This window comes from Lissotriton vulgaris, chromosome 3_1, assembly GCF_964263255.1.
Source record: "Lissotriton vulgaris chromosome 3_1, aLisVul1.2, whole genome shotgun sequence".
In the NCBI taxonomy this organism is placed as follows: domain Eukaryota; kingdom Metazoa; phylum Chordata; class Amphibia; order Caudata; family Salamandridae; genus Lissotriton; species Lissotriton vulgaris.
This window is the reverse complement of record NC_141689.1, coordinates 1,992,564,055-1,992,708,233: the sequence shown is the minus strand read 5'-3', so window position 1 is coordinate 1,992,708,233 and position 144,179 is coordinate 1,992,564,055.

Here is a 144,179-nt window from a genome sequence, read left to right as displayed (position 1 = left end):
CAGGAAAAGAGTGGTTTTTGGGACAGTTCAGCAACTGTAATACCACTAATGTGGCAGAGGCCACCCAAACGTATCTAAGGGATACTCTACAAACTATAAATCTAGTTGAAACTTTACCCTTTGACCCTGTGAAACAATTATTGGTTACCTGTGACGTAGTATCTCTGTATACTTGCATCCCACAAGAGGAAGCATTAGCAGTCATCATGAGATATTTGGAATCCAGACCAGCACCCATGCGAGTACCGTCCGAATTCATTATATCCCTACTCCGGGTCGCAATGACAAAGAATTTCTTTACCTTCAAAAATGACTTCTTTCTACAAACTCAGGGTGTGGCAATGGGGGCTCCTTTTGCCCCGGACGAAGCCATTCTATATATGGCAGCCTTCGAGGATAATAACATACTAAACATCAACAATCCCTTTCATAACCACCTTAACATCTGGGTTCGTTATATAGACGACATTCTAATAATTTGGAACGGTGATTCTGCCACACTTAATGAATTTCACCACTGGCTGAACCAGCAATCACCTCACCTACAATTTACCATCCAATCTGACAATCAGACTTCTTGGATATCACCATTTACCATCATCAGGGCCAACTTCTAACTACACTGTACAGGAAACCATCTGAGAGGAACTCCCTACTTCAATACAATAGTCACCATCCTCGGGCCCTACGAGACAACCTCCCATTTGGTCAGTTCTTACTAAGCATGGGCGGAAAATCCGTTTCGCTCGCGGATTTTGCGGATTTTCGGTAAATTCGCAATCCGCGAGATCCGCGAATCTCCCGCAAAATCCGCAAATCCGCGAGCAGCGGATTTTATGGCTTGCTCGCACTGTTCGCGTGAGTTTGCGGCTTGCCAGTACAACTTCGCACCCCGCGAGTAAGTGCTAAATTGCAGAAATACGATCTTAGCAAAACTGAAACTACTTTCCAGGTTCAAAAGTTCAGGCTCATCATTAGTAGCCATTTCCTGTAGTGCTTCCTGAGGGGCCCCTCCAGAGTTCAGTTGCCAGTTGCAACTATTATGTGACCCTGCTCTGAACCTCAGAATAGTTACACATATGCCACAAAGGTCCTGAATTACAGCTAAGGGAGACAAGCAGGAGCCAGGCTGGAAGTTAAAATCCATTAATCAGCCCCTAATTCATTATTGTCAGTTGGGGCAGGGCAGGTGTTGTAACTAATTTTGCAACAATGAAAGCACTTAGCAAGTGCAAAAGATCACTAATCAGGAAGCACTAAGGAAGCAGGTGCCAGCTAAAAAAATATTCTGTGACACATTAATCAGCCCCAAATTAATTCAGGTCACTTGAGGCAGGGAAGGTGTGCTTTGCTTTGCCGAAAATAATGTACACTGGACAACCAGAGGGTGTGGTGATGAAACAGAGGGTGGCATGGGTGGGCCAGAGGGTGGCATGAGTAGTCAGAGAGTGGCAGTGGTGACAGAGAGTGGCAGTGATGAAGAAGAGTGTCCCAAACAGGCTGGACACGTAGAAACAACAAGTTCGCAAAACTTGCGACCCGACAGGTAAGTTCGCAAATTGCGAAATTGTAAAAACCCTCGCGAACTGGCACAAACATGCGCGAACACAAAAAAAAATCCGCAAATTCGCGGGAATTCGCGGATTTTGCGGATTGCGAGTTCGCAAATCCGCAAAATTCGCGAACGCGAGATTCGCAAAATTCGCCCATGCTTAGTTCTTACGTGTCCGTAGAAACTGCTCCACCAAGGAACATTACTTTCAACAGTCTGAAGACCTAGCTGACCGTCTGAAAGCCCGCGGCTACCCGAAAAGACTCGTGACCAAAGCTCAAAAAAGAGCCTGGTTTTACCCACAAGAGGAACTTTTGAAGACCAAAGATCCCACCAACATCCAGGAGGAACGGATTGTATGCGTGACGACCTTCTCAACCAAGAGCAACCTAATTAAAAAGATTGTTAATCACCACTGGCAACTGGTTGCAGATGATATCCAGCATCCGAGCACCCCGCTACATGCCTTCAAGAAATCCAAAAGTGTAAAAGACTATGTAGTACGCTCGCTCCTTCCAATCAGGGAGGACCCTACCATCAGATCACTTTGGAATCTTGAGCCGATTACTGGCCACTTCAAATGCGGCCAATGCAAAGCCTGTGATAGTTGTATACAGACTAAAGAATTTTTGCATAAACAGAACAAAATCCAATTGAAATCTCTAACCAACTGTAATACCTCCACTGTGATTTATGCGATTGTTTGCCCCTGCAATCTCATCTATATTGGGCAAACTCAACAAAAAATCAAACAACGTGTCCTACAACACATGAGCCGTATTAGATGTGAAGTGGTAGGTGCCCCATTAGTAGACCACTTCAGATCAGCCCAGCATCCACCTGAGAGTCTCAAATGGGCTGTGATCGAGAAAATCAATCTAGGCCCTAGGGGAGGAAATATCTCCAACATACTTAACATCAGGGAACTGAAGTGGATGTTCTATTTCGACTCTATTCATTCAGGTTTGAACGAACATGACAGTTCCTTTTCACAGCTTGCCACCTTAGTTTAAAGAGGATCGCTAGTGTCCTTATGATGTTTATTGATCTTCTAGGATAATCATCTAATGTGATTTCTCTCCTTAAATCTTGAGACCATATGTAATTGTATATATAAATTGCAACTGCCTATACCGTCATGTGACAGGTACGCAGTACACTTGTGATGATATATGAATCGATCGGTCTTCAACGAACAGGCTGGGAAGTCGCTTCTGTTGATCTGTATATCATGTCTATATAACTACCATTGAATTATTAATGATACAAACTGCCTTTACCATCTTGTGATAGGTACGCAGTAATGTATCATTAATATTATTACTAATTCCCCATGGGATTAATCAATGCACTTACTGCCCCCTAAATGGTATGTTCTTAACCTCCACCGTGGGTGGCTCTATCCTTTCCAACCGACCTGGTGATACCTTTCGAAACCATCAGATTAATATATCTAGTCACCATCCAGTTTAAACATTGAATGCTTTTGAACTATCCGCATTGTCATTTTCTCTCTGCCCACAGAAACCGCGCCTGATTTAATCAGCCATTCTCTTCAATCACAGAGTATACCAGCGGACTTTCAACCCACTTGGTAAGCTCCGCCTCTGTTTAATCCTTTATTCGAGTCTTGGCTCACAACGGCCCAATTCTAAGTGATGTTCCCCTTTTGCATAGATTGTTCGAGTGGCTCTCCCCGTCCAGCAGTTGGATCCAGCCCGGGAAATCCGACTTTACTTTATTAGTAAGTCCCTTGGTGTTTTCCTTTATTAATTTGGTAGATTTAATCGGATAACTATATTTCTAATTGGGTATAATTATGATTTTTCTTAAGGTTTCGAACAAATGTCATGGACCCTTTTCTGGAATAATTTCCTCCCCAAACTGATGTACTCAGGTACGTCTCTTGTTTACCCTACTCACCTAGACCAGACTAAAGACTTGTCCATTATATAATTATTTAACTAATCCTTTTTAATACTAGGTTGGCTGCCCCTATTATTCCGCCCGTCCTGAAGAAGACCCACGTGCAAGGAATCCTACCAATCCTGCTTTCTTAGGGTCGAAACGTCGACATACGTCCCTGCCCTTCAACAGCCCCGCCCAACACACCATTCTTGTATAAGATGGACATTGGGGCATGTTTTTTGAAACTTTGGCATTGATTAACCGTTTATTTTGCTTACTATTGAACATTGGAATCATATTATTATTTGATCAATATCGTGTTTTTACTGTCACAAAACCCCCCCACCTTACCTTCACTATATCACGTCCCTTCCATCCCCAGGGGCACCTGTACCATTACAATTGTGTATGCTTTGTGAATGCTTAATATTGCTCTTTTCCTATAATGTGATTAAAACATTATAGAGGTACCTTTTTGTTGACTAGAATTAATCTAATGATTCTTAAATAACATGTTCTTTCCTTCACTGGGACCCCCTTACTCTTAACGATAGCTACCCAGGTCCCAGCGACTTTATTGGGTTAACCCTTTTCTTACATAACGCAATGTGAGTGTGGGCTGGAATATATAGGCCTCACTACAAGAAAAATAAAAAAACCAGGATCCAGGAGCACCTAAGTCCGATAAGAACTGGCAAACTAACTAGGAAACTTGTCCAGCATTACAATGCCACCAAGCACAGATTCACATGGACAGTCCTCGAGAAAGTGACAGGTGACCCTCAAACTGTAGAAAGAATGTTAATATCAAAGGAGGCGAGGTGGATTTTTCAAGAGAAAAGTGAGCAGTTGGGACTTAATGAACTTTTGGAATGGAACAAAGTACATTAAGAATAGCAATTGTTCCAGTATGTCCTTTCTCAATAATATCGTCCAGATATGCAGGAAATTTCCTGGTCTTGGTGAAAATGGATCTCTGATAAGTACCTCACATGAACCTGTTTTATATTGAACCAGGCTACAGGTCTCTCTAACATCTACAAAAAAAAACATATCCTTTGGGGATAGCTGTTGGGGCTGACTGCCTTTGCCCTGATACATTAGTGTGACATGCTGGGAAACATATGCCCACATGCATCAAACTCCCGTTTTGCGATTCCAAATTTGCGATTTTTACTGAATCGCAAATAAGGAATCGCAAAACGGGATGCATTATTGAAAGTGCATAATATTTGCAAATCGGTAAAAATCACAATTTTTACCGAATCGCAAATATTATGCGAATTCCAATTTGCGATTTCGCAATTCCCGTTGATTCCTATGGGCCTTTCCTATGGGCCAAAAGGCCCATAGGAATCAATGGTAATTGCGAATTCGCAAATTGGAATTCGCAAAATGTTGATGCATTCCATGGGTGAAGGTAGGGGTCCAAAGGACCCCCCCCTGCACCCCTGAAATGTATTTTAAAATGGATGTTTCACACTCATGTCCTAAGGACATGTGTGTCTGTAACATGACAGTGTTTAAAATGCTAATTTGAGCATTTTAAACATTTTTCGCAAATTACCACGAGTTTCAACCTCGTGGTAATTTGCACTTGCAATTTTCAAAATCGCAATTTTTTTAAGAATGATGCATTGCATTTAAGGAATCGCAAAATTGCGATTCCTTAAATGCAATCGCATTTTAGAAAATCGCAAAATTAGCGATTTTCAACAAAAACAAATGATGCATCTCAAAAAGCATTTTTGGAATTGCAAACGGCCGATTTTAAGGAATCGCACCGTTTGCGACTCCAAAAATGCTTGATGCATGTGGGCAATAGTCCATAATGTCGTTCAAAAAGCACATGTAAACCTTCACACCCCTGTCTACACATTAAAATAGATATGTGAATTATATTAAACCATGTAGGATTATGTCCCTCGCCCTAGTATATTATGTACTTAGGAAAATGATTTAGAACAGTTCCAACTCCTTAAGTATGATTACAGGCTTGTGATATAATAACAATAAACCCTTGAGTTTTTATAGCTAAATTTCTTTGGCCATAGCTACTTTTGAATTTAGCAAGTTGCGGGTGTTTAAAACGGGCTAATGTACGATGGAGGGTATTACAATTGAAAAACCCCAACACCGGCTGTGCTGAGTGCACATGCGAAAGGTGAGCAGCGCAGTAATGCTACACCATATAAACCACCCTCTGCAAACCAACAAAACCAATTGAAGCAACAAGCAGACAATGGTCAAAGCCAGGTACCCTATTCACAGACCTGCGAGAAGACGTCCAATGGGAGTACCTTAAGCCTCTTGAACAGTGGAGCTGTTCGCTCTTTGACCCAGGAACTCCAGCAGGGGGAAACAGATAAAGGAAAACCCGAAATCCTAGAAATATCATCAGCACTGGACTCCCCGAAAGGAAATACAAGTCAACCCCACTGATGAGAGACTGCGGCCCTCATCACGACCTGTCACTCTCACAAAGTTTGTCAGCAATGAAGCCCTATACTCTCAATCAAAGCTCATCCTTTTGGGTTCTGGGAGGCAACACTTCCTCAGGGGAACAGACCTACCACCACCTACTGGGCGTAACAAAGCTCACAACCCAATGCGGGTGTCCTCAGCAAAATTCTTTTTATTCTCAATAAATTCTACATTGACAACCGCAATCTATGCCCTCACATGGCAAATGCAATAATGTGAATTCCAAATGGACACTATGCAGGCAATAGCAACAGCTATACTGAATAGAGCAGCCAAAATTGACAATTTTGATGAGAACCTGAAACTGTTGAAGGAGCAGCACTCTACGAGGTGCTCCTGTCTTCCAATGGTCACGAATCTCAGCTCTCTGCCAGAGGTTTTTACATCATCAGTTGCAGAACTTAAACAAAGATCACAGACCATCTGGATAATCGCATACAGGAAAGGGACCCAACCACAGTAAAAAACATCGTAACCAGTGAGACAGCTGTGGCAGAAACTTCCACAAGCTTGCCACAGCTGATAACAATAAAGAGTTCAAGTGACGCTCCACAGAATAAATATGCTGAAGTTAGGTCCTCTACCTACCCCAAAAACCAAGCTAACAACCCAACTGCAGCCCCAGACACTCCTCCAACTTCCTTGAGCTGGCAACAGTGACAAGGCTAAAAAAAGGCAAACACAACTCAACATCAATGTGTATAGCGGGGCCCCAGAGCCAAGGACCAACCAACCACCGCAAAGGGACTAGCAAACTGCTATTAAGAAGAGCAAAAGAACACCTAAAGTAGCACACAAAAAATGTCAGCTGTGTAAAGGAGCTACAATTGTTCCTGGTAGCTTGAGACGGCAACTCAATACCAACCAACAACCAAGACCACTCAGGCCACAGAAACTTTACCTAATCTTCCAAAAGGCGAGGGCCATCGCCAGCTCAGGGAATGCCTAGTTAACAACAGCGTTGGCAGCACACAGATAAATTTGCCCCGTGCGTCCTGCCTGGCTGATGAAGGGTGAAAGCAAATCCCACATGAGATTGCCCCCCCTCACAAACAGATAGCAGAGGGGGCAACGACAAAGCACGACACTGAAACAGACAGGAGCAAGACAGGCCCCCACCCAAAATGGACAACACAAGAATGCCTCCCCACTAAAAAACGTACAGGGGCACAGGAAAACGCTGCAGCTCAAATAGACATCTGAGCAAATACAACATTTAGTCTCAGCCCGGATACTAACCCCAGCACAACAAGGCCAAGGGGCCTCGCTAGAAGGGTATCTGAAAACACCATCATAGTGCTCAACCCCAAATATACATCTTGAGGAGGCTCAGAAACACTAAACAGGAGCAATATTCGACAAATCCTTCAACACATTCCAGAGTTAACATATCTCACAACTGAAGACCTAACCAGAGTTCAATTCAAGGCTCTGAACAGCAAATCAACAAGAGAATTGACAATACCAACACGGAAAACTAGCATGATAGCCCAAATAATCATGACAGGGAAGGCTCAATTCGAAAAAAGGGGGACTAACGCACATGAACCCAAAGAGGAAAAATACCCACAAATGCTAACGGGCAGATACAGCAACAGGAAAACAAAGCCACAGTGAAAGTCCATTCTAAGAGGCACTACTGAAGTCGCCTTATCCTACATCATTCTCCAACTTGAGAATACATTTCTCATCTACCTTTGCTGCAACAGGGTGTAAAATCACTGAAAGTGATAAAGCCAAGTTGTTCACTTATGGAGGGTCTTGGACAACACTGCAAGGACCTGCCAGGTTTGCAACTACCAATTTACCCACAGCCTGGGTGTTACTTCCCACTCTATTCATGACCCGGTTGCCCCTCTGAACTCCCGGCGCATTAATGCTCGGTCCCTGGTAAAGCATGTGGCGGATTTCTTCAAGTTACTGGCTGATAGTCAGTTAGAACTGTTATTTATATCGGAGACATAGCTAAATGAGTTTTCGGCCGCCCGCAGTCATCACATTGGCCATCCCTGCAGGGTATAAAATAGCCATGGTTGACTGGCAAACAGGCAGAGGAGGCGGGGTGGCGGTAGTATTTAGGGATAACTGGACTTTAACGCAGGCAGAATCACATGACATTATGGAAGGGGAAGCATTGGACTTTGCCCTCACCATCTCACCACACTACTACTACTGCAACCTCCTTCTTACAAACTTTAGATGAAGCCATTGTGCACTATGCTAATTATCTTCTTCTCGGGGACCTCAATATCCATCTGGATTGTATGGAGGCTGCTGATACTAGAGAACTGAATGACTCTTTAGATCTCGCTCATTTGATGCAATGGGTTAATTCCCCTTCACATTGCGGGGGGCATACTCTAGACGTGGTCTGCACCAACTTTCCCATAGCTTTTCAGGATCTTCTCCCGGTTCCCTGGTCTGATCATTTTTTAATTCAATTTTCCTGGTCCATTAAATCCTCGTATCCGCCTTTAAGGTCATCCGAAGGCAGACCGCCCCCATGCATGGAACCGACTGCTTTCGGCAGAGTTATGACAGAAACACGCCCTGTTGTTTCTGGGGGACTGTCGGATGCAGTAGGAGGTTTTAATAGTTGGATTTTAAGAGCAGTGGAACAGTTTTCCACACCACTAGTCCACAAGAGAGCAAGAATGGCCCCGTCCAAACCTCGGTTCTCCAACGAACTCAAAGAACATTAAAAAGCATGTAAAAAGCTAGAACGCAGCTGGTGACAAACATATTGCCTGCTGGCCAAAAGAGCACTCCATAATTGACGGAACAGCTACTATGCAGTTGTCAAGAACGCCAAGGGCCTATTTTATTTGGAGCACAGTGCACAATCTAAAAACAACTTTAAGGAAATCTTTACGATTGTCCAGATTTTTCTGAAGCCCTGTGCGGAACCTAAGGTTGTTCCTGCCTCTAATTCCTGGTGCAAGCAGCTATCAGGTTTCTTTATAGATACAATACAAGAAATTCAGGATAGCTTTGGGCCGGCATGCCCAGGGCTGGCGGAACACTCGCTCCAGACAGTCTTGGAGCCTGATCCTGCCCACACTCCTCTGACAGTGTTTACGTGCATTCCTTTGCCTGATACTTTGGCCATTCTCAAATCATTTAAATCAGGGTCCCCAGCTGACCCCTGTATAGCCAGGCAGTTGGCAGCTGTGGCGGAGGTAGTGAACCCGAAGTAAATAATATCATTAATCTGTCGCTGCAATCTGCCAAGGTTCCAACAGAATGGAAACAGGCTACCGATCAATCTCACTCCTCCCGACTGTGGCAAAGGTATGTAAGAAGGCAGTCTACAAACAGGTGTCTGCGTTTGTTGAAACATCTAGCGCTCTCCAACCGTCCCAGTCTGGCTTCATGGGCTCTTACAGTACAGAGAAGGCATTGGTCGTAGGGAATGCCTTGATTCAGGAGGCAGAGCGGCACTGGTTTTATTAAACCTCTCTGCCTTATTCGATACAGTACTACATCGTCAGTTGCTAGCCCGTCTATCCAATATTGGAATCTCAGGCTGCGTGTGAGATTGGATTGAATCCTTTTTGGCTAATAGAACACAGCAAGTGTGGCTGCCACCTTTTTCGTCCACACCAAGAAGTATTACTACGGCGTCCTTCAGGGCTCAACATTAAGCCCATTACTTTTTAATGTCTTTGTGATGACACTAATTTATCTGGCGGAAGGGCTGGGCGCTAAAACCATAGCATACGCTGATGATACCCAGCTGCTTTTCACTTGGAAGAAAGATGATGTATCCTCGGACTCAGCTAAAAACTGCCTGACGGAAGTTATTAAATGGTTAGCGCGGGTCCAACTTAAATGCAACGAGGATAACTCTGAGGTTTTCCTCTACGGGTCCTTCCTGCAGAATTTTAGGGATGACCTGGGGCCCGATGGTTACCCCATGCCAAAAACCATGGGTAGCCCAGTAAAAAACCCGGGGGTCCGGTTTAGTGAGATCCTCAGATTTCTATCACAGATCAATAAACTGGCGGGGGTGTATTGGCACATTGAAACTCCTTAAGAAATTTCTGCTGCTATTTCATGAAGCAGCAAAAGAAATGGTGACCCGTGCTCTCATTCTTTCGTGGCTGGATTATGCCAATGCCCTCTACATCAGCCGCCCCTGCTACCAGCTAAAAAGTTACAGATCATCCAGAATGCGGTCCAGAATTAAGCAACTTCTTCATGATTTGCCCTGGCTTCCGTTTGACCAGCGCGTTCTGTTTAAGGCACTGCCTATTGACCATGGTGCCCTCTACAAATCAGGACCTCGGTATCTCAGGAGGTGCTTTGATTTCTATGTGCCATCTAGACATCTCCGCTACACCGGACAATGTCTTGCTGTTATTCCATGCCACCGTCGCCCCAGAATGGGAGGTAGCTCCCTCTCTGTTAGGGCGGCTATGTCCTGGAACAGCCCGCCCTTCGAGCTCAGTAACAACCATGACCTTAGGGTGATTAAAAAGCAGTTTAATACCTTGATTTTTAATTAGTCTTCTTGCTGCAGCATTTACCTCTGCTCTCCTCTGAATAGGTTTTCGCGCAGAGACACTTCCGAGTATCCGTCCGCCTTACGAATAGCGGGTAACATAATATAACATAATATACATTTACAATCAGGTCAGAACAGCAACAACCTGCTCCTAGCTCAAAGAGACTCAACGGGCCCGCAACTGGAACAAACAAGATCATAAAATAATCTCATGGAACGTATTCGGGCTGAAAACTACGATACACAACAGGTACGCCTTTGAGTTTTTACAGAATGGGGACTCCTGTGCCTCCAGGAAACCTGGCTACTTACCCCCCTGGTAATACCAGGATTCGAGGAATTCCAACACACACCAAAAAAGCACAATGCATTTAGAAGGCCATCAGGGGGCCTATCTATATATGTAAACTTGAGTATCTCCATAACATCAGTTTAATACTCATTAAGTATTGACATGGTCCAAGCATTACACTTACAAGGCCTGAAACTGAATGGGTCCTACTCTTGAACATTTATTTTAACTGCAGAGACAGCCCGAGATACAGCAAGATGAGGGAACTGTTCGACACACTGGAGGTACTGCTCAGTAACTACCCAAACAGCGGGATAATAATGGTCCGCGACTACAACACACTCACCGATGCCTCCTGACCTAGGGACCGCAATGACAACTTGCTCAATACATTTATAAACACCTATAGCCTAAGGTCTGCACAAGAGGTACAGGTCGTAAATCATGCCATGTCTAGAGATTGCCAGGGATAAACCAAAACAATTATGTATCGCACTTTTATGAGCCACTGCATCCAAGAACAAGTGTTGGAATTTCAAAAGCAAGAGCAGCAAACCAGTGACCACTTCCCATTGTTCACAACTATTTCTCTGCAAACGGTTACTCTTAAGCACACTATCCCCTTCGATTGCACCTAATGGGGAGGAAATGCATACGCTCCTAAGCTGACTAAAATGGAGTACAATCAACACATCTGGCCTGACAGCCTGGAAAAACAATTGGCCGGCACTCAACAGTGACTACACTGAAGGGAATACACCTGCAATATGGTAAAACAGATCTGTTTATGTTTACTGATATGTTTTTTGAAACCATTTGAAATGTACTAAATGAAATGATACGTCACTGTTTTTATTAACAATAGAAGGTCTTTTGAAGGACACAGCTCGCATGGTCTTTTGTAACAATTTTTATTAATTGAAACAATAAATGTACTTACTTTCTCAACTGCTAATTTTCTATGTGGGCACTTGGAGGAGGAGGAGGAAGAGGAAGTAGAGCAGGGCATGCTGCTATATTCCCATTGACATGGCCTCTGAGGTTAAGGAGAGTGTGAGTGCCAGGTTAAGTGCAGGTCCATATGAGGGTGGGGCACATTCCTTGAACACCAATGATAGATCAACTGCTTTGATAGGAAGAGCCCCATTGTCTACCTCCCCATGGCGGGTGGTGTCCAACTCTTGCATTCCCTGAGTGGTTTTGACAGAATTTGTCCAGAGTCTTTTTGAGGTGATCGCCACACCAAAGAACTTCAGGTTACGCTTCAATGTGATATATATTTTTATTTTAATATTTTTTATTATTTTCCATACAGCACAAAAAAATTTAAACAATACATCTACATTCCAAAACCATAAATTAATAAACGCAAACATAAATGCAAACATAAACGTAGTCATGATAATACTTCATCTCAGACATATACATAAAGGAGAGAAAGAAAGCGAGATATTCTATTTACGTTTACATTTACATATACAAACATTTCCTACACGTCCCCATGATCCTATCCAAACCCCTCTCTCCAATTACTAACCGGTTCCCAAATTCGGATTCCCAGCTGCCTTCTTCTTCTGCCTTTCCTTGCATAGATAGGTTTTTCTAAGTTATATGCTGCTAGCAAATTAGATAGCCATATTTGCAACCCTGGGGGATTCTTATCCAACCAAGCCCTGGCAATGCATAACCTATACACTGCCATGGCAACAAAAATAAATTCCCGCTGTGGGATACCATCCTCGGGAACAACTCCTAACAATATATGTACAGGTCTAAGACTTATCTTAATATTCAGAGAAGCCTCGAAGAAGGTCTCTGTGTCCTTTAAGAGTGTATGAAGCTGTGGGCATAGTGCAAACATATGTATTATATCTGCTTCTCCTGAATTGCACAGCGGGCAGGTAGTACCTGTAGTCCCACCCCATTTCGCTCTCTTAGCCGGGGTATAGTAAAGTGAATAAAGGGTTTTATAATGTTGCGACTGCAGCGACGCAGAGCATAAAAGTGTCCGTCCTAGCTCCAATGAGTCCTGAAACCAGACTAATTCCCCCCTATAATTTGTCTGCCCATTTCTCACTGTACTTATCAATATCATCCTGCTTTGTATCCAAGAGACTGGCATAGAAGCTTCGTATCGAACAATCCCCCCCTAGCCTTATTTTCTCAATGATCTCAATTGTGTTAAACCCCACCTGCCCCCCGTGCTTATTCCCTAGATAACTCCTTATCTGCAGGTACTTAAAAAAGTCCTGCCTATCCAATCCGTACCTGTCCCTTAAGTCTGAGAATGATAGAAATCCCTCTGAGTTCCTAACATCTCGAATCTGAACAATTCCCTTCACCGCCCACCTTTCCATTGTCAAATCTCCAAATATCTCTATCGGAAAAGATCTATTTTTAACCAACTTTGTATACCGGTTAAATCTCCCTATGCCCAATTTTTTCATAAAAGCACTCCATACCTTAATCCCTGCCTCGACTGTCTTAAACCTGGTTCTTTTATAATATCCATACTCTATACATTTTAAAAAACAATTTTCCACTTCCTCCCCCAGAACAGCAGCATAAATTCTAGTAGAGCAATCTGTTATTCTTTGATCTACCCCCCCTCCTCCTATAAGTCCTTGCATATACTGAATTGCTGCGGCCCAATAATATAATCTGAAATCCGGTGCCCCCCATCCACCTCTGTCTCTCGGTAGTGTCATAAACCTATATGCCCTGCGGGTCTTGCCCTGTGCCCAAATAAATCTGTTGAGGATACCTTCCAGTATATTGAACCATTTTGCTTCAAAAAAGAGAGGGATTGCCCTACAATGATACAGAAATTTAGGTAATATAAGCATCTTAATTATATTCGTACCCCCCATCAGAGAAAGATGGAGGTTATTTAGCCGTTCCAAATCCAATTTTACAATAGTCATCAATGGAGCCATATTATTCTGCACAACAACTTCAACATCCGCCGATATTGCCACTCCCAAGTACACTGCTGATGCTACAACTCTTGGGTCCATCCCCCCTTGAACATGCTGATTACAAATTATCTGGGTCTTAGATTTATTCAGACTGTAACCAGAAACCTGGCCAAAATTCTGAGCCTCTATCTCCATCCCCCTTCTTAGCACCCTCCGGCTATATGTTAAAATGGCCACATCGTCTGCATAAGCCAACGTTTTTGCTTCACAGCCATTCAAACACAGTCTGGGGATCCCTTGGTTACCTTCTAACTTGCGCAAAAAGGGATCTAAATATAGCGCAAATAGGAGAGGAGATGATGGACAGCCCTGTCTGGTTCCTCTTTCTATTTTGACCGCTGCTGAATGCCCTCTATTGACCCTAATTCTAGCCGATGGATTTTTATATAAGGTTTTCATTGCTTTAATAAACCCTTCACCTATTCCACTCCACTTTAGGGTACCCCATAGATATTCCCAGGAGACCCTATTGAATGCCTTCTCTGCATCGAGAAATAGTGCCGCCATAGGGTCTCCCAGGATACCTGCTGCATCAAACATTGTGATCACCTGCCTGGTGTGTTGTGTGGTCCCCTAACCCAGTATAAATCCATGTTGTGAACAAATTACTAACCTCTCGATTATCCCTGCAAGTCTCTTGGCCAATATTTTCGAATAAACTTTAACATCGGCATTCATGAGGGTAATTGGTCTATAAGAGCGGGGCTGATTTGATGGTTTCCCTTTCTTAAGAATCACTACTATATCTGCTCCTCCCCATGAGTCAAGAATTGCCTCTCCAAGTTGTGCTTGCCTCATCATATTGAACATATCTGCACCTATTACTCCCTGAAATGTTTTATAGAATTCCACCGGCAGTTGATCAGGCCCGGCGGCTTTACCTGATGGTAAGGTACTTAAAGCCCATAGAAATTCCTCCACCTTAAAGGGTGCTTCTAATTCCCCCTTACATTCCGCGGTAATGAGTGACGGTGTGACACCCCTTAAGTACTCCTCAATCTCTGAGAGCCCTCCCAACCTATCCGCCTAGTATAGGGATGCATAAAACTGCCTAAAGACTTCCCTCACTCCCTCAACCCCTACCACTCTATACCCTTGAGTATCTGTGATCTCCAAAATATCTGTTGCTGCGAGCTTCTACCTAGTTTGAACCGCCAACAAAAGTCCTACCTTTTCACTAAGCTCATATACCCCTTCCTTTCTAAGTAAGTAGTTCTCTGCTGCCTTCTTGGAGATATGCTCAATGGCTGCAGCTTTAAGAGAAACAATTCTAAGTAAGTGTGTTTCTAGTGGCAACCGCTGTCGGATGACTATCATCAATTTCACTTCAGCTTCCATCAGTTTTTTATTTATTTCATCTATCCTAGCCTTCTCTCTTTTTTGCGCTGAGAGTACATAGCTCATAGTTTCCCCGCGGACACTGGCCTTGAACTTATCCCAGACCACCACTGGAGCAGCTGTTCCTCTGTTGATATTCAGAAAGCTCCTGATCCAACCTTCCATATACTCCCTATATCCCTCATCCTTGAGGAGAGCTCTCTCAAAGGTCCATTGTCTATACTTCCTCTGATCTTGACCTATTGCAATAGTTAAAACTAAAGGGCTATGGTCAGATACCACCCGGGGAGGTTTTTCCATTTTTGCTCCCTTCAGCAGGGGACCTGAAACCAAAAAATAGTCTAATCTGAGCAAAACTCTGTGGGGGGGAGGAATAAAATGTGCTACCATCTCTATTTGGATAGATCTTAACCCAAGGATCGATCAGAGAATTATGGATAACCAGATCAGATAATGCTCTATACACTCTCCTTTTCCTACCCGAATAATATCCACCCACCTGTGAAAATGTACTTTTAGGATCGTGTAGGTTAAATTCCCTGCATATAACTATTGGCTCTGCCCAGTGTGCCAGTTTCATATCCAAATACTGAAGAATCTCGGGATCATCCTCCGTTGATCCATAGACCGTTGCAAGGGTGAGTTTCTCCCCTTTAAAGGCTAATTCTAAAATCGGCCATCGACCACCCTCATCCTCCTTCTTTCTGACCACTACAACATCACCAATCCTCCCCAATATAGCCACTCCCCTATTCCTAGAGTCCTGCTTAGAGTTTGCAAGAAGAACAAATCCCAATTGTCCCAAAAGGTAACTTTTTGATACCTCAATGTGCGTTTCTTGCAAGCATACTAAATCCAATCGAAGAGTTTTCAACATTGCGCCACCCTGAGTCTTTTATTTGCATTGTTTAAACCACAAACATTTATGGTTGCAATCCTACAACACATTAAGATTTTTTAGTCATTTCCCCATGGGCTGAAATCCCTTCCATTCCTATTAATAATCAACCCCTCATGTTATTTCTCAATTTAAGACCATCACTTGTTTGCATATATTGTATTTTCATGACCAAGTACTGCGTTTGCTGTTTTGCTTGAAAACTACTCTGTCCTCTCTTGTGCTGAACCAACCAGAGCAAACCAATTTGTGTCAACAGTTTCTTCCCCCCTTCACCCCCTAACCCCCCATGTCCCTCCCTTCCTGCCCCTCCAGACCCTCCCCCCCTCCCCCCCTCTACGGGCAAATAGGTCAAACTGACCTATATGTGGTTGCTACAGTGTGTGGAAGTCGCTAACCTCCCTCTCTGACCCCCCCCCTAAGAGACCTTGTAATCCCAGTGCTCCCCCCATAATTATAATACCCATAAGTTGACATCCTATTTCATATCCTTAGAGGCTTCGGCCAACCATGCGCCTCCTTTTCAACCTCCTTTCTGTGACTTTACTTGCTCCAGAAACTTTTGAGCTTTGATTTCTGACCAGAACATTTCTACGTTCCCTCATGTAACCACCTTTAGCCTTGCTGGGAATAGGAGGTAAGCCTCAGAGCCCAGTGCTTGAAACGGCTTAATAAGCTGCCTCAACCTCCCCCTCCTCTCCACGGTAACGTGGCAGAAGTCCGGCCTGGCAAAAAAAAGAGGTACCCTCAAACGCTCATCTGCTCTCTGGCCTTGCCTTTTCCATAATCTCTTCTCTAAGGAGATAATTCTCAACATATATCAGGATTGCTCTGGGAAGAGTTGGTTTGCCTGTCTGATCGCATCCTCCCCGCCCTTTCCTGATTGCAAAGGGAAACCTATGGGCTCGCTGTATCTCCTTTTCCCACTGCCAGTCTAATTCCGGAAAAGCCCCACGAAGCAGATTTACAACAAATTTCAAAATGTTTTGTCCCTCTTTCCCTTCTTCCATCCCCAACAGACGAATGTTATTCCGCCGCTGGCGGTTCTCAAACTCCTCCATCTTCCAGAGCATATCTTCGGACACCTTTTCCTGATTAGCTTTAAACTCCTGCCAAGCGCCCATATCATCCTCCAGTCTTCCCGTTCTCTCTTTGACTTCAGTAACCCTGTTTGCCATACCCTCATACAATTTATTAACTTTCTTGAAAGTATTATGGAGTTTCTTTGTGGCATGTCTAGCCCTTTGACTTTCGGCCCTGGCCTCCCCTTGAATCTGTTTCAGTGTGTTAGTTATTGCCTCCAAAGGGGCCTGAAGCTGTGGTGGATTAGCCTCCTCATAGGTCTGTGAAGTGGCCGAGTAGTCCCGTACAAGTTTTTTACCCCCTCTGGTAGGAGACCCTGAGCCCGAAGGCTGTTTTTTCCCTTTGGTCCATCTTTTCTTCTGTGTACTTTCTTTTCCTTATAGACTAGAGTCCGATAATGAGCCAACATCCACTCCCTCGGTCCCAGTCTCGCTTGTGGAGGAGAGATCCGTTTCCTCATCTACAGAGTAAAAGCAATCCACCTCTGCTGAGCCTCCTTCTGCGCCATCCCCCACCTCCACGCTATTTGATAACAGAGGCTTCTTGCTGACCAGGCTAACACTGCTGCCCCATGAGCCCCCTGCCTTCAGCTCAGCCTCGACCTGCATAAGGGCAACCAGCATATCCGTGTTCCCTGATGTACTGGTCTTTTTAGCCCCATTCACGCCGTGATCAACAAAAGCCAATGCTCCTTCAATGCCAATACCAAAAGTCTTACCCGAGTTCCTGGGATTCTCAGGGGTTGTGGGGAGCACTATAGTCCTGTTTAACCTTAATGGGCTACCTACGAGCTCTCTGTCATCGTTACCGCCGCTACCGTCGCCGCCGCCTCCTCTGCCTCCATGCAATTCTGGAGCCGAGTCTGAACGCGAGCATTGCCTAGCAACGTCCGGAGCCACGTTTGCCTCCAAGGTAGCTTCCTCTACAGCGTCCTCGAGGACACCATCCGTGCGGGAAAAGCTTTCCTCCAGCCTCAATGTGAGATTTGTTGATGAGTGCGAATTTTCATAGAGATGAATGAGCCTAAATCAGATGTCATAGAAAGGGAGCCTATCATCGTCTCTGCAAAAAAAACAACTCTTTGAAAGTCAGTATATCTACTCCCTGGATTCTATCAGCTTTGCTAACGCTTTGAGCTCTGCTGTACAGCATTCCAGAGGACAAAAAGGCACACATTGTTGGCTCTGTTATTTTGCAGGCACAAATCCCAAACATGCATGCACCTACAAAATGACAGGCACTTTTTTCAAAAAATAACTTTGTTTACCGGTCTGAGTTGGACTGGTACACAAAAAGAAAAGAAAATAGTAGCACTGGAGGGGAGAGCAACAGGAAGTGGGGGTGGTGAGGAATCACAGAGGGCGGGTGGGTGAAACAAAATGGGGCACAGATGGGGTCAGGAACATGGGGGTTTTGGGAGAACACTGAGAAAGGGTAATGGGGGAGATGCTGCAATGGACGTATTGTGCAAGAAGAGTGGTGATTAAATGCCCTGGTACGGGTGAAGCGTGCAGGTGAAAGGGAGAGAGTAGTGTACAAACTGCGAGCTTAACAGGAAAAGGGTGGGATGAGATCTGGCTTAGTGCTACAGCTGTCACTTTTGGAACCGGGTGGGAGTCCCAGCGTTGGTTCAACACCCTGTGATTCCTGGAATCTACTGTGCCTAAAGCAAAATGAATGTGCCCTTCTACAATGAAAGTGTTGATGATGTAAAGTGCTGCAATACATTCCGGTTGACTTCAGGCTATGTAAAAACAGAGAAAAGCGGTAAACATCACCAGAAAACAGACTAACAACACATAAAAGTTGACATACAGAAGTCACTTGCCTTGAAACGTCGGATCTCTACTTAGGTACTAATACCTGTAAGTGACTTAGAAGTTGCCTTCAGAAGCATGCGCAACAAGTCGCTCCAGCTCCAAGATAACAATATAATACAACTAAAATCTAATTTTGGGAAGGCGCCGACGCCTCAGCTCCTAATCACAAACTACACTCCTGATGACAATGATTATTAAGCAGCTGGTGAGGCCCCTTCACAGAGTGTTTGTATGCTGCACAAAGCTCCTCCGGCCAGGCTGAAGTAAATGCAGTCTCTGGCTCTTTCTGCCCCTCTCTTTCAGTGCACATTGCAGTTACTTTAAAGCAGCCGCATATAGCACGTTTACCTGGGCTGGAGCTGCATGGGTCCAGTATGAGCAAAAGCGCTCTGGAGAAGCCAAAAAACATTCAAACTTTCTGGAGGGGGAACTCGCTTCAGTGGGAGGGTACTCTAACCACTCATATTCTGCAGTCAGAGGTTCACCAGGTAGAGAGCAGGGAAGTACTGGCTCACTTTTGTGGTCAGTGTTTTTGCTCTGGGACACATGAGGCTGGAGGAGATAGAGTGCAGAAGCTGATTTGTAGACCTGGCTTTTCCAGCGGGTTTATCCCCATACCTTTTGCTTTGTGGCCTCCTGTTTTGGACCCTGTTTTTGTTGGTTTTTTGACTCTGGGCACTTTGCCACTGTTGATCAGTGCTAAAGTGCATATGCTCTGCCTTTAAATTATTATTATGGATTGCTGTTTCCAGGATTGGCTTATTTGACGTGCTACTAAGTCCCTCATACAGTGCACTGTGTGTGCCCAGGGCCTTTAAATCCAATGCTGCTAGTGGGCCTGCAGCACTGATTGTGCCACCCACATGAGCTGCAGGTAAATGTAACTTAGGCATGCCACTGCAGTGTCTGTTCGCAGTTTGGTGCTGCCATGTCCACCTGACAAGTGCACCCACTTGCCCAGCCCTTAGCTTACCTTTTCTTACATGTAAGACCCACCTAAGGTAGGCCCAAGGTAGCCCCATGGGCAGGGTGCAGTGTGTGTGAAAGGTAGGACATGTACTGAGGTGTGTGACATGTCCTGAAAGTGAAATCCAGTGTATTTCGTTTTTCACTCTTGAAAGGCTTTATTTTTACCATCTTATAATTATAAGTTCTCATTGTGACAAGATAGAAAGGTGGAGTTTAGTGTGCCTGAACTCAGAATATAAAAATGTGTCTTTTAGTAAATATGATGTTTATATTGTGTGTTTGAAAATACCACTTTTAGAAAGTGGGTATTTTTCTTTCCTAGCCATCCTGTGGGCCTCTGCCGGTTTATGGATTGACTGACTTTGGAGCAACGGGGACTGGGGATATGCATTCTCTCAGAAAGCCACCAGGGGGTTGATGTGTGTCCTGCCTTTCCTGAATGAGTGAGGGCTGGACTGAATAGACCTGAGCAGCATTCAGAGAAGGGGAGGAGATGGCTTTCACACCTGATTGGGCCTAGTCTGCCTAGACAATGCTGTCTCCACCTCCTGCTGGGCAGCTGCACCAGAGAGGACCGAACTGGATTTTGGCTGGGCAAAGAGCTTCTCTGCCACCAGAGCATAAAGGAATGTGTGTTTTCAACAAGTAAAGTCCAGACCCCAGAACTTTAGATTTCTTCTGGGATTCAAGAGGGACCTTTGCCAAGGAGAAGAGCTGCAGAAACTGTGGAGAAGTACTGCAGCTTTGCTGTGTGTTGTCTGGGGTTGGCCTCCAGCGGCTGGTTCTGCCAAGGAAAGGACGAGAACTTTGCTGTGTGCTGTGTCCCCTGCTTGAAGAAGATCTCCAATGGCTTGAAGCAGATCTTGCCTCCTATTCTGAAGTCTCAGAGACACAAAGACCTGACCCCCAGTCCCCTCTGAACTCCTTTGTTGAGAGTTCTGACCTGACAAGAGGTGCCTGTCCAAGTTCTGGGCCTCTGGAGGTTGTTTCTGGGGCTGGGAACTGCAAATGACTAACGAACTGTGAGAATCGATGCATCACCTGGTTCCAACACATCACAGAGGTGCAAGAAGTATTTCCGATGCATCGCTGCAGCCGAACAATCGATGCAGCGCCTGTCCACGGCTAAAGTGCCTGCGGTGTGATGAGTCCTGTGCACCGATCTCCGAGATCACCACACCGACTTAGGCGCAGGCCATGCTGTGCAAGAACTTATACATTGAGGAGAAGTGACTAGAACCACTAAGCGCATCGTGGATCTTCACACATTGCATTGTCCAAGATTGTCACGCATCGCGGGCACCACATCTGTCGAATTACTGAGGGACTCAATAAGAAGCCAATGTGTCCACCCCCTGCAGTAAGAAACCAATGCATCACCGGTAAGGAATGGATGAATCACCTCCCCTGCGCAGCAGTAAATAACCGATGCATAATCTTCCCTGCAACCCTTTAAGTTTGTATTTTTGACGCATCCAAGGTACATTGTGTTGAAAGTGTCGCATCCCCCATTTTCTATGAACAGAACTATTTCAACATCTTAAAAGTCATATTTTGATTACTGTATTGTGGATTTTTTTCATTTTGGTCTTGTTTGGCTTAGACAAAGAAAACTTATTTTTCTAAAATTGTGTGGTTTCCCTTTGTAGTGTTTTCACTGTATTACTGTATGTGTACAGAAATGCTTTACACACTGCCTCTGAGAAAAGCCTGTCTGCTTATGCAAGCTTCGAAGGAGGTGAGCAGAGGTTGTTTTGGAAGTGTATCCCCCTTACCCTGACTAGAAAGAAGGGTCCCTTCTTGGTGGAAGGTGCAAACCATTGATGCTAGCTAGTGAGTGTGGAAAGCTCCAGATAGTCTCTTGCCTCCACCTCCTTCACAGACATTGGCAACAGGGTGTGGGCGGGGTCTCGGCATCTGCTTTTCTTGTTGGTATTTCAAAATGAAAAGGGAATGGCCTGATTGTTAAAATAAAAAAGGCCGCCAGCAGAGCACGTTTGTTTTGGAGGCAAGACAAAGTGATAACCAGTGACTTTCTCACAAAAAAATAAAGAGCACATACGCTTCCTGGCGATTTTTAAAATACGAACCGGAGCGACTAAAAAAAAAACAACAGAGCAAAAAGTGGAGCAACTGAAAACAAATTATTTAATAAAGTGTGTGCATGTTTAAAATACACACTGCAAGTGCAACATTCGAGCAGAGTGAAAACACAAGTTCCGGTGCCCCGCAAGTGGTGCGTTAGGTGGCAGGCAACCTTTGAAAAAGTGAAAGCGCGCATGGCACACAGCTAACACAAAGAAGCAGCTAAGTTTCCTTTTGAAGCTACTAATGTCACGTAGCTTACAGGGCTGCTGACCTTGTGCCCGGGGAACTGGGGGGCATATTACCAAGGGCTAGTATTGCCGCTTTCTCAGCGAATTGTGCCGAGAAAGCGGCGATACAGCTAGAGCCCTATTACCAAGGCCTGGGCCGAGCCCACTTTGCATGTCGGCGATAAACATCGCTAATGACATGCAAAGTGGGCGTTCCCACGTCCAACCACATGTAAAATGTGGTTGGAGGTGGGAACACCCTATTACCAAGGCAGGCGTTGGAGACAAAAACCTGCGATAAACTCATTTATCGCAGGTCTCCCAACGCCTGCTCCGACCAGGCGTTAGGCATTGTTAACATGGGGGTGTGGATCATAAAGCTGAATCCACCCCCCCATATTATCAAGGCCCACGTTAGCGCATGAAAACAATGCTTGTTTTCATGTGCTAATGTGCCATATCGCCGAATTTCTAATCGTCTGCCTAATGCGCATTGATAATTGCGCGCTAATTAGGCGATGAAATCCAGCGATAGCCGGTGATACGGAGATGTGCGTTGTGCGTTTTGCAATGCACACCTCAGTAACATACCCCTGGGTTTGAGTCTTGGTGTCGGCTCTACAAAAACATGCCAATCTATATAATTAAAATTAATCTCCTACCAAAAAAATTGAAACTGGCGAATCTGATACAAATGGTGCAGAGCAAAAGTAAACAAGAAAATGAGAAAGTCTGTTAGGCAAGAAGCGGCCACCGTTGCTGAAGCTGGTGTCCTGTGAGTGCTGTCTAAATAATTAAGCAGATAGTTCTCTGAGCTGCTAATGAAAGCTCCCGAGTTAGGACACATGTAAAAGTGACATCCTCACGGGAGGTAACAATAGAAGACATGGAGGTTCTAAGGAGTGACTAATAAGCCTACTAATAAATCAGAAGCTAACATTTATTAGGCACAATGATGCAAGCCTTTGAATATACGGGCGGAGAGTGGCCAGAGCTTCACTTCCATACCTGAATATAGCATGTCTTGAAGAGACAGTTAAGCGCTGCCTAGGCGAGACCTAAATGTGAGGAAAAAGTCAATCACACACCTCTAGACCCTGACCCTATTCTGAGCCCCACAAAGATAACCTGGAGAGGGGTTAAAGTTCAGGGGTGGTGTCTACATATATGCCATGTCACAAGGTGGTGCTGCACAACCCAAAACAGGCTACTACTATCTTGCACAAAACCTCAGGAGTGAACAGTAGCCCACTATTTATGTTAAACAAAATCTGAATTGTGATGTAACCACATTAAAAGTGCATTCAATAATGACTCATGCATGAATGTGTGCCCTGCAGCATGCTCATTTCAGCTGTAGATGGTTGCTGGAGTCCTGATTGATCACTCCCTCCCCTCTTGCATTAGCAGATAGGTTCCAGCTGTTGTGAGCTTTATTTTAATATGCTTTTACTAAGTACCTAAGTTGAAATATTACAATTGTCTATTAGAAATATTATAGTACACGTACAATAAAAATGATAAAATATTTAAAACATTAAATATTCTCCACATTTTTTTGTGCTTTCCTAGTTGTATTTGCTCTGTTCATTGACTCCTATTGGAGTGTGGTATAGTACTAGTTATTGCCATGAGCAGTGGTTGACTCCAAGGCTTGGCTGGACTACATTTGAGGCAGCTTAGTCACTATTAGAAGTATAGTTAAATTAGAAAGGTATTTTATAATAAATAGCAATTGCCTTACACTTTTGTTGGTGTAATTTGGGTCAACATGACTCTCCCTAAAGCTCTCCTCAAATTTCCATAAACACTATCCATTTCTTAGTAATTAAAGCATGCCAAGAAGTTAGATGTTGCAAATTATTTATGTTTGAAAGGAGTTGAGCTAACATGGATTGGTGAAAGAGGATAACAATGTAATCAGTTACACCTTCTGCCTTACTCAGCTAGTAAATGAGACCACCCCCCACATTAGTGTTATCCACTGTGATGGCAATAGGACACTTAATTAGAGTTAGATTGGAAATTGAGATGAAGTAGATACTTTCCATCTTAATGTCTATGTTTCTGAGCACACTTTTTGTGTACCCAATTATTTGTTTGAGACAAAAGTGGAAGTGGTCTACTGTAAAAAAGGAGGGGGCTAGCAGTTGTTTATAGAACCCCTTAAAGCCACCTTCAATGATATTCCAGCAGTAGCATCATTTGAGGCACTCTCTTTCCAAATAGCATTAATCACACTTATTTGTTTAATGGGATGCTTAGCTAGCACCCCGCTGGACCCCGGGCCAGCTTTCTACAATCCTTGGGGCAACTACTTGAAGATAAAGTAAGCTTCCAGGATTAGACCATCCTATGGGACTTTAATTTCCATGTAGATAATGCACAGGACAATCACTTAACTGCCCTGATTGACCTTCTTACTAGCGTTGGTCTGACACAGCTGATCGAAGGTCCTACTCACAGAGCCGGTGACCTACTGGATGCGTATTTTTCTGATTGTTCGCTCTTGAAATTTAAAGGCAACTTGCAACTACTCTGGTCTGACCATGCAGCGGTCATGCTAACTCTTACCTTGCCTTCTTCTGTAGGTAACAAGCAGGTACCTATACAAAGCCACAGTCACTTTCTCTGGCATCGCCTCAACCACACTGAGTTTTTTTACAGGACTTAGCTGGAATAGACCACTCCCATTCCTTGCCCCAAAGAGAGCAGCCCTAGAATACAATGAATGGATCGGGTCGGCAGTACGGGCATCCGTGCCCCAAAAACTGGGAAAAATCACGAGGACAGCCCCCACTGAACCTTGTTTTTCAGAAGAGCTTAGACTTCTAAAAAGGCAGTGCCGCATGCAAAAAAGGCACTGGAGACTCAAGTACGAGCCTAAGGAAAAAGAGAGCTAGAGGGAAATACTCACCCAGTATAAAGGTATGATTCACCCTGCAAAAATCAAGCACTTTTCAGAGACAGTTGGCAAAGCCAAGAATAATTCTAAAGAACTGTTTGCCACAGTTCAAAAACTTAGGCAAGTGCAGGTCCACAAAGAGAATATCCCAGATCAAGCCTTTTGCGATACTTTGGATTCCACCTTTTGCAGCAAGGTTCGCAACATCTATGACAAATTTACACTGAATCCTACCCATGTGGATGGTAGTCTGGATCTCCCTGTGCTGAAGCACTCCAGGAGCCCGGATTCCACGCATTTCTCTGAGTTCCCACCAATAACGTACAAGCAGGTGGTCAAACTTCTTTCTGCTGCCAAATCTGGCTCACCGTTGGACCCGTGCCCTCCCCCAATATCTTACTCTCTGCAATCAAACTGATAGCCTGCCATTGCACAGAGCTATTCAATCTTGTTCTCCAATCTGGTACCTTACCCAAATTATGGGAAAAGACCTCCATTTCACCACTACTAAAAAAACAATCTGGATAAAGCAGACCCAGGTAACTATCGTCCGATAGCCTGCCACTGCCAGCAAAAGCTCTTGAAAAATATATGAATCAAGAACTCACCTCTACATTAATAACAATGACATTCTGGATCCATCCCAATATGGTTTTCGAGGAGGTCATAGCACTGAGCTTGCATTGATCACGGTCGCTGAAGAAATTAGGCGCTCTGTAGATAAGGGAGGCATGGCGGCACTGTTCCTTTTGGATCTGTTGGCAGCGTTCGACATGGTGGACCATAGCCGCCTACTACATCACCTCCAAGAAATAAGCATTGCAGCACCGCCCTACTATTGTTTAACTCCTTCCTTTCTAACCGGGAACAATTTTTGGAGATGGATGGCGTGAGCTCACAGAGTTTTAATCTTCTGTGTGGAGTCCCACAGGGATCATTCCTCAGCCTGGCTCTTTTTAATCTGTATGTGGTTCCCCTAGCTACGCTCCTTAAATCCTTTGGATTTGCCATGGTGTCATACCTGGCTGCCTAACGGACCTGCGGACTTCCTTGGCGGAGCTACAGACCCACGACTCGCGGAACCCGCTGCGCGGGTCCCGCATCGGCCAGAGGCACAGACGAGCATTGCTGGGGCAGCGCTCTCACCTTCCATCCGGGGCTGCGAGCAGGAGGGGCTGGACTCAGTTTCCCAAGAGTCCCAGCCTACCTCGCGCCCGCAACACCTGGGCCGCTCTCCCTCATCGCCCCGCCCCCTAACAGGCAGTAGAAAGCGGACGGACTTTCTCCTCTTCGTGGGACACCACTCTGCATCATACCTGGCTGCCTAACGGACCTGCGGACTTCCTTGGCGGAGCTACAGACCCACGACTCGCAGAACCCGCTGCGCGGGTCCCGCATCGGCCAGAGGCACAGACGAGCATTGCTGGGGCAGCGCTCTCACCTTCCATCCGGGGCTGCTGGCTGCGAGGGCTGCGAGCAGGAGGGGCTGGACTCAGTTTCCCAAGAGTCCCAGCCTACCTCGCGCCCGCAACACCTGGGCCGCTCTCCCTCATCGCCCCGCCCCCTAACAGGCAGTAGAAAGCGGACGGACTTTCTCCTCTTCGTGGGACACCACTCTGCATCATACCTGGCTGCCTAACGGACCTGCGGACTTCCTTGGCGGAGCTACAGACCCACGACTCGCGGAACCCGCTGCGCGGGTCCCGCATCGGCCAGAGGCACAGACGAGCATTGCTGGGGCAGCGCTCTCACCTTCCATCCGGGGCTGCTGGCTGCGAGGGCTGCGAGCAGGAGGGGCTGGACTCAGTTTCCCAAGAGTCCCAGCCTACCTCGCGCCCGCAACACCTGGGCCGCTCTCCCTCATCGCCCCGCCCCCTAACAGGCAGTAGAAAGCGGACGGACTTTCTCCTCTTCGTGGGACACCACTCTGCATCATACCTGGCTGCCTAACGGACCTGCGGACTTCCTTGGCGGAGCTACAGACCCACGACTCGCGGAACCCGCTGCGCGGGTCCCGCATCGGCCAGAGGCACAGACGAGCATTGCTGGGGCAGCGCTCTCACCTTCCATCCGGGGCTGCTGGCTGCGAGGGCTGCGAGCAGGAGGGGCTGGACTCAGTTTCCCAAGAGTCCCAGCCTACCTCGCGCCCGCAGCACCTGGGCCGCTCTCCCTCATCGCCCCGCCCCCTAACAGGCAGTAGAAAGCGGACGGACTTTCTCCTCTTCGTGGGACACCACTCTGCATCATACCTGGCTGCCTAACGGACCTGCGGACTTCCTTGGCGGAGCTACAGACCCACGACTCGCGGAACCCGCTGCGCGGGTCCCGCATCGGCCAGAGGCACAGACGAGCATTGCTGGGGCAGCGCTCTCACCTTCCATCCGGGGCTGCTGGCTGCGAGGGCTGCGAGCAGGAGGGGCTGGACTCAGTTTCCCAAGAGTCCCAGCCTACCTCGCGCCCGCAACACCTGGGCCGCTCTCCCTCATCGCCCCGCCCCCTAACAGGCAGTAGAAAGCGGACGGACTTTCTCCTCTTCGTGGGACACCACTCTGCATCATACCTGGCTGCCTAACGGACCTGCGGACTTCCTTGGCGGAGCTACAGACCCACGACTCGCGGAACCCGCTGCGCGGGTCCCGCATCGGCCAGAGGCACAGACGAGCATTGCTGGGGCAGCGCTCTCACCTTCCATCCGGGGCTGCTGGCTGCGAGGGCTGCGAGCAGGAGGGGCTGGACTCAGTTTCCCAAGAGTCCCAGCCTACCTCGCGCCCGCAACACCTGGGCCGCTCTCCCTCATCGCCCCGCCCCCTAACAGCCATCCAATTGCCAGGGAAGACTCAAGTAGGATCATAAACACCGCTGCGCGGGAGCGCGCGGGAGCGTCCCGGGAGAAGCCCGGGACAAGGGCGGGACCGTCCAAGGCCGTCATCGGCCGGAGTAGGCCGGGCTGGGCCCACTCTCTTGGTTTCCCATTTTTGCAGGTATTTACTGGACTTTTAATTTTGTTGTACCCGCCCTGGGAGGCATAACTGACCCCCCGGAGCTTAATCATGCCCTCACCGACAAGGGAGAGTACCCCCCAGAAGCCGGGAGGTGTGAAAAGCGGGACTCTTGAAAACTATTTTGCACGGGCTGTGGGGGAGGTGGATAAAGAGGGAAATTTGTCAAGGTTAAGGGCGGAACGGAGACGTTCAGTGGACAACTTGAAAAACACCCCCATGGGAGAACAATCTATTACATTAAGGGAGGAGTTAACTCGAATTGAGGATATTCCACTCCTGTTAAGGGAGGGTACGAACAACTCCCCAGTTGAAATTACGAGCACAGCTCTACCTATTAGTTCCAGTCCCGTTAGGGGGATTATGGATTTAACTTCACAACCGCCCACAGCACATAAAGATAGGCAACCCAAATTGAAAGTAGTCACCACACAAGTAATCCCGGGACCACCCCCAAAAAAACGCAGGAGAAGGGCAAAGGGAGTGCAGGGTGGTAGTAAACCCAAGACTCTACACCTAGACTTTGGCAAATCACAAAAACAATCCGTACCCACAGTAAAACCACTGGCAGTGTCACACCCTAAATCTAATGTGCAGGAAGTTATAGTTCCCGCCTTGAGCACAGATGCAGGAACTAGTAGTGTTAATGTCCCCCTCTCTGTTGTGCCGCTGGGAAACTTGGAATTTCTCTTAAGGTCACTGTTACTCCCGATCAGTGAAAGCGTAAAAAAGATCGAGATCAGACTAACCATACTGGAGGCCACATTGGGAAGTCTGAAAACTCGCGGTGGTCGACAGGAAAGCGATTTAGCACCCATCACCACCCCTGTTGCCTCGCAAGGGTCAAAACCCAGGGTAGATAACCCAGCGCCAGTTCCATCTCAGGCTGTAAATGGGGTAGTCCCCCAAAAACCCCTAAAACCAAATCCTGTAGCTACCAATTCACTTCATACTAACACGCTTAACCCCCCCCTTGTATCAGTACCTCAGGCACATAGGATAGACAATAACATTCAGGGCCACCAAAAAATGCCCCCTGCAAGACCCCGTCGCCCTAACCTACCCCCCGAGACTAATGATCTTACAGTAGTTATGGCAGGAGTCCCGCCACTTGATGAAGGAGAAGTAGAGGATTTTTGTGCCCTAAAAACTAGGGTTATTAAGTGGCTAAATAAAAATAGACCCCTCCCGAGACACCTTAACAATGAGATTATAATGGTAAGAAGGGTTCCATGGGTGGGGAGAACCCGGAAATCCATTACAGGGGACTGTGTTCTGGTGAGTTTCAGGGACAGGGGTACGGTGTCGCATATTTGCCAAGGGGAAAATATATCAAGGGAATCTACCATCCATACCCTCCGTGTGTCTTTCTTCTTCCCTATTACCCCAGGCCCACATCACCCACCCCCAAATCATGATAGATGGGAGAGAGTCAGAAGTAGTGGGCGTCACCAGGCTTTTCATCCCTGGCCACTTTTGGGTAGACCGGCACCTTTTCTCCCAATTTATAATCGGTTTAACTGTCTAAACGACCTAGAGGGGGTGGATTGACAAACAGATAAGGCCTCTAAGGTGATCACAGAAAAGGGCGCCCAAGCAGAAACACTAGAGGGGCAAAGACATTCGGCCCTGCAAACCCAAATAGATAGGGCGGAGGATCCTATGCCTGCAGTTAACAAACAACCAACACATACTCAGACACCGCCTTTAGCTTCCTTAGGGGAGGTGGAACTCACTCCATGTCGGTTCCTTAGCTGGAACGTGGCGGGCACTAGACCCAAAAGACCAGATCCTACATGGATAGACTTCATAGCCAGTAACCACGTAATCGCCCTCCAAGAAACATGGGACACCTGACCAACTTTCTGGTTGGATGGGTTCACAAGTTTTACTTTACCTGCAACCCCAAGTAGTGCAGGAAGAGCTAAGGGTGGACTAGTTCTCCACTTCTCACTTAAACTGGCAGGGACGTTTAAACAACTAGAGTCTGGTTCCCCAAATATTTTAATGGTAGAGTGGACTATTTCACCAGGGCGGGTCCTAGTGGTCTCAAATTTCTATAATTCCTGGGTTAGACAAACAGATACAGCCCATGTGGATCACTTGGAAAATGTTCTTAACGATTACAGTCAAAAATCTTGCACTAATTTCGATCTCATAATTTTAGGTGATTTTAACATTCAAAAATGTGTTTTAAAATGTAATTTAGGCAACCTGGAGGGTCAGACTGAAAGTGGCAATCTGCACTTTGCTCACACCAAAGCGGGGGAGGCGCTTGAATTCTTTCTTGCTAGCCTTAATATGTTTGAACCCCTCAGCACTGGTAGTGACGAATCTTTGCCCACTTATAAAGGGTCTGAAAGTGGGTCTGTGATAGACTTTATTTTTGTTTCTCAGGGTTTAACCTCTAAGATGGGGATATATGAGGTAACTGCCTCCCCACATAGTGACCACAATCCAGTCTCTGCACAGGTTCACTGGAGTGACTTATGGAGCAAACACCTGGGTTCTCCTAGGGCTTGCACATCGACGGTGCCCAGTGACCAGGGCAGACGGCTTAAGTGGGGTAAGGTGGTCCAGGAAACCTTTATGGCTTCCCTGTGCCCAAAGATAGAGGAACCCATGTGTATTTGTCTAGACCAAAATGCCACCAGCAAAGAGACTGTTCTAGCTTTTAACTCTATTTGCTCACAAATAGCTAAAGAACTCACAGTTCCCAAATCCAATTTGCCACCCAAGCCTCATAAATGGTTTGACAGAAATTGCTCTAAAGCCCATAAAGACCTGAAAAATGCACTTAAAGCAAAGCCGAGGGATAAAACCTTAATCTCTAAATTAAGACGGGAGTATAAATTGGTTATCAAAAATAGGAAAAACACAATTAAAAAAAATGCCTGGAATGACTTGCTTGACGTGGACATACTACGTAATAGTAAGAGATTCTGGGACATTATAAATAACCAATTCTTCTCTGGGGAGATTAACACAATCTCGGACTGCATTATCAGTGATGAGAAATGGGTTGATCATTTTAAAAACATATACGGCGGCAATGACTCTGTGAATGGAAACGATATAGGACTGACCAGTGGGCTAGCGGCAGTAGAATTCTGCGAGGAGGAGGTATATAAAGCTATAACGGACTCCACGAAGAATAAGGCTCCGGGACCAGATGGAGTCCCGGTAGACTTTTTTATATACGCCCCAACCACCTGGTCTAAAGTCCTCACAAATGTTTTTAGGGCAACGAATGATGGATGTTTTCCAGAAACTTGGAATACATCTGTCATAGTACCCATTTTTAAAAAAGGAGATAGGGAGAATCCGGGATGCTACCGCCCAATTTCTTTAATAGACTCTGCCTTTAAGATCTTGGGCAGAGTACTATTGACTAAATTGAGATCAAACCTGGAGCTCTGTGGGGGCCTCGCAGAGATTCAATATGGCTTTAGGGAAAAACGGGGAACCTTAGAGCAATGCTCAAATTTACATCTCCTGATATCTAAGTACACGGTGGCCGGGGAGGGCTCACTATATTTAGCCTTTATGGACCTCTCCTCGGCCTTCGACTTGGTTAATAGGGCCAAGCTCTGGGCTATACTCCGTGAGCTTGGTATCGAGGATTCCTTGGTGGCCCTCATAGCAAGTCTGCACCAAGGACTTACTGCGAAGGTCCGGGTAACCAGGGAAGGGCGATGTTCTGATAGCTTTAGGTCAAACAAGGGTGTCCGACAAGGCTGCATTTTGGCCCCACTTTTATTCACCATTTATATTAATGATCTAGGAAAGTCCTTGTTAGCAGGCAATGCTGATGTCCCGCGGGTAGGTGGGAAGCAGATTCCGGCTCTCCTATATGCGGATGATGCTGTTCTCATCGCCCGTACGGGCATTGGTCTACAGACCCTTTTGGAGCTTTTTGGTTCCTTTATGGCTAAATTAGATTTAAAAATCAATGTGACCAAATCGCACACAATGATCGTGGGTCCGCAGAAAAATAAATCACACACAAAAACCTTTTTCTGTAAAGGCGAGGTTCTCTCCAGGGTCCCTGTTTTTCCATACTTAGGGGTCCTGTTTGATGAGAAGGGCTCCTGGGTCCCGCAAATTAAGGCCAAGCATATTTCTTTAGCCCGGTCCACAGCAGCCCTGATGGATTTCACTAAAAGACTAGGGGCTAAACCAATGGAAGCTGTGTTAAAAGTTTACAAAAGTAAATGCATTTCTATAGCCTCATATGGTGCAGCATTATGGGGTTATACCAACCTGGACAGTATGCAGAGGGTAGAGAATAAGATTATTAGAAGAATCTTGTCGGTTCCAAACTCCACACCTACTTACTCCATACATGAAGAAGTTGGCCTACCCTATATTATAGATGGATTGAAATTGGCCCCTTTACTTTTTTGGGCCAATACCTGGTTAAATACTGAGTTGTCTTTAAACCATACAATTCTTAAAGATGTGACTGCAAGGGAGGGGGCAATGAATATACCCTGGTTGAGATACATAAAGTCATCATTCACTGCCCTCGGGAGACCTGACCTATATACAACACCGTCAATAATTAGGAAAACAGACATTGCATGGATTAAGAAGGAATTCCAGGGGAGGACACGCTTAGAGAGAGAGGAGTCTGAAGTTAACAAACCATTAGTAAGAGCACACTTGGTTTTGTCCTCTTCCTCCTCGATGGAACCATACCTGCAATATGTTTCTAAACCCTTGCACAGATTTTTGCTAACCAGATTTAGAATGAACCTGATCCACTACTCCCTAGGCACCTTCCCTACGTGGGGTAAACCGGAGCATGCACCACCGTGTGAGTGTGACCAGTTTTCTAATCAGGACACTCTCCATTTTCTGTTTTTTTGTGCATTTCATAACACGCAGAGGAGAAAATATCTAATTCCCCTCCTGAAAATTCTTGGCTTCATCCAAGTGAGACCAGCCTTGCTTTATCTTCAAAGATTACCGGATGCACACGTCACTTTTTGTGTAGCAAGTTTTCTAACAGCCGCATACAGAGGAAGAAACAAAAGAATCCCTAGAACTGTACTGTTTTAAACTAAAAACCAATATATTAACTGTAACTTTATTTTATATATCATGGTGATTAATTAAGTGACTCTTTTATGGACACTGTGTAAAAACAAAATGAATTGTGGGTATTTTTGAAATGTTTTTAATGTATGTATTTCTCTTGCCTTTTATGATTTTAACAAAAATCGAATAAAGTGTATTTTGACTGACTGACTGACACCGATGACACCTACTTCATAGTATCAATCTCAGAGGACTCCCGCAACACTATTCATAACTTTCACGCCTGTATGGGACAGGTGAGTAAATGGATGTCAGAGAACTGTCTCAAACTGAACTCCAAGAAGACGGAGTTTCTTCTTTTTAGCAGAGATGTCTCCCACTGGTCCTCGGACTGGTGGCCTATCAAATCAAAATAAGCTTTATTCGTTTTTTTTTGTTTAAAACCATAAAAGCAGCAAGAAAAAATACATACATGTATAAATGACTCAGCTTATCATTTGCAAGGTAGAAAGAAACCAACTATTAAAAACAAACTAAAAACAATTTGGCAATTCAGCTGAAAAAAAGAGGTATGTGCGAAAACGAAAAAGGGTAGGGGATTAGTAGCACAAGGTTCATGTCATCCCCTTTCACCAAGAATTGTGGTTCAATGTCATTTGCCTTAGGGACGGATGGGATCTGGGGCCAGGATAGAAATCGTACAGGTCCCAGATGCGAATGGGGCCATCTCCCTCTTTGGGCTGGGAAGATCGCTGATAGGGGACAGTGTTCATACTCTTGAATTTAATTAAAATCAGGTCGCTCGGGATGTCTTTGGGCGATGTACCTAGCCATGCCACCCTCCTGACACTCAGGATGCCGCCATCTAAAGCAGATGGCAATGGTCTGTTCTGTTTTAGCCAGGAAATTGCTTTGTTTAACAGGTCCTGGTGAGTTTCAAATTTGCCCTGTCTAGATGCAGGGACCCCAGAGAGAACAGTCACGTAAGGGGCGGCTTCTGGAGGTAGGTTAATCCGATTCCTTCTTTCAGGTGCAGTCTTTGGAACTCTATGGGGTACAGGTACGGGGTTAAAACTAATGTTCCGGCTTCTTAGATTAGGTATAGACATGAGGGGTTCAAGATTTTGAGGTTTCGTGCGTGTCGTGGGCTTGAACTTTTCATTTTTACTGGGGGAAATGGGGTGAATGGGTATAGCAGTTATATCAGTTGGAGTATAGTTCCTTAGTATTGTATTTTCGATACTGGTCAACCTGACTCCCAGATCGTTGATTTTTGTGACCAAGGGTGATAGTGCAGTTATTAACAGTTGCTCGATCTGGGCCAGTAAGGTCAATTGAAGTGGTGATACGGAGTCAGGTATTCTGTTCACAGCCTCAATCGGCAATAATATAGGTGGGTTGGAGGGAGATAATGAGGGGCTAGTGCACATTTTGTCGGCATTAGATGAATTCTCAGTGTCATTGTCTTTTTCCTCATCAGCATCTCTACCCACTATAGGGGAGGTAGATACGTCCTGGACTTAGTTCGTACCACACAGGGCATTCAGCTCCTCCCAGATGGACATGATGAGAGGAAATCAGAACTGCAGCAGCAACGATAAACAGTACAGTGTGAGATCAGTAATAAGATATAATAAAACAACTCTGTACCTCCTCCTTCGTAGTAGCCAAGAGGGGTGGCCCGTCCCGGCCTCCTTGTGCCTCTGAGGGCTTAGCCCCGGGCGCTACCCCGCGCGTGATCCCGTGACGCGGGGGCTGCTGTCCTTTTGATGCGCCTCCTGTCGCGCTGGTCCCGTGTGTGGCGAGAGGCGCCGCTGGGGCGTCTGGGGATTGTGGTTTCCACCCCTCGTGCTCCGGCCGCTGTTGTGCTTGCGGCGGCGTGGGGAAACTGGCATGGAGAGTTGTCCCCCGGTGTAGGTAAGCCCTTAGTTTTCCCCCGGTGCTGCTTGCTGACCCCCCGCTCCCCTGGGGCTGCTGTCCTTTTGATGCGCCTCCTGTCGCGCTGGTCCCGTGTGTGGCGAGAGGCGCCGCTGGGGCGTCTGGGGATTGTGGTTTCCACCCCTCGTGCTCCAGCCGCTGTTGTGCTTGCGGCGGCGAGGGGGAAACTGGCATGGAGAGTTGTCCCCCGGTGTAGGTAAGCCCTTAGTTTTCCCCCGGTGCTGCTTGCTGGCCTATCAAAACTTGGTCCTCTCCCCATTCCAGTACCCAAGGCAAGGAATCTCGGAGTCATCTTTGACACCACTCTTTCATTCCCATCATGTGAATACATTCACATTAGCTATGTGTTACACCTTAACGATTCTGAGGACAATCTTCTTCTTTATACCACCTGAACTACAGAAAACAGTGGTTTCGGCATTAGTTCTGTCAAGGCTGGACTACTTCAACGGCCCTCTGATCATAATTAATAAAGCTCTCCTCGTCAAAATGTAGGCCTTGCAGAATTCAGCTGCCCGCCTGCTATTTAAACTACCAAAATATGCTTCTGCAAAGGTGTCCCTTAACTCTCTTCACTGGCTCCCGGTGGAAAAGAGGATCAAGTTCAAGGCTCTCTGCATTGTCTTTAGGGCTCTTCACAACCAGGGCCCTGCATATCTGATTGACCACTTTCGCTGGTATACTCCCCCCAGAATGCTGCGGTCCTCTTCCCACTGGCTGGTGGAAGTTCCCAAGGCAATTCTTTCCAACTGGGGTGGCAAAACCTTTCTATGCATTACCACCAGATTGTGGAATCAACAGCCACTCTCACTGAAACACTCACCAGACCTGATATACTTCAGGAAGGGTCTGAAGACTTGGCTTTTAAAGCCTAGTAACAAGCGGTGATTAGTTTCTTTTCTATTCCCTCTTTTTCCCCTTTTTCAGTCTTGGTTCCCCGTGGCTGGCAGGAGTTTGGATGTTTGTGCATAGACGCCTCTGGGTATTAGTTGCTCTATAAATATATAAATAAATAAATAAATGTTGCTAAGATTGAAATGAGACGAAGACATGTGAACAAGGCACTTTTTCATCCTGATTGTGCACATTTTTCAACCTACGGAAACCATATTTTCAATTCAAACCTAAATATTTGGCTTGACAAACACATAGTTTAGCTTTAGTTAATGTTTAATGTATACTAAAAAAAATGTTCAATAAGTTAAACAATACATTAAACATATATATGTTAGATAATCCCAAATACATAAATAGACAATATTAAAAAATCATTCAAAAGAATCATGAGATTAATAAAATAATACCCTATCTTTCTTCAGTACTTCACATTTAGTGCCCACTGGTTACATTATCATTGAATTTAAGTCTTTTATAGGCTATATCCAGATATCGTATTAATCTCCAAATAAATGCATTAATTTGTAGCTGAACACACTCTTTGGTGGCCTCCTATAGTGTGCAGCGATTACTTCCTGAATCAGGCAATAAACAAATTATTTGAATGTCGCTCAGCCCTGGGCAGATGCAGATAATATGTTCTAATGTGTCATTCCAATAGGTAGAGTCTGCAATTAGAGAAAGTAGATGTGGTCTTCCAGGAGTCTTCAAATTCTTCCAAATGAATATACAACAGATGGAATCTCAGAAATGTTTGAGGCAGGTTTTGCGGAGGCATAGTCACAAAAATTGTTGTTTTTCCAAGACAAGTGAATTTCCTCAATTGATGGCACTCTTAGGGGCTCATTAGGATGACAGGCAGACTCAAGTCTGTACGCCATACTGGTGTAAACCGGGACCATACGCCATGCATGCGGCGGTCCCGCACACCAGATCAGGATCCGGCCGCCACCATGGCGGTCGGATCTTGATATTTACAATGCGCACCCGCCGCAATGCTAAAACAATGTGCGGTGAATTTCACAGCCTGCCACGTTGTGCTGTAAATGTTGGGGGGTACCAATGCCATTGACGCATAAGTAAGAAGTGGGAAAAGTTTGGCCATAAAGGCCATTGTAGTCGGCTTCATCACACTCCCTCCGTATGTTAATGCAAACTTTGTTAATAATTTATTTATCGTGACAGACTATTTTGTAAAGAAGTAACACTTCTTGTAGGTAGTTAAAAGTATGATTTATTCTTATAAAAGGATCCCATCCATTAGGTTACCAACCTCAATACAGCCAGTCAGCTCCAACTCCAAACTCTTTCTAATCATAACATTCTAAGTAGACTGCTGGGCCTGATGTAAGAACATCAAGATGCCACACATCTCCCTTCTTACAATAAAGTAATATATACAGTAAAACTACTTAACAAAGTCTTTCAGAGGTGCTGGTTCACGAGTGATCCTTGACGACTTGCGAAGACACAGAGATGGTCCACCATGACGAGATGAATCTAAAGATGAGTCAGGATTTAAATCAGAAAAGTTACCACCGGAGATAAGGTCCTTTCTGATGACCACAACTCTGTTGAGATTCCAAATACGATGATCAGCCGTCTTAATTGCATTTTGGAAAACCTTGATGACTTGTTCTTATTAGATGGATTTTTTATGAGAACCCAATCTCCCACTTTAACACAAGTTTTCTTAACACTCTTCCTCGCATCAAAAAGCCTTTTTCTATTTTGTATTCTTTGAGCTTCACGTAATTTCCAGTCAACATGATCATTGGTAAAATTCAACCTGGGTTGTAAATCATTAACCCATGCTGGTGTTACCAATGTGTTGGCTCTTCTAGATCTAAAAAGCTCAAAAGGAGACTTATTGGTTGTGGCATGTGGCGATAACCTATACACTTTAACCTTTTTAAAGATATCACATCTCCAGTCAGTACCTGAAGATTTAGCCATCCTAATAGTCTCCTTAAGTACTCGGTTGAACCTCTCAACTATGCCATTGGTTTCTGGGTGGTATAAAGATGACTTCTTGTGTCTAATGCCATGTTTGGAAAGAAATAACTCCATCTCCTTTGAGACAAATTGACAACCATTGTCTGTAAGTATAATGTCAGGAATACCTTCCCTGTCAAATAGTTTTACAAGGAAGTTAATAACATGTTTTGTTTCAATTCCATGCGTAATAGCTATATCAGGCCACCTTGAGTAAAAATCAACTAAGACTAAAACATACCAATCAGATCCTGATGATGAAATAGGCCCTAGAATATCCAAACCCACTTCTTTCCAAGGTGAATCTGGACGATCTCTAATGATCATGCGTTGTGTTTTAGGCTTGGCTACTCTGTCACTTAAAGCACATTGAACACAATCACTAACTGTCCTTTCTACTTCTAAATCCATCCCTGGCCACCAGTAGGAAGATCTTAACATTTCTTTAGTCTTAGAAATGCCCATGTGACCAATGTGAGCTAAGGAAATGAGTTCATTCCTTATGGACTGTGGTGGAACTAACCTTGTACCCTTCATTAATAAACCATCATGTTCCGCCAACTGATCTTTGACATGCCAGAACTTTTCTAACATTTCATCTCCTTTATTTCTACACCTCCAACCTGTATTAATTCGTTTCAAGACTTCCACAAGAACTGCATCAACTTCTAAGGCTTTGTCCCATTTCTCTCTGTCAATAATACTATCTTGTATGGAACACACCAACTCATCTTCTTCATCAAAGTCATCTTTCTCGCTAGACTCTCCAGATGGAACAAGGCGAGACAATGCGTCAGCAACCTTATTCTCTACTCCAGGAAGATACTTAACTTCAAAATCATAATCTTGTAACCCTACAACCCACTTAGTGATTCTACTAGATATAGCATCTATACCTTTCTTCATTAGAATTTCACATAAAGGTTTATGGTCCGTCCTTACTTCAAAAGAAGTTCCCCACAATAAATTCTTTAATTTTTTGACAGACCAATACACTGCTAATGCCTCCCTCTCAACAACAGAGTATCTACATTCTGCACCTCTTAGACCCCTTGACAAAAATAAAATAACTACTTCTACTCCCTCGCTTTTTTGGACCAAAACAGCACCCAGACCTTTTAAACTGGCATCAGTAATCAAAAAAGACTTCTGAGCAGGATCAAAATTATTGAGTTTGGGGGCACAGCTCAATTTTTCTTTCAACAACAGAAATTCTTGTTCACACTTGTCACTCCAAACAAAATTACACCCTTTCTTGAGCAAATATCTCATATTAACACAAAGAGAAGCAAAACCTTTGATAAACTTGTTATAGTACTCTGCCATTCCTAAAAAACTCATTAACTCTTCCTTGCTGGTTGGTGAAGACATTTTGGAAATGGTGGAAACTAAACTTTCTTTCGACAGAATACCTCCCTCTGAGATAGTGTGACCTAAATATTCAATGGAGTCTTTCCTAAATTTACACTTCTCAATTGTTACAGTAAGACCAGCGACACATAATGCTTCTAAAACTTCCATAAGTCTCAGATCATGTTCTTTATTGTCTGAGCCAAAAATTAGTATATCATCTTGATATATCTTGACACCTTTTAAGCCTTTAAGTACATTCTCCAATGCTCGCTGAAAAAGGGAGGCAGCAGAAACTAGCCCAAATGGCAGCCTCACAAAGCGAAACGTACCAAAGGGTATGATAAATGCTGTTAAATCTTTTGACTTCTCATCCGGGCCAATCTGGTGGTAGGCAGATCTCAAATCTACAGTGCTAAAAACTTTAGCACCTTTCAAAAGGATCAACATATCAGAGATCTTAGGCAAAGGGTAATGATCACTAACCACATTCTTATTTAATTCTCTTAAATCTACACAGAGGCGTAAAGAACCATCCGATGTCTTCGCTGCGACAATGGGGGTGACCCATTCAGTCCCCTCAACAACTTCTATGATGCTGAAGGACTGGGTTCTTTAAGACCCAGCGGTGCCAGGGCACAACACCTGAAACCTTCGTGGGTAACCTGCTCTGGCGTACGAATCACAGAGACACGGGACACTTCCTTCGACGTCAAAGATTCAAGGTTTATTTACTGCAGGGAACACAGAAGTCACGACAAGTACACCACGTGCCACTTGGGGAGACTGCTTCAAATTGCTTCTGTGGATCGCTCCTTTTATACAGTTTTTACCCATAGGACAACATGGTACACAAAAGTTTACAACCTGGTTCTCACCATTATCCCCCAGAGGGGTCGCTTTGGTCACTTTGAAACACATGAGGTCCGGAACATAAGTGCGGAAACATTTGGCGGTTCCCAACTGTAAAACCCATCTTCCCACCATTAGCAAATTCCAATCGGCAGTAAAACAGATCGAAATAGGAACAAGGACAGGTGTAAAGGAAGACGGAGACAGTGGGGAGATCGGAAAGGGTGTAAAAGGGGAGGTATCGGGAAACACGAGATACAGGCATCAAAGGGACTTGCCTAATGAGATGCACGGCTGAGACAATAAGTCCGTGCGGCAAGATGAGCCTCGAGCGGCGCCATCTGCCTTACAGTAGCAACCCCCTCGTCATAAAGACACTTACAAAGAACATGTGTCTTCCGCAAATATCTTGGGAGTCCCAGGGTCGCGAAGCGGACAACGTCCGTTCGCTGGCTACTTGAGGGCAAGAGACAAAATGGATGCCGTATCTAAGATGGAACCCGTGGGTATAGATGAAAAACCCACATAACAAACGAACGGTTTAAGTTTGCACAGCGAAACTGCGCACACTTACTAAACTCGTCATTTGCGGTTCATAGATACCAGACTCGACCATGTTCGTGCGAGTCGAAAACACCACTTACGATTGTCACGGAACCTCAGACGCTCCTTTTGCCCTCATGTAGGCAAGCACTAGTCGGAATCATATTCGATATTCATCAGACCATCGAGATGTTGCTGTAGCATAGCTCTGTCCAACCGAGTCCCCTTGGTAACAGGTGGTTGTCTTATACACGTTGTAGCACGGAGGCCACATAAGGCAGGACCACACTGCACACAAAGGCAACACGTGAACAGGAATCTTCCAACCCCAAGTCGACATCAGGCCCCAAAACCATCCAAGTAGCGTCCAATCCCCTACATCCACGTGTATGGATTCGGAGATCTTATGCAACCTCGAGATGGCTTGATAGACAGTAGGAGCATTATCTGGAATGAAAATGCAGCAGCTCGAATGGATCACCTTACATACCCCACCTCGATCTGCTAAGATGACATCTAAAACCATACGGTTTTGTAACGTCATAAGTCTCTCCGCCTGAAGTTCTGTGGTGATATTACCAAGGGCACTGGCATTAATATTAGCTGTCGATTCTACCACTCGAGTCAACTGTCTCAGGTTCCTACTATTTACCATAGGTCCCCAAAACGGGAGGAAACCCTTGAAAAAGTCTCCTGCCTCTTGACCAGCAGTATCCTCTTCGCTAATTACGCCTCGTACAACTCTAGTCTTATGATAATCGGCATCTACAGTAAACGTCGGAGGCAACAAATTTGCAATGAAACATGAGCCCATGAAGTCAGCGGGCAACCATGTGTATGCACGATCATAACAGATAAAGTATGTACCCTTGGCAGCCAGAAACACAGGGGACGAGAACATCGGCAGAATGTAATTTTCAGTGCAAGCACTTGCTCCAAGTCGGGCTTGCGATCTTCGGCCACGACCCATGAGACAGAAATTACCAGTGTGGGGTACGACCCATATCGGAGGCGAGCTTTTAAGCTGCTTTTCGCTAGTGAACACACTATATTCACCTCTACTTAGGACCCTATAGGCTTGTATCTCTTCTTCGGGAATAAGCGAGGGATCATAGATATCGCTATCTAAATCCTCTATTGCTATCGACAAAGGTTTTTGATACGAGGTAGGACCAGAGTAGGGGGAACGTGGTTCTCGAATGGGGTGGAAACCCAGTGCGCTTCGAAACATTGTTTTTAAATGCTCGAGCTGACCCTTGGGAGCTATACGGTAACACCAGATATGGAATTCCCTTATCCGTAGTATGTGGCATCAACCCACACACCCAACAATTAGTAGTGTTAACCACTAACTGATGCTGATGAAGGAGCTGAATAAAGGAATTGTTGCGGAATTCTACACGTCTAGCCTGTTCGTGTTCCGGTAACATATGAAAGGAATGGGGAGAAACAGTAGAGGTAAGTTTAGGGTCAGGAGTAGGAGTAGGTGTAGCAGAAGGTAAGAAATAAGACATCGTGTAATACACCCCACCCGCCAACAATGCAGAAGCAGTCAAGAATAATACAAACAGTTGGAACATAAAACATTTGGTACGACTGAGTTGCTGCAACTTGAATCTGTGAACCTGAGCTCCCTCCAAATCATTCAGCTTCGAGAATGCCATTCCCTACGACCGTCCGCAACGTTTCTTGACGCACTTCGTTCTGTGTAGCAATAGTCAATCCCTAGGAGTTCCCAGGAACCGACGGCCTTTAACCTAGCGTCAAGACCTACTATCCAGAAGGAAGTACGCGCGCGGCCCTACGGCCTTTAATGCACAATATGTATGTATGCAAAAACAAAGTCTCTCAGCTGTGGAGGCAAAAAGGTACAAGGAATAAAGCTCAATATATGTACAATGAATAATTACAGTAATACGAAGGTTCAAAACTGATCACGGAAAACGGGATAATGCAGTTGTCAATACAGCAAAGCAAGATCTTTTATTTGTCCTTAGTGTGAGATCGCAAAGAGTATCGGGTTTTCCCAGGACGTGTCTGCTCGTCAAACAAAGGATCCGTTGAAGAGACAGCGTCCTGCTGATCAGTTGAGTGTTCTGGTCTTGAGTCTTTTGATGCTAATTGTTCAACAGTGTCTTTCTGCTGCGCTGAGGATTCTCCAACAGGCTGTGCGTCGCTAAAAGGCACAAACGCCGGCAATGTTTCTGTTTCAGATGACGCAATGCCTCTCCTTACCCACGGGTCTGCCGGCAAGGGGATGGGGACTCTTTTGGTGTGGGTGGCATGCACCCAATTCTTACGTCCCTCAAGACGAACGGCAGTCCTCGTGGCCAGGAGCACTTGATAGGGTCCGGTAAACCTCGGGTCCAGGTTATTCTTGCGTGAAAAATTTCTTGTCACCACCCAGTCTCCGGGCTGGAGCTGGTGGCCTGGACCCTCCGTCTGCGTCGGCAATGCGTCGTAAACCTGTTGGTGAATTAACCTCAGTTTAGCAGTCAAGTCATGTAAATAATCGATCAACATTGGGTACTCAAGATCAGAAAACATTCCTGGCCTAGGAACCCCCCACACATTCGCAGGACGGCCGAACACTATTTCATAGGGACTAAGCCCTACTCGGGAGTGTACAGTCGCCCTAGTTGACAGTAATGCCAATGGTAAAGCGTCAGGCCACAAAAGACCAGTCGTAGCCTGAATCTTCGCTAACTTTAGTTTAAGGGTGCCGTTGTACCCTTCAACCAATCCAGCTGACTGGGGATGATTGGCGCTGTGGAATTTCTGATTAATTCCAAGGCCCTTACACACACTCTTCATCACACTTCCAACAAACTCACTTCCGTTATCTGACCACACGACTCTAGGCATTCCATACCGAGGAAAATATTCCTTCAGTAGGATTTTCGCAGTAGACAAAGCAGTATTGTCCTTGAGGGGATAAGCCTCGATCCATCGGGAGAATGCGCAAACCACAACTAAAACATATTTCAGGTTATTGCATCGCTCCATATGGATGAAGTCCAATTGAATCACCTCAAAGGAACATGAAGGGGGAGCAAAACTGCCAGGAGGAGTTGGGGTTCCTTTGCCAGGATTATACATCATACACACCATACAATTCTTCACCAGACGTTCAGCACATTTCGTAATACCATCATTCTTCCACACCGGAGACAGCAACTTGCAAATACCTTTCGCGCTAATATGTGCTAACCCATGCGCCATTGTCACAACGGCCAGCACATACGCATCCGGCAACATCCATCTTTTCTGATCAGTCAAATCAATCCAACAACCACTCGCATCCAACTTTCCCGTACTTTCTTTCCACTTCATCTTTTCAGTCTCGGTGGCCTCATTCTGAATTGCTTTCACACTCTCGATAGTGTCTTCACACATACTCGATTCTGTAGGCCACCTAACCGAACTCGTCACATACATTCGAGTGCTAAGGTTCCGGGCAGTCTCCTTAGCAGTCTCATCCGCGAACGCATTACCACGACCAACATCATCCGTTACCTTACGATGCGCATTACATTTAACAATCGCAACTTGCGTAGGCAAAGTCAATGCATCCAAAAGATCATTCACGAGCTGGCCATGCTGAATCTTCGTACCGTGCGACGTCAAGAAACCTCTCTCTCTCCACAACCGTCCAAAACTGTGAGCGACACCAAACGCATATTGGCTGTCCGTAAACACATTCACACATTTCCCTTTCGCTAACACACATGCTCTAGTAAGAGCAATCAATTCTGCAGCTTGGGCAGAATTCTGATTCAACCTTGCAGTCTCTACAACAGTATTCAATGTTACAACAGCATAAGCAGTAGTCACATCGCCATTCGGCAATTTAAAACATGACCCATCCACATACAATGTGCCATCCGGATCTTCCAATGGGGTGTTTTTAAGGTCCACTCGACCTTTTGTTTCCTCTTCAGTCCTCAAGTAGCAATCATGTTCTGCTACTTCATCTGACTCTGTGCTAATTGGTAACAAAGTTGCCGGGTTCAAAACATTACAACGTTTTATTTGAATGTGGCTTGCCAATAACGTCAACTCGTACCCAGACAATCTCGCACTCGTCAAGTGCTGAGTTTTCGTTCGATTCAAAAGAGTATCGACTGCATGCGGAACCATCACCGTAAGCATATTATCCATGACCAATCCTGCTGATTGTCGGATGGAGACCGCAGCTGCCGCTGTTGCTCGTAAACAACTCGGCAATGCTCTAGCTACCGGGTCCAAGGTCGAGGAAACTTATGCACATGGACGCTGCTTACCACCAAAAGGTTGCGTTAAAACACTCAAAGCACAACCTTCCCTCTCGTGAACATATAACGTAAACGGCTTACTGTAGTCAGGAGTACCTAACACAGGAGCCGAACACAATGAATCACGCAATTCAGAAAAACTTTTCTGACATTCTTCCGTCCATGGTAAAGGAGTTGAAACATCCTTGCACGTAAGAGCCACCAATGGTTTCGCTAGCAATGAAAAATTAGGAATCCATTGCCTGCAGTACGACGTGATACCTAGAAAGGCACGCACATCTCTTTGGGTTTGTGGCACAGCCATTCGCGCAATTGCTGCAATTCTCTCTGGGGTCAACCTCCTTCCCTCCTTTGACAATAAGTGACCTAGATAGGTTACTTCTTGACAACAATATTGGAGTTTAGAAGGGGACACCTTATGATTCAACTCACAGAGATGTTGCAGCAACGACACCGTAGCAATTTTGCAAATGTCCTGAGTATCACCAGCCACCAATAAGTCGTCGACGTATTGGATCAAGGCCGCACCGACCGGCAACCTAAACGCATCCAGTTGACCCTTCAAGGCTTGACTGTAAATCGATGGACTTTCACAGTAGCCCTGAGGAGCGCGTTTGAACCGGAAGCTGCGTCCACCAAGAGAGAAACCGAAAAGGTCCCTGCTCTCCTCGGCAATCGGGATGCTGAAAAATGCATTTTTCAAGTCAATCACCGAAAACCACGATGCAGAAGCTGGAATCAGAGTCAGTAGCGCCGTGATGTCAGGCACAACGGGAAATTGAGGAACCACAATTTTATTCACCTCCCGTAAATCGATAACAAAGCGATAAACAGGCGGTTTAGAAGGATCAGTACGTTTAAGAATGGGCAGCACAGGGCTGTTGCACACGTTTCCCCGTGTCTCTTCAATAACATCTTTCTCAATCAGATCATAGATGATCGCTAACAGTGCTCGCTCACCATCAAGGGAGATACGATATTGGGGAATACGTGGCAGTCGCACATTAGATTTCAACTGAACAACATAAGGGGAGATATCAAGTAGGCCCACGTCATTTGGACCCGTTGCCCACAAAGACGCAGGAAGAGAACTCAATTCCGGTGGAAGCTTATCGAGGGACAAATACATAGGAGAGACAACCCTCTCTCCTAACGTAAGCTTTACACCCGCAGGAGAACAATACAAAGTCGCGTACAAACGTTTAAGCAAATCCAGGCCCAAAAGATTTTCACCACAACCCGTAGTCAAAATCAACGGAGCTTCTAGCTCACGTGGCCCAATTTTTAGGGGCAAAGGGCGTGAAACTGGATTGCTAACAGGGGCGCCAGAGAATCCAACGGAAACATTTGTTAAGCCAGACAAAGGTGCGCCAGGGAGTTTCGAATGCATGATAGAACTTTTCGCTGCACCAGTGTCCAACAGAAAAGGCTCAACGACGCCCGATGTAGCAACTGCGACGTAAGGCCCTCTCTGATCAACCGGAACTGATACCACTCCCTCTCCTTGTCTTTGGCTGTCCTAGTAATTACTGTCGTCAGTTCCCTGATCGACGTAATAATCGTCTACATTGTACTGCGCAGATCGTCCTTGCGATGATCCACGTTGATCGAAACAATTATTAGAATTGGATGAGTTATCCGAGCGATCGTTCTGAGCACCACGACCTCTACCACGTAATGTTTGCTGCGAACCACCGCGACCTCCCCTCGATGAGTTACCATTGTTACGTTCATTCAAAACAGGGCAATTGAATTTAATGTGTCCCTCCTGTCTACAATAAGCACATTGATTGTACCCTAACGAGGATCTTTGGGAGGAGGAGTCATTACGAATTTGGGATCTGTTCGATTGCGACTGCGATCTATTCTGTTGGGACGCATTCTGATTTGAACGCGGAGGATACGCTTGCGGAAGCAACACTTTAGTTTTTAACTCTTTCGTCTTTTTATCAGCACGGTCGTTCTCTTCTTTCTCCCTATTCTCATAGTATTGTGCCGTAGCCAATATCTGAGCCGAAGTAGAAACGGCCCATGCACTTTCCGAATTCTTTAACTTATTGCTCAAATCGGGCAATAAATTCGAAACAAATTTATCCACAAACAATCTCTGACCACCCTCAGTACCCATATCCTGTCCACTATGGTCAATGAACGCTTCCTCAAACCTCGTAAAGAAGTCGGAAACACTCTCATCTTTCTTCTGCTTGCAAGCTGACAATTTGTCCCAGTTTACCCTCATAGCAGGCATAAGAGTTTTCATTAATGTTATTATTCGTTGAGGGAGAGCAGCAATCAACTGTTCAGGCTTAGCACCACCAACTTGCAACCCATCCGCCGCTACAATGGCCGCCCAATCACCACCTAGTTCGTTTGCGTGATTTTCCTGACGAATCTTAGCCCATACAGGTTGCGGTACGACATTGCCAAACAACATGTCGATGTCGGCAAGATTCATGATTGTAGCATCTACGAGCTGTGATAATTCTTTGTAATACCCTGCAGGATTTTTGCGAGGGTCAGGCAAAGATTGCTTCACCTGCAACACTTCTGATCTTTTCCATGGGAGATGTATCCATACTCTCTGGAAATGCGGCGGAATAATAGGAATAGCAGTAGCATCGCCTGGCATCCACACTGGTGGAACTTCACGCATGGGATATTGGCCAGACTCATCTGGCTGTTTTTCAATATCTTCAACAAACAATGCATGAGGTATCGGAGCGGGACGAAAAGATAGCAATCGTTCCACAGCACGTCGAACATTGGTATCCACTATCAGTCCATTTGCGAACTGAAGCTGAAGATCAGACAGGGCGGTCAGCACCTCGTCAGGCGCATCGGCCGCTATTTGATCATAAAGAACTTGCACATTTCATTAAACACATATCTCTGGGTTGGTATATTGAATTGACAAAATGTTTCAAGGACAACACGGGGTGGACTTCGAAGAGGATTCACCATCCAACCCATCGCCATATTATATAACGCAACGCGTTCTCTGTTTCCAGGAAGCTGGCTACGTCTCTGAGGACCATCGGAACCAGCGGACCCATGAACAGGTCCGAGCGAATGAAAGAAGCTAGCCGCAAGAGGAGAATTGCGACTACGAGTAGAGGGAGAAGCATAAGACACAGGACTGACAAGAGAAGGGGTAGGAACAGTAGCAACAGCAGGGGTTAACAAAACAGGAGCAGTAGCGGGAGCAGCAGCGGGAGCAGGAGTATGAGGAAGCGGAGGAGCAGTAGGGATAGAAACAGGCAAAGGAGCAGGAACAGTCGGAAGAACGGGTGCAGGTTGAGGAACAGGCGGAGGAAAAATAGGCGGAAGAATAGGTACGGCAGGGACCACAGGAACTGCGGTACCCTGTACGTACGGAGGTGGCGACTTCATAAGATAAGACATTAAGGGATCCTCAACTGGCTCTTCCTTCTTTTCCGACTCCGTAGGCAAAGCGGGATAACATTTATCTACCAATGATGCAGCCCCACGTTGGGCGCCAACTGAAGGACTGGGTTCTTTAAGACCCAGCGGTGCCAGGGCACAACACCTGAAACCTTCGTGGGTAACCTGCTCCGGCGTACGAATCACAGAGACACGGGACACTTCCTTCGACGTCAAAGATTCAAGGTTTATTTACTGCAGGGAACACAGAAGTCACGACAAGTACACCACGTGCCACTTGGGGAGACTGCTTCAAATTGCTTCTGTGGATCGCTCCTTTTATACAGTTTTTACCCATAGGACAACATGGTACACAAAAGTTTACAACCTGGTTCTCACCATTATCCCCCAGAGGGGTCGCTTTGGTCACTTTGAAACACATGAGGTCCGGAACATAAGTGCGGAAACATTTGGCGGTTCCCAACTGTAAAACCCATCTTCCCACCATTAGCAAATTCCAATCGGCAGTAAAACAGATCGAAATAGGAACAAGGACAGGTGTAAAGGAAGACGGAGACAGTGGGGAGATCGGAAAGGGTGTAAAAGGGGAGGTATCGGGAAACACGAGATACAGGCATCAAAGGGACGTGCCTAATGAGATGCACGGCTGAGACAATAAGTCCGTGCGGCAAGATGAGCCTCGAGCGGCGCCATCTGCCTTACAGTAGCAACCCCCTCGTCATAAAGACACTTACAAAGAACATGTGTCTTCCGCAAATATCTTGGGAGTCCCTGGGTCGCGAAGCGGACAACGTCCGTTCGCTGGCTACTTGAGGGCAAGAGACAAAATGGATGCCGTATCTAAGATGGAACCCGTGGGTATAGATGAAAAACCCACATAACAAACGAACGGTTTAAGTTAGCACAGCGAAACTGCGCACACTTACTAAACTCGTCATTTGCGGTTCATAGATACCAGACTCGACCATGTTTGTGCGAGTCGAAAACACCACTTACGATTGTCACGGAACCTCAATGCCTTCTCTAACAAGTTTCTCTAACTCCACTTTCACCTGATCTCTGACAGCAATGGGTACATTACGCACCTTACAACACACCGGAACAGTATTATCTCTCAACCTAATATGATGTATATAGTTTCTTAGACATCCTAATTTTTGTGAAAAGACACTAGGGAATTTTTTTTCTAGACCATGACTAAATTCCAGATCATCAACGGCAACAGCTTTGAGATCTTGACTAAAAGGTTCTTTCAAAATGATAGGAGGTGACAAATTCGGGTCTAACATAACTCCAAGATCTCTTTGTGCAAACCAACTTATAATGCTGTCACCCTCTTGAGACACATACACTTTAGTTGTGGTCAATCTTTCTTTGTAATTAATGAGTCCCATAAAATAGCCAAGCAGTTTGATGGGCTTATTACCATATGCTAAAGGTCTGATATCAGGGCGAGACAAACTTGTCTTGTCTTTAAATTCTTTAAATAAAAATCTCTTGCAACTATAGTTATTTTGGCTTCAGAATCAAACAAGACTTTGGTTTGATGTCCATCAACAAAAATGTCATCAGATGGACAATTTTTGCTATCTTGACTGCTTATAACTTGTACCAAAATCTGACCACAGTCAACTTCTTCAATATCTTCTGTTAGTTCATCAAAGTCATAATAGATTTCATTCACTTTACCTTTATAATCTTTCCCTTTACACATATGAGATACATGGTCCTTCTTTTTACACTTACCACAGGTCATTTTCCATCCTGGACATTGCCTATCGTTGGCGAAATGTCCCATTTTGCCGCATCTAAAGCATTTAATTTGAGAAAAGTTGAATTTACCCTGAGATTTTCTAGAAGGCAAACTATTTGACACATTTTCTTCTCTATTTACCTTCGGAGCAGTATTGAATTTGTGATTTAACTTTACAGTTTGGACTACATCTTTACTTTTTGTCTCGCCATTTTTTTTAATTACTTCTACACATTTAATGGAATGTTCAATCCTTTTCGCTATTGTTATGACATCATCTAAACACGGCTCATCTTTTTGCCACAGCTCATCCCTAACCTTTTCACTAATACAACCTAACATAAACTGATCTCTTACACGTTCATCAACTAATGCTCCAAATTTACAACTTGAAGCAAGTTTCCTGAGAGCTGTAATATAATTTTCAATACTCTCTTCCTCTTGTTGAGCTCTGCGGCCAAAGTGATACCTTTCTAGAGTAGTACTGACTTTCGGCAAATAATGTTTATCTAGTTTAGCCATGCAAATTGAAATTAGAAGCCTTGTTGGGGTCTTGTAAAGTAGTAGCTTGTTGGAAACAAGCTTGATCTCTTCTTCTTCTTTTTAAAAAAAATAATTATTATGTAGATGTTGAGATCCTTTCTTCTTCTTTATCCCATCCTCGTCGCCAAGTGTAAAGAAGTAACACTTCTTGTAGGTAGTTAAAAGTATGATTTATTCTTAGGATCCCATCCATTAGGTTACAAATCCCAGCTCAGCTCCAACTCCAAACTCTTTCTAATCATAACATTCTAAGTAGACTGCTGGCACTGATGTAAGAACATTCTAATCTAAAAGGTGTAGCATCAAGATGCCACTTATGTTTTTAACATATTTCATTGCTGCCCAGTGGTTATCAAAATGAAAGTCCAAGTATGGATACGATTTTACTGACTACTTTATTTTATCTCCCAATTTCCATTTGAATACTTTTAGGTTCTTTCCAAAAGGATATGATTTTTCTTTTATTGATGTTACATGAAATGTTCAATCCTCTGATTATAGTAGTTGAGAGCAATAAATTGGTGATGTAATCCAATTGGAGTTTTTGAGCAGATCACAAGGTTGTCTGCATATGCTAATTAGCTAACTGGGTAGCATTATGTAATTGTCTATATCTGAGAAATACAGGGAAAACAGATGAGGAGCTAGAATGAAGCCTGGCTTAAGCCCATTCTCAATAAACATTTTGGGGGAGAAGTGCAGCCGGTTTGTTAGCTTGATTTGAATCCATGAATTAGAATGTAATGCAGTTAGCAGGTGCAGCAGGTTAACATATGCGCCCATGTCCCAAACCTTTGACAAACGATGATTGTGATTTATCTTGTCGAGGGCAAATGAATAATCCATAACGCATACGTATAGTGGTCTTCTAAAGTATACTGCCTTCTCTATAAGGAGTGTCAGAGCTACAATCTTATCTGTGGTTGCACAGCCTGACCTGAACACCATTTGGTAAGCGAGCAGAAGGTTGTTACATAATACCCATTCAGCTAAATGTGTTAATAAATATTTCACAAAAGGTTGGCTTCTGCATCCAGAAGGGCTATCAAACTCATGTTCATGGAGTATTTCGAGCTTTCCTTTTTATGGAGCGGTTGTATTAACGACCTTTGCCATGATTCTGGTAGTTCTCTTACAGCAAGACAAGATCAAACACTGGCTTTAACATTCTGTTCCACAACTTGGATCAAGTTTTGTTATGGCAATCATGATCCCACTGGAGCCGGGGGCATGAAAATGTGTTTTTTTTTATATTAGTGATAAAATTTATTCTACTGTTGTTGTCATCCCTTTATTGACAGACCCATGTGCTTTAAATGCTCTGCTGTTTCAGCTTGTATAGTGGGAGGTGTTAGAAATGGGATTAGTGATTAGCTGTAGTACGTACCCAGACCAGGCAGAAACCATCACTCGAGTCCGGGTAACCTAGATACACACTATATGATAACCTGGTCTCACCTTTGGTATCTTGGAACGGAGAAGTGAGAATTATCTAAAGAGGCAATGTGCAAAGTATTCGTGCAGCACACACACATATTAACACAATGAATACACCATAAAAAGACTCCACACAAGTTTAAAAAAATTGATTATTATATGATGAACACAAGAAGACCAAAATGACAAAAATCCAGTGTATAGAAGTTGTGATATTGAATTTTTAAAGGAATAACTTATGTAAAGTTGGCTGCAGTGTAATGCATGACTGATGCTGCAAACCATTTAGTGAGGGCCCCCCGTCCCATTACATGCAGATATTGTACTGTGAAGTATGTCATTGGCTCGACCATTAAGTCTCCCCACTTAGCGGTAAGTGCCACCAGTAGGGAGCGGTGGAGTAGAAAGCAACCAGGGGGCAGGTCTGCCTCTTTCACCAGTAACCAGTATGAGATTAGTGTGCCTTTGCAGTGTATGTCTCCTAAGTCTTGATCCCCAGCCTCATGCCAGCCCTTTATCTACATTGACATGGTGATTTTAATGCCTCTGGGCGTGCCCTTCAGTAATAGGGCTGGTGGATATTGAGTACATTTGCAAGTGATATAAAGTGCTCTGTGAAAGCATCTGTGCGCTACTGTCAGTAGCAGTGAGTCTGGTGATTTGGTTTTTGAGCAGGGGTAAAATAGCACTGTCATTTCTGTGGTAGGTAGGGCTGGCTGCGTTGTTGCGGTGTCTCCCTTGTGATGTTCTGCCATCCACCTAGATAACCACTGTAGTTGAGCCGCTAGATAACACTGGTCTAGAAGCTGGAATTCTAAGCCTCCTTGGTCTACAGACAAGTAAAGCTTGTTGATTGCCACCCGGTGTCTGGTGTTACTCTAAATGAAATCTTTATTTAGTTTTTCCAGGGGGCAGAAAAAGGAGCGTAGGATGTAATACGGAAGATTCATGAAATAATATAATAGTCAGGGCAGTATCACCATCTTAGTTAAAGCTACTTTCCCTGTCACCAACAATGTGAGTGTGCTCCAAAATGCCGACTGTGGTCGGATTGCAGACAGGGCCTTGCCTAGATATCCATCCTGTAAGTCCGCTGGGTTCCAGTGTATACGAATTCCGAGGTATCAGAATGTGTCTGCGCACCAACGGACTTGCGTCCCGTTGAGTATGTATCCAGGATCTTCACATTGTCCGCTGAAGGGATATAGGTGGGATTTAGAAGCGTTTACACTCAGCCCTGATATGGAGTTGGCAGGCTTTGCAGGATGTGATCGATGTCTCTTATATGCACCAAGAGGTCATCATCTTATAGTAAAATCATATGTGGAGTATCTCCGAATGTGGTGCCGTTGTTTACCCTGGAGAGTATTGTCTCCGCCAACGGCTCAATCGCCAATGAGAAGTTTAGCAGGGATTGGGGACATCCCAGTCTCGTCCCTCTCCTGATGTTCAATGGATTTGATTTGTAGGGGCCTGTTTTGACACTCACAGTGGGAGCGATATATAGCAGCTTCACCATACCTAGGAAAGAGTCTCCCGGTTTGTGTTTGTCCAACGCAGGAAATAGAAACCCCCACTCTAAACAGTCGAATGCTTTTTCGACGTCCAATACGAGGCTCCCTGCTCATAGCCATTGGGTTGTCGAGTAGGTGGCAGCCCTGAAGAACCGCCTGAGATTTAGAGATGTGCTTCTTGGGGGCACAAACCCATTCTGATCTGGGTGAACCAGAGTGGGGACCGTCTGTGCAAGCTGGTCTGCCAGTAACTTTGCTAGCACCTTGTAATCAACATTAAGTAGTGCTAATGGCCTGTACAAGTCTAATTTCAGGGGGTCCTTATCAGGTTTAGGTAAAGATACCAAATTGGCTTCTTTCATAGAAGGAGAGCGACGACATTCACTGACGTCTTATATAATTCATGCAGGTAAGGAGTAAGTGTCATAGTGTAGGCATTGTAGAATTCCGCTAGGAATCCATCTGGGCCCTGGGTTTTCCCGCTTGCCAGTGCCATTATCACACTGCTAATTTCCTCATTCAATTCAAACCACTTTATTTGGCTAGCAAAAGCCATTAAAGTACACCACAAACAACAATTTTCATACGACGAGTACATAAAATTATATGAATATATTTTGAATTCAATAAAATATACCACATACAAAAAGTAAAAGAATACTGGTAAAAAGAGGTGACTTATAATTCCTTAATCAGGTAATAAAACCAGGTATATCAATATATAAAATCAATCAACAATTTAAAATTCCTAGCACCGTTTCTTCCTATGTCTAGCTGCTGCCGCCATAAAATTTACAACAATAAAAATCTCACAAGGGTTATTTAGCAGCTGGAAATATAGTAAGGCAGGCAGGTCTAACTTGCACAAAACACCTCCCCTTTAAAATAGGACTTAAAAATATTCTCCTCATGGGGCTAAAATGCTCACAAAACATTAAAAAATGTATGGTATCCTGTGTTGGAAAAATTGTCACATTTACAGGGGCCTATCTCAATTACCCTACTTCACCCCTGTACGTCTGCTAAAAGACAATGAATGAGATTGAAACGGAACCTAATTAGAAGAAATCGCTGAAAAGGATTTGTGACAATTGTCAGGTATGGTTCTATCCGTGGGACTGTCTTTAACAGGAAACGGGCCTTTTCAGATAGGTTTCACAATCTCCAAAGCCTCTCTCTCTGCAGACAGCATGTTTAAAAATTGTACTTTAACCCATGCCAGGTCCTCTTTCACTATCTTTTCTTGGGTGGCAAAAAGTTCAGGTCATCCCATTTTACCTAGTGTTGACTTGACATAATGTATCCATTGGATTTTACTTACATTCTCGAGCGCTATACAGTCTCTGACAATTTCTCTATTCAGTGCCAGTTCTGTATTAATCCATGTCTTTAGCCAACATACCACAGGACCCAGCCCAATTTGGTCCTCAACAAAACCACTACCCAACTCTTGGTGAATAGCACAGGTAAGGGTAGATTGGGGGATCGCCAGGAGATATTTCATACATTTATTTTCAACTTGCTGACATTCTACTACAGCTTTGTATCCCCAAATTGCAGACCCATACCTTGCTATAGCAATACTTTTAGATCTATATAATTTTGAGTAAGGCCTCAAGGGGCTTCGCTCGTAGTCGGGATACAAAACCTTGTATAGCAGCTATGGATCTAGACATTGCAATATTTTTTGCCCTTAACTGGGGAGTCCAGGAGCCTCTCACATCGAATAAAACTCCCAAATTGGAGAAAGAGAAAACCCTTGACAACTCAACCCCTTCACAATGAAAAGATTTGGATAATTATTTGGCTTCTCCCCCATTGTCATCGTGTGCGATTTGGTTTTATTAATAATAAGGTCCAGGGATTGCATAAAGGACCCACAGGAATCCAAGTCTCCGCAGGCCAAAAGAACTGCATCGTCAATGTATAGGAGAACAGGAATAACGCTGTCTCCTATACGTGGGATATCTAAAGTGGCAGTGCTAAGGGAGGTGTTTCAATTATTTATACAAAGTGTAAATAGCAAAGGGGCTAAAATACAGCCCTGTCGTACCTCTTTATAAATTTTAAAGTGCTTAGTGCATTTACCATTGTGGCTGACTCCAACCCTGGCATAAAGATCTCTTTGAAGATCTGCTAGAAAATAGACTATGCAGTGGTCCATCCCCATTCAAAATTGTCCATAACTTTGATCTATTTAATAGATCAAAGGCCAAGGATAAGTCCATGAAGGCCGGCTGCAAAGTACCTTGCTTCACCTCTGTATATAACTCGGCCAAGGTGCAAATTTAGACACTGATCTAGAGTGCTTCTACCTTTTCTAAAATTGTATTGACAGTCTGTTAAAATTCCAGTGTCGTCCAACCATTCAGAAAGTTTATTTAAACTAACTCTACCTAAGACCGTAACAAAGGAATCTATCAAGGAGCTAGATCTAGAACAACCTGGATCACCTCTTTGCCCCTTTTTAAAAACTGGAATGATGGTGGAGAGAGACCAGGATGGTGGAAATCCATACATACTAGCCGTATTTAAAAGTTTGTTTATAATTTTTGCCCAAAGCTCCGGAGTTTGTTTGCATAGATCAGCCGGAACACAATCAGGGCCGGGGGCATTGTTACTAGTCATTTCCTCAGTCATAATAACACCTGTTCCGACATGGCCTCTGGCAGGTGTATCATCTATAGGAACAGGGAGATTTGATGGTCCGCCTGTGGTCCCCTGGATTGATATAGTGTAGTGTAGTGGTTCCTCAGTGCCTCATGTATCTCGTTTGATGTGTATACAGTCAGCCCCACGTCGGTTCTCAAGGCAACTATTGGGTGATGTGTCTGCTCCTGACTTAGTTGCCATGCTAATATTATGCTCAACCGATCTGCAGTGCCGTGCGAGCGCATTCAGTGTGCTGCATAGTTGTGGCATCAGAGCTGTTCTAATAAGTCACCATTCTCTGCCCACAGTTTATTTATCTCATGTCGTGTGGTGTGCATAAAGTCAGCCCCGCGTCGGCTCTCAAGGCGGCTATTGGGTAACGTGTCTGCTCCTGACGTAGTTGCCATGCTAGCATTCCGCAGTGTCCTGTGAGCACGCAGAGTGTGCTGCACCCACTCCCTTCTGCCTTTCGACTCTGCTGAGCGCCGTGTTTAGATGTTTGCATGTGTTCCAGGTAGCCCGTAGGCAGTGCCCTCTCATAGTCACGTTGATGGCATCCCATTCAAGGAGACTGCTGTTAGTGGAGTGATCATTAATGTCAAAATGCTCAAGTATTGTTGTTTCCAGTGAGGAGCGGAATGCTGTATCTTCTAGCGCTGCTGGCTGCAGGTGCCATGTAGAGATCAGGGGCATATTGTTTCTCATGTGAGCTGTAGTAGTTGGGGGTTATGGTCTGAATGTGTGTGACCTAGGTATCCTGGCATGCAGATCGTGTAAGAGAGAGTGAAATGAGTAGACACATAGCGTGGGGTTAAGGATGCGCTAGATATCTATCAGCGCCAAGTTTGCAAGCCACTCTGACAGGGCTTGCACATTGGAGGCTGCTGTTGTTCGCGCTAGTGGCAGGTATGATCTATTTAGCTCTATGCTTAGAACAGCATTGAACTCCCCTCCCAGTAACTAGTGGAGTCCACTTTATTTGGCAAGCACTCCCCTTGAGCTTTCAAAGAAATGCGGCTTGGTCTACGTTTGGTGCATATATGGTGCCCATTAGCATCTCCTGCCCATTTAGCTTGCCTCTCACAAAGACATATCTCCCCTACGGGTCTGTGACCATCTCTTCTGCTGTTCTGCTATGTGTCGGATGCCTGCCTTAATCCATATCAATGCGCTCGTGCCTCGGAAGAGTAATTTGTACTGTATGCTTGTCCCCTTCATCGCTTGCGGAGGCAGTCTGCTTCAATCTGGGTTAGGTGTGTTTCCTGCAAACCAATGTGTGTATGCCTGTGTTGCAGGTATGCATATACCGAGTATCTGCGAGCAGGTGTATGCATGCCCCTTATGTTCCATGTTATTATTATTTTAGTCTGTACCATTTGTGCACCATGTGGTTCCCCATGCTTGGAGAGTTGAGGGTATGGGCAGCAAGTGGTGTGCCAGCTAGAGCATCAGGGAACGGGGCAACAAAAAGGGGGTTGAAAATGCAACTCAGTGCCATGTAACTTTATGAGGGCGAGCATTTGGACAATGCTCTCCCAAACTGTATGGCCTACCAGTGGCAACTAACATGAGTGACATGTTTAAACATGGGGTTGTGCAGTACATAGCCATGTGTTCTGGTTTGTACCCCGGTGGTCACTTGGAATAGGTGCTAGATCCCACCTCATTTTGTTTCATGTGTACATTACTCTACTCCATAGATTTCTAGGGAGATAAAGGGGTGAACCGTGCGCAGGGCATATAGGGAGTTTGCAGTGCCGGTTTGGCGCCACATGCTTTAAAGCATGAACCTATGGGATTTAGGTGCACAATTGTGAAAGCATGCATTGTGTTCATTAGTAGTAAAAAAGGATACATGTTGCCTGCGAGTGTACCTGTCTAGGGCTTTTCCCCCTGCCCCGGCGGCGATTTCTTCTGCTCCAGAAGGCACTTGCGCTTCTGCAGGTGGTTTGGATCCTGCTCGGTTTCCTGCCTCTTCTAGCCGGTCCCAGGCTTCAGTTGTTGTTTCAAAAAATCTTGTTTGCCATTTACAGCTATTTGCAGCTTTGTTGGGAACATGAAAGAATATTGTATATCCAGCGACCGCAACTGGCACTTAACTTCTGTGAAGCAACCATGTCTTCTTTGAACCTGTGTTGTGTAATCAGGGAACATCATTACCTGGGTTTTCTGTACTCTGTATTTCCATGAGCTTGCAGGCTTACCTTAGTATTGTGTCCCTGTCCCTGTAGTTGAGCAATTTGAAGAGTAGCGGTCTGGGTCCGGCTCCCGGCGTTGGCCGATGGGCCAGTACTCTATGCGCCCACTCCACTACAAATTGGGGTGAGAGTTTGACAGGAGAAGTTGTCTTAGCCAATGTTCCATATATTTGACTGGGTCATATCCTTCCTCTCCCTCCAGCACACCCACCACGCATATGTTGTTGCACCATGAGGGGCCCTCAGCATCTTCCTATTTGTCTTCCTGGGTGGCCACTCTGTCCATAACGTTCTGTAGTGCGGCTGCATGACTACAGGTGATTGGAGTCAGTTCAGTCAGGATCTGCTCGTTTGTTTGGACATTTTCAACTAGCTTTCAGTGGTCTGTTCTTAGTATGGCGAAGTCTGATGCAACCCTGTTGATTTTAGATTCGAGCAAGATGCTGGTGTGTTCCAGGGTGGCTCCTATCCTTCTCTCTGCCACAAACACTGAATCAAGTTTTGCGGAGTGTGCTAAGTTTGGGGTCTTGCCTGTTTTGTCTTTCTCGTGCGTTGGGCCCCCTGTGTGCCAAGGTGTGTGGGTGACTGCTGTGAGTTTGTTCGCAAGCATCCCATGACCAATTGCTGGGCAGTAGGCATGCAGGTGTTCAGCGGGGCTGATGTCCGCAGTCCAACGGTTGTGCCTGGTCGGGTATCAGCTATGAGCAGAGAGAGGCAACAACAGTTTGGCTGGTACCTGTCTCTTCCGTTGTTAGTATGTTGGGCAGCTTTCGTGATGTACATGTGCTCAATGTTTTTGACCCTTACATCGCTTTGAACCTGCCATAACCGGGAGGAAGCTGGTGGCCTCCGCAGCTTGTGCTGTGTGTTCAGCTGCATGTCTAGGGTGGTGTGCCCTACATTATCTGGGGGAGTGGAAAGTCCACGCCTTTTGCCTTCATAGCAGCAGGGTCTCAGGCGCCTTGCGTGTAAGCATTATACTTCTCTTGGGGTGCCCTGCACCTAACTTTTAGGCACAGTCTGATGTCCTTCAGCGTGTCTATTTGGGAGAGATAGGGCACTTTATCCATGGTGGGTGCCTGCTGGTTTGGGTATTGCACCTGCAGAGGTCATCTGGCCTGTGTGCTCTCCTTTACACTGTCTTTCGGGGTTGCTCCATGCACCTGGTATTTGAAGGTTGTTGGGTGGTTTGCTGGGTGCTTCTTCTTTTTTTGGGGGGTTCCTCCCCACAGGACCCCAGGCATTATGGGTTTCCGCCTTGTGCTGGCACAACAAACACATCGTATCTGTCTTGGCGTGAATCCCCCGTTCTTGGTTGGAACTCTCTCTTGTTATCAATGGACTGAGGATGGGGTGAGCCTTGTGTGAGTTTTGGTTAGTCTGTTCTTTTAGCATTCGCACCTTACCGTGCACGGCTTATGTCACCTCTGGTCTGCCTCTGCTTCCTCAACGGAATGGCACTTTACTTTGCAAGCATGTTATAACGGTTGCAGATTATTCCAGTGACGTTACTGGTGTTCGGGTCATGGGCGGGTGTGGTTGTTGTTTGGCAATAGTGTGTGCTCCTGGCTCTGCCTGTGCCAGAGACCTATACAGCCTGATTGTGAGGGCCAACACACCCACGGCTGGCCTGCCCCAAAGCCTCAGCTGTTTTGCTGTGAGTGTGGGTGCTTTTGTCCCCTCTTGTTGGCTCGCTGTTCGTTGAGGCAGGAAAGGAGGGAAGGCAGAGGAGGCTGTCTTGGGTTTAGGCACTGACTTGCTCAGGCAGCTCCGCTACTGTGTCCGGTGGCGCCTCTTACTTGGGCGGGCTGGCAACCTGTTATCCATACTGTGCAGTTTCTCCTCTCCCCTGCAGTGGTCCTCTCCCATGCTGTGTGTGAATCTCCACGTTGCATGCTTCCTGCGGGCCTCTGGGTGCAATCAAGGCCACTACTGTGCAGTGCACAGCCCTGCACAGCGCCCCAACAGAAAGCCAGGGGCTCTTCCACGTTCTCAGCTCACTCCCAGTGGTATATACCTGCACAGCGTGTGCCCCGGCTTGGGCTGTGCTCGCGTGCCTGGTGCTGCAGCTTTCCCTACCACCATTGTTTTCAGACTGCTTCGTACACCAGCGTTTCAAAGATCGGCTCCGCTGCATTTCGGGTGGTTGGGCAGAATTGCGCAATATATTTTTCAGGATAATCGGGGGATGAAAGGAGTGTTAGAGATTTGTATCCACCATGTTGGCTGGCTAGCCACACCCCCCAACCACCTCCATCATATTGAGGAAGTCAGAAAGGAATCCGACCGGCTCAATACAATGCGGCCATAAAGGCTCCGACCACAAATTCTGAGCCTTTACAGCAGTATTTTAATGGCCCCTTTATGTATTTTTGCTCAATTATGTTTTGTAATAGAGCTAATTTCGTATTAGCCTGCTCTGTTTTAGCCTCCTTACTGTTTTTCCTGTATGCCACCTTTATTTTTCTTTATACCATATGTTTTAGGAGATTTGATGAATGTTGAATGTATCTCCAGAATTGCTTCTTTATAGTTAGTATTTCCCTTGAAGATTTTGGGATTTGACTGCTAGTACATATAGTTTATTTTGTCACACATTTCTTTCCTTATGCTATTCTCCCATCCCATGTATAAATATATTTATTTAAATGAAAATGTTCTTTTATGAGCTGTCCTATATGATGTATAATTGTATTTTGTCGCATATAAAAATAGATTTGAATAAGTATCACTGTACTTTCTAGATAGTTTGAGAAAATCCTGCAATACATCTTAAATTTGTAAAAATATATAAGACTTTGCTAAAATGCCATTTCTGTATATACATTACAAATACTATATTTTGATTACCGAGCAACTGGTCTAAACAATATGGCTGTCTTTCTGTTTTGCAAGGGCTTTCATTAACCAATATTATTGTGTTTCATCATCGCCATTTCTTGCAGTATGCAGCAAAGGTTCCACGGAATACTGCAGCACAATATATCACTAAGTAAAAAACACCTGAACAAATAACAAACAGGACACTTTCCACACCTTAATCTAGTTCCCTACCGAACTTCATATAAATCCGTTCTGCCATTTTGCCTCTGCATCTTTTTAAAAAGTCTCTGGAAAATGCAATGGTGGAAATCCATGTTTTGGGATACTCTTTTTGTTTGCACCCCCTTATCTAATCACCATAATATTTTGCATCATCAGTCAATGTAGAAAAAAGTTCTACACAATTTTGTGCAGATTCATCAATGGATGACACAGTTATTAGCAAGCACAAAGCTGAGGAATGATTATCTCTCAGGATCCTGACAACAACTCCAGAGTGGCTACCGCTACTGTGTAATACATATGTATATGTATACAAACCAGGATATAACACTATATACCTGTGCAGACTATATATAGAGTGGAAGAGAAAGAGTTGATAGATCTGCCAAGGTTTTACTTAGAGGGAAAGCACACTATTGTTTGGTGGATTTGAAAAGAGGATGAGTGCAGCTGGAGGCTGTTTATCAGTTATATCACACAGCATTTTATCTCTAGCTGTACCCAACAACATTTCATTGATACAACTCACCAATCAAAATGGCTCAACCTACAGAGAACAATCTCTATACAGGAAAGAAAAATATGTAAGAAATTATATAAAAGGGTCATTGCTGCCACTCAGTGAACATACTCATGTGATTTCTGAATCAACTTCTACATTACTTCTAGGCATTCTAAGAGCAATTCACAAAATATATGGCTATCCATGCATCAGAGAATTCTCCTATAATTTGCAACAATTTCTGCTTTCAGTGACCTACAAAATGCAGAGGCATCTGCCTTGGAAGATATCCAACTGCCCTCTTACATTTAGTCCTTCAACTATTTGTTACTACAGTTCATAGGAAAAAATATTGCAGTAATATATATTCACATATTTTTTCACCCCTTGCCTTTGTTAAAAAAATGTCTCCATGTACATTCCTAATATAGGTGTTTTGGGGCACTTCACAGCCAATCTCTGTACCTAATTCAGTAGTATTTGCCATTAAAAGATACCCCCTGAACCTGACCCTATTAAATTCATACATGGCCTCTCTAGCCAGCATGATCTGCTCTCACATTAATGTTTTCACCTACGCCAATGACACAAAACTCATTCTCTCCCTCACGGATAAGACTCATAATACCTGGAATAAGTTTAATGCATGCATGATTGAAATCACCCACTGAATGAAGACCAAATGTCTAAATTTGATCACCAAGATCTTCCGGAAGAGCACTGTACCATGTGACTCCACCTGGTGGTCAACAGAGGTAGGTCTTACACCCACCAGCACCATCCATGCCAAGAGCTTCTGGACCTTCATTGACAGCAAACTCGACATGGCCACCCAAGTCAATATCATCACTGCCTCATACCTTCAACCTGAAGATGCTGAGAAAGATTTTCAAATGGCCCTCAATCAGCACCCAGAAAATTATCACGTACACCCGGTGACAGGCAAGCTGGACTATGGGAACACCCTCTATGCTAGGATCAACAAATAATTCACCAGAAGGCTACAGACTATTCCGAAAATTCTGATCTGCCCACGCTACACTCACAGCACACCACACCTAAAGGTACACAAACGATCACAATTCAAACTCATCACCAACCCTTTTAAGGCACTACAAAACACAGACACAGCATATCTCAACAATCGAATCTGCTTTGACAAACCCTCCAGACAACTCCACTCTTACTTGCACACATCCCAAGCATATGGAAGTCCAGATCCAGCAAGCAAACCTTTGCATACATCCCTCCTAAGGCATGGAACATCCTGCCATGACACAAAGGAACCTCCTCTTCACTTCCTGAATTCCGCAAGAAGCCGAAGACCTACCTTTTCAAGTAGTTCCACTGGGCCCTTGGTTTGGCTGATGTCACACCTACTCAGCACTGGGATACCTTCCCAGGTGATAGTGCACACTACAAATCTAAATAGCATAATATAAAGTTAAAAAGTTGTTAAGTGCGATTGGGAATGGCTATTAATAGTTACACTTGTTCGACATATTCTCAATTGTCAAATTGCTGCCCCTCATCTTCTAGGGAACTCTTGGGTTCTTACTAAGGAGGGCCTCAATATGAGTACCCTGTGGTCCTTTGCAGTAATTATTGCACATGATAACGAGGTGTTCGAATGTTATCATGTGCTATGGTTTTTGCCCATTTCATGCAGGTTTTGATGATTACAGCAGCAGAATCTGCATTTATATGTATTTTCTGGACATATTTCCCCAAGTAATGTTTTACATTTATCGGGGCAAGCGGACTTTATTACACCTGGCATTAACCACGTCTGACAAATTCTCCACAACTCATTAATCTGGTAACAGAATTTGCTGTACATATTAGAATTACATAGGGGGCTTATAATGAGGCAGACTGCAAAGGAGCTCAAGCCTGACATATGGCAAAGTTTCGCCCGCTGAGAGTTGTATCTTATATCCTTGGTATGAGGACTGCGCTGTGTTGCTTTGTGAGACTTTGCGCCATCTGACATCAGTTGTTTTTGCAGGGCTTTGCATTGCTTGGAGTCAGTTTCAACAAAGCTTTTAGATGTGGGGCGTATCTTTGCCAGACCTACCATTGCTTGGCGCTGGTTTCAATGAAACTTTCAGGTGTGTGGGAGACTTTGTGGGGTTTGGCATTGCTCTGCATCAGTTCAGATAAAGCTTGAAGCTGTGCTGCACTGCTTTGCACAGCTTTGTGTCTATTTGTACCAAATGTAATGGAAACTCCATTTAGGCCAGGAGAAGATGGGCAATCCTCTGAGAAACAAGGCAGGCCTCATGAACAGGGGCTGTCCTCTGAGGTAAAAGACCATTCTTCCAGAGTCAACTACAGGTTCACCAATGCACTGAAGAGTAGGTGTGATGGTCCAATATTAATATTAATGTCTGGTGCCAGCCTTTGAAGTAGGAGAAACTTCTAGACTTCCCCCAACATCTAGTTCTAGTTCTAGAAATGAGCTTCTTTCCCCTTCCCATGCTCCAAGGGGGCTACAGGATACCAGTAACTCCTATTAGAGTAAGTTAATCACACGTCTGCCCACATCGTGCTCCAGTAGTAACTGCAATTTTAAAGATGAGGTGGGTTCTGTGCAGTCAGGGACTCATAGTGTCCCTAACATGGCTATCAGTGCATGGTGGGTTAAGTACTGGCCGTCATGAGATCAAAGCTCCCTCTGAGGTCCAAGAAGGTCAGCAGGGATTCATGTTCATACAGGTCACCCACCTTGATGATGTCCGCCTCTAGCCATGATCACCTATTATGGCGGACTGCTACTCTACAAAATGCCGGTAGTGCCCACTGCAGAAAGGAGGTGCCACGGTGTGGGGCTGCACTTCAGGAGTGCATACATGTGCAAACAACATTTGGATACTGAAGTTAGACACCTTATCTTTGGGGTGTTACTTTTGGGATCCATAAGCCAGTCTAAGATGTCGCAGCCCTCTGAGGCGTGTGTGATAAATTACCACTCAGGGTTGGGCATGTTTGACAGCTAGCGCATGGGCTACTGTAACTGGTTCACCATATAGTACAACTCATAGTGAGGGGACTCCAGCCCTCCTCCTTTTAGTGGGGCATACATCTTGTGGAGGGACACTCTTCTCCTTCTTTTAACCCATATTATGTCCTAGAGAATGGTATTCAGCTCCTAGTAGAAATATCGGGAGAAGGAATTTGGAAGTGCAGAATAGTGGTAAACAGTCAGGGCAATATCAGCATTTTTGCAATCGCAACTCTGCCCATGGGAGAACAGTAGAAATGTCCAGATTGTCAGGGAGTTATGCACACCTGTCATTGCTATCCCATATTACCCGGTATTAGGTCATCATCCACGTGGTAGACATTCACTCCAAATAACGGGAGATATATTGCCATGTCAACCCCAACTGCTCCAGTTCAGGGAGCTTCTGAATAGGAAAAAGGCAGGATTTGGCACAGTTCAGTTTTAAGCCCGAGACAATTGCAAACCCGTCAAGCACTGCCATCACTAGGGTCAAGTCTCTGCGTGCTTTTAAAATATATAAGGGCAACATCAGCATAGAGCAAGATCGCCTCCCATGTGTCTCCACTTGATATTATCCACTGTGGACACTGTCATTGAAACAATCCCACCAGCCATTCCAGGGTCAGGGCAAATATAATTAGTGAGGGCAGGCAACCCTGTTGTGTTGCAGGCCGAGGGGACCTTCTTCAGTACCCATGCCCTAGGTACCAGGGGTACCATTTACTAGGGACTTCAGGGTTGGCTGAAGTTGTGACAATCGTGGTATAGTTTTAGGAAAGGGGTCTGGCACTGGGAACCTGGTTAGCAGGGACCAGTGCACTTACAGTTCAAAACCACATCAGGCATCAAGAAAAAAGTGGGGACTAACCATGTCAAAAGAGCATTTTCTTACACATAGGCCCTGCATGACCACCTACAAGGCATCCCACTCCACTTTTCTGTCAGTTGCTGGTATGTCATTGTCCTCAAAACATTGGGTGACGTGCATGCTCATGGTCACGGTCTGTTGGAGTATGTCATCATTGCTTGTTTATGCAGTCTCCAGATAAGTATTGGGGTTACATGCCAATCCCAGTGTATCGTCATCTTAAAGGGGCTGTAGTTAGAGAGTGTATGGCTGAGGTATCTGAAAGCCTCAACAAAAGGAACCATGTGGGGCTACTGAGACCATGTTGGGGCTTCTGATAAAGAGGTTGATTCTGGTTTGGTGTTGGTGGACCTGGGAAAAGTATGAGTATGCTCTCATAAGGGAATACATGAAATGACATATAACTTGTAGACAGCTGTGGCCCAACCAGTCCACAAAGGTGCAAGTGTTTCAGGCTGTAGAGGTGCCATGTAGCGGAGGGGTGGATCTATCCATAGTCAGGTCATGTACAGTCAATTCTCCTCTCCATACACATTTAGGTCTTGTACTATTGCGGAGGCTAGGGTTGTGGTTGATCACTGTTAGGTGGACAGAGCACTACTAGCTTTATAAGTGCATCATCCAGTCTCCCCACCATCACCATATGATGCCACTCTGGGTCCACCCTCTTGCGTGGGATCACCAGTGACACTACCAGTGAGAATAAGGCCTGACCAAGATTCAGGTGGATTTTTGCCAAAGGCATGGGCCAAATCTCTCTAAAGTAAGCCGTCAGAGTGGTCAGGCAAGCTCATATTATGGCTATTACGGGACGCTAGCTCAGCAGTCTCCACTGTTTGCTCCTTCACTGCCTGCTCCGCTCTGGGTCTGCCTCTGGGTTCTCCCTTTCACTGGGTTCCCTGGTAGAAGTGGTCACCAGTTCCCAACAAGTCATGTAGTGGCAAGTTAACCCCATTGGAATCCATACATTCCCAGGCCTCATCCATGTCACAAAGATTAGTGTACTTCCGGAATCTATATCACGCACTTTGGCCGGGAATATAGTGAGTATCTCAGGCTCAATTGCGAAGCTTCTGCTTAACCAGCATGAAGGATCCCCATTGGTTCTGTATGTTGACTGTGTAGTCTGGATATATGTTCACTTTTATGTTTTCTATCTGCCGGGGCCCTTCGCATGGGCAACTTGAAGTATGTGATTGTGGTCTCAATAGTGGAAGAGCAGTGCTACCACCGGCCTAGCCTAAGCTCTCAGTATGAGTGGCCAGCCAGGTACCCGGAAAGCCCACTCTACCCAGAAGAAGGTGGACTGCTTCGGTCCTAGCGGTGTGTTTACCAGACAGTCCTCGGGGAATAGGTCCATGTTCGGGCACTTCTCTCCTTCCGGGAGCCCAACTACATGGATGTTGATGTGAATCACTGACAGAATTTCGACTACAGAAATATCGACCTACAAGAATATCGAGTCAACAATATCGAGGGCAAAAATATCGACATCCTATCTACAACATGGTAAGTACAAAAATATCGAAAAAAATATATCGATGTCAAAAATATCGATGTTAAAAATATCGTTATTTTTTTTTAATATATAAATGTAAAATTAAGTCTATAAGACTAATAAATAAAATAAACATATTTAAAAGTATCTAATAATGTTTAAAAGTAATAATTAATACATATATATATTAAGAATACATTAATTAAATATATACAGTAAATATGTAATATATATGCACTGAACAATAAGTATTAATAATTATTTAACGAATTTATAAATTAATGAAATATAATCTAATTTACTAACACATTTACAAACATAAAAGAGTAACATAAATAAAATGTAAGTAATATAAAAAATTAAATAAACATTTGATATTTTAACAATTAATTAAATAAAACGTTGGATAGCCGGAGGGTAAAAATTTCTATTCCTACTCCAGAGAGTGCAGCAGTAGGGAAAACTGACCCTGAACCCAAAATACCCCTTTACCCAAAAACTGAAAACTGACCCTGAATCAAAAAAAAAACCCTTTTACCCAAAAACTGAAAACTGACCCTGAACCCTAAAAATACCTCTTTACCCAAAAACTGAAAACTGACCCTGAACCCTAAAAATAACCCTTTACCCAAAAACTGAAAACTGACCCTAAACCCTCAAAATACCCCTTTACCCAAAAACTGAAAACTGACCCTGAACCCTAAAAATACCCCTTTACCCAAGAACTGAAATCTGACCCAGAGCCCTAAAAATACCCCTTTACCCAAAAACTGAAAACTGACCCTGAACCCAAAAAATACCCCTTTATCCAAAAACTGAAAACTGACCCTGAACCCAAAAAATACCCCTTTACCCAAGAACTGAAAACTGACCCTGAACCCTAAAAATACCCCTTTACCCAAAAACTGAAAACTGACCCTGAACCCTAAAAATAACCCTTTACCCAAAAACTGAAAACTGACCCTAAACCCTCAAAATACCCCTTTACCCAAAAACTGAAATCTGACCCTGAACCCTAAAAATACCCCTTTACCCAAGAACTGAAATCTGACCCAGATCCCCCTAAAAATACCCCTTCACCCAAAAACTGAAAACTGACCCTGAACCCAAAAAATACCCCTTTACCCAAAAACTGAAAACTGACCCTGAACCCAAAAAATACCCCTTTACCCAAGAACTGAAAACTGACCCTGAACCCTAAAAATACCCCTTACCCGAAAACTGAAAACTGACCCTGAACCCTAAAAATAACCCTTTACCCAAAAACTGAAAACTGACCCTAAACCCTCAAAATACCCCTTTACCCAAAAACTGAAAACTGACCCTGAACACTAAAAATACCCCTTTACCCAAAAACCCAAAACTGACCCTGAACCCTAAAAATACTCCTTTACCCAAACTTAATTAATATTATTTAATTAGCAATTAATTATTAATGAACAATAACAAATAAAGTAAATATTTTAGCACATTAGCTGTAATTAATATAATTTAATAATTAATATTATTTTCCCCCAATTAATTAATTAACAGTAACTAAAAATAATATATACATAAATTACTCTAATTAATGTAACTAATTAATATTATTTAATTACCAATTAATTAATAATTTTAAATATGTACAAAATTATAATAATTAATTAACTAATTAATAATAATTATTTCCCAATAAATTAAATATACATTTTTAAAAACATATATTAATTAATTAATTATTATTAAATTACTCCCCACCCCATTCCCCTATAAACCCACATCCCGCTACAGAAAATATATATCAATTAATCAATTAATTTTTTTCCCAATTAATCAATATTAATTAGCAATTAATTATAATGAATTAATTAATCCTACTAATTATTAATCAACTTACCATAATTAAATTACTTCCCACCCTATTGCCCTATAAACCCACAACCCGCTACAGAACATATATATCAAATAATACATTAATTAAAATAATTTTCCTATTATTTTCACATAATTACCAATTAATTATAATTTATTAATAAATCCTACTAATTACTAATCAATTTACCATAATTAAATTACTTCCCACCCTATTTCCCTATAAACCCACAACCCGCTCCGGTACAAAAACATAAAATTTACTTATAGATTTATTTATTATTATATTAAATTTATACACATATAATAGTAATTATTTTAAATACTTAAATTAAACATATAACACATACATAATAAAAAACTATACAATAATACAAATATCGATATTAGTGTAATCGAAATTAGTAACATCGATATATATGCTATCGATATTACTAACTTCGATATTACTTACATCGATATTAAGTATTTCGATATTACTTACCTTGGGTCGATATTCTGTCCTACGATATTTTTGCCTTCGATATTATGCACCTTCGATATTTCAGACTCGATATTATGGTAGGTCGATATTTCCTACTCGATATTTTGACTGTGTACCTGTTGATGTAGCTTGAGCAGCTATCCGTGTCATACGCTGTGTTGTGTAACAATGTCACTTCAATTTGGAGGGTTTTTATTTGGGTCTGCATGTCCACCATAGATGGTCGCATTCCAACCAGGGCAGATTAAGTTGAATCCACTCTATCCTGTAGTGTGTCTTAGCCAGCTTTGAGGAGGCCTGTTTCGATCAAAGGCATATAATTTCAGGTTCAGTGTGGCATTGGCAACTTTGATGTCACATAGGAGTTCATCAAACCTATCCATAGGTTTGAGCATTGTATGAGCAATAACATCCTCCTTGTTCACTGAGGTGGAGGTGGTAGTTAGGAGGTGAGGCACTCCCACTCCACTCTCTGAGCCCCCTTTTGGTTAGCGCTGCTTAACCATGGATGTAGGGCAATCCTTATTGAAGCCCAAAGGATCTCTGGATCAGTCCAATGCCATAGGGTCACATCCAGATTTTGGGGCCACCAGAAATACATCAGGCATATCCTCATGACACATGGCTTCTCACCCGTCTAGTGGCCAATGCTATAAGGAGGCCTCTCAGTCCTGTTGCTTTGAAAAGCATGATATGAGCGATCTGGGTCCCCAGCGGTGGCTGTGTCCTCTTGCATAGGCATTGCCCCTCAACACCTGCAGCTCTGGATGGTGGAGGAAGCATTCACAGCAAGGTACTTAGGTTGATTAGGGCCTTTCACAATGGCCCTTGGAAGTATGAAGAACTCTCAGGGCCCACAGCTGCAGCATGCCATGAGTCCTTTTTGAGATCCTCTGCCACCAGTGTCTGGCACCTCCGGCATGGTAATTTGTCCTGGAAGGCATCCATGGTGGGATGGGGACCATTATGGGCCACCACCACATTGCGCACCCTTTCCTTGGAGCCTGACAGGGCAAAGGGATCAGGCAAGGTCGCAGACCGGCACACGTTGCAGCTGTGCCTCCAGGCTGCCACTGATGTTCTGCGGGTCCCTCTGTCGCTTTTGGTCTGGTCCACATAAGCCACCACCAGGAGGGCTCCCGCTGTGTTCGGGGGTGGAGGGCGCTGGTCAGTAGGAAGGTGCTGGGTGGGCAGACAGCACAGAGCTTTTTACAGCATGTCGGTCCCAGTTTCCGTCTTGGCCATGCCCACCCCCAATAATACCTGCTTTTTGAAGCCATAGACAACAAGGTTTGAGACACCATTTTAAAATCAGCTGAGAGGTCTAGTAGGATGAGGCAGTAACACCACTCTCATCCTGGTTCAGAAAATAAATCAAAGCTGACGCTGTACCGTGCACCTCCCTGTTGTCTGACTGCTCACATTATTGTATTGGCTTTTATAAAAAATGTTAACTGTTTGATAATTATTCTCTCTGCCAGTTTGGCTATGAATGGTAAAGCGGAGATAGATCTTTAGTTCTTTAGGATTGAATCTTCCAATAAAGCCAATGTAAAACACAGTTTCAAAAGTTTAAACCTGGGTCTAATCCCACATTAGCAATGGCAAAGCGCAGACAGACAAATAAGTAAACAAAATAGCAGCAATACAACAGTTAAACAAATCAGCAGCTACCACAATTAAAAACCTACAGCAATTCTTTAAAAATAGAGAAACATTTAAGACAGAATGACACCAAATCACAAAAAACATTAGGGGAAACTGGAGATATTCATTTGTATAGATTTAAGGAAAAGGGTGGTAGTATTATCCTGATTTTCCCTTCTAAATATGCCCCTAGTTGAGGGACATTTGTTGATCAATTCAACATAAGTGACAAGTACAGAATGAAGGCTTATTTTGCCAAATGTCAATTAGGTTGCTCAACTGTATTCACAGTATTTAATCTAGATCAACCTTTCTGTTCTAAACAATTGTTGTTGAATTATGAACAAGGTGTCATGAAAGTACACTCAGTCTTCTCTTGCTGAGTTTATCAGGCTGCCTTCCAAGCCAGATGAGAATAGAAGAGTACTGTTATATCGAACAATATTCCTATTGTTCAAAAGAGGTATGCATGCATGTACCATCTTTGAAACTGGAATTAAGGTTTTCTTTTGGTGCTGAATTTAGTTTAGTAACCCAGAGATATGAGGGTGAGAATGATATAAAATCATATATTCAATATGTTGGAATGTTGTATGCTTTTCATACAACATTGCAGTTACTATTCTGTTTCTTTGCGTTATAGTTACTACTGATATTGCGTGTATTAGTGTAGGATTTTATTATAAAGTAAATCTTAAAATGTGTTCATTTTTCTTAGTGTTCTTTTGTGTGGAATAGGGTTTGTGTTCTACTGATCATCCATGTGATTTTCACAAGATTAATCATTACCAGGAATGCATTTCACTCAAATACTGCTCAGTGGGTGGGTGGATGCCAACTGACTTTCTTTCTTGTGTTGGAACTTGGACAAAGTCCTTCATGCCACCTGGTATAGAAAGTTTATGTCCCCAACCATGTTCTGAAGGATGCATAAAACATACCATGTTGGCACCCTGCTGTGGGGTTGTGAGTAACTTGACTGGTAGAATGTTAATTCCTGCTTTATACCATTATGCATGGCAAACCCTCACTAGAGGTGCTACCAGAGGTGTTAAAGCAGATACAAGCTGAGCATGGAGCTGCATCTGCACTAGATTTGGTGATGAAGTTAATTAGTAATTTTGAAACAGTCTCCTCTATAGGTCCGAGCCTCAATACTGGCATTATATCAAGGTTGGCAGTGTTTTTCCTTCAAGATCATGAACAGGAAATTCCAAAGATTATTTCAGAAGTGCATGCTTCTCTAGGCACTTGCCAAACGTACACATGCATGGGCCATTATGAACTCACACGGGCGATTAGCCCCCGCAACCTATTTGTCCTGCACCTACTCCTCGTACCTAAAACTTAGTTTTATGGCCATCAGTCTTGGTACCTGGCAATTTTTAAAAGATCTGCCAGGCTGACGTCGCACAACAGATGAAATATGGTGCAGAGGGTGCGGCAGGATGGCTGAAACCCTGGAGCATGTGGTTTGTCTTTGCCCAGCACTTATGGCACAGCACAGACGCAAACTGAAAGTGGAGTGGAATAGGCTGGGAATCCGGTCCTGCAGACAGGCAATCATTGCAGCTTTATGCCCAGAAAATACAGCTTTAAATATCGGCCTTACTCTGTTTATATGCCATGCATATCGCAACTTTCTGCATGCTCCCCTCGTGTTGGGAACAGCCTAAATCTAATCGTACTATTTGTAACTTGATAAAAAAAGTTCTTGATCCATTACTGCACAATTATGTTTTGCTACTATTGATCTGCTGTTTCTATTTTTATCTGATCTTTTTTTAACATTTATAACTATTTATTAACGGTGAGTTGGCCTATAAGTTTAATACTGTAAATCACTATATAACAACCTCCGTACTTTTTAAAGTTATTTTTAACGCTACCCGGACTGTTCAACAGGAAGGTGAACATTGCAATGTGAGAACTCTGCATCCATATAAAGTTGATTATTGATGTCAGTTTTGCTTTTACAATGTATATTGCTGTTGGTGCTTCTTTTAAGGATATTGTTTTATATCCAAATAAAGATTATTATTTGTCTAGGCACTTACACCTGAGGTTGATGGGCTATAAAACCACAACCCAAAGAAAAAATCGATAATGAGGGAGGTGGTAAGGAAAACGCCACACTGGAGACTAAAAATAAGCAGAGAGGTAAACCAAGAAACAAGGACTGGATCTCTCTCATTGGATGAATCCAAAAGGGGAGCATATAATTTGAGACCAAGATAAAAAACAGTAAACTAAATCAGTGTCAGTATTTAGATAGCTGTTCGTCCTGTTCGTTATAGGCCACTGGGGACAGCGAAAGGACAGAATGGAGTGCACTGATTAATTAGTGCAAGAAAGAAAAATACATCAAGCAAAAAAGTGAACCAGCATATACAATTTGCATGAAGAAGGAAGAGAAAAGATTGGACTCAAAGACTCCCTTTAAGAATAAGAGAGTAACAGGTCAAGCAAAAAGCTTGCTCTGCAAAATGCTGTGAAACGTTTCTTGGGCTGAAGGGCTTCTGGCTTGTATTGCAGAAGTGACAGACACTCAAGGAGAATCTGGTGATGACTGCAACTAAAGAATACATATAGTAGTGAAGCTGGTCGACCATCAAACTGTCCAGACCAGGTTCATGATGTTGAAATACAAATTGAGGGTGATATACCACACAAAATAAAGCTATATTCTATCCCTATTTATCAAATGCTTAAAGCATCATTCTTGTAGAGGATGACTGGCCTCCAATGTTTTGAAAAATACACCTCAAAGTCAGAAGGTGATAATGCAAGCTTTTTCCTCCTAAGTGCCTACAGAGCTCGAAGAACAATATGCATGTGAATCGGCTGTGAAACAGGCACTTGTGTTATTTAGAAATTAAGTGGGGCGGGACAAAGAATCTTTTCCCAGTGTTATTCCTTTAAGGAGGGAGCCCCAGGTACAGGCTCAATATCCTGTGAAGACAAAAGCTAAGTGCAATATAACAGCTGTTCTAAATCTGCTACAATTTAAAGGTACTATAGTTCCTTTAACATCCTTCTTTTCCTGATATTGAACCTTGATCATTCATAGAAAAAGGCTTCAATTGTAAATAAGTTATAAAATATGCATGCACACATGATCACAGTACTAGACTTTTGTAAGGTAATAAAAAAATAGAGAGACTTTAGACATCGCAAATGTTTCTTTATTCAAAATATAGCATCTGAATACAGGACTCTAGCACAGTTTTAATGCAGCTATTTTCAAAACGATTGTGCAGGGCTTTTTGCAGTAACAATTACGGGGATCTTACAAGAATTTCTGGAGGGGCTAGTGTACATTAACAATATATATATTACAGACAAAGACTTGACGAAAAACCTGACTACGGTGGACAGAATAGTGATTCTTTTGGGCCACCATAGGTATAAAATCTATTAAAAAATCTACATTCTACAATCTCATTGTGTTGTTTTATGATACAAGTTATTTATTGAAGATAAATGCTTAGCACTTGACCTCCTACCGAAGTATGTTACTTTAATAATTGGCTACTGAAAACTCTTTAAAACGTTATTGGAGATTCAACTGCCTATAGAGTAAACTGACATAGCCTGTGCCACACAATTAGCACTGGGATGCCTACTGGTCACCATACACTATACAAATGTGCATAATATACTATAGTGTAGTAGTTACAACCTTCAAACACACATTAGGGAAGTTCCAAGCCCTAGTAGGGTTGCTTTACTTCAACATAGCTTAGTTGCCATAGTATGCTGTGGGAGTGAAGCCCTTGTATGAATTAATCACGCCTGCATTTTTTTTAAAACATTGAACGAAGACACATATAGCTATCTTACATGAACTGCAAGTAGATATGTTAGAGGCTATAGACATGGGGTAACCTACTACACATAGTGATAAAGGTTGTTCCCGGCAACTTCAGGCTACATCTATGGAATGTGCAATGAAGGACAAATGACTCCCATAATTTACAGAACACAATTGTATTCCTCTACTAAGTAATCTTTCACTCCTTACACAGTGCGAACCCATATACTCAACAATGTTTTTTGGCACAGGGGAAGCAGCCTCAAATGCTGGTATTTACAGAGTCCATGCTCTATAACTGAGATGAATGCAGTAGAATGCTACTTTAAATGCTACTAAAATTAAAATCTGAATAATACTCTACACTTTGCACACCAGCATTTGTAAAATACACTCAAAATATTCCACAATCTCTGAATGTTCTACCCATAAATGAGTACAGGAGTTTGTTCTACATGTACGGCTCTGCATAGCCTGTGGTTGGCACTAAACAGAAATGCTCTGTGGATTGTGCTAGAGTGCAGGAAATGTTTGAGGATGATGACTTCGAGGTGCTAACACACAAAGTACAGTTTTGGCTTATTCTACTGCACAGGTCACTGAAACATTTGCCCTGCTTCTTTCCTTTCGGAAAACTGATCTATGAGTTCATAAACATACAGTGTTAGACTTAGCATTCTTTGCTCAGGGACATAAAGTTGTATTGCAGTTGCACATTAGATGGATTCAGAGATTCAAAAAGGAATTCAGTAAAAAGTAAACAACTTCGGGAAAAGGTAATTGCTCTACAACCCAATATTCCTTTGGTCCATGTTCAGTATTCCTTGGTCCATAAAAGCAAAGGAATTAATGCTAAAGGGAACTGTATGGCAGATGTGTATAGAGAAATTTTAGTAGCAGTACAATCATCATTGAAAGGGGAAGGACCCCATATGTGTTCTCTCTAAAAACACATAAACACTCATTAAAGATATTGTCACTATGCAATTCAGTAGGAGATGCACATATTCCTAATGAGTGAGCTAGATTAGGGCTAATTAGGGCAGTTCATGGGGGGACAGCTTTCACTAAAGCAGGATTGGCATTTTTGTATCAATGCTACAGCCTATATTTATAAAAGTGTACAAAAAAATGTGCAGCAATGCAATATTTGTGAACAGATAAAACATTGAACTGTTGCAAAACCAGCAGAGACTCCCCTTACTCTGGCTGATAAACCTTGAGAGGTAATTTTCCTCAATCTTATCAGGCAAATACAGAGGAGTGATCTATATAAATATATATTGTAGTAAAACTCTGAGAGTTTCATGTTCATATAAACAATTCATAAACGTTTTACAATGGCTTACTCCAATGATAAATCACACATTTGTTGTAGTCTTCAACATAAGTAATCGCCTTTATTTTAACAAATTCTGAACTTTCACAGCCAACAAGATTGAAATAACCCAATATATAGGATGCTGGTTAGGTTCAAAACACTATAGCATAATGGGTGAGATATATAGAAGAGATATACAGGGTTCATTCCCAGATGTTATCAATTGATACTGAGATACTTGAATTTTAATTGTATTTTATGTTATAGGTAAGATTTGTCATTTTTTAAAAGAGGTTATGATTTGCAATGTGGCCAAAGTGCCATAGAAACTAGTTGGAGAGGATTTCGACTACCTTAACCTTAAGAGCTCAGTAATTTCTTTCTTGACCACACAGGAGAACACAGATCTGTTTCCATACCTATATATTATCCCAAACAAGCGCCCACATGATGAAGTTTTGCGTTTGAAGGTTGAAGTTGACCCTGGGTGATGTATCATGGTATAACCTCATTCTGTCCTCAGCCACAGTAGTCGTGTGCTAAGGACGGAACCATTCCTTCCTCTGCTCAGAACCCGGAAATCCCTCTGCTGTTAACCATAGAGGGATATCCTTTTTTTTTGTTCAGCCTAAGGAGCTGGGGAAGAGATACCCGAGCTACCAGAGACATTTTTTCCAGTGTAAGTATGATTGGCTCGCTTTGCGTGCTGACGTCATTACATTGAAAGGGAAACTGAAATGAGCCGATCTGCTAATTTCGGTTTCACTGCTTTATTGCTCATGGGGCTATCTCAGCCCCTGAGCACCGAATGACACAGGACAGGTATCGTTGGAAATTGTATCATTGCCCCCTTGCCAAACCATGTTGTTTTGTTAGAGCTAATTTTGATGTCTCCACAAAACGTTTTGAGCCATTTCTTGTCACGGGCCCAGGATCTACCCATACAAGTGAGGTATAGTTTTTATCAGGAGACTCAGCAGAATGCTAGTGGTAGAAAATTTGTGTCAGCCCAGTGATTTCACTACTTTCCCACACAGAAATGTCGAGAAAATGTATTTATTTTTAGATGAATTTGAGGTCGGCAGGGGATTCAGGGTAAGAAAACGATGTGGGATCCATGCAAGCCACACCTCCCTGGATTCCCTCAGGTGTCTAGTTTTCAGAAATGTCTGGGTGTGCTAGGTTTCCCTACATGGCCGCTGAGCCCGGGACCAAAAACACAGGTTTCCCCCTTGATTTGAGCAGTTTCCTATCATGGACTCTAGACCTACTCACTTAAGTGAGGTACCATTTTTCTTGGGAGACTTAGGGGAATGCTGGGTGGGGGGAAGTTTGTGGTTCTGCACAGATTCCAGAACTTAACATTACAGAAATATGAGGAAAATTCTTTTTTTTTTTTTTACAAAGGTTGAGGTTTGCAAGAGAATCTGGTCAGGTCAGCAGAACCTGTAGAGAGCCGCACAAGTCAGCCCATCTTAGATTCCCCTGGGTGTCTAGTATAAAAAATGTGCACAGGTTTTCTAGGTTTACCTGGGTTCCGGCAGAACTTGGGCTCAAAAGTCACAGCAAGGCACATTGCGAAAAAAGGGTCAATTGTCAGTGAACAATTTGGGACTTGTGCATGATGCGTTTTGGGCCAGTTCCTGATGCGGGCACTACGCCTTCCCACACAAGTGAGGTACTATTTTTACCTGGTGACTTGGGGAAACACTGAGGGGGGAGGTTTGTGACTACCCACAGATTCCAGAACTTTCCATCACAAAAATGTGAGGAAAATTTGTGTTTGGGACACAGTTTGAGGTTTGCAAGGGATTCTGGGTAATAGAATCTGGTGAGAGCCACACAGGTCACCTCATCCATGATTTCACTAGGTGTATAGTTTTTAAAATTATACGATTTTGCTACATTTTCTAAGGTGTGGCAGAGCTAGGACCCAAAGTCCACTGCTGGGCACATTACAAAAACGGGGTCAGATTACAGTAGAAAAATTTGATAAGTACATGTTCGTTTTGGGCCATTTCCTGTTGTGGGCACTAGGCCTACACACATATGTCAGGTAGGATTTTTATCAGGAGACTTCGGAAAATGCTGGGTGGGTGGAAGTTAGTGGTGCCCCACAGATTCCAGAACTTTCCATCTCAGAAATTTGAGGGAAATTTATTTTTGGAGACAACGTTTGAGGTTTACAAGGTATTCTAGGTAACAGAACATGGTGAGAGCCACACAAGTCACCCCATCCTGATTTGCCTTGGGTTCTAGTTTTAAAACATTTACACCTTTTCTAGGTAACCGTTGGTGTCAGCAGAGCTAGGGCCCAAAATCCACAGCTAGTGACATTGCTTAAAAAGGTTCTGTTTTCAGTGGAAAGATGTGACTTGTGCACTTTGGACTTTTTCCTGTTGCGGGCAATAGCCCTACCCACACAAGAGAGACACCATTTTAATCAGGTGGCTTGGGGGAATTCTGGGTGGGTGGAAGTTTGTGGCTACCCACAGATTGCAGAAATTTCCATCACAGAAATTTGATGAAAATGTGGGTTTCTTTTTCAGAAAGTTTATAAAAAAATGTATAGGTTTCCTAGTTTTCCCAAGGTGCCGGAAGAGCTAGGGTCCAAAATCCATAACTAGGCACATTGCAAAAAAGGATCAGTTTTCACTTGAAAAATGATATGTGTCTATGTTGCATTTGGGCAGTTTCCTATTGTGGGCACTAGTTCTACACACACAAGTGAGGTGCCATTTTCTTGGGAGACTTTAGTAATTTGAGTAGATGGATGTTTGTGGCCCACCATAGATGGCAAAACTTTCCATCACAGAAATATGTGGAAAATGTGTTCTTCTGACAAAGTTTGATGTTTGTACTGGATTCTGGGTAACACAAATTGGTGAGAGCCTCACAAGTCATCTTATCCTCAATCCCCCTGGGTGTCTAGTTTTAAAAAATATACTGGTTTGCTAGGTTTCCATAAGTGCCAGCAGAGCTAGGGCCTAAAATCCACAGCTAGGCAAAAAAAGGGTCAGTTTTCAGCGGAAAAATGTGATGTGTGCACGTTGCATCTGGGCAGTTTCTGTCGTAACCACTAGGCCTACCCACACAAGTGAGATACCATTTTTATCAAGCGACTTAGAGGAACACAGAATATTAGAACACCTGGTATTTTCCCTTTTTTCCCCAAAATACAAAATGTTGCTGTATTTTAACTAATTTCTCTGTCCAGTCGAAGGACATCCACAAACCCCGAGTACCCTTAAAATCCTTATGGTGTTGAAGAAAAGGACACAAATTTGGTGTGGAGACATTATATGGACAAATGCAGGAACAGGGTCTGAATGAAAGGTGTGACCTGATCCAATTGCTCCTAGGCACTGCAAGTCTTTTATAACTGCCCAAGAAGCAGCAGTCTATAATGGCCAGGCCAGTGGCATAAAATAAACCCTCATGTGCCAGAGGGTCATTGTACTTCAGGGGGCCTCCTCAGCAAACATGCTAGGTGGTGGACCCTCCGTGAACTTTGCAGGGACGTCCCCATCTCATGTTTTGTTACACCACTGGGCCATACCAGAAGGAATCTGGAGTATGAGTTGGGCATATTTGATGCTAAGGCATTTACGAACGTCATGACTGCTCTGTAAGTGTGACTACTTTATTCACACCCCATCTGTCCGGAGTCAAACGGGGCCATAGAACCCACCTAGAGTATGCCTAATCAAGCATTAACCACTGGGGTACTATATGCAAAAGTGAATATTCTGAATAATGAGTATAGGTTCAGAGAGCACTAACTATTTTGCCTACACGAATATTGGGTAGTTAAACCCAGCATAAATTACTCTTTACCAATGTATGTCACTGATCTTGATGTCCCTGGTAGGGTGGTAGAGGAAATAAAACCTGATGCTTTATCTTTGGTCATTCTGTTGCGGACTGTTCAAGAAAGCATTACAAAGCTGTCTAGCTTGTAGAACTCTGACTCTGCCACCAACAAAGATGCAATTCCTGAAGCTACTGATGGATGCCTCCCCAAAGTGGAGAGCAAGATAAGGAAAAGATACCGAACAAACAAGTCTTTGGGCCTTTTATAGACAACCTCTTCCAGTTCGAAGTATTAGGCATTCCAACAGTAACTCTGCAGCTGCATTTGCCTAGTAGAAAGAAAGACAGGAACGTGTTGCTCATCAAATTGAAAGACATCCTGTATATGATTCAGCTCAGCAGACCTACATTGACACCAAGATGCCTCTGGAGTAAATCAGCCCATCCTCTCCCTACTCTGGGACTACCCCAAGAAGAGTAGAGCCATGCAGAAATCCTGAGCCACAGTCTGGGGACTGGGGAGCCTACTATGTCTCCAGCCAAGAAATGTATTAAAAACAAGGGTGCCCTAATATTTGAACCTGGGGTAGTCAATAGTGTTTGGAGGTAACAATGGCTCATATGAGGCCAACTTGTCCTAGAGAAATGAAGCTATTGATTTAAGACAGTGTTAATCACTTAGCCTATGGCATGGGGCATAATATTTAATAAATTCCAAAAGGGAGCTGCAGTAGGCAGTTTACAATTGTATGAAGGGACACAGGTACACAGGTAGGGCATTGACATAATAAATCATTTATTTTTAAATACTATATCAAAGACTGTTGAATTATAGTTCACCTGCACACATAAAATTGAAAAAGTGTGTGATGTGATGAGTGAAAGTGACATTTAAAAATGTATACATCGCATTGACAACATAATCCTGGTGTTAATTTTTAACAATAAATTCGTTTTTTGTTGTCTATGGTGATTTGAGATCTTCATCAGGACGAGAGTTCAGTGATTTGAGATCTTCATCGAGCACAAGGAATTCGACAACCAGAAGAAGGCCGGTGAGTTTATGGATTGAAGCAGGAGTGGTCAACAAATTATGTGGGTGCCCAAGAGTCTGTCTCAGGAATCAGTAATACAAGTTCAGGGGTCTCCAGGTGCCAAGTTACTCAGGAAATTTAGAGAGAGAGCAGGTGCTCTAGGATATGAGCAAATACCACCACGAAGGCGGACTCAGTGTTTGTACCACGTAGCACCTGAACCATACTGCAAAAGTCTTTGATATAACATATATAAATACATAATTTATTAGGTCACTGCCCTACGTGTCCCTTAATACAATTGCAAACTGTCTACTACTGCTCCCTTTTTGGCATTTATCAATAATATGCCCCATCCATAGGCTAAGTGTCTCAAATCAAAAGCTTCTTTTCTCTAGGACAAGTTGGCCTCATGTGTACCATTGTTATCTCCAAACACTCCTGCCAAGAAATAACATCAACTGAAATGATAACACTGCAGGAATGTGTGCTTTATGAAACTGACTCTGATGCAAATTTGGAAAGAAGAAAAATAATGACCCCCCTCCTCCAGTCATCCAATGTTACAGATGGCTTCTTACTTGCAGCGGGTTGTGTAACTAATACCTTTTTCCATCATGGTTAGAATGCTACTGAGGTTCTTTCACTTTTAATGTGGGCCACAGTGCTTATATAGTTTTGCATCGTCTATATCTGACAATATTTCTAATAGTCCCATTTCTCGTGGTTCATGAATTGCAGTTACATTTTAATTCTCACAGATCAGAACATGCCTTGAAGATCACAGCATATCTTGTTCTGGACGGTGTTGGTTGGGGAAACGTTCCTTATCAGATTATAGGTCCCACAGAAATTAATAAATCACCAGTGTTTTGAAAATATTTTTAGATGACAATAATAATTCTGGCCCTTTCTCAAAATTCATGAGATATAAATTCGGTTAAACAACCACTGTCTGAGCCTATTTCCTAAGCCTCTTTATACAATGAAGATCCCAATTGAAATGCAGTACATTATTGTTTTCATAGTTATGCCTATCATTGCATTCATAAACCAAACTTTCCCCCACTAAAATCTATTCTTACACAGTGTGAAATTTTTCAGAACCCACCTATGAATAGTCTCAGAAGTTTACAGAAAAGCTTCCCTTATTTCTAAAAGAATGACAGATCTGAGCAATCCCCACATATCTGAATGATCTGCCTTTTATTATCCTCAGGACCAGAAAGACTTAGAAAACTTGATGATCATGCACACAGTGTATGTATTCTACAGACACTATCCTAATTCCAATCACAGGTTCATTTGTTCTAAATGTTATTGGTTCCCTTGCAGTTCATGGTAGAGCATATTGTAACAAAATCTAAGTATGGGGAGCAGAATAAGGGACATTTGCCCACATGCATCAAGCATTTTTGGAGTCGCAAACGGTGTGATTCCTTAAAATCGGCCGTTTGCGATTCCAAAAATGCTTTTTGAGATGCATCATTTGTTTTTGTTCAAAATCGCTTTTTTTGCGATTTTCTAAAATGCGATTGCATTTAAGGAATCACAATTTTTGCGGTTCCTTAAATGCAATGCATCATTCTTAAAAAAATTGCGAATTTAAAGATTGCAAGTGCAAATTACCACGAGGTTGAACCTCGTGCTAATTTGCGAAAAATGTTTAAAATGCTCAAATTAGCATTTTAAACACTGTCATGTTACAGACACACATGTCCTTAAGACATGTGTGTGTGAAACATCCATTTTAAAATACATTTCAGGGGTGCAGGGGGGGGTCCTTTGGACCCCCCCCCTGCACCCATGGAATGCATCAACATTTTGCAAATTCCAATTTGCGAATTCGCAATTACCATTGATTCCTATGGGCCTTTTGGCCCATAGGAATCAATGGGAATTGCGAAATCGCAAATTGGAATTCACATAATATTTGCGATTCGGTAAAAATTGCGATTTTTACCGAATCGCAAATATTATGCACTTTCAATAATGCATCCCGTTTTGCGATTCCTTATTTGCGATTCGGTAAAAATCGCAAATTTGGAATCGCAAAACGGAAGTTTGATGCATGTGGGCAATAATCTCTGTTTCGGACAGAAAAATTCCCAGAGAAATAATGTTCCTAAACACGATAATTCAGAAGACAACATACAAGCACTTTGCCTCTAATAGAGACCTATAGATACCACCCAGTGCAAAAATTAATTGAACAAACTTCTCAGATTGACAAATGTTCTAAAGCTGAACTAAATAAAATAGTACAGAATGTAACATCATTTGAGTGCCTTTGATTTAGATGGAATTACTTCATGATTAATAAATACTTATGTGCGCATGAACAGGTTTCATTCCAATGCTGCTGGTATACTAACACACGCATCTTACAAATATTGCCCAACGACAGTAACCATGCAAAGTGTAGATAAGTAAACCCAAAGATAGCTGTCAAACTCCAGCCTAAGGGCCTCATCATGAGTTTGGCTGCATATGAATGAGCAGTTCACCACTGCCTCTCTCCTGCTTTGTCAAACCCAAATGCTACCTGGCAGGTTGGCAGTGTAGCGGTCCCACTGCAGTGCAGTAAAAAGGCTCAATGAGCCTTTAATACTGGCCTGGTGTGGGACCACCACAGCTCATTCCAGAACAGCATGTACTGTAATAGCCTTACTGTGCTGGAACTGGGGGGTGCTTCTACACAGGGGGGCACATGCGCCCCACTGCATGCACCTTCCTGCAAGGGGGCCCTATGGGGCCCCCATTGTTTCCCACTTCCCGCTTTTACATGGTGGTGATGAGTGCCATGTAAGGCTGGCAGTCAGGAAAGTCAAAATATTCATGGCGGTAATGGACCAGCACCACCAGCATATTCTGAGCCCCTGATCGCTGCCCTACCACCAGGGAATATGGTTCCCTGCCGATTTAGGTGGTAAAATGGTGGTCCAATGGCCAAACTTATAATACAGCACTCGGATCACCGGTGGGACAGTGGCTGGACCATGAACACAGAGCCTCTGCAAGTCTGGGGGTCCATGGACCACCAGACTCATAATAAGGCCCTAAGCCTTTTAAAAGAGCACTTGCCAGAAATGAGTTAGAACATCAATTTGAGTGGTTTTCTTCTGGGTCCACACTCTAAAGTAGCATGAGCCAGAAACTGACCAATTCTACACTAGATGTTTAGATAAGGGAAAAAAACAACTAAAGACATGGCAAACTACTGAAGGAAGAGAGGTGCTAGAAGCACATAACCTGAACATTGGTGCCTTTATTGACTACATGTTTCATTTTAATGAAGGAGTTGTTAAAGAGCTGTGCTTTTGCAGAATCTTTTTGAGAGACACAAGAAGACATTCCACTGTTCAACCTTGCGTGCCTTGATAAATCTAGAGTAACAAATGGCAGCGCAAATTGCTACCTTGCATTACTCTGCGACAGGGGGCAAAACCATGGGTGGAGCTTGAGTCTTCCAATGCATCCACCCATGCATTCTGACACATTCCCAGATTTACCAACACTGGTAAACTTGGAAATGTGTACAAATTATGCTTCTCCCCACCAGAGGTGAAACAATGAGAAATATTTTTATTCCTGCACACAAACAATCCTGCTTACAGAGCAGGCATCTCTTGCATCATGTTGCAAGTGTGCTTTCATTGTTGCTAAACAGCGGTTTGTGTGCCAGTGCAGGTAGAGAGCAGGAATGTGACATATATTGTTAAATACAGTGCATTCCTGCCCTGTTCCTTTAAACCGCACAGCAAAGTGACTTGCTCTGTTGTGTAAAATATCAATAATTATGAGCCCTAGACTCTTGTTCCGAGCTTGGAATCTTCCAGTAGGGAAAAGCTGCAGGCAGTCTCTGAATAGGGCTCCACAAGGCCAGATCCCTCTTTGGCAAGGTCTTACTCAATGGAATTTGCTGCTGTAGAGAAGCTACCAGTGGGTGAAACATGTTTCTCCAGCCCATTGGCAATGCACCTCACCTTGGTGGGTCAGCTTGGCAGGTTGGTCTCGGTCCTGCAGAGGTCTTTAAGTCCAAAATAATTCTATGCAATTAGCATTTTGGGATGTTACAAGAAGTTGAGTTAGACACAGTCAAGGGTCCCAAGGGCTCAGGAGCAGCACTTGAGAGTCAGTACTCACTGGGTCTAGGCCAGGTCCAGTTGGTATTCGTTACCTGAATTCTTCAGGAAAAGGCCTGTTGCAGTTTTTTGTGGTCCAGTTACTTACACATGAAGTTGTCAAACTGACCCTTGGAGTTGAATTCCATGCCCTGGGTACAAGTGGGATCAGGTCCTGCCTAACAGACCTCCTCAAAGTTCTCAAATAGAAAGCAAAGTCTGTATTCTGTTCTTCCTCAAATTCACGGTGTTCTGAAGAAGGTGTCTTTGGGTGCCACCTTAATGTCTGGCACTATCTTGTGGTTGGGTTTGAATCATGTGCCCCCAGTAACCAACTGGGTAAGAGTTCCAAAGAGTTACCCTACCTAACTTTGCATCACTTCCTGTGTGCCCACTTGCAAGCAAGTGCCCCTCACTAACTAAATTAACAAGCATTTGCAAAGCAATCGGTTTCGGCTTTGGAACCTTATACGTTTTTAGCTATGCAGAACATAATCTTGTGTGCTACAACATCTAGTGTTATTTAACCTTCAATTTCTTTTTTTATATAGCGCAAACAAGACACAAGGGTTTTTGGGTGCTTAACATGAGCCTCTGTTACATTATGCAAGGACACATGGGCATATTATGGAACGGCATTGAGAAGTATGCCATTCCAATCGGTCTCGCATTTGGGACCTTAGAAGTGGTTAGCCAGAACAATTGGCTAATGCATCTGGTCAGGTTAACCAGGCACTTCCATAGTTCCCTTTAGTGAACACCTTGAGGACGTGATGGGGAAAGAAAGATAGAAAGAAAGGGAGGAAATGAAGTGAAGTGAATGAATCAATGGAGTTGATGAAATGAATGGAAGCTAAGGCTGAATAAAGAAAAATATTCCAACAGTAACTGAAATGAACAAACAAAAAAAACTCTTTAGACCAATGCATTCACCCAGTTAAATAATTAAAAGAATTGAAATGAAGGATAGAATAACCTTAACTGTGTTTAGGGGAGCAGGTAAGAGACGGGGGCTGAATTAGTTAAAGCAGGAATGGATAGTAAAAAAAAAAAAGCGAGCCAGGCAGGAAAGAGAGTCCTTACAATAAATGGAAAAAGAATTCCCTCAAGAATGCAGTTGAAGGGTTCAGTTTTCCAGTTGTCACACTTTCAGACCAGAATGCTCCGTGGCTGGACAAACACAGGAAAATAGGGGGAAGCCACTGAGTCAAGAGGATAGATATGAGATGGGCATCAAACCCCTCCAATTATGAGCAAGGGGCTGACCCAGGCCACCTCTTAGTATAATGAGCATTTGTATAATTAAGCACTTGGACCCCCTTTCAGGTGATTAGTGCACTTTACAAATTAATATAGCTTTAAATATGATGGAAACAATGTGTCTGCCCACCAGACAACTTAATATGCCTGTAGCCAAGATGTAAAAAACAAATGTAGAGATTTTTTTGTTTTTTAAATGGTTCGTGTAAGATTCCTGTAACATTTGGGAGATACTACTTACTATGTTTGGATAGCTGTTTCCCCCTGTGACGGACCCTGTTGGTATCTTGCCTTAAACTGTAATCCCCTTAATAAATCAACTTAATCTGATCTTTCCTTTACCTTTCACCTTAAAGAGGGACCTAATTGACAACAGCATGATATCCGAAATTCCCAAACCTCTTTCAGAATCACCGATGAAGAATCCAAGAAATACATCTTTTCCTACTAAACGAGCCTATCCAAGCATTCCTTTCACATAAAGCAAAATAAAAATAAATAATTAACAGAGCACTGCATAAAAAGTAAAATGTATTCTACTAAACTGGCGCATTGCGATAACAAAGGCACAATCCGCTGCTGCCACAAACACTACATTTCTTCAGCAAGACATGACTTGCACACTCAGTTCACCCCCTTATGGGCAAGAGGATTACACAGGGAAATAAAATATTTCAAAAGCATAGAAAAATAGACCATGATGCAGAGCAGCCATAATTCATAAAGAAGACATTAGCTGCGCCCCCCTTGTACCTCTGCGCTCTCTAGCCTTCAAATGCCTGAAATCTAACATCCAGATTTCCAAAGTCATGCTTAATAAACACCAGTGTAATAAACCACTTCCCCAGAAACAACAATGCCTTCACATAAGAACTGATTCGCTTTAAGATCCCTACTTTGCGTTTATAGGACAACTACCTACTATTGGGAGACAGTACTTTTAACAGGAACGATAATTAGGGTGAACCAATGACTAATAAGGCAGGTCAAATTTTTAAACAGTTACAGTTAATGAAATGTTTAAGCCAAACCAGCAATATGAAAGTTGGCCTTTCGGGCCCTAAGAAAGAGAGCCGTTGATACAGGAGGGCCTTTCACAGAATTAAACATTAAGAATTAAAAATCATTCAACGTTCTACACACCCCAGATATTCATTTACAGTTGGTCAAACACAAAGGCCCATGGTTCAATAAATGTTGCATTATTCGAAAATCATAAAACAACTGCTATTCAATAGTGCAGATGGCAAGGTGCAATAAAGTGCTCAGTACGTGTCTGTATTTACATGTTTACATACACACCAAAACCACAAGGTGTCACAAAATAATACACCAATTGGCACAGAGTTCTAATTTGGCGTTGGTATAGAAGACAACCCTGAGAGTGTGTCAAAATTTCGACCCAATCAATGGGTCTCTTCAGGACGGTGGCGCCCGCCTTTTGCATCTTTACGTTTACACTACACGATTGAGGTAATCTCCCCTATAATTTGTAATTTTGCGGCAATGTGTGCAAATTCCGCGGATATAAGCGGACTAGCGTGGAAATCTTTGCCAGGACTCCAGCACCCGGAAGGCAGCTGTTGTTTTATGAAATTTGAATAATACAATATTCAGCCAAACATGGGCATTTGTGTTTGACCAAGTGTGACTGAATATCTGGGGTGTGTAGATCGTTGAATGATTTTAACCCACAGTACAATTAAGCATTAGTGAAAAGCAGCCGTGCTGTGCAATGGCAGACTGTTTTACTTTTGAGTTTTTCTCGTGGGAACATTGGGGCATATTATCAAGGGGGTTTATCTCCGCTTTTTTGGCTTTAAAAGCCAAGAAAGCAGAGATAAAATTATCTCCCTCTTACCTAGCTGTCGCTAACACCAGTTGGCGACAGCTAGTAGGAGATAGCGACCATCTTGGGCCTCGCTTTGCATGTCAGTGATATTTATCACTAATTACATGCAAAGTGGGCGTGCCAAGATGTTAGCGACTGGAAACAGTCGCTAACATCGCTATCTCCTATTACCAACTTTTGGAGATATTCACGCTAAGCGCGAATATCTCCAAAAGCTAACACCTGCCCCTGAGCAGTTCTTAGCCATGTTATCCAATGGGATGTGGATAACATGGCTAAGAGCATTAGCTCGGTAATGCATGAATATCACGGACTTTTCAGCGATATTCATGCATTGCGGACAATTTTTATCGCATTTGCAATAAACCTTGGTAATACCAAGGTTTATCTGCGATAAAAATCGCTGCAGCTCAGTGGTGAATTTTTGTCTCTAACCAAGCAATAGCGATAATTATCGCTATTGCTTGGTAATATGCCCCATTATTTCCTGTACAGGAATCCCCTCCAGAACCCACTCTTCCCCATTACACTAGGGGTGTTTAATGCTATGCTCATCCTTTAATACCGTTTACTCCTGCTCTTTGAAGCAAATCTTCAACAGGTTCCAGGGTGGGAAAGAAAGTGGTGGAAAAGACTTTGTGAAAGGCCACCAGCTCATGAGTTGTGGGAGTTTGTAAAGTCTCTGGCATTCATGCCTTGTTCTACCTACTTCTCACCCCTTACGAGGAGATTAGTACTGCGTTATCGTGCGCAGTGGCAGCATGCACCACACAGTAGTAAATAGAGTAACAGCACACTTGGTGAGTGTCTGACAGGCATAAACAGAAAGAGTTTAGTCACAGAGTTGAATCGGACTCTGAAAGTCCAGTGTTAGGCCTGTCCAGCGCACACACACATTGAGCTTCCTTTTAGCACAGTAGTGATTCTTGTAGGTACCTGCACTTGGCACTTTACAGATGGCCCTGAAGGGTACATCGTTTGCTGGACTAGAACGCTAAATTTCAGTTACTACATCAGAGTACGTAAAGACTGTGTTAGGTCTTATCTCACCACCCACAGCGCAGGCCACATCTGTTTTCACAACTCTGTTTATATGTTTTGTATACTTTATACTGATAGAGGTGTCTTAAGGTACGTTTAAAAGATTTAAATGTGACCTCCAGTGAGGTGGTAACTTGTGTGCTATACTGTATCCGAGGCCAGTCCCCTGCACCCCCCTGAAGTACGCATTGAAAATGTGCTGTTACCCACTCCAATGGTACTCATTTAATTGACCTAGGAAGGATGAAAGGCTGAGTGGACCCGCTAAGAGTCAGGCATGTAGACATGGAACTGAACAGACATTCGTGCAGCGGGTGCATCAGCCCACTGAGGCCCAGGGCCTGGAGGAAACGCTTACCAGCCACCCCCTTTCTTTTCCAGCTGAAAGATTACCCTCTCCCCTGAAGGTACAGCCCTAGTGCTGAGGCCCTGGTGTGTCACCCCCCCTTTGCGCCCTAAAGTCCTCAGCTACTGCCCCATCATGTCACATGGATTCCCTCTTCTTGCAAACACTGACAGCAGCACAATAAAATAATATATTTTAGGGCAGCTCAGCCAAGTGCGCCTGGTGGCAGGGAGAACTCGGATCCCATTGCAGCGCTGTAATGGGATTCTGTGCGTGTTCTCTCTCTACCCCCAGCAGCTCTCTAAGGGTGTCCAAACACGCTCACTCCTATTACCCATCTGGAATCTCAGGCCTGAGTAGTTTGCTGAGGGGGCCCCTGCAGCTTGGGCCCCCATGCACCGCGGGGGATTCAGGGGCCTGTGTTACGCCCCTGAGTGCAACTTTCAAACAAGCTTACACACCTTAAAGAAGTCACACTGAAAGGCATTATTAACTAAATCTGACCACACCCATTCTATTAGAACCTATTTAAACTGAGAATTCTGTACAGCACATTCTTCTCTCCACTAGTGGCATACCAAAACTAGAAGGATGCGGGCCAGGACATCTGCGATTTCTTCAGCCCCGGCCGGAGCCCGGTGTCCACAGCGTAGGAGGTGCGGTCCATGGTGTGGTAGTGCAAATAACGCTCGGTCTCCGAGAAGCCGTGGTGCTGGACCCTGGTTGAGCCCGCCATCTGCTGCCAGTGGGAGAGAGGGTAGGCGGTGGGAGAGGATTTAGGGCCTCCAGGGGGCGCTGCTGGAGAAGGACCTGCTGCTAATGAGGCTGGCTCTGGTACTGGAGGTGCAGCTGGGGCTGCTGCTCCTGTGTTCACATGTTTCAGAGCCTGCAAGTCCCTGTTGCTGCTGCCGCTGCGTCCTGAACAGCAACGCTGCTGCCCCCTACACCCATCCTTCAACAGGCACAGCGAATGGAGAGGTGGGCACGGGGGAGTGAGGGGACGAATAGGTGAAAGACAGGGAAAGGCGCCAAACATAGAGACTAGAGAAGCAGGCATGGGTAAAAATAGCAAACACACAAGGATAGGGCAGGAGAGAGATTAGGAATGTTACAACAAATGAGGAAGCAAGGGTATTGGGGAGACAGAGTGGACATGTGGATATCAGTGCAGAGTGCGTAGGCTGCTTGGAAAGTGAAAGCGCTTTCGCTTCCAGTTAATGCAGCCAGCAGTGTGAATCACGAGAGAGGGACAGATCAGGCAAAATATAGTGCGTATTCAGTTAGACAATCAGAGGAGAAGACAAGCATTTACAAATGCAATAGGACTCGTATTTACGCAAGACCTATTGCAAAAAAGCTAGCTTCCAAGAAGGCAGGAATGGGAGTGGGTGGGGGGAGTTCTGGTGGTCGGAGTAGTGACGGACTGCGGGAGGGAATGGGGGCGGCAGGGGAATATAACTGTTTTGAAAGTAGAGGGGCCAATAGCCATGGAGGGACAAAAATGATGTCATGGCCATCAGGAGGCAGGACTAACTTGACGAACACCATTGAGAATGTGGAATTTACAATTTCGTCCCATTAACCGATTGCGTGCTGGCATCGGCCAACAGCCGTTGTGAGCACTACCTTCAGAGTGCTGCGCACGTCCATTGGCCGACGCGGCCCTGCCCGTGCATGGAAACCTCTGCACTGCGGCGGATTCTACTGTATACAGCATCTCTCAACAAGACATTTCCTGCCTAGGCCCAGACCTATATATGGCAAAACACTTCTCCCCTTGTGCAGAGCCTATGTAGCCACCCAGAAGTGTGGCTAGGTTATTGAACAGCTCCTCCTCCGTGGGAATGCCAAATTAGTTCTGGGGCAGCTTTCACCTCACTGGGTTTGGTGCCTGCCTGATTGGTAAGACAGAAGAAGGGACCTGTGCTGGTGCCATCTGACTTCTGCTTGTAAAGTGGAAGGCCCCTTTGAAGTAAATGAAGTCCCTGGGCACTGCCCAATTGGTCTTCCTCTCAGAGGAGCAAAACATCTCCCACAGCCAGGCTTTGTTGACAGTTTCACACTTCATTAGGGCGATTTACTAGCTGGATGACAATTGGAGGCTAAAGCAAATTATTATCCAGGAGCTTCAGGCAGGAAAAGGGACCTGTGTAAATGTTCCTTTTCCTTAATACTTATTAAAGAAATCTGAATCAACCATTAAATTAGGCTTTGAATAAATAATAAATATAGTTGCTTTACAATTTTCCTAGCATGTCCCTAGCCTGTGTTAGCAGAAATAATATTTAATATTGCTTTCCAGTCTTCCCATATGGGCCAGCCAGCCTTCCTACAGTGCCAATAGCTTTCGGGTGCTGGTAACTGAAATGGCATGTTAACTTTAAATCTCTACATGTCCTACCTTGCATCATGCCTTGTGAGGTACAAAGCCCATGTACACGTTACTTTTTCATGTAAGGTTATTCCTGTCAAAAGGCTTTATTTTTACAGGTCAGACTGCAGTTTTAAAACTGCAGTTACTATGCTACAGTGGTGGAGATTAAATGACATTTGTCTTGTCACACTAGTGGATGGCGCACCAGTGGTGTAGTCCATATAACCCATTTAAGTTTCCATTGTATAGCTGTATTTTAAGAACTGTATACTATGACCTTATAAGAAACTTTTGAAAACCAATTAGGGTTATAGCCATATTCAACATGTTTTGGAAGTAATGCTACATGCACTGAGGCTTAGTTAGAAGTGTTCCAGAGTCAAAAAGCCAGCAGCATCAATCTAAACCAAATGGGGGGACCACGGAAAAAGAGGCAGTTTCTTGCTAACATCCTTTCACACTGTGTAAAATAAAGTGAGATTTGGATAGCATGTATAGTAATAATAACTCACATATGTCTGTCCTACTATTCTTGCAAAGTTCTACTTCTCGATATTCCAAGCATTTTCACAGTCCTAACTTCTCAGGACCTTTACTGACTAATTTTGAACTTTAGCATTTACATCTCTCCATATAACAGAAAAACAATAACCATTGTTTGTTATGATGTCAAAGATCAACTCAAATGCTTTTGATAAAAATGTATCTTGTATTTTACCTGAGCAGATGTAAATGTTAGGAATGATCAATGGAGAGAATCTGTGACGTTCAGATGATCCAAACCCACGACTAACAGCGAATGTGTATTTGCTGCTCATTTGGAATAGTTCAAACTGGCATTACTTTCCAACTGCCATCATTATACATAAGTGACCCTTGAAAGGACCTCTAGTTGAATTGGCAGCTGGTTTTAAGATAACAAAATACTATTTTTTAAATTAAAAATGGTTGTAGTGCCAGGTTTCCTGCAAACAAATAATGCAAGAATATAACTAGGAAAGAAAGGGACTGCTTCATTTCTTTTAACATGGAACAAATCACTATGTGTAGTGCATGGAGCTTTTTGGATATGATACAATCACACTTCTCTATAGTATGGGAAAAAATTCCTTTGATGGATAAATTTAAAGCCAGGCTTCTTGAGACAATCAAAGTAGTGACAAAAGCATGTCTGTCTGTCGTGCATGCCATACCTTTCTGTAGGAGCTTTTAATGTGTCACAAGTACCATGCACATTTGCATGCCTGTTTTATTGTATACTGAACAGTCAACCAGACAGTTGCATTCAGTAAAGAAGTACTTCTTAAATTTACAGTTTCTACATTCCCCTAGAAATTGACCAAAATGAAGATTGTTACATTAATTTCATAGATGCTACCTGGTATACGTTAGTTTGCAATTTTGTTGTGTTGGTTTTCTGAACAGGGAAAGGCAAATTTTGTTACCCTGTATTTTGTTTATCAAGTCCTGGTGGGTAATAATTCTTTGTCACATTGTTGTAATTTACATGAATGGACTGATTGTTCATCCATTCCAGAAGTGTCAATAGGTCAGTTTAATTAATAGTCTAGGTTAAAAACTTAGCATTTACATACTTCTGTTAGAAAGTAAGATGTTTCCTAAAAGGTTAGTGGATAAGTAGATAAATAGATACATCTTCATTTACACCTATGCATAAAGATGTTCCACTACTGATAGGTTTCCACTGAGTTTCAGTGGTTGGTGTTGGACCTGTCATCCTTGGTGTGGTTTCCCCTGACTTTTTGCCTCAATAACTGCTGCTTTTACCACTTCTGTTTTTGCTGGAATCTGGGCACTTTACCTCTACTAATCAGTGCTAAAGTGCATGTGCTATATACTTAAAACATAGGGCCATTGACTTATCCACAATTGGCACATTTAATTACGCATAAGTCCGTAGTAAGATGTATTACCCGCGCCCAGGGCTTGTACATTAAATTCTACTCTTTGGCCTGCAGCACTGATTTTGCCATTCATATAAGTAGCCCTTTAAACATGTCTCAGGCCTGTCACCACAGAGCCTGTGTGTGCAGTTTTAAAATAGCATGTCAATCTTGCAAGTTAAACCTTTTTCCAGGCCCAAAGCTTTCTTTTTTACATATAGGTCACACCTAATGTAGGCCCTGGACAGCTCATGGGCACTGTGCAGTGTATTTAAAAAGTAGGACATGCACATTTTAAGTTTTACATGTCCTGGTAGTGAAATATACTTAAATTTGTTTTTCACTACTGCAAGGCCTAGCTCTCCCGTAGTGTAACTTTGGAACAGCCTTATTACATTTTATAAGTGTAATTTCCAATTGGGAATACAATGGGACCCCTAAATTTGCTGTAGCTGGAATTACAATTTAAATATCGGTTTAATCTCTTTTTAGCTAATTTATTCAAGGGGGTCCCCTAAAATCTTATCCTCTTAAAATGTATGACATACTTGCACTTTTTGTAATGTTGTTTTTATAATGTATGTTATGCTTGTAAGCTGTCTTTGCATATCGAATAAAGCTTTCAACCAACCAACCAACCAATTTAAAATCACAACCTTGGTAAGGTTGGATTTTAAATTGCAATTCTGAAAATGGCCATTTAAAAAGTTGCCATTAGTTTACTGTTATTATTTGGTGCCTTCTTGCTGTCTCTAAATGCACATCTGGGGTGGGTGAGAGCTGTCTTCGTGCATTCATTATAGCCAGCCAAACACAAAGGGAGCTCAGGTGTGACTGATGGTCCATCCACATCCTGAAGGGCCTTGCTGGGCAAAATGGAAGTGAGAAGCTTACACTTACACCTGAAAGGGCTGTGTCCTGTCCCCACATAAATGCCTGCATACCCCACTGTAGTGTGTCTAGAGCTAAGGCAAAAAAGGCAAGGGCTTGTGCACTTCAAATGTATCTCTTTGAAGCTTCCCCCTCTTTAAATGCCAACTGGGTAAAAGTATGGGACATCTGACACCACCAACTCAGAACCCTTCTGAAACTGAGGACATTCTAGCAGAAAGAAGGGCTGTTGTGTTGCTGGAGGGACTGACATTCTGCCGGACTACTTTGTTGTGCTCACCTGCTGCCCTCCTGCCTAGGAGTGATAAGGACTGGACCTGCATCTCTACATCCCAGAGCATAAGTATCCCTAAGGGCTTGTTTGCTTACCTCCTGTTCTGACGTCTCAGGGATAGCAAAGAGTTCTCTTAAACCTACAAACAGCACCTGGACTTTGCTTGCTGTATGTCTTGCTCTGTCAAGTGGTGTCAACCCAGTCCTGGGCCCTTGGAAGTGAATATAAAGTGCTGCATGTTCCAGAATTGACACATTGACACAGTTGCACTAATCAGAACCATTGTGGGAACGAAATTGATGCATAGTACTTGGAACTTTTAGATCGCCTCAGGAACTGCTGCTTCAGAACTGACAAATCGCTGCCACTGCATGGGAAAAATCGACGCATCTCCTCTACAGTGTACTGAAACCGAACACATCTCATTTATAACCACTATACCCCAGAAGCGGTACATGCTCGCAGAACCAACGCATCTCTGCCATTGCATGGAGAAATACACTGCATTACCCCAACTGTGTGGTCATTACCGACAGATCCATCTGCTGCACCCCGCATCTCATTGTTTGTGGCCAGGATCAAGGTACTTTTGCTCAGCGGGCAATGCGTGGGTCCTGTATTCAGCTCATGCTCCATTGCAGTCAGCCTGAACTTTTGACTTTGTCCTAGTCCAGCGCGATCAATTAGCTCTTTAAGATCTTACTGCTTCTAAGAGCTATTTAGAACTTAATCTTTAAAAAAGTATCTCTAGGCTTCTACTGATTGGATTTTTGTCGTTTCAGTGTTATTCATTTAAAAAAGATCTCTATTCTTTTCACCTGATGTGGAGTGTTTTTGTAGTGTTTTCATTGTGTTACTATTGTTGCACACATACTTTACCCATTGCCTCTTAAGGTAAGACTGGCTACTCATAAGGTAAGCACAGAATAAATGTGGGTGTGTTGTGAATTTCCTTGACTTGGATTGTGGCTCCTGCTTGCACAAGGTGCATATCTCTTCCAACCAGAAACCTAACAGTTAGTACTCAAAATGCCACTGGCTCCTTTGCTAATTAAGACAGAATGCTTTAGTCTTTTAACTGCACCAAAGCACAGGCATTACTAGTTTTGGTCAGTCAACTTCTGCCTATAATAGTTTTGGAAGATAATAACTTGCTTAGCTTACTTTTCTAGTTTAGTTATAAGAAGACAGCAATTACTATAGATATGTTCCCCTTGCACTTGATTTTATCTATGCTTGATCCACACGAGCGCTGCACAATCAGTCTGCTATGTGTTGCAGCTCTCTTGTTTTTGCTTTTTGAAATAATTTTTAAAAAAATCATGTACCATAACTGCATATTTCATTTGCAAGCCTACCATATATTTATTAAACATAATCAATATCTGGTCCAGATTCTGTTATAGGCTGCCTACCAAAACATCCTATTACTAGTAAAGTCAAACGCAACCTTTATTATTCTGCCACTTGTTAATCAGGTTCAGAGGAATACAGGATTTCCCCATTGTGCTGTTGCAGCTCACAGCACAATATTGCATCCTTGATGAATTAACTTTAATAGATTTTTATACTCCTTATTTATTTAAATTATCATAGTATTGCTGTGAAGATTGTGTCCATGTTTTTGGGGCAATTGTGAAGAAGGAGTATATATTGCTTTTTGTAATTAAAAAAAGGGCTAACATTTAAATCTTGACCAGTAAAGCACTTGGCCGTACTTACAGAAGACAGTGCGTTTTTCTGGATATATATCTAAGTAGGTGGGGTCTCTTTCAAACTTACACCACATTGTAACTGTTTTTAGGAGGACACACACAGCTTCTTAACATGCTCATGTATAGGCGGTGAAGGCAAGTCATGGTAAACACTAATTAATGCCAATGTTAATTTTATTGGCCCATCTGCAGGGCTCAATTAAAGAAACCATGCATTAATCAGGGTCCTAAAAAATCCACCTCTTAAAACGTTTTGTATATAACTAAATAGAAGCAGCATCCTGGAAAACAGCTATGTAACATGAAATGAATTGTCTACGTGTGTTTTTTCCTTCCACCGAATTTGCAGTTTAAATTTAATGATAAACAAGAAAATTAAGAAAACAATCTATCAGTCTGAAGCCAGTTGAACTCATTATGAATCTGTATAAAGAAACTATAAGATGCCTGCAATGCTTTAGGACTTTATTCTGTGTTGTGACTCTGATTTATTGCCTTTAATGAGGGGTGGGATTCATCTGAAAATGTTTTGAATGCTAAGTGAGGAAAGGTCAATTATTAGTACATATAAATGGAAGACTCCACTTTCTTTGTACTAAAGTTTGATTTATTGGGAACAGCACAGATGCAAGAGTATTCTAAGTACTTTTCTGCAGGACTGTATAATAATTCGCAGATAATCCTTTATGACTGACAAACACAAGGTCAGGGGCGGCTGGTAACATTTGAAAGTAGTGAGGTGAGAGAAGTGCCCCACTACTTCCCAAAAGACTAAAATAAAACAAGAATTGTGCAATGTCAAAACAAAATAAATCACTGACATGCATTACAATTCAATTCAATTCAAAAATACTTTATTCGGATTGCAAAAAATCCATAAAAGCCACACATTTACAAAAAATACATTTTAAAGTAGTTTCGCGATTTCCACAAATAGTTAAAAAGCTGCAGGTAATGTACAAGCATTAATGTAAACAATCAATGTGATTCAATTGCTAAAGTGCATTACACTAAGGGCTTGATTTATATCTTGTCAGGTGGGTTACCCCGTCACAACTCTGATGCACATCCCCTCCGCCAAAATATGAATCCAATTATGTCCTATAGGATTTATATTTAGGCGTACAAGATATCCCTCACCGTTGTGATGGAATAACCCATCCACCAAGATCTAACTCAGGCTCTAACATTTTAATAAGCCTGTGGCTCTGTGCATGAGTCAAAGAGCTAACTCTCCTATCCAAACCAGACGCTGCTCTCATGCTAGTAACCAGCACGAGAGAATCACCAGGATTATATAGAGCATGGTGGCTGGATGATACTTCAGGCCCTGGAGGCTTGCGTTTGCCCTCCACCCAGCTGTCTAACACAGCTCGGGTTGGAGAGCTTCAAAGTGTGCACATCAAGCTGCCCATTGCAAGGCAGCCAGCCAAACTGGCATGCGCACTTTGGAGTGTCAACCATGTGGCCAATCAGCAGCAGAAGGACACACACCCCTTTTCAGTCGGCTCGGGCAGGCTGCAGCTGCACGTTGGTAAAAAAGTAAAATGGCAATGATATTGGTTTATGGCCATTTTAGCTTTCACATTTGCCACGTGAGGCTCACAACGGGCCGGGGGTGGGGGAGGGACGCCTCTCCGCTCTAATGAAGGAACCACCGCTTCAAAAACTAGCTCTGGTGTCATAACTATGAACAAAGAATAGCCTTTTCTGGTGATGGTGGAGGGAATAGAAAACAATGGCTGGGATGGAAACAAGAGTTTCACTCTAGACCACTCCACATGATCCTTTGCTAATATCTGTGTCTCTTGATCTATTCATGTTGAGCTGCAAATATATTGGTTTATTAACTAAAAATCATCCCAGAGATAACCCTACAAAAAAACGTAACCGACGTGCAGTGTATATTTTTTCAGGACAATACTACTGCTACAACTAATAGTAGCAGTAATAATAATAAGAATTTATAAAGTGGACATCAAAATCTAACTATTTATTGGCTCGTCCAGACATTATTTCTAAATCTATGTTTAGAAGATATGCATTTATCAACTAACATTTGCTGCAGTGATTTAATACACTTTATATAGAAAGTCAAGAAACGAAAAATACATTTTTGTTTTTATTTTAAAGAGTCTTGCCATAAATGTACTTGACATCTTACATGGCAGCTGTTGTGTATATTTTTAATGGCTCGGCTCGTGCCTTGGCTCTTAATGCCAAGCTAGATCTATGCTTCTGTTCCGGCGTAGGTCCCCTTATGATGTTGGTGGCTTGCCCATGTACAAATTTAGTAGAAAAGTTTAAAAAAAACTCTTGTATTCAATCAAGGTTCCAAACAGAAAAAAAAATCATGCTATGAAAGGCTGCTTTGTTTTGAGATACTATAGCAATGCTGTATGCATGGCAACGTTACCCACAGGACTTATCTCAAAGTTCCCTCAAAGACGCTTTCAGTCAGGTGAAAAAAACTTATATCAGTGACCTCACTCGCCAGTGAGGCCAAAAGATGCCTCTTCAGTAATATTGAATATGGACGTAAACGACTCTTCTATTGGTCATCGAACAAAGGAAGAAAAAGTAGTTGAAGCATAAGCTGAAAACCGAGAAAATACTGCTGCAGAGGCCACTCAGCACAAACTCTGTTAGAGAAAAAAAATCGAAAGTTCAGATGACATCACAAAAATCTGATTTCTAGTATATAAAAACAAACTTTCATGAAGACTTCGTGGGAAAACAGCTTCCCAAAACTCATTTTAAGGCCCATTTTCTGATTTAAAAGACCCTGAAGAAATCGGATGTGGTTCTGCAAAATTAATTAATCGCACTGAGGATTTGGAAGACGGGGCTGGCCACAAACATCCAATGTGCCCAGCTGGTGGTAGAAAATGAGGAAGACGTGAACTTCGAAGGATAAATTGGATTGCGACTTGAAATGCAAAAAGGCATGTTCTGCGCAAGCAAAGACAGCAGTACACTGAAGCTGCATAAAGCCAAAGATTGGAAAAACAGAAAAGGTGAAAGATTAATGACATGTTTTGTAATTTATATCGTCAATATGAATTATTAGCCAGATACCCAATATATCATATAAAAACTGTAATGAATAAATAAACAGCTTGAGAAATCTTCAATAGGGTGGTTTACCTTGCAGGGAATATTATCACTGGCTTTTGATACCATTTCTGCTGCAGGGAAAGTCTTTCAAAGCTTCGAATGTTGAAGAACTGCCAGGCGCTCAAAGACCCCCTGCCGCGCGCGTCAAACTAAGAAATCTCTCTGAACTTGTCGAATTAAAAATCATCCGCCTCGCTCAGCCACCCCTGCAGGAGCTGGGAAGCTCTGTCCTCGTTTTAAGGCCCTTCACGATAAACAAACGGAGCCCAGAGTCTTTATTCTTTACAGGCAGATAATTAAAATTCTTTCAAGAAATATTCAATTGAAAGCAACGAAATTCAAATTGAGGTCCCAAGCTAACAATGCAAGTGAAACTGATGGGGCAAATCACCTTCCTTTAAAATTCAATTGTTTTTTAAAGGTAAAAATCAAAACCAGCTTGTTAAGATCCTGGTTAAGTGGCTCCGTTTTTTTTTCTTTCTACTTTTTGATTGTACTTCAAGAGGATTCTCCAAAATGAAACATCTCAGCAGGGTTCATGCTTTCCTGGAATGCCATACGACTTAATTGTTGAAGGTGCAAAAAAACAGTAAACTACTAAACGTGAGGGAAGAGGCGAAATTCTGTGCAACCCAGAGATGCAGAAAAACAGGTTTATCTTTTCTTCAAATTCCCAAAATATGACATATTTTACTAACGTCAAATAATATTATGCATCTTTACCCCCCCCCCCCCCAATCAATATTAGCGCAACTTCTCATCAGTTCTGTATTATTAGTTATTTCGTATTAAAAATATTAGCATAAAATAATGTAGGTCTTGACTGTTATGGATTGTAAAACAAAACCATGGAAACTGCTCAATGCTGCATGTCACCTAAAAAAGTCATAGATTTTTTCTGTGAATCTTGTCGATAAACGCTCTGAGAATGGCCATACATTTTTAATATGAATGTCGCATTCAGGGAGACTAATGAGTACCAGCTCCTTTTCTCTTCAATTTTTTTCCTCAAGAGTCTTACAGTTGATGTGCTTAAATAATGTGCACAGAAGGACTTCCTTTAAGAAGCCCACTTTTCCCTTGATCCAGTATTAGCAAGGTTGTTTTTTTCCCTTTTTCCAATGGTCAACATTAAATCTTATTATTGTAAACTGCAGAAACTGCACAGCTTATGAAATAATTAACCAACCTTGCTAAGATGGATAGTTTGGCGAGTCTATGGCATCGCTTTTTTGTCTACATTACTATGACAACCACGCTGAAACCATTGGCGAGTCTGCTTAACTTTTGAGATCAGACCAGATCAGGTGCTTTAAGTGAGATTAACGATTGGTTAATATAGAACCCTTTAAACATTTGAAGTACAATCCATTAAACGTTTAGTTTAACAATGGTCTTGATATATTGATTTTCTTTGCAGGTGCACTGATTGCATTCATATCATTATATAATAGCTTCACTCTTGCATAAAAGGTTGGGTTTTAATACCCTGTTCCTAATTACAATATACCCTGAAACGCTGTGAGTGAATGATGTGGGTCATCACATCTTTAACCTGTAGAAATATAATATGTTAATTAGACAATTCTCATTAGAAGCACTATGTTATTCCTTTGATAGAACAAATCTTCTGCAACAATCCTATAGCTGTAATATATGCTTATTGGACTACTTGAGAAATAGGTGAGAAAAAAGCATGTTAATTAGCACAGTAAAATCACGCTGTACATACATTTTTGAAGGGATGTATGACCGAACCATACATGCCATTACCACGCATGCCTTAACTCGGTCCTAACTACGCATTAGTATTTACAATACATGTGTTTACCACAAAAGATTTTATAACGCATATAAATTTATCACGGATGCCTTTACAAGCAAATGTAAGTATTTTGCAGGTAACTATAAAGCATATATATATATGTATATATGTATATATATATTTCCTTCTTGCGACTGCCAGTAGGTAGTTATAGTTAGGACCTAGTTTCCATAGTAGAAGCATTTTTTGACATGGCTATAACTTTGTCGTCGTTGGACCCATCTTCATCAAATTTTCCCAACAAAGTGTCAAGGTGGGTTCTAATATTATGGAAAGTTTGAGGGTGATCCGTGCAGTGGGGACAGAGAATTTGGGGCATGAAATAAGGTTGCATTTGTAATGTTAATTCTCATAAGAAGCTTTAGCCACACCTACAGCCCAACCTCTGAATGGACTTACACCAAATTTGGCAGGTAGGTAGATGTCGGTTCAAGGAAGTGCCTTTTGCTTATTTGGTGTAAAATCATTCAGTAGTTGTTGAGAAATTGAAGTTTAACATTAAAGTGAACTTTGGCCGTGGATATTTCACAGTGGTTTTGTGATGAATCGCGAATGCATGGCTAACAGGAATACTCTGATTGGCTGGATGCAACCAGACATAACATTAGGCAGGCGCAGGTTGCGGTGGCGGCCGTCCAGCGCCTGGGTGTGTCTGCAGTGCTGCTGTTGGATAGGGCATTCGATTCTCTTAGTTGGGTATACCTTTTTGCATTAGTACAAAGGCTGAACTTTGGGCCGAGGTTTATTTCTTATTTGACTCTCCTATATACGGACTTTTCAGCATCGGTGCGGGTGGTTGGCGCAGCCTCCTCCTTGTTCTCTATTAGGCAGGGAATGGGGCAGAGCTGCCCCTTGTCTCCATATTTATTTGCCCTTGTGATGGAGCTACTGCCCTCGTGGGTGCGAATAGAAGCACAGCTTCAGGGCTTTGAATGGGCCCAGGGGTTGTCGGACAGGATTGCATTGTATGCGGATGATGTCTTCTTCTTCCTCACAAATGTGAACAGAACGGGGCCACGGCTCCTGCGCATAATGCACATTTTTGGGGAGACTACAGGACTGTATATGAATCCCCGCAAGTCTACGTTGTTGATGCTTAGATGTTGGGAGGAATTGGGCATCTGGGCATCATCGATCCAACTGGCGGCGGGAGGACTGAAATATTTGGGGGTATTTATAACACATATGCCTGCAGTGGCTTAGGAGCGCAATCTAGTACCGGTGTGGGAGCGAGTACGTGAAGATGTTAGAACCTGGTCCCTCATGCCACTGACTATCTATGGCAGATCAGCCATATTTAAAATGATTGTGCTCCCCGCCTTCTATATCAGTTACAGAACCTCCCATATCCGATTCCATCCGCTGGTTTAGGCAGGTTAATGCAGCTTTTGGGCAGGTCGTGTGGAACGGGGGCAAGGTACGTGTGCCCCTGCAGATGTGTTTCTTATCCACCTATTGTGGGGGACTGGAATCATCAGAGATTCTGTCATATTATCAGGCATCTCATTTGCTTGTACTGAACGAATTGCAGTATGGTGATCGGGAGGACCCGGCATACACAGTAGAAAGGCGGCTTCTGGGTGTTCACTCGCTACATAGTGTTTTATTCTTGGCATCACCGCGGAGATCATTGCCATCAGCAACAAATTTGGTGTTCCAGATCTGGAGGCAAGCGTTGCATAGGATGAGGTGGTGGAACACACTAATGCGGGAGACTCCCCTCTGGGATAATGGGCGGTTGCCGCAACTCGCTGCCTTGCAGGAAATTCGGGGCTGGGATCACCTAGGGACATTGGTCCTGGGCGATGTCATGAGAGGTCCAGTATTGAAATCCTTCCAGGACCTTCAGGTGGGATTTTATATGTCAGGGTCCCAGTTCTTCAAGTATCCTCAATTTTGACATGCTCTGTTACCCAGTCTGGCAGGATTGTAGTTTTTGGCTGACTTTAGTCCCCTGGAGGCCAAGGTTTTCATGGGAGAACTCCTGGATCGCAAGATCACAAGGATATATCAGACCCTAGTTATTCACTGCTCCTCCACGTTACAGAAACCCCGGGAGGATTGGGAAGGAGATCTAGGCCCCTTGGAGGATGAGGATTAGGTGGAGGACCTCGCTGCCCCACGGGAAGCGGCCATAGCGGTGTGTGCGCCTGGTTCAGTTTAAATATCTACATAGGGTCTATTATACATATATGTGTTTATGGAGGGCGGGGTTGATTGCCTCCCCTATATGTCTCAGATGTGAGTGGGAGGAGGGTACATTAATACACACGGTTTGGCAGTGTCTCTCCTTAGATCGTTTCTGGAGGGGGGTTTTCAATTGTCTGTCAGAGGTGCTGGGATGGGATCTTCCCCACTCACCGAAACTAGCGCTCGTACACGTTATGGAGGGGATAGGCGGCAACACTTATAAACGCCACTTATTGTTGTTGGGTCTTACATTAGCCAAAAGGGACATAGCGAGGGCGTGGAAGGGGCCGAAGCCCCCTGCATTAACCACATGGAAGAATGGACTGGACTTTTGTGTGGGCCTAGAGAAACCCATAATCATCGCCAGGGGTTGCCCCTAAAACACTTTAAAATATGAAAAAGGTGGGCCGAATATCGTGGATTGCTCCTAGACCCAGTTCCGATAGAACGGGGACCACGTTTATAGGATTGGGCTCGTAGGAGAGGACTCAGGGGAAGGGGTGGGTGGTGGTACTTTGGTGGGTGTCTTTATTCTAACATTGGAATGGTTCTGCCTAGAGTGGGTGTATAGTGCGATCGGAGGGGAGGGTTGGGAGAGGAGGAAGTTAGATTTTGGTTGTATTGCCTTTAATTTTTCAGGGTACTACTCTGCAAAATGTCATAGCCCATGATATATGTTCTGATTGTGCAGATGTCCCTGGGGTACAGGACCCGGCAGTATATGTGCCACTTTACAAATAAAATTTGTTTTTAAAAAAAATATGCGGATTGTGAGCTCAAATATATAACTAGTAGACGAACAGCGAGGGCGTATGGAAGAGGGTGGTAGATCCGGATGTGTCCTAGCCCATAAAATATTCAAAGACTGCCAACCCCATACAGTCCTTCAAATGCAAGATACTGACGGTTTAATGCAATATAGTACCTCAGGCATACTCAAAGCCTTCATGCACACATGTAGCAAAATGTATACAACACGCAATACAGGCAAAACACACAAAGTCATGGAATATTTAGAGGACACAGCAATAGCATAGCTCTCAGATAACCAAAGAGAATATTTAGCGCAACCAATCAAGGTGGAAGACATCCAAGAAGCTATTAAAATGCTGCCTAACAGGAAATCCCCAGGGCCAGACGGCTTCACTATGCAAATTCTATAAGGAACACTTAGACATAATATGCCCCTATCTGGTGGAAATGTATGGCTATGCACATATGAATCAAATAGTCTTTCCTACACTCTGTGAAGCATAGATAATAGCCCTTTCAAAACCTGACAAAGATCCCACTGTCTGTGAGTCATATCGCCCACTATCCTCAATTAATACTGATTCCAAAATATTAGCTAGGATTATAGCAAAATGATTGCAGCCCTTTATGACAAATATTGTCTTACCTGACCAAGTCGGGTTTATACCCAATAGTTCCACTGCACACAGCATACAAACTTTCTTTGCCTTATCTCATCAACTCAATCCAGAATTGAAGGCAGCGGCTGGACTGCTTGATGCAGCCAAAGCTTTAGATTCGATTGAATGGGAATACCTTTTCACTGTGTTAACCAAAATGGGAATGCCCCCTCTCCCTATACAATGGATCAAAATTATATACACTAAACCAGTGACACGCATAAAAGGTAATAAGCACATCTCAAGCCTAAATAAAATAACATATGGAACAAGACAGGGATGTCCACTATCACCCTTACTGTTCATCCTAGCATTAGAACCACTGGCATGCAAAATCCGCCAGCAGCATAAAACCACAGCGTTACAATTCTATCAGCTACCCATTAATATCTCCCTATACGCAGACGATATGGTATTGTATGTGCGCGAACCATGTGTAAACCTCCTGCCTCTATTAAGGGAATATATTACATTTGGAAGGCAATCTGGCAATCAACAGAAATGACCAAACCACATCCAACAGATTATCCCCTAGAATGGCAAAGAGATCCTGTTAAATATTTGGGGATATGGTATCATTGAGACCCTGAAAGAGTACTCAGAGCAAACTATGGGACAGCTATAATGAAATTAGAGGAGCAAGTTGACCACTGGATTCATTTACCACTATCTCTGGCTGATAGAATGGCTGTTGAAAAAATGGTGATCCTACCCAAATTTTTGTATTTATATAATAATATCCCAATACACATGCATGCGTCAATATTTTAAAATATAAAAACAAACGTACCACTACTAATGTGGGCTGGAATGCAAGCATGTATTGAATTTAGAGCACTTACACTACCCTACCCAAAAGGGGGATTTACGGTACCATATTTTTTGCTTTACTACCTATGTGCACAAGTGCAGTATGCACATTACTGGTATCATCCAGTGCGATATATGCCACATGTAGCCGTCGTTGATGGAGATGCACATCCTTTACCGTTAAGTAGAATATTGGCACATCCACGCACGCATGTAACTACGGACAAAATCAATACCATACACAGAACAAATCTAACATGGTAATGCATGGTGAAACTCACAAATAAACTACCATTATATGTCCCAGCAATATCCATGACCCGATAAGAGATAGGATTGTCCATATTAGAAGAAGTCAGAAGAGACACAATGGAAGATCTCTACAGAGACAGATGGTTCATTGATAACAATGATCTTAACTACATCAATAACCAAGCGGTAATATTCCGATGTACATACCATAGACTAAGAGGAGCGATTAAAGATTTCAATCCAGACTTTCCCAAAGAACCGCTGACCCTACCGGCACTACAAATGGTCATTACAAACCCTAATAACAAGCAACTTGTGTCCACATTGTTTAAGGTACTGCAGGAAGATACTGCAGAGTCCACCAGAAAAGGGAAACATCCTTTACAATGCAACTTTTACCATGCAGTGCTTTTACATCGCAACTTTTACAATGCAAACCATTACAACACATTGCGCTGGGGGGCACTCTAGGATAGGGAATACATTTAATTTACTATCCAACACCTTCCCTACTATCCAGGGGGACTGGAGTTGGAATAGTAAATTAAACTCTTAACTATCAAGCACCCCTCAACACTATGCGTTGTAAAGGCATGCGTTGTAAAAGTTGTGAGGTAAAAGCATGCGTCATAAAAGCATGCGTTGTATGATGGAATATATATCTGCATACACCACTAGGAGAGGCCGACTGGCAAAACAGCTGCGCACTGACTATAACGGCGATTTAAGAATGATACATTATAAATATTTGCAACAAACATATTACACTCCATCTAATCTGCATAAATGTGGCCTGCGAGCTGATGCCGGATTCATGAGATGCGGGCTAGACAACGTTGATTTTATCCATTTGTCATGGGACTCCGACAAAATTAGGAAATATTGGGTGGATGTGACCACAACGCTGGGTAAAATACTAGGAACTACAGTGGAATGTACAATACAAACTTGTCTATTGGTCCTTGTGAAACAGCTGCGCTCTGTAAAGAAAAAGCTGTATACTATAGCACTATTATTAGCGAAAAGAAGGATATCTCATGTGCTGGGATCGTAAAACCAGCTCTAGCAGGGAGGCCTGGATAATGGATATGGTATATTGTAAAGATACTCTGAACACTTAGAAGGAAGAACTCCCGACACGTTCAAAACCAAAAGACTATTGGTCACCCCTATCAGATTTTTTGCAAAAACACCCAGATGTCCTAACTTTTAATATTGGGTAAATGGTAATACACCGAAAGTAAGGAATGAATGTATGTAATGTACTGTACTATATATACCAGAACAATATGTCATTTGCGATATTGTAACGAGTGACACTACAGCCTGAACTGTATTTAGTTGTACATGTTTTATGTACTGCAATACAAGATTCAAAATTTCAATATAAAAAAAAATATGTTTCAATAAAAACAGGGAGAAATAAAGATATATTTCCTTTTTACGGCTTTCAAGGGAAGGTATATATTTTTAGCGGATTCCCAGGTTTACCAATTCTGGTAAATCTGACAATGTGTCAAAATCCTTGGGAGTTGCATGGGAACGCTCATGCAATGTCCATGGAGCAAATTGCCAGAGCAGAGTAAGGTAACAAAGCGATTTGCGCTACGTTGCTTTCCTCCAGTTTTGTGGACCCACTCAGGGCCAGGCAAAGTGGCTGTGCGTGGCTTCATAAATCTCACTTAAGGTTTGCATCACTCATGTACCACGTTATGTGGTGCAAACGTGTCACAAAATGGACAATAAATATGCCGCCAAAGTCAGCAAGAGATGTTCGTTTGCCCAAAGGCTTTAAGTATCCTTCAGTGCTGCATTCGATAACATCGAGAGAGGTAGGCTTTGGGGGAAACTAGCACAATGGGGTATACCGCAACCAATCTTAAACATTTTGGAGCTTCTCCACTCTGACACCTGGGTGCAGGTGAAGCTAGGAAGCGGCACCCATCTGTCATCCAAAGTCTGAACCACCAAAGGCCTCAAACAAGGGTGCGTGCTCGCCCCAATACTGTTCAATCTATTCATGGCGGATCTATCAAGCCAACTCCACACATGCAACTCCCACTCCCCGAGGCTGGGAGGAAAAACCCTAAGCAATCTACTATACGCGGACAACGTTGTACTTCTCAGCCATACTCATACTGGTCTTCAGAAGCTACTGATCGAAATGCATAGCTATGCAATGCAAAACAACTTAAAAATAAACCTGAGTAAAACATGCACGATGTCAATCAACAACAGGAACAAACATCAGAAGTCCTGGTTCCTGGGTGGCCGGATAATAGAGACATCCCGCGAATACAAATACCTGGGAGTCATTTTTGACAGTGAAGGTTCATTTGCCCAGCAGCTGCAGGAAACAAAAAGAAGAGGAGCTCTGATTGCCGTCACACTGAAAAACTTAGCCAGTCAACTCTCAGGGCCAACTTTGACACCTTACTTGAAAGCCATTCAGGCTAAGGTACTTCCCTCTATTTCCTACGGAAGCAAGGGATTACGAGGAGGAGATTCCAGGAACCTAGACACTATCCAGGCAAAAGCTTATAGAACAATGTTCTTGCTCCCGCCCTACACCTCGCCCGCACAACTAAGACTGGAGTTTGGCTTGCAAAAACAGGACCTCGCCAGACAGGGACTTACATCATTTGTTGCCATAAACTCCGCTCTGCCAGAACCGACACACTAAACTCACTGCTGTGGCATGATATACAAAGCAGGGATGCATCTCAGGCACCCTCCTACATGAAGGCAGCATTGGGGGCTGTCAAAGCATCTGCGATCTGGGATATGCAACTCGGGCATAACCCGTTCAAAAACTAGTCTGGAAAAGCGTAAAACATCTTTCCTTATTAGAGGACAAGGCTGCCTTTGCAAAAGGAAACCATGCTTGGATGACATTAAACACGAACAAAACACTGACACCACAAGCATACTTCAGCCAGGGCTATTCAAAAACCATCAAACTGAAGTTCTTGAAACACAGACTAGGGGTTCTGCCCAGCAGAGAACACATTCCACCATGGCTCAGAAGCAACAGCCACGAAGCCTGCCCACTTTGCAACCTAGAAAATGGAGACATACTCCACATGACCTGCCTCTGCGAAGAGCTTCGACAAGCCCACCAACAGCTCTTGAAGGATGTTCAAGCAGATAGGGACTACTACACGAAGGCAAGCGGTGCTCGCCTGCTTGAATCCTGCAAATACCAAACTGAACTGCAGATACGTCAAGTTCCTGGCAATAATAGAGCAAAAACTGCCAAAAACTGCAAAAATCGACGATCATTAATACAACCAACAAGCAAACAGCTACCAGGTTGCAAAAAGGGCATGCTGCCCTGGCCCCGGGAAAAGACTGCTAGATATTCACTTTGGGTCTTCCACTGCATGTTTTTAAAAAAATGCTGACTTTAAATGTTCAAACTTTTCTATTACATTTTAAATTTTTTAATGCAAAATGTTTGTACTGGTTTTAATTAACTATGCATAATAAACTTACCTTACCTTACCTTACCAAAGGCTTTAATTAGGTAAAGTGGGTTTAATTGGAAATGTGTCATTTTATTACCAAGTATCCAGATGTACAGGGTTCCCATAGCAGCCACGCACTGTGTTTTGTTATTTCCAATTACCTATATCGTTTCAGAAACTTTACAAATTACTTAAAGTGCACAGTTAGTGGCAGGATATCCCAAATATGCTAGATGTCTAAATCTGACAGTACATTGAAAAAAAAAAATCTGCAGGTGATGTGAAATGGGTTACAATGCTAATCTCACAGCTGTCTCGGCAGCTCTGGCTGTTCATAAATCATACAGTCTGTAATAGGAGAAGTATGTTTGAGAGTTATGAAATCTTACGAAAAGTGTGACAGAGGTGATAGATGATATGAAAAGACTACATTCATAAAGCCAGGCGATAGTGTATAAAAAGGAATGTGTCGTATTCCAAATTCATACACATTTTGCATTTTTACAAAAAGGGCATCAGCAGCGGGCGTATGACATTAGTTTCTTCTACGCTGTTACTGTAATAGTGTTTGAGAACTTGAATGTTGTTAAACCATTTGTGCAGCTCAAAATTAAGTGATGTATTCTGGCTGGCCGAATGGAACAAAAAAGCCCGATTACATTAAGTGTTATTTTAGCACACGTGGCGAGATTACAGAATGTTTTTGAGCGGTGCTATTACACGCCCTTGGAGGTAATGTATGGTTGCCTTGCCAAACACCATTCACTACCTTATTGTGAAAGCACCCATTAAAACAACACATACAAATTCATAAGAATTGAGCAGTTTGAGAAATAATATTTAACATTTTGATTGATAATACCAATAAAATATCCTAGGTATTAGGCTAATAGTTCATGATAAGTAAATTCATATTGAACGCTAACCATAGGCTTTAAATCTACATTAAGATTTGTGACCTTCATGAAGATGATTGTTGATTCTGACCAAACGTTTAAAAGCCTCTTTGCATGTTTGAATTGCCTATTGGTGAAAATGAGATACTAAATAGTAAATAGCATCTGTGCTCTGTGTTTGGGCCAAGACAGAGAGTAAGTGGCAAAATGCTTCAATGTACAAGACGAGTACTCTGCATATCTTATTTTTTTTAATTAACTATAATTATTGTACTCTGTATATCTTATTTTTTTTTAATTTCATGTATTTGATGAAATTATCTATATAGCGCAGACCGACATATAAGAGGAACAAGTGCTTACAAGTAATAGATAACTTTACCAAGCAATAGCGATAATTATCGCTATTGCTTGGTTAGAGACAAAAATTTACCGCTGAGCTGCGGCGATTTTTACCGCAAATAAATATCGCAAATGCGATAAAAATCGCCGCAAAGCATGAATATCGCTGAAAAGTCAGCAATATTCATGCATTACCGAGCTAATGCTCTTAGCCATGTTATCCACCTCCCATTGGATAACATGGCTAAGAACTGCTCAGGGCAGGTGTTAGCTTTTGGAGATATTCGCGCTTAGCGCGAATATCTCCAAAAGTTGGGAATAGGAGATAGCGATGTTAGCGACTGTTTTCAGTCGCTAACATCTTGGCACGCCCACTTTGCATGTCATTAGTGATAAATATCACTGACATGCAAAGTGGGGCCCAAGATGGTCGCTATCTCCTACTAGCTGTCGCTAACTGGTGTTAGCGACAGCTAGGTAATAGTTAGATAAATTTATCTCCGCTTTCTTGGCTTTTAAAGCCAAAAAAGCCGAGATAAACCCCCTTGATAATATGCCCCTGTGACATTTGAAACGAGAACACTAAAGGCATTATTTTGAAATGTCACCTGTGGACCGTAGCTCTTATTGTGCCCTCCACTAGTGTGAAAAAGAACTCATGGCTTCAGGCTTACCACTGCAGCATGACTGATGCATTTTAAACCTGGCCGCCCCTCCTGTCAAAATAACCCATTTGACAGGTAACATATTTTCTTTTTAAACATTAATAAATCACCCCTATGTGGAGCTTGAAGCCCACAAAGTAAGGGGAATAGTATTAAAAAATATTACTTTTAGACATTTACTGTCGCAATTTCCCTGCAGCCTTAAGGGCCTAAGAGCTATCTTCACTTTAGAAGGCCCTGGCAATTCCATGAGAAATTTAAAGTTCATATTAAAATATTAATAATCCAATCTTTAGTTTGGGATCAGCTAGAAAAAAAAAGAAATCCGCTGCTCTTTAGTATTTATTAAAAGCCCAATTCAATGGTGAAGGTGAACATTTACTCAATATTTAGGGAAATAAAAAAGTACAAAGTGCAAACATTAATAAATCACCCCTATGTGGAGCTTGAAGCCCACAAAGTAAGGGGAGTAGTATTAAAAAATATTACTTTTAGACATTTAATGTCACCATTTCCCTGCAGCCTTAAGGGCCTAAGAGGTATCTTCACTTTAGAAGGCCCTGGCAATTCCATGAGAAATGTAAAGTTCATATTAAAATATTAATAATCCAATCTTTAGTTTGGGATCAGCTAGAAAAAAAAGAAATCCGCTGCTCTTTAGTATTTATTAAAAGCCCAATTCAATGGTGAAGGTGAACATTTACTCAATATTTAGGGAAATAAAAAAGTACAAAGTTACCTTTTCCATGCACGGAGTTCCTGAAGGATACTTTACATTAGCGTAAGTGACTCCACTGAGGTCCTGAGACCTTAGAAATGTACTCCTGTGATAGTTTGAGCATCAGAAAAAAGTTCTGAAACTTTTAGAATCTTTTTCCCCAGAGGTGCAGAAGACCTGCCGGAAAAAGTATATCCAACCATCAGTTCAAAGAGTTGGATTAGATTTCAGTTTCATCCCAGTCAAATGCCCCCTTAACTCAAAAAAACAACAAAATCATAATCGGAGTTTAGACTTCGAAAATATTCAGTGAAAAATCTCCAATGCTCCAGAGCGACAAAATGACCAACCAGCTTCATAAATCCAACCTTTGGTCCCAATGCAGCAGCTACAGTTTTTAGCACATAACAACTTACAGGGGAATCATTCTCTGTTGGACCTTAGAAGAAATCCACTTGGTGTTTCTGATCTTAATTCCATCATGGCTGGCCTCAAATTGCACTTTTTCCTGGTATCCCATGAGCACAGGCTATCCTTTGTGCTTTGCTAATTCTTGGTGCTTTTTCCACTTAAATCTTAAAAAATTGGTCTTGTTCCCTTTTTGGAGTTTTGTTGTTTTGGTGTCATTTTGCCTATTATTCTTTTCTATTTTGGAGATTTTTGTTAAATTGCAGAAGGATTTTTATGGTGGTGTGTGTTTGACAGTTTAACTCATTTTCTCCGTTAAGCCTTTCTGCTCTGTGCCATAGCTGCGAGGGTTTGAGCTCAGGAATAAATTATAGAAACCTTTGACTGGACCTAAGAAGTTAGTGACTTTATTACTTGTGATGGGTTACCATGCACCCATAATAAACTTCAAGTTCTTACACTTCTCATTAAATCAGATAATCAAATATTGCTCAAACTATTTCCAGTTATATGTTTACACATATCAAAGGTGACAAAATGTGCCACGTGCTTGTTCATAACGCTAACTGTTAATGTCGAAAATTGCTCACTGAGTTATTAGGATTTTTGTTGTTTGCTGTCTTTTGGAGCTGAGCTATGCTATCTCAATAGATATATGTTTTGCCTGTTTGTAAAAGTAGGCCTTCATTCAAATGCCCACTGATAGGAAGGTTCTAAAGCCTGAAAGGTCATGGGATGGAATCTTTATAGAGTTTATTGTCAGAAAATCACTTCCTTAGAGCGTTGGAAATTACTGTTGATTTCTCTTGGCTGGTGGAGAGTTCTGGCGTTGAAGGTGGGGATTGATGATGCCATCACACTCTGCCGGTGGCTTGAGGTGATGTTGTTGCTGGTAAGGCATTGTAACAAGTTGATCATGATATGTTTTTCAGGATAATGATGATTTACTGAATGAATTTTAAGTTTCAGCGAGTGACCTGCTTCATTCATGTGCCATCTCATTAGGGCAAATGAGGAAATAAAACACAGCATAACATTGATAAAGTTTAAGGGCTTCTTAGATAGTGAATGTTTTAAACTCTTGAAAATCTTACTATGGAAGACTTCTTTATTCCATTGAACAACTGACACTAGATCCCAGACTTATGGAAACATGAAGTGACTATATTGATGTACAAATAAAGTCCAACAGGAGAACCATCAATTAACAGACACATAAGCCTAATCAATGTCTGACATACAGTGGATCAGACATGAGGTAGCTCCACTACTCATGTATGTAGACATATCATTTCTTATGAACACAACTTGGAACTCTTGGTGAGCAATGTACTGCCAGGTGATGTCATTTAAACATATGACACAACAGCAAAGATTCTGACCCATTGCACTGCTCCCCTTCCCAGCCAAAGTAATCAAGAAGACCATCAAAAAAACAACTCTCAGACCACAAATAATATCACAATCTCCAGGATTTTTTACTCTTCACAAGACTGCACACAGCAGACATACAAGAGCCACCACTCAAACGGATAGCTTCCTTCCTCTCCAGAAGAACACAACAAGTCAGGCTCTCACCGTTAACATCAGAACCCAAGGACCTCATCTGTGAAGTCCCACAAGGTTTATACCTCAGCCTCACACGTTTTAACATATACATGACTCATCTGGCAAACATCATCAGCTCTCCAAGAATCAACATAATCTCCTATGCCAACAAAACCAAGTTCATTTTTCCCTCTCAAATAACACCGTCACAACCAATGCAAACTTCACTATTTGACCCACACTCACCTGAACCAACCATGCTAGAATCCTAGGCGTCATCCTGGGCACCAACCTCATCATGAAGGTCAAGGTCAATACTGTCACCTCCTCATGCTTCCATCTCCTCCGCATGGTATGTAAAATCTTCAAGTGGCTCCCACTAGGCACCAGACGTAGCATTACACAGGCAGTAATCATAAGCAGATTTTACTATTTATTTATTTATAGGTTTATATAGTGCAAACAAGACCATTTCGGGTGACAGAGTGCTTTATAAGAGTAACAAAGGTAGGTATGATACAATCGGTAAGCAATAAACATAAACAAGGTATATGTCATGCAGACATTAGTTACGTAAGCAAACGTCAGGAAGAAAGACAGGAACACAAAGTCAATCATTAATACTGGGAGGGGCATAGTCTGATAGATGTCAGGACAGTGTGGAGATAGCTGGGAAATGGATAAACAGGGCTGATGCCAGCGGTATGGGCGAAGGTATGAAAAAATGGAACAACAATCAGGAAGGAAAGTGTCACTCATGAGGAGATGGAGGTATGTCCTCAATGTGGGAGGAATTTGTTGGATAGTAGAATTTTTACTTCTTTCCTGAAGATAGTTGTGGATGAATTACATCTCATCTCGGGAGAGAGAGAGTTCCAGATTTTGTGGGTAATTCCAGAACAGGATTGGTTGTACATTTAAGTAGTAGGGAGCTTGTGCCCCCAGAAGATTTGTTTCTACTCGATAGGGTCAATTTCTGTGTCAGGTAAGAGGGGTTATTGTGGTGCAACACTTTATGTGTCATTCAGGCAATTTTGAGATGTATCTCAGCCTCATGGGGTAGCCATTTCAATGATTGGAGGTCATGGGAGACAGTCATGAGCCTAGGGGCTGTGTTCAAAGTAGCCTTCAGTGGTGTAAATGTGACTTTTATTGGGTGGCCCACAAGGGAAGCACTGCCATAGTCTAAATTTGATAACACAAGTGATTGACTCTCTGCTTTGAGGTCTGCCGTGGGGAGGAAATGCTTCAGTTTCCTTCGCCCATGCAGTTGGTAGTTAGCTCCTCTGGTGGTGGCACTGATGTGCGTTTGCATGGAGAGGGCATTGTCCAAGATTATTCCTAGGGATGTAGCTGATTTAAAGATGTGTGGGGTAGACAGTTCAAGGCAGTAAGATATGGGAGGCAGTCTTAGATACAAGGTCTGATAGTGGGTGGTGAGATCAAACAGAATTTTGTTTTGAGGGCATTGCGTTTGAGGTGGTTATTAGTCAGTCAATGCTGCATTTTTTTCAAATGTTATTGAGGATGCTGATGTTATTGGAAGAGGTGATTTTCATGTAGAGTTGAGTATCATCTGCATACATGTCATAGGGGATAAGGGCGAGTTATAGGATTTCGGTTAAGGGCTCCATGGATAGGTTAAACAGTTTTGGTGAAATATAGAACCTTGGGGTATGTCAACCGACACTGGCAACTCATTGGAAAGAGTGTGGTTGATTAGAACACGCTGAGATCAATTGTGAAGGAATGAGGAGAACAAATTTAACACAGTACCAAAGAGACTCATCCAATAGTCAATAATAGCGCCGAAGAGACTCATCCAATAGTCAATAACAGCACCACATTAGGGAATAACTTAAACAGCATTTAAAAACAAGCACTGGCGTTGCCAATAGGTCTCGCAGTAGGAAAGTTGGAGCTATTACAATTGCAAATACCAATGCCTTTTATTTTTGTTTCCATTTTAAAAACATAAAGAGCTTTGTCATTTACAAAACCAATATCTCCAACTTTCCTACTGCGAGACCTATTGGCAACGCCAGTGCTTGTTTTTCTTTTGCAACAACCATTGACAACGCCAATAGGCCTGGCTTGTGGTTGGTGTAATGTTACTTGTTATATTATAAATCTGGATGCAATTACAGAAGCATCAAAATACCAGTCGGGCTGCAAACTATGCTTAGCACAGATTTTTAGCCTAAGTAGTTTTAAGACGCACCGTTATTTACATCTGCCACGCCCCTTTGAGAGAGCCCACAGTTTTTCATGCCACTTAAAGCCCTGACTACAACACCCAGGATGCATTATACTATCACACAAGTCTGACCTCCGTGGCGTTTGAGCACCATCGCGCGAGCCATGTGCAGGAGATCACACGGAGTGCTCTACCTGAGCGGCCTCTCTGGTACCTCTCGTGCAAGCCCTGCGATCATCGCCCTCCCTGGCCCCGACACACAGCTGGAAAGTGTTACCTTGATGGGATTCTGACACATGAACAGCAGGCGCTCGCTTTTGGGTTTATGCACTCCCGGCGCTTTGGTGTGGCCGTGAGTACTGGTACGTTCAAACGGCGGGACTCTTAAAATAGCTGCAAATGTGGTTGGAATTTAGATTTCATGTAAAAAAAGCAAAGGAGTCAGACGGTGGACGTCCTAGAGCGTGGAGCAACAGGAACAACGTGCAAGTCTGCGGGTTGGAGATCGGTGATGGTGCAAGGCTGACCACCACACCTCTGAGCGCGTCACACATCTGTGCCTCGGACGGCCTGGGCCCAGGGCGGCTCGCTCTATGGAGGGGCGATGCACAGGCGGCCCACAAGAGGCGCCGCCGAGCCACCAAGGCAAGACGCCATCATTCCTGGACAGGCCAGTGCCTCTAAAAGGGCAGTGGGATGGCTGTCACACATAGAGCCACAGCAAGATTCGCCTTGTAAAGTGCTCTAAACGTATGCCAAAAGCTCTTGAAAATACAAGCAATGATTACAGAGCCAGTGTGAGCAGCGCATGTAATAAAGAAACGCGGAATAAAATGGTTAACTCACCTCTGCTTTGCCTGCTACACAGAGTCTAGTCATCCCTTAAACTCCATGCACCCACCGCGGCTCAAGAACTGCACACACCTCACGACAGGGAAATATCTACTCTTCCACTTACGAGCCACGTGGAACTCCTAGAACCCACAGTGCCCCTCGGAAGTAAGGGATGGAGCAAGGCATTCCTCTCTCTCTGACCTGTGAACCTGACCCACAATCCTTAGATGGCCTAAGGCCTCAAATGACCACGTACGTGTTTATGGCTATGTGGTATTACACTGAGGGCTCCAGTCTTTGTGGCTCTGTCTTTTGATATTTAGATCTCTATGTAGCCTTTTTTTTGTCATGTTCTTGCACTTTATACATATTTATTTTTAGGTAGGTGAAAACAATAAGCTGCAATTAGTGGCTTTCTACATTTATTTAACTTTTAAATATACACTTTAGTCAGTAGTGTTTTTAGTTTGCTACGTGGCCGTATGCAATACATCAATATACTTTTGTGAAACCATTCACTTTGTATGTAGTACCTGTACACTTATACATTTGCAGCTATTTAAGCTTCCTCAAAGAATCTCGCATTTTCATTGTTCATTGTGCTGTCAATATGCACAACTGTTTATCCCTTTCTGCATGTGTCAATCAATGAGTTCAAGTCAGAAAAAAAAACAAGCAGCGTGGTGTGTAATGTGTAGCTAATTGGATGCACTCTGCCCTGCCTACCAGGGCTGCTGCTAGGGTTTGTGCTTTCTTAAAAATGACCTCTGCCCTTACAAATAAGCACGATTTGTTTCTTTAGTATCATCCTGACATCCCATGGTGGTCAAATTCTGGGACCTGATTACAAGTTGCACAGTACCGGGGTAACGGTGACACAGTTACTGTGTCTTAAGCCATTAAATAAAGCAGGGAGCTGGAAACACAGCGAGAGACAGGCAGAGATCTATAGCCGCTGGCGGAAAGCAGCTGCGGCCAGCCATGAATAATTAGGGGAGGAGAATCAGCACAGCACACGCTGGGAGAAGCCCTCTGATGTGCTGTGCAGCCGCGAAAAAATGCAATTAGGAGGGAGGGAGGGAGGGAGGCTGATGCGCGTGCTTGTTTGGTCACGTGATTCACGTGAACTTAAAGAAAACCGCACGAACGAAACCCTTGGTTTCACAAGCATTTTGAGCACTTGAATTCTCGCTCCGCTCAATGCGCTTGCGTGCATTGATAGGTCGCGAGACCTAAAAAATCAAATATGCAAAGGTAATAAAAGACTCACTGGATATTTCAGAGGTGCAATGAGGAGAAATATCTATATTTATCCTATCTTATTTCTCCTTGTTACTTCCTCTTTCTGGCTGCATTCTAAGGAGAAATTGTTTTAGGAGTTAAAGTGAGAAATTGCTCAAGCTCCCATTCTTAGGCAACCAGACCAACAAAAGCATTTTAGTATTGAAACTACTATTTATAAGAAGGTACAGGGAGCTGTTTTATTAAAAAGACAGGATGACAATTGTTGGGAGTATCCAATGTTCTACCATCTCATGTACTAATGGAGTATATAAATTTAAAGAGTTGCAGAAATACTCATGACAGAATAGTCGTCAAGCTTACTTGCCTTACTTTTCTGCAACATATGAGTTCAGAATGACTCATATACCTAGCTTAAACAAAACTGTGGTAGATGCCCTATCTAGGAGATATCATGTAATTTATGGTGAACCTTCTCGTCCCACATCACATTGCTGGAGCAATTAATCCTTTCTTTAAACAATAAAAGGTGGATCAAATGAAATAGTTCCTGACAACACACACTCTTCATACAAACTACAGAGATGAGGAAGGAAATCACATAAATGTTCCATGATTATTGGTTTAGCATGTGAAACAGAGGTATACAGTCAAAAAACAGAGTTTTCAGCCGAAGCTTTGGTTGTGGCAGGGTTCATCCATGCTGAAGACTCCAGTGTGCTAACTAAACAGTCAAAATTGTGGTGCCACTTCTCAGAGTTCTTTGGGAATTGCTGCACTTCAGTCCACTGCGCACTCATAGACAACAGCTGAATCCTCCCTATTGCTCCCTGGTGTTGGTGGTTGTGCAGTGATGGGGGTCTGGTACAATTTTACATGTCAGCAAGTTGTTACTTTAATGGCCTGTTTGGTGCACTTTGTGTGGGCATATTCAGCATTTAGAGGAATGAATGGTACAGGATTTAAGACAGAGGCTGATGGTGCAATCATGGCCATCTCTTCCAGTGTGCCTGTTTCATGATGGCTACATATTCTAACAATCCCTTTGTTGAACTAATCCAATATGGTAGCATTACATCCATTGAGGGGATTTCTCTTCCTCTTCTCAGTAGTTGCTATTTATTGCCGATAAGAAGAGTGAAGAACAATTCGGATCTGAGATACTTAGGGGCCGATTACGATCTCGCTAGGATACGACTCGGATCCGGAGAGCTTTCCTAGCGAATTGCGAGTCTGAGTGACTGATTCCGATGCATCCATATGATGACGGACGCGGTTCGCTCACACTCCCATTGAACTCTAGTGGAGACTGTATACCGAACGCATACACAGGCTTGCAAAGCAAAAAGGGGGGGGAGGGTAAAAGCGTTCACCCTATGGTGGGCACCCCATGGTGCCCACCACACTGTGCGTGCATCGAAAGGGGGACCCATGGGTACCCCATGGGGTCAATTCCGCATGAGGGCACCGCATGAAGGGGGTCCTGCTACAGCCCCCCAAAGTCTGATTCCCACAGCTGTTTAATTTTACTGACACAGAGTTGATACAGCTGTCCAAATTGTGCATCGTACTTGCTCATTCGGAAGCCGGCTCCATTGGACTCGTGTTTGGAAACGATTCAGTCGACGTGAACGAGATATTCGCATCGTGCTTGGTCGTTCGGAATGGGATATGATTCGGTCGGAGACAAGGGCTCCGAATCGGATTTGCTCGTTCCAGAACCCTTCTGGAGGCTTCCTAATGAAATTGTAATCGGCCCTAATATAGTGCTGCTTTTGTCAGGTTTGTTGCTCCCGGTTGGCATTTTTCTCCCAATTTATCTAATTTACAGTATTTGGTTAGTTCTTCTGAATTCACTTGCTAGATTCCCCTTCTGGATTTGTAGGTATTCAGTCCCTGCGTGCCTCTTTGTAGGCCTGTTAGGTGCCTAGTTTTTGTTACCCGCTATCTCTTCATTCAATTTCTTGCCTAGGGTTTTTTTGTTTTATGGCATTTTCCTCTGATGTGACCCTTTCTAGCCTACATGCAAAACAGAGGAGTAGGTAGACTTTATGATTACTAAAGAGAGTTGCCCTATTCTTGGGTGAGCTAAGAGATGAACACCCTTCGTCTAATTATTAACATTTCACCTTGCTGTCCCATTTGTTAGACACGTTTCTGAAATTGTAAAATTATGTGTCTTCTAATCCACTTTATGTTGTTATTGTTAACATGACCATCTCAAGAAAACCATCCTCCAGTGTAAGTCTACCCTCTTCAAATGTAGTTGATAGTCTCAAAGTTGCTCTTAACCCTTACTCTCCCTTCTTATTCCAATTTCTATTCGGTTGCTCTTCCATTGGAAGCATGAGCCAGTTTTGAGGGCCTTTTCAATCAAACCATTGTCACACTAATTGGAACATATTTAAGACATGTATAATATTCACAAGGGATCACAAAAGTTCTCTATCTATGCCAGTCATTAATTGGCAGAAGTTCTCAAACGATTTAGAAAAGGGGGGGGGGGGGTGGTGATGAACAGAGTGTCTGAGTTAAAAAGACCACTCTTATTTCCAAGCTGTTAACTAGATCCATCAGTTCTGCTCAGTAGCCCACCCATAAACAGTGTGACTCTGATTTTATGTATTCAGAAAAGGGGGTGGTGAAGAACAGTGTCTGAATTAAGCAGACCACTCTTACCCAGTCCAAAGATCAGGGCTTGATCCATCACCGTTATTTATCTCAGTGCACCATCCCAGCTCAGAACCTGGCTATATGCAAATCAGTCTGTCCCTGGCCCAGTGCATCATGGGAACAGGGCAGACTAAACTACCAAGCCAATTCTTCACCAGAAAGGAGACAAGCTACCGGGGACCGGTTTCTGGCATTTCAGCCTTCTTCGGCCCGGCTTGCTTGAATCCTGATGGAGCAGTGAGAAAGGGACTCATGTCTGAGTATACCCTGCCACACCTATAGTGGCCAAAAACGATTTAGAAAAGGGTGTGGTGATGAACAGAGTGTCTGAGTTAAACAGACCACTCTTACCCAGTCCAAAGATCAGGGCTTGATCCATCACCGTTCTTTATCTCACTGCCCCATCCCAGCTCAGAACCTGGCTATATGCAAATCAGTCTGTCCCTGGCCCAGTGCATCATGGGAACAGGGCAGACTAAACTACCAAGCCAATTCTTCACCAGAAAGGAGACAAGCTACCGGGGACCGGTTTCTGGCATTTCAGCCTTCTTCGGCCCGGCTTGCTTGAATCCTGATGGAGCAGTGAGAAAGGGACTCATGTCTGAGTATACCCTGCCACACCTATAGTGGCCAAAAACGATTTAGAAAAGGGGGTGGTGATGAACAGAGTGTCTGAGTTAAACAGACCACTCTTACCCAGTCCAAGGATCAGGGCTTGATCCATCACCGTTCTTTATCTCACTTCCCCATCCCAGCTCAGAACCTGGCTATATGCAAATCAGTCTGTCCCTGGCCCAGTGCATCATGGGAACAGGGCAGACTAAACTACCAAGCCAATTCTTCACCAGAAAGGAGACAAGCTACCGGGGACCGGTTTCTGGCATTTCAGCCTTCTTCGGCCCGGCTTGCTTGAATCCTGATGGAGCAGTGAGAAAGGGACTCATGTCTGAGTATACCCTGCCACACCTATAGTGGCCAAAAACGATTTAGAAAAGGGGGTGGTGATGAACAGAGTGTCTGAGTTAAACAGACCACTCTTACCCAGTCCAAAGATCAGGGCTTGATCCATCACCGTTCTTTATCTCACTGCCCCATCCCAGCTCAGAACCTGGCTATATGCAAATCAGTCTGTCCCTGGCCCAGTGCATCATGGGAACAGGGCAGACTAAACTACCAAGCCAATTCTTCACCAGAAAGGAGACAAGCTACCGGGGACCGGTTTCTGGCATTTCAGCCTTCTTCGGCCCGGCTTGCTTGAATCCTGATGGAGCAGTGAGAAAGGGACTCATGTCTGAGTATACCCTGCCACACCTATAGTGGCCAAAAACGATTTAGAAAAGGGGGTGGTGATGAACAGAGTGTCTGAGTTAAACAGACCACTCTTACCCAGTCCAAAGATCAGGGCTTGATCCATCACCGTTCTTTATCTCACTGCCCCATCCCAGCTCAGAACCTGGCTATATGCAAATCAGTCTGTCCCTGGCCCAGTGCATCATGGGAACAGGGCAGACTAAACTACCAAGCCAATTCTTCACCAGAAAGGAGACAAGCTACCGGGGACCGGTTTCTGGCATTTCAGCCTTCTTTGGCCCGGCTTGCTTGAATCCTGATGGAGCAGTGAGAAAGGGACTCATGTCTGAGTATACCCTGCCACACCTATAGTGGCCAAAAACGATTTAGAAAAGGGGGTGGTGATGAACAGAGTGTCTGAGTTAAACAGACCACTCTTACCCAGTCCAAAGATCAGGGCTTGATCCATCACCGTTCTTTATCTCACTGCCCCATCCCAGCTCAGAACCTGGCTATATGCAAATCAGTCTGTCCCTGGCCCAGTGCATCATGGGAACAGGGCAGACTAAACTACCAAGCCAATTCTTCACCAGAAAGGAGACAAGCTACCGGGGACCGGTTTCTGGCATTTCAGCCTTCTTCGGCCCGGCTTGCTTGAATCCTGATGGAGCAGTGAGAAAGGGACTCATGTCTGAGTATACCCTGCCACACCTATAGTGGCCAAAAACGATTTAGAAAAGGGGGTGGTGATGAACAGAGTGTCTGAGTTAAACAGACCACTCTTACCCAGTCCAAAGATCAGGGCTTGATCCATCACCGTTCTTTATCTCACTGCCCCATCCCAGCTCAGAACCTGGCTATATGCAAATCAGTCTGTCCCTGGCCCAGTGCATCATGGGAACAGGGCAGACTAAACTACCAAGCCAATTCTTCACCAGAAAGGAGACAAGCTACCGGGGACCGGTTTCTGGCATTTCAGCCTTCTTCGGCCCGGCTTGCTTGAATCCTGATGGAGCAGTGAGAAAGGGACTCATGTCTGAGTATACCCTGCCACACCTATAGTGGCCAAAAACGATTTAGAAAAGGGGGTGGTGATGAACAGAGTGTCTGAGTTAAACAGACCACTCTTACCCAGTCCAAGGATCAGGGCTTGATCCATCACCGTTCTTTATCTCACTTCCCCATCCCAGCTCAGAACCTGGCTATATGCAAATCAGTCTGTCCCTGGCCCAGTGCATCATGGGAACAGGGCAGACTAAACTACCAAGCCAATTCTTCACCAGAAAGGAGACAAGCTACCGGGGACCGGTTTCTGGCATTTCAGCCTTCTTCGGCCCGGCTTGCTTGAATCCTGATGGAGCAGTGAGAAAGGGACTCATGTCTGAGTATACCCTGCCACACCTATAGTGGCCAAAAACGATTTAGAAAAGGGGGTGGTGATGAACAGAGTGTCTGAGTTAAACAGACCACTCTTACCCAGTCCAAAGATCAGGGCTTGATCCATCACCGTTCTTTATCTCACTGCCCCATCCCAGCTCAGAACCTGGCTATATGCAAATCAGTCTGTCCCTGGCCCAGTGCATCATGGGAACAGGGCAGACTAAACTACCAAGCCAATTCTTCACCAGAAAGGAGACAAGCTACCGGGGACCGGTTTCTGGCATTTCAGCCTTCTTCGGCCCGGCTTGCTTGAATCCTGATGGAGCAGTGAGAAAGGGACTCATGTCTGAGTATACCCTGCCACACCTATAGTGGCCAAAAACGATTTAGAAAAGGGGGTGGTGATGAACAGAGTGTCTGAGTTAAACAGACCACTCTTACCCAGTCCAAAGATCAGGGCTTGATCCATCACCGTTCTTTATCTCACTGCCCCATCCCAGCTCAGAACCTGGCTATATGCAAATCAGTCTGTCCCTGGCCCAGTGCATCATGGGAACAGGGCAGACTAAACTACCAAGCCAATTCTTCACCAGAAAGGAGACAAGCTACCGGGGACCGGTTTCTGGCATTTCAGCCTTCTTTGGCCCGGCTTGCTTGAATCCTGATGGAGCAGTGAGAAAGGGACTCATGTCTGAGTATACCCTGCCACACCTATAGTGGCCAAAAACGATTTAGAAAAGGGGGTGGTGATGAACAGAGTGTCTGAGTTAAACAGACCACTCTTACCCAGTCCAAAGATCAGGGCTTGATCCATCACCGTTCTTTATCTCACTGCCCCATCCCAGCTCAGAACCTGGCTATATGCAAATCAGTCTGTCCCTGGCCCAGTGCATCATGGGAACAGGGCAGACTAAACTACCAAGCCAATTCTTCACCAGAAAGGAGACAAGCTACCGGGGACCGGTTTCTGGCATTTCAGCCTTCTTCGGCCCGGCTTGCTTGAATCCTGATGGAGCAGTGAGAAAGGGACTCATGTCTGAGTATACCCTGCCACACCTATAGTGGCCAAAAACGATTTAGAAAAGGGGGTGGTGATGAACAGAGTGTCTGAGTTAAACAGACCACTCTTACCCAGTCCAAAGATCAGGGCTTGATCCATCACCGTTCTTTATCTCACTGCCCCATCCCAGCTCAGAACCTGGCTATATGCAAATCAGTCTGTCCCTGGCCCAGTGCATCATGGGAACAGGGCAGACTAAACTACCAAGCCAATTCTTCACCAGAAAGGAGACAAGCTACCGGGGACCGGTTTCTGGCATTTCAGCCTTCTTCGGCCCGGCTTGCTTGAATCCTGATGGAGCAGTGAGAAAGGGACTCATGTCTGAGTATACCCTGCCACACCTATAATGGCCAAAAACGATTTAGAAAAGGGGGTGGTGATGAACAGAGTGTCTGAGTTAAACAGACCACTCTTACCCAGTCCAAAGATCAGGGCTTGATCCATCACCGTTCTTTATCGCACTGCCCCATCCCAGCTCAGAACCTGGCTATATGCAAATCAGTCTGTCCCTGGCCCAGTGCATCATGGGAACAGGGCAGACTAAACTACCAAGCCAATTCTTCACCAGAAAGGAGACAAGCTACCGGGGACCGGTTTCTGGCATTTCAGCCTTCTTCGGCCCGGCTTGCTTGAATCCTGATGGAGCAGTGAGAAAGGGACTCATGTCTGAGTATACCCTGCCACACCTATAATGGCCAAAAACGATTTAGAAAAGGGGGTGGTGATGAACAGAGTGTCTGAGTTAAACAGACCACTCTTACCCAGTCCAAAGATCAGGGCTTGATCCATCACCGTTCTTTATCGCACTGCCCCATCCCAGCTCAGAACCTGGCTATATGCAAATCAGTCTGTCCCTGGCCCAGTGCATCATGGGAACAGGGCAGACTAAACTACCAAGCCAATTCTTCACCAGAAAGGAGACAAGCTACCGGGGACCGGTTTCTGGCATTTCAGCCTTCTTCGGCCCGGCTTGCTTGAATCCTGATGGAGCAGTGAGAAAGGGACTCATGTCTGAGTATACCCTGCCACACCTATAGTGGCCAAAAACGATTTAGAAAAGGGGGTGGTGATGAACAGAGTGTCTGAGTTAAACAGACCACTCTTACCCAGTCCAAAGATCAGGGCTTGATCCATCACCGTTCTTTATCTCACTGCCCCATCCCAGCTCAGAACCTGGCTATATGCAAATCAGTCTGTCCCTGGCCCAGTGCATCATGGGAACATGGCAGACTAAACTACCAAGCCAATTCTTCACCAGAAAGGAGACAAGCTACCGGGGACCGGTTTCTGGCATTTCAGCCTTCTTCGGCCCGGGCCGAAGACGGCTGTAATGCCAGAAACCGGTCCCCGGGAGCTTGTTTCCTTCCCAGTGTAAAAATTGGCTTTTGTAGTTTGGTTTGCCCTGTTCCCATCATGCACTGGGACAGGAACAGACTAATTTGCATACAGCCAGGTTCTGAAACTGGGATGGTGCAGTGAGCTAAAAAACGGTGTTGGATCTAGCCCTGATCTCTTGACTGGGTGAGAGCTTTCTGCTTAATTCAGAGACTCTGTCCCTCACCACCCCTTGTTGTAAATAAAGAAGTTCTCAAAGGCATAACATCTATACATTTATAATACACACCAGTTGAACATAACTGCATGTACACATGTACATGCGCATTTTCAAATGTTTATTTTCCTAATATTACTACCCTGGAAAAATACTTACTCCTGCCAATGATGAAAGTACATGAGCTTTGACTTCCATTGTGGTAATACAGACCATCTTACAAAATGTGTGGGTGTTCACTTACTTTTAGAGACATATCCACTGTAACTAGCACCCACACTGTTGTAACCCAAAATGTAGGACTGCAAACATTCTACTAAATCGACACAGTTTTCATAGTTGCACTGGTGAGTGAAAAGTATATGACTAGTCACCCTTCTCTGAATCGCTTTTGGGAATTTACATTAGGAAATCAGTTTTTTCATACGTGAACATAGGATTGAAAAAAATGTGATTAATCATGCCCAAATGAACATGCACCGTTAGATACAGGAGCAAATGGATACCCTCACCATTTGTTTTCTTATCTGCTAGGTGAGGTGTTGTTTACTCAATCATATAGGGAATTTGTTGGTGACAACCATCCTATGTTAATCTGTTCTTTTGATCATCAATATACCATGGTCCTTTTAATTTAAAATCACCAACAGGAAAAACATGATCAATCACGGCGTGGCGCACCAGATTAAAATTCTAATTTGCAAGTCGCCACATTTAGCCATAATATGGAACATGTCTTTTTAGATGCCCTAAATTCAGAAATAAATGGCAGAAACTAATTAGTGCCTAACATGTCGGATAACAACACCTATCAGATGCTTCACTTTAATTTGAATCGGTATGGTTTGCTTTTAAAGGTAAAATACATTGAAGCAGATTTACAAGGCAATTGTGATGCATTTTTGCCGCTGCTGAGTCACTTCTGTGACACGGCGGCGGCGTAAAGCAAGCTCCATACTGTGACGGATCTAGGGAGAGGCATCACGCCGTAAACCCCTACACCACATTATGCATGCATCAGGTATAATGTGGGCGTACTGTCCCAGTGTGGGCGGTCCATCGCAGGAAAGCCTTGAAAAAGTGCCTGAGTGAAATCTATAAGATTTCGCTCAGTCACTTTCCGTAGCCGCTGCGTCAAAACCTTGCCCCTGTTTGAAGCATGCGAAACGCAGCATGTTGGAGACAGGCTGGGTTGGAACAGTGCTGGAGTTGCATTGCGCCCGCGACACGACTCTAGCACTGTGCCAACATTACGCCAGCAGATACGTAACGCATCTGCCCATCCGTGCGCCACGGCGAGTCGCATTGTAAATGCAGCGCTACCGTGGTGGCACGTGGGTAGTTTGGTGTGTTACAAGGTTTCTGGCTTATCCCTGCTGATTTGCAGGGATGCGCCAGACCTTGTAAATCTGCCCCTAATAATTCTCTGTTAATGTTCCTGCAATAATTTTTATTTGCCCCGCCCCACTTAAAAACATTACTCAATGTTTGCTTCAGTTAAAGGTCAATTGTGAAACATTTTCATAGTAAACCCACTGAAAATGTTGTAATTAAAAGTATTGATCTTAGTAGTGTTTTTTGAACTAACTTCATTTCTGTGGTACCTTTTTATTTGTCATTGATTTGCTTTCATGTTTAATACATATTATGAATTGCTTATTAGATTTTAGTTTTGGGTTTTGCGTTTTATCTTGGTTTGGGTCACTGGTTGTTATATCCAATAACAGCTGGTGCAGGTAAGAACAGTGGGGCAGGGCAGGGTGAAAGGAGAAATTGACAGACAATGGAATAGGGAAAATAAAGTTACAAAATAAATAAAATCCTTATCTTGTGCCCACCGCATCACCGAGTTGGAGATGTGGTGAGCACCAGGTAAGTGGTTTTATTTATTCTATTTCCCTATTCTGTCATCTGTCGGTTCCCCCCGCCCCTCTCCACCCCGCCTATCCGCCCAATCACTCTTACCTTTATCATCCACAACTGGTTATATCATTTAATAATTAATGTGAATTGAGTTTGGCAAAAATGTTCATTATTTTTTATTATTGAATATATTTTCGTTTCATATTGCAGGCCTCACTGAAGAATTGGAAAGGTGGTCTAAAAATATATGTGTTATTTTATAATGATTGATTAATATAATATAGATGGTAATTTTTATTTTTCCATTTTCTATCTATACATTCATTTGTACTTCATAAAATGCTTGGAGCTGGTATTTGATGTTATTTTTAGTGATAGTGTTGTGTCCCGTAGCTTGGGTAGGCAGTGTCATTTGTAACCTAGTTATTGTAACAAGTTTAATAATTAAACATGTTATTGTTTGATTCTTTTCCTATATGAATCATTCTTTTACAATGTTTGATATGTTGAGTATATTTGGAGAAAGACATTGTAGTGTTTTCATTTAATCATGTTACATTATGAGTAACGACAATTCATAGTGTTTGCATCGCATCATATTTTATAACTTAACGTTTATGTGTTACATAGCTGGTGGTTTAGCAATACAGTCTATTTGAATTATCATTTAAATATTAATATAAACATATTTATGTGCTAGTATGTCATTTATGAGGTATTCATATGTACAAACCCTTGAGCCTATATGTCCCAGTTGCATTCACTTCTGATTGACACCTTATCTGCTCTAGCCATCAGGTAGGCAAACATGTTACTTCTGGGAGATTTTAACCCATTGCCAACAATAAAATGGTGGCAGCATATCCACTGATTAATCTGCTCATCTGTTTAGTCTGAACTTTGACCAGCAGGAGTTCACTGCCAATCATATTAAGGGCAAATTATTGATCAGGTTTAATCCAAGCCTGGATGGAGTTCGCGGAGTTATGCTACGCGAAGCTCTGCAAGGTGACAAAAAACTCCTCTGAGTTCCTGAAGTGGCAGAGTGCAGTGCGAACTGCCATTCACTCAGATCTTCCTGCCGATCGAGTAGAAATTCTACCCGTGTGGTGGCTTGTGCTCGCCAACTTAATGTTGGTGAGCACGAGTGGGGAAAAACTCTTCTGCACTATGCAGAGCAGAGTTTTCTGTACCCTGCGTGCTCCACAAAGTGCGCCGTCTAGAATGCTCCGCAAACTCCCCCAACTGAGTGTAGTTCACCAACCAATCCTAGTTTAGTCACTTAATTTGAACATGTCCAACCTTGAGGTTGCCCACTGCACCTGGTCAGACCATCATTTAATCAATTTACATTTAAATGACTCAACATCTAGAAATTCCCCTTTCTGTTCAGAAACTGGAAGCTTAAGACATTATGTAACTCCTTGGCTGACTCCCAACCTTCAGACGCAAAAACAACAGTTGATGGACAGAAAGCAGAACAATGTCATACATTCACCCCAGTACAGAGATCTGGACCTAAATCCATCATTTTTGTGCACTCCACACCACCCCAGTTCAGACATGGCCATATGCAAATCAGCCTTGACCCTGTGCCTCATGGAAACAGTCCAGCCCGAACTACCAAGCCATGTCTTTCCTGGACCGGAATCAAGCATCCTAGGACCGGTTTCTGGCTATCAACCGTCTTCAGCCAGGATAGCTTGACTCCAGTGGTGTGGACTCCACACTACCCCAGTTCAGACATGGCCATATGCAAATCAGCCCTGACCCTGTGCCTCATGGGAACAGTCCAGCCCAAAATGCCAAACCATGTCTTTCCTGGACCAGAATCAAGCATCCTAGGACCGGTTTCTGGCAATCATCTGTCTTCAGCCAGGATAGCTTGGCTCCAATGGGGTGCAAAAAAAACGATAGATTTAGGCCCAGATCTCTGTACTGGGGTGAATGTATGACATTGTTCTGCATTCTGTCCATCAATTGTTGTTTTTGCACCCAACCTTCAGACAGCATGGGCCCGATTCACAAAAGTAATCTGAGGCAAAATCCTAAATTTATGGCTTTTGGTATTCACAAAGTGAATTTAGGAGTAGCAGGAATCCTAACTTTACTACACCTAAATGTACTTTGTGAATACCGAAAGTTTGGATTTTTTCACAATTAAACTTAAGTTTTGATCTTCTTAAGATCAAAACTTAAGTTTAACTGAGACAAAATCCTTCAGAATTCAGAATTATATACCCAAGTGTAATCTGAGGTTGTTACATCAAAATCTCACCAAGTTCAAGAGGAAGAGGCTGGGGGGATCCAGATTCTCCATGCTTGCCACTGGTGTCTGGGATTCTATTCCTCCAAGCATCAGAGCCTTCATATGTGGAAAACCTGTGTTTTTTCAGACAAGCATATGGCTAAGTCCTTGCGACCCTCCTGCTGTTGTGCTTCTAGCTCTATAAAACGTTTTTGGTGTATGCACGCTTTACAAGTTTGCTGTAACATAACATAATATTATTCATTCTAAACGTTCTAATTATTAGACTTTTTAAAATAATTTATATACATGAAATACCTTTTGTGCTTATATAATATTTTTGTTTGTTGTATTTAAACCTCTCTCACTTTGTACAATGTTTATTGAATTGTAGTTAGAATATTAAATCTGACCCCTCCACAATTCTTACACTGTTCACAGTTTTTCCTAAGCTGGAATAAAACCAGTAAATATTAACTTTCCTATGTGGCCACGTTCTTCTAAATTTGTTAGATAGTAGTAAGAACAGTAAATGTAATCCCCTCCCCATCAGTACACTTCACTAAATATGTGTTAGATTGCAGATCTAACACCATCCTCTTCCCTGCCACCCAAATTGCATGCACCTAATCAATTTTTCTTAAACTGGAGTTAACATAGTACATTTGCCTACTCCCAATATATGAACTTTCCCCAGTGTTTCTTATATTGGAGTGAGAATAGTGAATTTGACACTCCAAATGTATGCAGTTCTTCCAATTTTTGTTAGACTTAAGATAAACTATTAAATCTGACACCTCAATGTATACACTCTCTTCAATATTTGTCAGTATACAGTTTGAACAGTAAATCTGACTTTCCCAATGTCTGCACTTTCCCAAATGTTTGTTAGACTGGAGTTAAAGTAGTAAATCAGACCCCCAATGTATGCACTTTCCATAATGTTTGTTATGTTGTAGTTAGAATAGTTGGTCCGACACTCTCTATGCTTGCACTGTCTCCAATGTGTGTTAGACTGGGGTTAGAAAATAAAATCCACTACCCATGCATGCATTTTCATCATTGTTTGTTAGACTGGAGTTAGAAGAATAGTACATTTTAAACTCAACCCTCCCATGTATACATTTTCCGAAATTTTTGTTAGAATAGTGCATTTGGTTTTTCAAAATGTATAACTAACCATCCCTCTCATGTATACATTTTCCAGAATTTTTTGTTAGAAGAGTTCATTTGTTTTTATTATTTATAATTTTGGATTCATGTCTGTTTACTATATAAAATGTATCCTGTATTTTAATTATATATTTTTTATTTTTTACATTATTTTTTTCTAAATTAATTAATTTTTGTTAAATATGAATAAATGATATGTTTAATATTTACTAGAATTAAAGTAAGAATTACTTTTTTAAATGTATTATTAAATATATGTCTATTTTGTGATTTCTTGATTATGAAAATGTAAATAATATTTTACTTAAGAATGATTTTATGTTTATAATTAATTCACTCTATTCTCACACAAGAAGAAGGGGGAGAGATACTTTTCCTTTTCCATTTTCCCTAATCTAAGCTACAAAAAAACCAAAAAAGAAGAGGAGGTATATGTTTCAATGACCCCCCTACCTTCAAGTTCTTTGAAACTGCCCTCACCTACTAGATAGCAGTGTGCTTCATCCTAGGGCTGCTACAACATCCCTGCACAAACCAACACAAGGGATTGAGCAAATAGAAGGGGAGACAATACAAACATATATGTGTTGGGATCCACGTAGTAAACTACAAATTGACAGACACTGACCAAATATGTGTAAATATCTTTGATCCTGTATTCCTCAGATAGGATTAAAGGTTTTTTGGGGGAGAATATCAAGGCTCCGTGTCTCTCCTTAGTGAAAATGTATGACATTACAGTAGCTAGACCGTAATATTGGCTGCTACACTTTGGGGCTTAATATAAAGAGATTAAGTTGTATATTACCACTTGAAGAAAAGCATGTGCAATTGGAGAATTAGGGTCCAAACAATAATAAACATGCTTGGTCAAATTACCTCTATATGTTTTTCTTTGGCAAGACTTTGCTATGCTTTGAAAAAACATCACCACGTGGGAAGAAATGTGCTACACCAGTTACTTTTATCAAATTTGGGTGTTCAAGCCATATTCTATAAACACGCAATGTTTAAAATAAATAGAAAATAATGGTTCTTAGAAAAGTCCTGTCTTTCAAAGGGAAGAATATCAATGCAGCAGGGAATGAACAGGACAAACATGGTAGTCGAAATCTTTACACATATTGCCTGGCCCACTTGCCCACTCAAGATTAATAGCTTGATTTAAAAAAAATACTAATGTGTATTAATTGGAGGTGGTGTTTGGATGACAACACATTCTGATATCTGCTAATAGTGACAAAAAGAACTGTTGATATTGGTGTATCCAAGGAGTCAACATGGATGAAAGTATGAAAGAAAGACAAACTATAGTAATGCCTAGTTGGCATTACATAGGGAAGAATGAACACTGCTGGATCTTTTGTGTTACGTCTCCATTTTTAACTATTGCTAAAGTTCTTTCTCCTTTAGACATGGGAGAATTGGCTCTCACTCAATTAGCACATTTAATGTACTTTTAAGTCCCTAGTAAAGTGGTACTGTCTGTGCCTATGGCCTGTGAATTAAACACTACTAGTGGGCCTGCAGAACAGATTATGCTATGAACTTAAACAGCTCTTTAAACATGTCTCAAGCCTACCGTGGCTGCCTGTCTTTGCAGATTAAACTGCTCTTTCAACCATGCAAAATAAACTTCTTGTCAGGCATTTTTATCTCCCAACCATTTGATATCTGCAGCATGTATCCTGGGTCACAAGACAAATAGTAGCTGGAAGTTGGTCTTTGAGTATTTCTCCCAGACAGTAAAACAAAGGGCCATATGTGTTGGCAGGATGGGACATCCCAGACTTGAAGAGTAGGAGGGGATGTCAACTACCATAGGGTTTGACACTGTTCTTTTGTGACCCTAGACAAACTGGGGCCAGTTCAGTAAGGCAGGAAATTATAAGCATCTCTGGGGTGGAACTCTCATGAACCTGCTCCTGCTTCAAAGCTAGCACAAGGCATACATATTGGACCCTCAGATCTAGCTTTTCAGTACACCACTGGACCTGTGGAAGACTTAGTAGAGCTGATGTGTGGCTCCGCAAGAAGGACTGTTAGTCTGTTACCCTACTGGTCTGCTGCCTCAGTGAGAGGAATAGACCTGCATCTTGAACCTTGGACCACCAGAGTGACTCCAAGGTCTACTTGGCTGCCTTCCTGATTGAAACCTTAGGGAGAGAAAAGGATCCAACTATCTTGAATTCAGCACCTGGTCTCGACTTGCTGTCAGTCTTGCCCTCTAAGTGGTGCTGCACCAGTCTTGGACTCTTGGAGATGGACTTGATGGTGGCCAGCAAGCCCAGCTGTGATCCTTTGAGCAGAACTGACCCAGCATGACACATCTCCTGGCAGCCTTGTCAGAACAGCAGCTGTACAAAGCATCCTAACAAAAGACTTTGCATCACAGCCCACAGTCTAATCGGAATCATTGCTGCGTGACGTATCCTCAACACAGGCCTTCACCTCGCAAGCCCCTAGTCAACAGCAACAACGCAAAACTCTACATCGCATCCCCACAGCTTCTCCAGAATCTCCGGTGGGGGGTGCGTCTTTGACCTAGGACTTCACGTGGCAAGCCCCTTCTCTATGGCATACTCAATAAAAAGGCATGACTTCACAATGCAGCCTCGCAGCTCCTCGGAACAGCCAGTGTGGAATGCATCTTCAACAGGTGATCTCACAATACTCCGCAACTAGGATTTAAAGTATTTTGCTCAACCGGCCTATCATGATACGTGTATCCAGCTTGCATTCCATCGTGGGTGGCCTGAACTTGGGACTTGTCCTGATCTGGCACAGCCACATAACTACAGTTTTCCCTTCTCTAAAACTCCATATCTCTGGTACTACTGATTGGATTTTTGTTGTTTTGGTATCAATTGATGTAATGCATTCTACTCTATTGTTCTAAATTAGGGATTTTTTTTTGCTTTGTAATTTCACTTTATTACAGTTTGAAGATCTACATAAATACTTTACACATTGCCTCTAAGTTAAGCTGACTGTTTTTTTGCAACGCTACCATAACGAAGGTGTGCACTGTTGTGGTGGCTGGGTCATTTAAAGCTAGGCCTGCCTTGTAGGTTGGTTTTAAAATACCACTTTGTTCAAGTTCGACTTTGGAAGTAAAGGTACTTACAAAGTCCAAAACTACCCTTTTATAAGTTATACAGTACCCCTAAGGCATGCCCTAGTTGCCCCAAGCGTAGGGATCATTGTTATAAAAAGCAAGGACAATTTAAAAGATTTTTTATGTGACCTGGTAGGGAAAACAGCTAATGTTATGGTAGACCCGTAAGGTAACGTGGATCGGCTTTATGGCACTTAATAAAGTCTATCTTTGCTAGGGAGCTAGCCAGCAATATCATCCAAAATTTCACAATAATGGTTACAATAAATCCAACTTACCATGGTGTAATAACCGACTTTTTCTGGCCCTTTTTAGAGGGAGGGTGATGGAGAATGACTCCAGTCTATCACCTTTATAGTATAGGGATGAGGACTATAAGTAGGACCTATTCATAATGCACAGTAGTGCATTTTCGTACCCTTTTTCTTAGATCAGGGCTTATGAGCTTAAGCTAGGGAATAGATATACAAGTGCTAGTGATGATCCATTCTTTTGCTAGAGTATTAGCATATTTCCCATGGAGTTATGCGTATTTTGGGCCTGGTAGGCCTTAAACGGGACAGACTCCATCTTGCTTTCTGCCCGGTAGCTGGAGAGGCCTTCTAGGTCAAGTGTAATGTTTTAGTTTCAAGGTGTTGTTCGCTTGGAGAGAACCGGCTCAGGCTGGCCCTTATCGAAGGAATGTATTTTTCTCCACTCCGAAGACACAACTCCAGGCCGGCCGGCTGGGAACGTGTCCTTGGTACGGGGAGGTACAAGAATTTGGTGGGCGGCAGGTTACTGGCCGTAACTTTCCATGAAGGGACAGGCTTTGATATTAGCGAAAGTGTTAGGCAATGAGTTAGTTAGTTCGTAGGCGGCAGCTAGCCGTTAGCATCTATGCTATTAATTATCTTCAAGGCGGACAGTCGCCATTTTGAAGTCCGAGAAATATTCTGAGACCGAGACTCTCTGAGAAAGACTGGAGGAGAAATAGCGCGGAGCGCATAGAGCCAGAGAGAGAGAGAGACGGTAGCTAACAGCGAGCGAGGTTCCAGTGCCTTGGAGGGAAGCAGAGGAGGTTGAGCCTAGCGGTGCAGACGTACACTTGTGACGGCTGAGGTGTGACCCCGAGACGAGCCAAGACACAGAGACGAGAAGGGAACCTAGATGACTACCGAGCCCCGACTTCATATTAACCAGGTGACCTCCGCCCTTTCCCATATTGAGCGCTCATTCTAACCCCTTTTGTCTTTTTCTTTGCAGAATATATACATATTGCATAGTATTGTGTTTGTGTTAACTGCTAATAAATACCCCGAGTTCTTAGTGAACTGACATGTGCCTTGTATTCTTGTTCAATCGAGGTAACCGTACTTTCTAGTCAGGCATTGTTTGCATGAACGGTTGTGATTCCCGATCAGGTAAGGAATGAATGAACAATGAGGGAAGGAGGGTATGTTTGATGTCAAGAGCAGAAGGTACATATATACACATCAATTTGACAAGTTGTACTGATTTCGACTATTGTAGTTTTATCCCGAGTAGACAAGTGAGAGATTTCCTTCTTAAGTACTCATAGGAAAGTGGTCGTCGTCAGTGAACGGCGTTAATGAGAACACTGGGGGGACTCAGTGTGGAGGTTCACTGGATTGTGGACCGTGTGTATAAGCGAGAGCACTGGGGGGACACAGTGTGGAGGTTCGCCTGATTGTGGACCGTTTGGAAAATGAGAGCACTGGGGCTGCAGACCCATGTGTGTAGACACGCCAGATTGTGTGTCGAGTGAGCACTGATAGTGATCAGTGTGTAAGGGTACATATTCAGACCTGCCCTAGGGTAGATTAGTCTGGGCCGAAGTGGCCGCGAGACTAGTTGGTATAAATAGGATATTGTAGAAAACCTATGCATGTTTATTGCTGTCTTCCCCATCCTTAGGTACGAAATGTACGTACATATATGTCTATACCCATTGTAAATACGTCCTGAGGTGGGAGGTGATTACGTTCCGGCTGGGTTAGCGGGGCCCCTAGGGGCTGATTCCATCTGAGGGGAAAATCCGGTTGTTACATCTGGCGTCACAAACTGTTTACGAAGCCTGTGTGCGCTGTATTGTTTTCATCTTGTTGGTTTGCGCTCGGCTCGTACGTGTTTTTCTTTGTTCATAATTGTGTATATACTTTTTGTGTGTCGAAATGTTTTCGAAAAAATCAGGCTCTGTTTTCAAGTTGCCTCTCCAGATTCCCGGCTGGGAGTCTACGCCTTACGAGGCTTTGGCCCGTGAGTGGGCCGATTCTACTGGTTTGAGCGAGAATTGGACTTCTTATTTGGAGCAGGCGGAGCCTGCTGAGGTGGTTTCTTGCTTGCAAAAAGCTACGGTAGTGAAGGGTGATGAGCTTCCTATTTTGGGTCGCAGAGGTTGGATTGTGCTACATGCATACCGGATTCTTCATGAGAGGTTTGTTCAGTTGCGAAAGCAGTGCAAGGATATGGAGGGACAGGTTGTTAAATTGGAGAATGCGCATACTTTGTTGCGGTGTCAAAATAAATTGCTTGCCGACAAACTTGAGACTTATCAAACTATTGCCGAAAGGGCTGCAGTTCGCATTGCGAGGTATAAGTACAAACACCGTCGTGGTCGTGTGTCTACACGGAAAGTGCGTACAGTCGTGGCGAAAGCCGGAATGGATTGGAACCCTGACGAGTGGGATGGTAATATCTGGGATTCTAATACTTCTGACTCCTCGGCTGAGGAGGGTGACAAGCACGAGTCTTCTCGCTCCGGACGTGACTGTAAATCTGCTTCTTGTGACACAGATGTCGTGTCTAGCGACCGTGGTCGTTCTTCCCGTTCCGATGACGTGTCTCATCCTGACTGTTCTTCTAAATCTAAGGACGGTGCTTCTTCGGGAGCTCTGCCGGAGGTTTCTGCTCATCCTGTGTTTCGTCGCAAGTTACAGCAAGCTCCTGGTAATCCGGGTGGTGTTGCCCTGGATAATATTGAAGATTTTACTCAACAGGAGGTTAGTGATATTTTACAACGATTTCGTCAACGGCCCGGTGAGGCTTTGCTTACGTGGATGGTGCGCCTTTATGAACTGGGCGCTGCCGGTATCATGCTCGATGCTGTTGATTGTTTACGGTTTTGCTCTTTGAGTTCTGATTCTACCATTCAGGATCATTTTCGGAACTATAATGGTGCTGGTCAGATTACTTTGCTCCAGCTTGCGTCTGATGGCTGTAGCCAGAAATACCCTACTGAATCTGATTGGCCTGTCAATGACAAGCCGTGGTACACTTTGCGTGATGCGTCGCAACGTCTGAAGGAGGAAGTGATGAAGACCGCGATTTTTCTCAGTACTTCTGACAGGTTGTTGGACGGTCTTTTAACATCTTCTGTACGCAATCGCATTATCCGTTCTTCCCCTGTTGCTTACAAGCAGGTGATGATGACTTTATTGATTAATCAGACTGGCAATCCTTTGTCTGCGGTGCTTGAATCTGTTCGTCAGCTTGGTGAGTTGGGTGAATGGTTTAAACCTGAGAGACAATCTCGCCCTGAGGGTCGTACTGCCGGGGATTACAAGTTCTCTAGACGTGATATGTTTCTTGCACTTTTGGCTGACGGTGTGAAAAGGGAGGATATTGACAGTGAGCCTAATAATCGCTTGTGGGATATATTCCGTAAGCGTGGTTTGGATCGGAAGGAGGGTGCCCGTCGTGTACGCAAGAATGATTGTGGTCGTGGTTCTGATGACAGTGGTGATGAGAGGCGCCGTGTGGATTCTGATCGCCGTGGTGACCGGCGGTATGAGCGTGATGTGTCCCCCCGTCGTGACAGAGAGAGGGAGAGAGAGGGGGAAAAAGAAAGGGGGAGAGATGATCGTGTATCCAACCGGTATAGAGAGGAGAGAGATTATTCCCCTGAGCTGAGGAGAAGGGAGGATCGTCACAGGCTTGCTGATCGTAATTCACAGTACGAGGCAAATGACAAAAATCCATTTCGCAATGGAGATGGATATGAACAGGAGATTTTGATACCCAAGAAACATGAGAGCATTTATCCTGATTTGTCCTGGTTAGCGGAACGCAGTAAAAATGACTAGGAAATAGGTCAAGCTCCAGTACGAAGGTGGGCTCACAGAGATAATAGACCCTATGTAGATATTGAGATTTTTTGGAAACATCGTAATATCCAAAGGGCCCGAGCATTAGTGGATACAGGAGCGGAGGCCACTTTAATTCATGGCAAAGCAAAGAAATTTAAAGGACAATTCTTCACAATTACTGGTCTAGGTGGAAAAGAGACCCCCGCAGTGCAAACCACGCTTGAGATGAAAATTGGTAGGATTCCCCGTAAAGAATACTTTGTGTTAGTCGTACCACTCTTGGAGTATATAATTGGAATTGATATTTTGAAAGGAATGACCTTACATTTGGATGATGGTTGCTATCAATTTGGAACCAAGCATTACATTTCGTCCAGACCCGTACGGGTTGGCCGTTTACGAATGCCCCCCATTACAATTCCTCAAGCCACGAAAGTAGTTTCTCAAAAACAGTATCGTATCCCAGGTGGCCACGAAGAGATCAGTGCCACAATTCAGGATTTGGTTGATGCAGGAGTTATAACTCCGGTTACTTCTGCTTGGAACAATCCCGTTTGGCCCGTGCGCAAGAGTGATAACTCTTGGCGCATGACGGTCGATTATCGAGAATTGAACAAACATACACCTCGTTTGACTGTTGCTGTACCAGACATTGTTACTTTGATTCAGAGAATTCAGAAGCATCCAGGTACATGGTATGCGTCTATTGATATTGCTAATGCTTTCTTTTCGATTCCAATTGCCCCCGAGTGTCAGGAACAATTCAGTTTTACCTGGAATGGACGTCAAATGACGTTTAGGAGTCTTCCTCAAGGCTATGTGCATAGTCCTACGATCTGTCACCGGCTGGTGGCGGAACATTTGTCTGAGGTGCCCGTACATCCACAAATACAGGTGTGTCATTATATTGATGACATTTTGATCCAAGGTGAGACGCAAGATCAGGTCCAGTCCCATTTAGATCAGATCCTTGACTGTTTACGAGCAAAAGGTTGGGAAATCAATCCTGATAAATTACAAGGTCCATCCCAAAATGTTAAATTTTTAGGCATTAATTGGCATGAAGGTCACAGAGAAGTGATCCCACAGGTGAAGCGGAAAATTTTAGATTTTGCGGTTCCAAGGAATAGAAAAGAGGCTCAGAGTTTCATTGGTTTGTTTGGTTTTTGGCGTCAGCACATTCCCCATTTGAGTCAGATTTTGGCTCCCTTACATCGAGTCACTCGCAAAAAGAATGCGTTTGAATGGGGTGAACTACAACAGAATGCATTTAATTTGGCGAAAGAAGCCATTCAGTACGCCTTGGATTTGTGGCCTGTGGGCGAAGGTGATGTGGATCTGAATGTGTCTGTGGAAGGTCCGTATGCCAATTGGAGTTTATGGCAAAAGCAGGGCGGACAAAAAGTGCCATTAGGTTTTTGGACTAAAAAGTTACCTGAAGCTGGTGAGCGTTATACACCTTTTGAAAAACAGTTGCTTGCATGTTACTGGGCTCTGCTGGATACCGAGCAATTGACTCTAGGTCATGCTGTGATTTTGAGACCTGAAATTCCTATCATGCAGTGGGTTTTGAGTTCGCCGAAATCCCATCGAATTGGACATGCTCAAGAGGCGAGTGTGATTAAATGGAAATGGTACATTCAGGACAGGGCACGTGTGGGTCCGAAAGGTGTGGCAGTGTTGCATGAGCGAGTGGCGCAGGCGCCATCGAATGAGACTGGAAATGATTGTTCGGATCCTGTAGTACAGGAATCTCCCGTCAAGTGGGGTAAATCATTCGAGGATCTGTCCGTGGAGGACAGAAAACATGTGTGGTTTACGGATGGTTCAGCGAGATTCATTGGTGAGAAACGACATTGGAAAGCAGTGTCTTACAACCCGATTACACAGAAATTATTGAGTACCACTGGTGATGGAAAGAGTAGTCAATATGCTGAATTGTATGCGGTTTACCAAGTTTTGAAGCAGGCACATGTCACATTTTCACTGATTCCTGGTCCACTGCTAATGGACTGGCGGTATGGTTACCAACATGGCATTCTCATAATTGGGAATTGCATTCAAAAGAACTGTGGGGAAAAGAACTATGGCAGGAAATTTGGGAATTGCTCCCACAGAGTACTGTGACAATCTTTCATGTAGATGCTCACACCCCAATAGATTCCCTTGACAATTTTTTTCATAATATTGCAGATGAAAAGTCTAAAATTTCTGAGGCAGTGGTGGACATGCAAGATTCTGATTTGGCGGGATTGGCGAAATGGGCCCACCAGAAAGCGGGACATTTTGGAGAGACTTTTTAATTCAGGCATTATTGATTTTGAACAATCGTCCCTTGTTGCATGCTGAATCTCCTTTAATGCGTTTGTTCCCTCCAGCTGTTGATGCAAAACCAAATACCCTTGTCACTACCGTTATGTATTGGGAAATTACCCCCGGAGCTCTGGCTCCATGTAGAGCAACCCCAGGTTCCGCAGGCTTGGACCTGCATGCTATGGATGACATTGTTCTAAAAAGTAGAGACCGAGTCATTGTTGAAACTGGCATTGGTGTCTGTATACCAGCCAGTAGTTTTGGACTGATTGCCCCTAGATCGGGCCTTGCCTTAAAAGGTATTCAAGTTCTTGGAGGAGTGATTGACAGCGATTATCAGGGAGAGATTAAGGTCCTCTTGCTTAATAGCAGTGAGGTGGATTTATCATTCAAAAAGTCTGACCGTGTTGCTCAATTGTTGATCATGCCTGTCTTCAGTGGTGAGATCAAGAAAGGCTCTGCCCCGACTTTGCTAACGACACGTGGCCAAAAGGGCTTCGGCTCCTCCGATAATCCCGGAGCTAAAATATGGGTGCAATCGCCTAAGCATCCCCCTGAACAGGCTGAAGTTATTGCGACCGGTCATGACAACACCATTTTGGTGATGAAGCCAGGGAAAGATAGCTGGGAAGCTGTCCCAGCTGACAAATGTTACTTACGAGAATGATTAAGGCCTGTGTTTGTATTCTTTCAGATTATTCTCTGGACTGCTGCTGCAGGATGTGCCGGCGTTGGACTCCTTTTGGTCTGCTACGCCGGGAGAGGAGAGAACCCACCGACTTCGGTTGATTGGAGAACCAGAATTCCTCGTTCCTTCGCTGCGTGGGACTCGTCTTCCAATTTTTGGATTACTCTTGCGAAAAGAGTTACTAACTCTCCACATTTTTGCCTCACTCCCATGAGGTCTGTGACTGACATTCTGGCAACCTGTTTGGTTGCCGTCCCTGCTTCTACTGAGACTTTACGACATATTTTTAATATTTCCAGTGCCCGACCAAATATTATTCTGGGCGATTTTTCGGCTCATGAATTTTGCCCTTTGTGTACAGTTTTATCTGAATCAGTTTCCCCACTTTATTCCCAAATCACCACATATAACATTTCACAGGGTGACTTGTGTTTTATTTTAACATGCGATCCAAAGGCCATTACAGAATGTCTTAAATTAAAATTGCAGGCTGCCACTTCTTTTTCAGCTCATCAACGATTGCTGTGTTTACAGAGACTTCCAAGTTCATGCGTTTCTGTCAAGAACAATATGACATGTAAAAGTTTATTAGTTGCCCCTAGTTATTATCGTGCAATGTTATTGCCTGCTGGATGGCTGTTCTCTTGTGGGAATACTTCCTGGCCCTATATTCCCGCTAATATTTCTGGAGGTCCATGTGCTATCACTAGATTAAGCTTGTTAATGTTTTCATCGCACCCTGGTTCCCATTCCCGTGTAGTACGTGATTCTATGTTGTTACATGAAGATTGTGATTCATCAGTACACCTCTATTCTAAATCAGAATATCTTAGTTTAGCTATTTCTATCATTGGTGTCCCAGCGTTAGCTGTCTATAACGCCAAAACAATTGGCAAGATGGCCTGTTGGATGGTTAAATCTATTAATCAAACGTCTACTGTATTATCTGACCTATCATTAGATGCCCAGGGTGAACGCAGAGCCATTTTGCAGAATCGTGCTGCAATTGATTACCTTTTATTGAAACATGGACATGACTGTTCTGATTTTGAAGGCCTTTGCTGTTTTAATTTGTCCGACCATTCTAAATCGATCCAAGCCCATATTGACAAACTCCACGATTTGACTGCAGAGGTTAGACAACATATTGATCAGGGCTGGTTTGACTGGCTCTTTAATTGGTTACCTGACTTACATTCCTTACGACAGATTTTAGGGGGTATTATACTTTGCGTTTGTGTTTTAGTGGCTATTTGCTGCTTTATTCAGTGCATTCCTTCTCTACTCCAATATTGTAGACTTAGCGGAAGACATAGATCAGTTAATTTTGTTTCTTATTACTCCACTACTGATGTTAGTTCTATATAGTGTATAGATAATAGACTGGAGTCAAGGGTGAAATGTAATAACCGACTTTTTCTGGCCCTTTTTAGAGGGAGGATGATGGAGAATGACTCCAGTCTATCACCTTTATAGTATAGGGATGAGGACTATAAGTAGGACCTATTCATAAGGCACAGTAGTGCATTTTCGTACCCTTTTTCTTAGATCAGGGCTTATGAGCTTAAGCTAGGGAATAGATATACAAGTGCTAGTGATGATCCATTCTTTTGCTAGAGTATTAGCATATTTCCCATGGAGTTATGCGTATTTTGGGCCTGGTAGGCCTTAAACGGGACAGACTCCATCTTGCTTTCTGCCCGGTA